Consider the following 124,090-nt stretch of genomic DNA (forward strand, 5'->3'; position numbering starts at 1 on the left):
TTGCATTAGTATTGTTTGTACAGAAACTTTTTAGTTTGATGTAATCCAAATCTTCTATTTTGTGATCAATAATGATCTCTAGTTCTCCTTTGGTCATAAATTCCTTCCTCCTCCACAGGTCTGAGAGGTAGACTATCCTCTGTTCCTCTAATCTGTTTATGATTTCATTCTTTATGTCTAAATCATGGACCCATTTTGATCTTATCTTGGTATATGGTGTTAAGTGTGGATCCATATCTAATTTCTGCCATATTAATTTCCAGTTTTCCCAACAGTTTTTTCCAAATAATGAATTTTTATCCCTAATGTTGGTATCTTTGGGTTTGTCAAAGATTAGATTGCTATAGATGTACCCTTTTTTGTCCTTTGTATCTAATCTGTTCCACTGATCTACCGGTCTATTTCTTAGCCAATACCAAATGGTTTTTTTGACTGCTGCTATATAATATAGCTTTAGATCAGGTACACTTAGACCACCTTCCTCTGAGTTTTTTTTCATTAGTTCCCTTGCAATTCTCGACCTTTTATTCTTCCATATGAATTTTGTCGTTATTTTTTCTAGGTCATTGAAATAGTTTCTTGGGAGTCTGATTGGTATAGCACTAAATAAATAGATTAGTTTGGGGAGTATTGTCATCTTTATTATATTCGCTCGGCCTATCCAAGAGCACTGAATGTCTTTCCAATTATTTAAATCTGACTTTATTTTTGTGGCAAGTGTTTTGTAATTTTTCTCATATAATTCCTGACTTTTCTTTGGTAGATGGATTCCCAAATACTTTATACTCTCAACATTTGTTTGGAATGGAATTTCTCTTTGTATCTCTTGCTGTTGCATTTTGTTAGTGATATATTAAAATGCTGAGGATTTATGTGGATTTATTTTGTATCCTGCCGCTTTGCTGAAATTTTGAATTATTTCTAGTAGCTTTTTAGCAGAGTCTTTGGGGTTCTCTAGGTATACCATCATGTCATCTGCAAAGAGTGATAGTTTGATTTCCTCATTTCCTACTCTAATTCCTTGAATCTCTTTCTCGGCTCTTATTGCTGAGGCTAGCGTTTCTAGTACTATATTGAATAGTAATGGTGATAGTGGGCAACCTTGTTTCACTCCTGATCTTACTTGGAAAGGTTGCAGTTTATTTCTATTGCATATTATGCTTACTGACGGTCTTAAATATATGCTCCTGATTATTCTAAGGAATAGTCCATTTATTCCTATACTCTCAAGAGTTTTTAGTAGGAATGGATGTTGGATTTTGTCAAATGCTTTTTCTGCATCTATTGAGATTATCATATGGTTTTTATTAATTTGATTATTAATATGGTCAATTATATTAATAGTTTTCCTAATATTAAACCAGCCCTGCATTCCTGGAATAAATCCTACTTGATCATAGTGTATTATCCTGGAGATGATTTTCTGAAGTCTTTTTGCTAATATCTTATTTAAGATTTTAGCATCAATATTCATTAAGGAAATTGGTCTATAATTTTCTTTCTCAGTTTTCGATCGACCTGGTTTAGGTATCAGTACCATGTCTGTGTCATAAAAGGAGTTTGGTAGGACTCCTTCATCCCCTATTTTTTCAAAAATTTATATAACATTGGGGCTAATTGTTCTTTAAATGTTTGGTAGAATTCACATGTGAATCCATCTGGTTCTGGGGATTTTTTCCTGGGGAGTTGATTAATAGCTTGTTCTATTTCTTTTTCTGAAATGGGACTATTTAAGCAATTTATCTCCTCCTCTGTTAATCTAGGGAGCCTATATTTTTGGAGGAAGTCATCCATTTCACTTAAGTTATCAAATTTATTGGCATAAAGTTGGGCAAAGCAACTCCTTATTATTTCTCTAATTTCCTCTTCATTGGTGGAGAGATCCCCCTTTTCATTTGTAAGACTAACAATTTGATTTTCCTCTTTCTTTTTTCTGATCAAATTTACCAAAGGTTTATCTATTTTATTGGCTTTTTCATAAAACAAACTCTTGGTTTTATTTATTAATTCAATAGTTTTTTTATAATTTGGTCTTTTTCTAGCCTTTTAAGTTGTAAGCCCAATTCGTTAATCTTCTCTTTCTCTATTTTCTTCAAATAAGCCTCTAAAGATATAAAATTTCCCCTTATTACTGCTTTAGCTGCATCCCACAGATTTTGGTATGATGTCTCATCATTGTCATTATCTTGGGTGAAATTATTAATTGTTTCTATAATTTGCTGTTTCACCCAGTCATTCTTTAAGATGAGATAGTTCATTTTCCAATTACTTTTTGGTCTATTTACCCCTAACTTTTTACTGAATGTAGCTTTTATTGCATTGTGATCTGAGAAGAAGGCATTTATTATTTCTGCCTTCCTACATTTAATTTTGAGATCTTTATGTCCTAATATATGGTCTATTTTTGTATAGGATCCATGAACTGCTGAGAAGAAAGTATATTCCTTTCTATTGCCATTCAGTTTTCTCCAAAGGTCTATCATACCTAGTTTTTCTAATGTTCTATTTACTTTTTAAATTTCTTTCTTATTTGTTTTGTGGTTTGATTTGTCTAAATCTGAGAGTGCAAGGTTGAGATCTCCCACTATTATAGTTTTACTGTCTATTTCTTCTTGCAATTCTCTTAACTTTTCCTTTAGAAAGTTAGATGCTATACCACTTGGTGCATATATGTTTAGTATTGATATGGCTTCATTATTTATGCTACCTTTCAGCAGGATATAGTTTCCTTCCTTATCTTTTTAAACTAGATCTACTTCTGCTTTTGCTTGATCTGAGATAAGGATAGCTACCCCTGCTTTTTTGGCTTTTCCTGAAGCATAATAGGCTCTGTTCCAACCTTTTACCTTTACTCTGTATGTATCTCCCTGCTTTAAGTGTGTTTCCTGCAGACAACATATTGTAGGGTTCTGATTTTTGATCCAATCTGCTATCCGTCTCCGTTTGATGGGAGAGTTCATCCCATTCACATTTACAGTTAAAATTACTAATTCTGTATTTCCTGCCATCATATTATCCCCATATTATGCTTTTTCCCTTGACCCCCCTGATCCCCCTCCCTGATATTTAATTTACAGACCCCCCTTGTGACGCGCAACCCTCCCTTTTTTTTTTTTTAGTATCCCTCCCCCCTCCCTCCAAGTCCCTTCACTTATTCTCCTTTTCCTTTTCCCTTTTCCTCTCCCCCTTTTAATGAGGTGAGAGAAAATTCTCTGAAAAACAAATATGTTAATTATTTACTCTTTGAGCCTCTCCTGATGAGAGTAAGATTCACACAATGATTCTCCCCCTCACTAAATTCCCTCAGATATGGTGTATTTTCTATGCCTCTTCCTGGGATGTAGTTTCCCTCTTTTTATCATTCCTTCCCCTTTTTCTGAAATGACCTCCTTCCCTTTACTACACCCCCCTTTTTTTCTTTTATATCAGTAAAATCAAATTATCCTTGAGTACTTTTTATATACCCACAACAGAGTTACAGTTCTCAAGGGTTTTGTGTACCTTTTTCTGTTTCTCTTCAGTCTTGTGGATGTAGATCAAATTTTTTGTTTAAGTCTGGTTTTTTTCTTAGAAACATATAGAATTCCTCTATTTCATTGAATGACCATCTTCTTCCATGGAAATAGATGCTAAACTTAGCTGGGTAGTTCATTCTTGGTTGCAGTCCTTGATATTTTGCCTTACGGAATATCAGGTTCCAGGCCCTTCTATCTTTTAATGTGGAGGCAGCCAGATCTTGAGTGACCCTTATTGTGGCACCTTGGTATTTAAATTGTTTTTTTTCTAGCTGCTTGCAGGATTTTCTCCTTTGTGTGGTAATTCTGCAGCTTAGCCACAATATTCCGTGGTGTTCTTTTTTTAGGGTCTATTTCATAGAAGGAGTTCGATGAATTCTTTCCACATCTACTTTCCCTTCTGTTTCTATTATCTCTGGACAGTTCTCTTTAATAATTTCCTGTAAAATAGAATCTAGGCTCTTTTTTTGGTCATAGTTTTCTGGAAGTCCAATGATCTACAGATTATCTCTCCTAGATCTATTTTCCAGGTCTATAGATTTTCCCAGTAAGTATTTGACGTTGTTCTCCAACTTCTCATTTTTTTTGTTTTGTTTGACTGATTCTTGGGTTCTCTGTGAATCATTCATTTCTATTTGTTCCATCCTGACTTTTAAGGAGTTATTTTCTTCTTTCACAGTTTTTAGTTCTTTTTGTAAATGCCCAATTTCGTTTTTAAATGAATTATTTTGCTCTATTGAATTTTTTTCCATTTCCCTATTTTTTTTGAGAATTATTTTCCTTTCCAATTCAGAAATTCTATTTTCTTGAGACTTTTTTATCTTTTCCAATTCAGAAATCCTACTTTCCTGTGATTTTTTAACCTTTTCTAATTCACACATTTTGTTTCCCTGCATCTCCTGTGAATTCTTTATTTTTTCCAACTCCAATTTCAGGACGTTGTTATTCTCTATCATAGCTTCCCTTTCCTTTCCCCATTTTTCTTCAAACTCTCTTAACTTTTTAATAGTCTCTTCTAGGAGAGAGTTATGTGATGGGGGGCAGGAATCGTTCCCCTTTAGGTTGTTATCTGCTGACTCTCTGCTGTTAACTTCCTCAGGGTTGGATACCCGCTCTCTCTCTGTGTAGAAGGAATCTATAGTTTTTCTGGCTTTTTTGTTCATACTTAAAAAATCTTTTGGGGTCTGTCCCTGGGGTAGGAAATTATTTATTTACTTCTTTACCAGCTTCCTCCCAGACCGGATGGATGCAGCGGCTCTTGCGCCTGAGCTAAGATAGAGCTCTGGGAGAGAGTCCCCCACCCCCTCCCTGGAAGTGCCTCAGAGGTGAGCCCCACTGCTGTGCCTTGAGGGCGTTGTGTTCTAGCTGCTTCCCTGAGGTTTGAGATTGAACAGTAAAGAAGGCACAAAGCCCAGCCTATGCTTCCCGGTGGGGCGTGGATGTCTGCAGCAGGTGACGTGAAAAGCCCCTGCGCTCAAACTGGAAGTGTCTGCCAGAAACCGCGGTCCCTAGTTCAAAGGTTCCGCTTCTCTGGGACTTCCAGAGCTGAGTTCCACACCCTCCAGCTAAGCTAGGCAGTGTGTGTTGCCTTGGGCCGTATCAGCCCACTTGTCAATCTCTTAACTAGTCTCAGGTGGGAGCTGAGGCCACACCCCTTGGTGCCGAGATCTGCTGAGTCACCCTCAGGATCTGGGAAAATCTAATCTATCTGAATTTTTAAAAGTAGTTTAGATTTCTCTTCTGAACTGCTATATTATAAACAGAGAAGAGCTAACAGCCTGTGCCAGATTCCTTTATCTCAGTGGCTTCTCTGATCCCAGAGCCCTTCCCAGCGCAATCGGCGCAGTATGCTAGCACCCAGCCGTCTGTGCTGGCCTCTCTTCTTCCTCCCCTGGGAACTGACCTTTTCTGTTGAAACTCCTGATTCTCTTCAGCTGGTAAGTTGTGCTTCCAGTCCTTGTGGTATCTATCAGTCCAGCACTATTTCTGAGGCTGATTTATCTAATTGGTTGTGAGGGAGTAAGGACGTTCACAGAGTCGTGTGTTTCTTCTCCGCCATCTTGGCTCTGCCCCCCCTTGTCTCTATTTTTTAAGGCCATGTTTTAGTAATAAAATATCTCTCTCCCAGTTTTGATGAGATGACTTCAAATTCTCCTATCTGCATTGGGGGTCATGCTGGTTATGACTTCTGAGCTCGGGAGTTTTAATTGCTGATTTCTGTCTTTTATTTCTAGATATCTTATAGCTGCTGTCTATGATAGCTGACTTGGTAGACCTACATTGTAGAGGGCCAGCATGTAAGACTCCATTGCAGGTTTTGAGTCTTACAATAACTTGGCTCATCAAAACTCCTTTATTGAAATAGCAGAGACTGCTTGTCAATATAATAAATTAATAATCTAGCAACTGAAGCAAAATGCAAACACTACTCTTTGGATTAAAAGCTAACCTTTTAATTTAAGACAGGAAAGAATGTCCACAAGAAGACTAAAGGTATTTGGGAGAAAAATACATGAGCTAATGGTATAATAAACTTTACTCTGATGTGTATCTCAACTATTCATATCTCTAAGTACCCAAGATCCGGGTTTAATCATTTACATCATAACAGAATTTTGTTAGGTTATAGGAATTTTAAAGGAGTATACTTTGTATCAAACCTATGAGCATTACAGGCATATATATTTATGTCTCTGATCCATAAACTTTGAAGTCTATAACCAGGACTTCTCCACCTGGTCCCGATATGTCACATCCTTCATCATTACAGGAGCTGGACTCCAACACTACATGGCAATTTTCTTTTATCCTCTCCCTTCTTGTTCATTCCTTGCTAAGTGTACTACATTTACATTCAGAATTCTATATTCGATCAGCGAGATCTAAATTGACAAGGAGGGGTAATAAGAAGTGAGGGAGCCTAGGGTGATAGAGGATGACTTCTGTTAATGCAGTTGTGGACTTTGAGATGCCTATGGGACAACAAACAACAGCAAGGACAAATATGGTAAACAGTAGTCATTCCAAAGCTTATAAGCCATTATGTGTGTGTGAGAGAGACAGACAGACAGAGACTGAGACAGAGACAGAAAGAGAACACACACACACACACACACACACACACACACACACACACACACTCCTAACAGAAAAATTACAAAGTGATCACTTCACTGAAGCTGGTAGAAAATAAGCCTTTAACATTTTGAAAAATTTCTGATCACTGGACTGGATTGTTATATTAAAGTGGCATTTAATTTGATATGGAATAAATTACAAAATACATGTGAGCTATAAAACAATCAGCAGCATATTAAAAGATTGTATAGACTTGAGCTTTGATCAGAGTTTCAGAGAGGACACTGGAAAAGGCTTAGATTTGGACAGACAGTGTGGTAGAGGAAAAAGAGTATTCTCCACTTTCAGAGGCTGTGATATGATCAGGAAGGGTATTTCTCTCCCTCCAAAGTGTCAAAAACCTCCCTTTACCCCCCTTGAAGGTATAATTGATAACAGTGGACCATGTGAGCTGTCCATCAGCTATCCCTTGCTTTCTTCACACAAACAACTCCCTTTCCTTTCCAACCATGCTTCTTTTGAGGGATCTTGCTGGTCTAACTGGTATGGCATTAAATCTGTGAATTAACTTTGGTAGGATTGTCCTTTTCATTACATAGGTGTGACCTGGAAACAAGAGCACAGATTATTCCTTCATATAAGTGGTTCTTTATTTCTTTAAGGAGAATTTTGTAATCAAATCAGTACAAATATTGAGTGATCAATTGCTTTGCTAAAATCTACATGAAAGAAGAAACACGTTTGTGAATTATGCTTTGGGCTCTTCCTTCTTTTCCCAGCTCAGCAACCTTGTCAGAAATGGACCCACCATGGCTGTTCTCACTGAAGCCTTATCTTCTTAATGTCCAATCCAATGCAATGTGTGGACTATACACTCTGCACTGTGCCAAGCCTGAGGGCACAATGAACAAAAAATGTCTGGAAGGACTAGACCCTCTGGGGTGGGGGATGCTGAGCCCTTTCAGGGCTGCTCACCCATCTGGGTCGAGCTTTCACCTACTGTCATCTAGGGCTCCAATCAGTGGTAATACATGGTGACCAAATCAGCCAAGTAAACCAGGGTGAGGGTAACCAATGGGCCTCAAACCCACCCATGAGTTAGGAGGATATCCACCCCAAGCATGTGAAGACTCCCCCGGTGGAATGGGCAAACAGCCATTTCAAAGACCATAAAGGCAACAGCAGTAGGAGCTCATAGAGCTTGGTCAGACTTTGAAGACCCTACATCATTCCCTGTAATCTGGACTTTTGCCCTGTCCCCAGACTTCAATGACCAGGAAGCGTGAGGCTAAGGACTCTGTGCAGCTCGGTCTCACATTCACTTCACACACAAGCACGAGGCAAGACTTCTCCATGATATGATCCTCTGGGAAAACTAAGAACAAACAACAATAAAGACCATCTGTGACCCACAAAGGAGCAGGAAGATAGGTGTTTGGAGCCAGGGGATGCTCAGCACAGGGGCATCTTGTTCTGTAGAGTTGAAACCTAGCAATGCAGAAGATAAGAGAGAAAAACAAATCCCAGAGTCCAGTCTCTACTTGTTATAAAGATTAAGAGGAGCTTGGTGGGCCATCCTCAGTCCTTCCAGTCAAAGGGAAGAGGAAGCTGAGGAAGGTGGAGTCTGTCCAGGCTTGAGTCAGCAGAACAGTGATGAGACTGGAGGTGATGAGCTTATCCTGGAGGTGAGGGGATATCTTGTACCAAGTTACTGAACCCAGACAGGGCAGTAGTTGCAGGGTGAAGTGAAGGGTTCAATAATACTTGTTCCCTTCCCATTCCCATTCCTCTTCCCACAAACCCCTCAATAATGACCATTTCCTCTTGTCATTTCTGCTCATTTGGATTTTTGACTTAGAGCATGCTTCCAAAAGACACCTTATAAGTTGCAATTACTTGAGAGAACACTTTATTTATATCATTTGTCCATTAATTATCTACTAGGAAATGATTGTTGGTTGTTATGTTTATATTATATTTGATGGAAAGTTATTTTTCCAATTGATTGCTTCTCTTTGTATTTTATTTGCATTACTTTTGTTTGTACAAAATTTTAAATTTTATACAATTAAAAACGTCTATTTTGCCTTTTTATGATGTTCTCTATGCCCTACTCCAAGGAGCTATAAAAGGAAAACTTCTCCTATTGTCATAATCTTTCAAGGTGTAACCTCCTCCCCTTAGACCCTATATGTATTTGAACTTATTATTACATATCATTATCATACATGGGGCAAGATAATGGCTTTGCAGAGGACATAGTAGTGTCCTTGGGAAAGATAAAATTAACATTAACAGCTTTGTGAAAGTGGCAGACTGCAGAGGTTTCCACAAAAGCCACAGAGATAAATTCCAATCCCTATAACTGCAAAGTGCATGCAATATCTAGGAGTTAACCTAGACTGACAAAATCACATGACAAGGGATACACGATACAAACAAATGCAGCAATAATAAAAGTCACTGGGAAGAATGAAAGGCCCAGAACCTCCAGGGAAACAATTCATTCACGTTAAATGAAGGTTGAGCTCTTGTTGAAGGCCTCTGCCTCTCTTCACAGATGAACTGAATGATGAATCCAAGAACAGGGCCCAACATTGAAAACGTTTCTTCCTTATATTTACGTGGTTTCTTTCCTTTCCAAAAATTAGATATTGCTTCCTTTAACAAGACGTGGATTCCTCTCTGAATCCCTTTCTCTCCCTTTTCTCAGAGAGGAAGGGAATAATTATTTCTGTAGCACCTACTACATGCCAGGTTCTGGGCCTTTACAAATAAGTCATTCGATCCAACCATCTCATAAGGCAGATGTTGTTGCTATTGTAGAGTTGAGGAAATGAGGCAGACAGACCTGCCCAGGGTTTTGCCATTAGTAAGAAGTCAGATCTTCCTGACTCCAAACCCAGTGCACTGTGCCACCTAGCCAGCCTTTATAAGGAACAGAGACAGATGATTTCTTTCCAATGTTAAGGGTTAGTCGTTAGCTGAAGATTACAATCATCATGCTTGTAAGACTCTCTTATGCATGATTGGGTACAAAGAATGAGTCCCCTGAAGGGTCTTCCATGGTATTTATGTTCACTTTTTTCCTAGCATAAATTGTAATTTCCAAGCTGAGGCTGAAAGCCCTCATCACCACTGGGGATTCTCTGATGTTCTGTAGTGGCCAGGCTGGGGCTAAAAGCCTTTTTACCTTCCTGATTTTTCTGTTTCTTCCCTGGAGGATGTCTTTGATGTTGAGCAAAGGTTGATTCCTAGTGAGGGATCCCATGTCCAAGGCCTCTCTCTCCAGATTCTCTGTTCCTGAAGGAGATACCAGCTCAGACTTAAGCTTTTCCCACCTTTTTTCCATTTAAAAGACTTCTCTCTATTCTAAGTTCTCTGATGTGAACATCTTCTAATGGCCCATCCATGTTCCTTGCACTGATCAAGTTTCTCCTGAATTCCCTTATTCAAAATGGGAGCTCTAACTTCACTTACAATTTCCCTCCCCCTCTGCAGGGTCACCAAGGACTGTGTGGCAACAGGAAACATCCCCACACTTGTTATAACTCCATGTCCCTTAGGTCTCCCAAAGAGAGGCATATAGGGACCCCCTTCTCAAATGAGGCTATGTTTCCAAAGAAGTCAATTTCCTGGGAAAAGGATTTCCCCAGAGTCCCTTTTCTTCCATAATCCAATCTTCTGGATGTGGGCCATTTCAGGGGACATCCCATTGGAATGACTGCTAATGTCCCTGGGGAGGCTGGATTTCGAGGGGGTTGCAGCTTTGGAAGCCCAATATCCCAGGCCAAAAGAAGCTGAGAAAGAAAATAATTTAAATCTGTTATAAAAGACCTTGGTCTAATTATCAGCAGAGTGAGGAATCCTTACCTTTGGCTGTGGGGATCAGCAACCCACCAGCACCTTCATGCTACGGGAGGTGGTGAAATGCTGGCTCGCTGATTTCTAGGGAGCCTTTCCTGGTCCTCCTCCTCCACCAGTACCTCCCCAAGACAAGACAGTTGCCTGCAGTTGTTTCTCTCCCCCAACAAATGCACTTGTGTTTGCCACTATCCCAGGACTTAGCACAGTACACTGGCACACAGGAGCAGCTTAATTAATGCTTGCTCTACCTTGCACATATGCGTGGTCTTCCCTAATAAACTGCAAACTTCTGGGGGGGTGCTGTTTTATATTTTCTTTGTGTTCCAATTTTAAGCCCAATACCCAGCACACTCAATTGGGAGCTTGTTGATGAACACTTCACAGAAGGCCCTGCCTACTTGATAGCTGCCTGCTGGAGTCCCCTCCTTCCCAGACTCCCCCTCCTTCCCAGACTCCACCTTACCAATCCCATGCTTGTGCCTCTTCCCCTTGTTCCAAATGGAAGAGCTTGGCTTCCAGGACCTTCTCACAGGCAAGGGGATTGTGTAGTTCTGTGAGTGCTGAGGCTGCAGATTGCCTTCCCAAGAGGGACGCAAGTCAGTATTCAGAAGCAGCGCACGATGGCCCAGGGTTTGATAAAGCCAAAGATCCCAGCTATGGAGATGAGAACTCACTACTTATTAATGTGTGGAGAAGACTAGGAAGCAGACTGGCAGAAACTAGATCTAGACCAGCATCTCACACCATTTACTGAGGCAAGTTCCAAATAAATAGGGATACAACTAGACATAAAGGGTGACATCACAAACAATTTAGAGGAAAATGGAAGGGATTGCCTCTCAGATCTACAGAGAGGGGAAGAGTTCATGACCAAACAAGGCACAGGAAGGTTCATAAGAGGTAAAATGGATATTTGGATTACACAAAATTAAAAGTTTTTGCACAAACAAAACTAATGCAGCTAAAACTAGAAATCAGTCAGTTAATAAGTATTTATTAAGCACCTCCTTTTTGCCAGGCACTGTGCTGAGAAATGGGGAGACAAAACTTAAAAATAACTGCCATTCCCCAATTGACAGAAAACCAAAGGACAAGAAAAGGTGGTTTTCAGAGGGAGAAATTTAAGCTATTAGTAATTCTATGGGGGAAAATGCTTTAAAATGCTAGTAAGAGGAGAACTACAAATTAAACAAATTCTGAGGTTCTTTCTACTTCATACCTGGGGCATCTAGATAGTACAGTGGATAGAGTACCAAGCCTGAAGTCAGGACGATCCGAGTTCAAATCTGGCCTCAAACGCTTCTTAGCAGTGTGACCCTAGGCAAATCACTTCACCTTGTCTGCCTCACTTTCCTCATCTATAAGAGGAACTGGAGAAGCAAATAGCAGACTCTCTAGTATCTTTACTAAGAAAACCCCAAAACCCACGAAGAGTTAGACATGATTGAAAAATGGCTAGCAACACAACTTTGTGCCCACCTGATTGGCTGGGAGGTCAAAAAAGGAAAATGACAAATGCTGAAAGGAATGTGGGAAGACAGGCTCACTCTGCCCAGCTGGTAGAGCTGTGGACTGGACCGGCCTTTTTGGAAAGCAATTCGGAAGCACGTCCCCATGACTAACAGAGGACCACTTCTTGGCGTGCAGCCTGAGACCCATATGCTTTTGTTTGGGGCTCAGGATCCCGTTTTTGTTTGTGACAGGGATTGTGTTTTTCTAACACGCTCAATGAGGCTGAGGGGAGGAGAGATGGGGGCAAGGATTCAAATCTGAAATGTAAAGAAAAAACCACCACTTAAAAAAGGCAAAAGGCAGGTAGGGTCAGCTGTCCCTCCATTCTTAGCTTTGAAGTTCCCAAAGCAGAGCTTCGAGGGCATGGGGTGATATCACTGGTCAGCAGAGCTCAGCCCTTTCCCTTTCCAAAGCTAGGGTTTGGCCCCATCCCAGAATGTGGAGGCTTTCAGCAAACAGCCGATTCCAATTGACCAAGCAGCTATCCCAAGACAGGGAAAAGAAAGGACATTTGACCCTGGGAGGACTATATATTAATTATATTATAGTATATCTTAGATACAATATATGTGTGCAGAACTGAACAGTTCTCTTGTTGCACAGGGACAATTGGATTCAGAAGGTAAAAATAACCTGGGAAGAAAAGCAAAAGTGCAAACAGTTTACACTCATTTATTTCCCAGTGCTCCTTTTCTGTGTATGGCTGATTCTATCCATCACTAATCAATTGGAACTGAATTAGATCTTCTCTTTGTCGAAGATCTTCATTTGATTTTTTTTTTTCATTAATTCCCTTGAAATTCTCAATCTTTTGTTCTTTCATATGAATTTTGTTATTTTTCCTAGGTTATTAAAATAGTTTCTTGGGAGTCTGATTGGTATGGAACTAAATAAATAGATTAGTTTAGGGAGTATTGTCATCTTTATTATATTCACTCGGCCTATCCAAGAACACTTAATATTTTTCCAATTATTTAAATCTGACTTTATAGCTCATCTTTTGAATTATATGACCAGTTCACCTGCTGAACCAGAGATCATTCCTGAGAGGTCTTAACCTTTTCATGTATGCAATTTCTGCTGAGAGGTCCTGATGTTCAGACTGATAACCCTCCCCTCCCCATTCCAGTCTGGTGCCATAATAAATTTTGTCAACATCCCAGGAAAGAGTTACAGTCCAACTCATCATGCTTTTAACTTTCCAAAATAAAATAAACCTCTTCAGCTAAAATAAATAAATAAATCTGACTTTATTTGTGTGGAAAATTTTGTAATTTTGCTCATATAATTCTTGACTTTCCTTTGGTAGATAGATTCCCAAATATTTTATGCTATTGACAGTTATTTTGAATTGAATTTCTCTTTGTATCTCTTGCTGTTGGATTTTGTTGGTGATGTATTAAAATGCTGAGGATTTATGTGGATTTATTTTGTATCCTACAACTTTGCTAAAGTTATGAATTATTTCTAATAGCTTTTTAGTAGAATCTCTGGGGTTCTCTAAGTATACCATCATATCATCTGCAAAGTGATAGTTTGGTTTCCTCATTACCTACTCTAATTCCTTTAATCTCTTCCTCCACTCTTATTGCTGAGGCTAGTGTTTCTAATACAATATTGAATAATAATGGTGATAATGGGCAACCTTGTTTCACTCCTGATCTTACTGGGAAAGGTTCCAGTTTTTCCCCATTACAAATGATGCTTACTGACGGTTTTTAATATATGCTCCTGACTATTTTAAGGAAAAGCCCATTTATTCCTATCCTTTCTAGTGTTATTAGGAATGGATGTTGGATTTTATCAAATGCTTTTTCTGTATCTATTGAGATGATCATATGGTTTTTGTTAATTTGGTTATTGATATAGCCAATTATGCTAATAGTTTTCCTAATATTGAACCAGCCCTGCATTCCTGGTATAAATCCTACTTGGTCATAGTGTACTAGCCTGGGGATGATTTTCTGTAATCTTTTTGCTAATATTTTATTTAAGATTTTAGCATCAATATTCATTAGATTAGTCTATAATTTTCTGTTTTCAATCTACCTGGGTTAGGTATCAGTATCATGTCTGTGTCATAAATGGAATTTGGTAGGACTCCTTCAATCCCTAATTTTTTTTCAAATACTTTATATAGCATTGGAGTTAATTCTTCTTTAAATGTTTGGTAGAATTCACTTGTAAATCCATCTGGTCCTGGGGATGTTTTCTTAGGGAGTTGGTTAATAGCTTGTTCTATTTCTTTTTCTAAAATGGGACTGTTTAGACTATTTCTCCCTCTGTTAATCTGGGCAAGCTATATTTTTGAAGGTATTCTTTCATTTCATTTAAGTTATTGAATTTATTGGCATAAAGTTGGGCAAAGTAACTCCTAATTATTGCTCTAATTTCCTCTTCATTAGTGGCAAGTTCACCCTTTTCATTTTCAAGACTAACAATTTGCTTTTTCTCTTTCTTTTTAATCAGATTTACTAAGGGTTTGTCTATTTTGTTGGTTTTTTCATAGAACCAATTCTTAGTTTTATTAATTCAATAATATTTTTAACTTTCAATTTTATTGATCTCTCCTTTTATTTTTAGAATTTTAAGTTTAGTGTTTGACTGGGAGTTTTTAATTTGTTCTTTTTCTAGCATTTTTAATTGCAAGCCCAATTCTTTATTTTATGCAAGTAAGTCTCTAGAGATATGAAATTTCCCCTTATTACCATTTTTGCTGCATCCCACACATTTTGGTATGATGTCTCATTATTGTCATTTTTTTGGGTGAAATTTATTATGTCTATGATTTGCTGTTTCACCTAATTTTTCTTTAGTATGAGATTATTTAGTTTCCAATTGTTTTTTAGTCTATTTTTCCCTGGCTTTTTATTGAATGTAATTTTCATTGCATCATAGTCTGAAAAGGATGCATTTACTATTTCTGCCTTATTGCATTTGAGTTTCAGGTTTCTATATCCTAATATATGGTCAATTTTGTTTAAGTTTCATGAACTACTGAGAAGTGTACTCCTTTCTGTCTCCATTTAGTTTTTTGCCAAAGATCTATCATATCTAATTTTTCTGGTATTTTATTTACCTCTTTGACTTCTTTATTTTGTGGATTGATTTATCTAATTCTGAGAGTGCAAGGTTGAGATCTCCCACTATTATAGTTTTACTGTCTATTTCTTCTTGCAGCTCTTTTAATTTCTCTTTTAAGAATTTAACTGCTACATCACTTGGTGCATATATTTAATATTGATATTGCTTCATTATCTATGCTATCCTTTAGCAAGATATAGTGCCCGTCCTTATCTCTTTTAATTAGATCAATTTTTGCTTTTGCTTGATCTGAGATCAGGATGGCTACCCCTGCTTTTTTTACTTCACCTGAAGCATAGTAGATTCTGCTCCAACCTTTTACCTTTACTCTGTAAGTATCACCCTGCTTTAGATGTGTTTCCTGTAAACAACATATTGTAGGATTCTGGCTTTTAATCCAGTCTGCTAACTGCTTCCTTTTTATAGGGGAGTTTACTCCATTCACATTTATAGTTATAATTACCAATTTTGTATTACTTGCCATCTTGTTAACCCCTGCTTAAGCTTTTCTCCTTTTCTTCCTTCTTACCCCCCTCCCCAGTATTAAACTTATGAGTATCATTTGCTTCTCACAGCCTTAACTTTTTAGTATCCCTCTCCCACCTTAGAGTTCCTCCCCCTATCTTATCCCTTTTCCTCACAATTTCTGTATTCCCTTCCATTTAGCTTAGTCCTTTCCTTTTCACTTTTCCCCACCCACTTTTCAATGAGGTGGGAGAAGTTTCACCATAAATCAAATATTTCTAATATTTTTCTCTTTAAGCCAATTCTGATGGCAGTACGATACACACTATGTTCATCCCCCTCCATTTTTTCTCTCAGATATAATAGGTTTCCATTGCCTCTTCATGAGATATAGTACCCCCACTTTACCCTTTTCTAGGTACAATTTCCTTTCCACCTCTAGTTTCTAGAACAATGTATACATGTGTTCTTTACATATCTTTATAGCAGAAATATAGTTCCCAAGATTTCTGTTTACCTTTTTAGATTTTTCTTGAGTTCTATATTTGTAGATCAAACATTGTTTAGTTCTGGTTTTTTCATCAAAAATAGATGAAATTCACTTATTTCATTGAATGTCCATCTTATTTCCTGGAAAAAGATGCTCATTTTTGCTGGGTAAGTTATTTTTGGTTGCACACCAAGTTCCTTAGCCTTTCGGAATATCATGTTCCAGGCCCTGGAAGGCCATTTTCCATCTCTCAAGTCTGCCAGCTGCTGACAATATGGGCCAGAATAAGCCTTCCCTAGAAACTAGCACTGGGTTCTGCTGAATTCAGTCAGCTTCCCCTTGCAAGATCTCCTTCATGGTTCTGAAGTCTGCATGCTCTTCCCTTTCCAGCATGCAACAAAATCCCACGAGATCCCCTATTGCTCAGCCACTCTCAGACGCTGAGCTCGCTTCAAGCTTCTTATTACCAAGAACCTTAGCAAGCATCTGTGTGCCTGTCCTGGACATGTGTAGTCTCCCACACAAATGTTTGTCACTGAATTGAAATGAAAAGTTTGCTCACTCAGATTTAACTCTTTCAGGGGTAAGGACATGAGCAATGGGCTCTGGATCAAAGGTTGGGACAACGGCTAACTTTCTCCCTCATTTCCAAACAGTATTTCCCACATTTCCTGGATCTCACCATCTCCAGAAGCTCCTCATCCCCAAAGATAAAATCAGCTCTGAAATTCTACCCCATCTGGGGAAATGCTGGCTGCCTCGGCCCCTGGGACCCCTCCCTCAGAGGACGGATCTGGGGCACTGGAGAACTCCTCCCTAATGTTCTTCCACTAAGGATGACAATCGGTGAATTCACTTCATCATTTCCCACTTGGCTACTTTCCTGGATATCATGAGCTTCCCTTCCCATATAAACTCCTATAAAGGCCATCTATAGTCAGTGCTTTCCCCACTTTCCTCTCCCTCTCTTTATCTGGTTTCTGACCTCATCTCTCTTCAATGACCCAAGATCTCTTAATTGCCAAACTGATATTTTTTTCTCAATCCTCTCTTCTTACCCCCCTTCCCTCCAGGAAGGTCTCTCCCCTGGGTCCTGGTCTGGCTGGGGGCCACACTTCTATGAGGCTCTGCCTCCTGCCCAGGACTCCGTCTGGAGGGTTTTTGCTTTCTGCACGCTCTCACCTGCTCTCAGCTACCGCCTTTGTCCAGAAGATACCAGATCCCCGAGTCCAGTTCATCTCTTTCCTGATCCAATCCCATCTTGACCTGGACATCCCTCCAGCACCTCGGTTCAGAGCAGAACTTGTTCTCCTTCCCCCAAACCCTTCCTTGTCCAAAATGTCCCTGTTACTGGTCCCCTGGGACTGCGCCATATCCACTCTTGCTCCCCACAGACCCATTCCACTGTCCAGTCTTCTTTTTACCTTCCCAGCATTTCCCGTATCTATCACCTCTCCACACACATCTCCACACCTTAATTCAGGTCTAATCACTCTCTCCCAGACTACTGTCCTTTGGATTGGTCCTCCTCTCAGGGGTCAAGGTGACTGTCTTTAAAATGTAGGTTTGACCATGTCACTCCTCTGCTCAACTCTGTGGCTCCCTATGACCTCTGGGATAAAATGCAGTCTCCTGTTAGGCATCTGAAGCTCTTTATGACCTAGTTCTTCCTTCCTATGTTCCTTACCTTACGTTCTTCTGTACTTGCTCCATTCCGGCTATGTAGACATCCTGTTCTTCCTCCTACAGGACATGTATATCCTAATTTTGCAGTACCTCCTTTTTGTGCCTTCTCAAGGCTGCCTTTTGCTATTTCTGGCTTCCTTCAAAATTCAGCTCAAACCACCCCAGACTTTTGCTGTGTCTCTGGCTGAATGCCTTCCCTTCTGAGAGAATTCCCTATTGGTCAGAATCTATTTTCTGTCATTAGCTATTTACATGTTATCTCCTTCATCAGAGACGGGGATCATTTTTTTTTTTTTTTTTTTTTACTGCTCATATTTAACTTTTTCACAAAGAACAAATGGAAGTCAAAAGTGCATTTTCTTTCATGCTCAGCTTTGTGGGATGTTACTGTTGGATATAAACAAGTTTGCTTCTCAAAATATGGAACTTTTTTCTTACCTTCTCTTCCATCTTGAGAAATCTTCAAGGAACAAGACATAGGATTTCTTGCTAAGTGAACCAACTCTTCCTGCAATGTACAAGACTCTTTCTTTTACTCTGAAGCACTAGACCTTTTGGCTATTTTCTTGATAAGATAACATGGAGGTGAGAATGGGGGTGGGGGGATGGTTCCTCTTTGACAACTTCTGTGGACTCTTAAGTCCAATATTTCCAGGAAGTTTTGTATGATCACTAGAAATATGATATTCAGGAGTCTTTGTTTCTGGGGGTAGGGACAATGGTTTTCAGACTGGCTCACCAAATTCTGTCTTGGAGCTCATTTGCCTTAGTCTATGAGTTCTCAATTGTTCTTCCAATTTTGCTGTTTTTTAACTTTGTGCAATATTTACTGCTATATCTTAGCATTTCTGTGATCACTTTCTGCTGTTCCCTTTTCATAGTATCCATCTTATTAACACTTTCCATCTTTATTCTACACAGTCAGTTGTTTATCTTGTGAAATTCAAGAGCTCCAAATTTTCTCCTCACATCTTCAATTTTAATAAGATTCTTACTCACTCTGTCCTATTCTCATTTTCAAGGCTCTGTTTTGGTAGTATCATTCCTTTCTTCTTCTGGGGATTTTTCTTTGCTTTCTTTTCTCTCATGGCAGAGGATTTGTTTTTAATGAACTTATTAGTTTGGCTTCTCTGCTGGTTTTTCTGCAAGGTTTTCTTGGTATTGATTTCTTTCCTTGCTTTTATATATTTTTTAAATGTATTGTTAAATCTCTTACTTTTTCAAGGTGACAATGTGAAGCTAGATTTAGATAAAAGTTACGTTTATTTTTTTCCACATTTTTTTACATGAGATAATTTCCTCCAGGATGACCTCATGGGTGGTAAAGTCGACTAGATCTTGGTCTGAAGGCTTTCCCAAATTTTCTGCCCTTGTAAGGTTGTGGCCCAGAATAAATTGGCTGATGTGCAATTAAACCTCATCAATTACACTGAAGGCTGTTACTTAAAGGTCTTTCAACATTCACCAAAATTCAGTTTTCCTCCAGTATGAATTCTCTGATATCAAGTAAGGTTTGAACTGTATAAGAAGGGCTTTATATACTCCTCACTTACATAGACATTTCTCCTCTAAATATTCTTTCCTGAATAAGGGATGAGTTATGACTGAAGGCTTTCATCTTTTGCTTTTTTTAAGATTTCTCTTCAGTGTTGTTCTGCTGATGTTGAATAAGTGCTGAGCTCCAATGGAAATTTGTCCCACGTTTTTTATATTCATATGGTTTCTCTCTACTATGAATCCTTTTATGCTTAATAAGGGCTGAACTTTGGCTGAAGGCCTTCCCACACTGCTTGCACACATAAGGTTTCTCACCAGTATGAATTCTATAATGCTGAATAAGGGCCGAGCTCCAACTAAAAGACGTACCACACTCCTTACACTCATAAGGCTTCTCTCCACTGTGAATTCTTTCATGTTTAATAAGGGCTGAGCTCTGACTAAAGGCCTTCCCACACTCCTTACACTCATAGGGCTTTTCTCCAGTGTGAATTCGGTGATGTTTAGTAAGTAGTGAACTAAAACTGAAAGCCTTCCCACAATCTTTACATTTATAAGGTTTTTCTCCAGTATGAATTCTCTGATGATTAGTAAGGGCCGAGCTCCAACTGAAGGCCTTCCCACAGTCTTTGCATGTGTAAGGTTTCTCCCCACTGTGAAGTCTCTGATGCTGAGTAAGGGCTGAGCTCCGACTGAAGGCCTTCCCACATTCCTTGCACTCGTAAGGTTTCTCTCCAGTGTGAATTCGCTGGTGTTGAATGAGGTGGGAGCTCCTGCTAAAGGCCTTCCCACATTCTTTACAATGATAAGGTTTCTCTCCAGTGTGAATTCTCTGATGTCTAATAAGATGGGAGTTCTGGCTAAAGGCTGTTCCACATTCATTACATTTATAAGACTTCTCTCCACTGTGAATTCTCTGATGTTGAATGAGGTGTGAACTTCGTTTAAAATTCTTCCCACATTCCTTACACTCGAAAAGTTTCTCGCCACTGTGAATCCTTGGATGCTGAGTGAGATTTGAAATCTTTTCACATTGCTCAAAATCATAAGGTTCCTTTCTACTATTTAGTCTCTGGTGTTGAATGAGGGCTGTGTGGTAATGAGAGAGATTCTCATATATGTTATAATCCCATGGTCTTGTGGGCCAGCAGATACTTTGAGTAAAGCTCTTCTCAAGATTAATACAACTTTCAACTCCTTGCTGATTACTGATTTTCCTGGGAAGAAAGGACAATGGCCCAAAGCTTCTCTCCTGTAATATGAATTTCCCTGGAGGGTCTCCTGTAAAGCTTGCCATGTGCTTCCATATACTGATCTCTTGGATAGGAACCTCCCCTAGCAGATGATTCTTTGGAACACTTCCCCTGATTCTCTTCATAAAGGTCCAAGGTGAGCCTCCTCCTTCTTGCTTTTGAGATGATTCCTCATTCTCAAGTTTAATATTCCAAGCTGAAAAAAAAATAATGAAAACAAATTGAATTCAAGTTTGGATCTGTGGTAAAAACTAGGTCAGTGGGTCAGATTGAAATAGAAACAGATCCTGTGGGTCACATATTGACTTTGAAAACCATAAATTAGTAATATCTATGTTGTACTGTATTTTCATTTCTTTTGTACAGTATTTCCCAATTTTAATCTGATTCAGTATGCATTGGGGGATTTTGTGCTGTGAATCTGACACTTTTGGACCAGACCATCCTTGACTTGGGTCATAAATATGCAGAAAATTGGCACAATGCCAGGATATATTGAGGGATATTGTTCAATTGCAGAAATTGGAGTCTCTCAGTATTCCTCCTGAGTCACTCCACATGAGAAGAAAGCACTAGGTTCCAATTCAGAAATCACATTTAAGAAAGGACATTGTCCCACCAAGAAGTAGGGCGACTAGAAAGGAGAAGCGCCTTGGGCTTCTACAAAGAGGGCCACAGATAGTGGAGAACCCTGGGTGAGGTATAAGACCCTTTAGTCCAGTTTAAAAAAAAAAAACAAAACAAACAAACAAACAAAAAAAAAACCCCAGTGTTGTAGTAGAAGTAGAATGATATCAAGTGGCAAAGAGACATCTCCACACAATAGCAAGCTGTTTATGCCTTCCGGCATGTGCAGTGTACTATAGTTATATAAAAGTATTAGGGTATTTGTATATAAAAGTATTAGGGTATTTAAGGCTGACTCCATGTTTGACCATCCCCGTGGGTCCCACCTCTTTACTGCTCTAAGACTAAGAACTTGGGCTGGTTCCGAGATCTTCTAGAGAGCTAGTCTGGACATTGCACTTATACCAGATGAGATAATTTGAATGAGTTAAAAATAGGTGATCAGCCTGAAGAAAAAGCCCAGAGGCAACTCTGGAAGCCATCTTTGAGAAACCTTCCAGGATTAGGTTTCTTCCATTTGGAACACAAGGAGCAACAGATGAATCTTTGAAGAGGCAAATATAGACTTTTCTCGCTTTCTACCAGGACTATGCAAAAGTGGAAGGAACAGGTTTTCTCTCATAGGATATCCTCCAGAAAGGGGGTGATCCATTTAGGCACTGTTGTGAAAGGGATCTTAAAACAGAGCGGGGGTCCCCAGCCATGTGGCCCTGATAGAGTCGGGTTAGGGTTAACTTTTATTTCCAAATATTGGATATAATTAACTTCCTTTCTAAGACTGTGCATTTTATTTTATGTGATTAAATCAGTGTTCTGAGAATTGGGACCCAGAGAGCCTGCTAAAGGATTCTTCCCAAAGTAATAGTCTTAAATGCATAAAATAAAACACTTACAGTTATAAAGGAAACCAGTTTTTTTGTTTTCAAAACAGCTATTTTTTAAAGTTCACAACCCCCAAATTCAGAACTCCTGCATTAAAGGTATCTGTTACAAGCTAGATGAAAAGTGCCCTCCCATGTTCCACCCTCCGCATCACCCACCTGCCCTCTCCCATCCTTCTAAGGCAGCTGGGCTGCTCCTCACACCGGCTCCTCGAGCGATGCTGGAGCACCCTCCTTCTTGTGCATGGGCTCTTCTCGGGGTCCCTTCTTCAACACCCCACGACTGTGACCCCTCTTCCTCCAACCAGGAGATCAGGTGTGGTTTGGGGCCCAGAAGTCCTGCTCCTGGGAAGCAGAAGACCAAAGGTCAGAAGGGTCCAGCAGAGGTAAGGTAAGGCAATCCTCTGATCTTCAGCTCAGAAAGGACCTTGGAGGAGGTCAGGAAACCCACTGTGCCCCTTTGCCCAGAGGTAAGGGATAGCAGGTATGGCTAGGAGGTCAGAACACTAGCGATAAGACAGAGGATGCTGGGTATGGGCTGGTGGATTATGGCCATGAAGTGGGGAACACTAGGGATGGGGCGGGGAGGGCGGTACATACATTGTCAGATATGGCCTTCTCGTTACTTAGTTTTGCCCAAACTGCTTTTTCTTTCTTTAAAAATTTCAGTTACAAAAAGGGATTTCTGGAATGTGGTACTAAGAGGGGCGGATCTGAAAATGAAGGAGCTGGAGAGGCAAGAGCTGGCAAGTTCTTTAAAAAAGAAAAGTACGAACTTGGTTTTGCTCATCTCATTGCTGCTGCCGGCGTTTCCGGAGCAATCTACTCTAGAGTGCCCACACTGAGTCCGGCTGGCTGACCCTGAGCCCGCTCAGCCACAGCCTCCTCCAGGCCCCCCCAACACCCACTAGCTCCATTACTGCCCAGGGAACACCTCCAGCGTCTTTTTGCTAATTTGGGAATCTGCATGAGGGAGAAGGGGAGCTCCCGGCCAGGGAAGGGGGCAAGAGCAGAGAACAGGAGGTGCTCCTTCAGGGCAAAGGGCACTGTCCTGGGGGAGCCTCCTTACCCAGCCCACAGTCCCAGGGGCCTCCTCACCCAGCCCGCAGTCCCAGGGCCTCCTTACCCAGACTACAGTCCCTGGGGCCTCCTCACCCAGACTACAGTCCCAGGGGCCTCCTCACCCAGACTACAGTCCCAGGGGCCTCCTCAACCAGCCCGCAATCCCAGAGGCCTCCTCACCTAGCCTGCAGTCCCAGGGGCCTCCTTACCCAGACTACAGTCCCTGGGGCCTCCTTACCCAGACTACAGTCCCTGGGGCCTCCTTACCCAGACTACAGTCCCAGGGGCCTCCTCACCCAGACTACAGTCCCAGGGGCCTCCTCACCCAGCCCGCAGTCCCAGGGGCCTCCTCACCCAACCTGCGGTCCCAGGGGCCTCCTCACCCAGACTATAGTCCCAGGGCCTCCTCACCCAGACTACGGTCCCAGGGGCCTCCTCACCCAGACTACAGTCCCAGGGGCCTCCTCACCCAGACTACAGTCCCTGGGGCCTCCTCACCCAGCCCACAGTCCCAGGGCCTCCTCACCCAGCTCAGAGCCTCCTTACCCAGAGAGAGCAGGTTCCTGTAGTTCTCCAGCATGACCTCCCGGTAGAGCTGCTTCTGAGTAGGACAGAGATAGGCCCACTCCTCCTGGTCAAAGTCCACGGCCACATCCCCGAAGGTCACTGCTTCCTAAAACACAAGCACTTTCATGCTGGCCCAGCCCCCAGCCCAGGCCTTCCCCTGGGGAGCCGGGAGCCCCGGGCATCGGGAGAGGGCCGGGAAGGTACATGGCAGCATGGCGGCACCAGCTGCCATGGGGCAATCAGGACCCCTGGGTCCCAGAGGCAGTTCTTCCCTCCCTGAGCCTCTGTTCCCAAAGTAAGGAGACCCCTGAGGACAAACTTTCCCCACCGTCTATGAGTCCCGGGGGTGGTCTGGGGGGGGGGGGCTGGCCCCTAAGAGCACAAGTGCTCCCCCCCTCACTGCCAGCCAGGAGGAGGGGCGGCCGCGGTCTGGGAGCTGGGAGCCCCCCTCACCTGCATGCCGGCCAGCGGGGCTGCGGTGGAGGCTGGGCGCTGCTTGGGGGGAGGCAGGAGGCTCCGGGGCGTCCGATCTGAGGAAGGAGAGAGGAGAAGCTGGGAGAGAAGCGGGGCGGCCGCTCCCTCACCAGGGGCGCCCCCTGTCCTAGAGGCCCGGCATGTCCTGGAGGCCGGCCGGGAAAGCGAGGGCCACACTGACGAGCAGGGGATGAGCTCCCCGTCAGGGCCGGAGCACGCCGCCTGGCCTCTGCCCGTCCTTCTCCCGGGCATTGGAGACCTGAGAGACGGAGGAGGCCCAACCCCACGGCCCCGGCTCCTGCTGCCCGCCCGTGTTTAAGCTCCGCAGGATCACTTGCCGGCCAGGGAAGGGGGAGGGGGCCGAGCACCTTGGAAGCCGGCTTTTGCAGGGGAGACCTCACAACTACTTTGTGTTATTTGTTACCCAAAAACTCTGATTGGGCCTGGCCGCAATCCGCCCGCCAGGATCTCCAGCCCCAAGTCACAGGGTGAGACCCAGACAAGCCTGAGGCGCCTGGGGGGAGGGCGGGGCCCAGGCCAGACCCCTCCCCCCAGGCTGCCTTTCCCCCAGAGCGGGCACTGAGCGAGCCCCTGCGGGCCTGGGGGCTCCGGGTACCCAGCCCCGGCCTCAGCGGGTGCTTGTGGACTCCCCGGCTTGGCGGGGCCGGGCGTCTCCTCCCCAAGAGACCCGGAGCCCTTGGAACCCAGGCCCAAGCAGAGCTGGGGGGAGGGACCCGGAGACCCTGCACTGTGGGAACGCCGCAGAGAAGGGCAGGTCCGCCCCCTGCCAGCTCCGCCCCCTGCCTCGTCACCCAATGAGGTGAAGGCCCTGCCGCTACCCCACGAGGCACCTGCAGCTCGCCTCGAAGGCCCCGGGACTCAGGCCCCCACTGGGGGTAACGGAGCCCCTGATGCCAGATCCCTCCTCCTAGGCGCCCCAGCCGGGCTCCCGCGTTCTTGCGCAGATGAGTCTGAACTTAGTAAACCCCAAACAGGATGGCGGCTTGTGCAGCGGGGCTGAAAACCCACCGACGCCGCAGCCGCCATCAAGCACCGACTAAGCAATTACTTCCCTAGTGGTCCTGAGCGCCAGGGATGCCGGCATGGAGGCCCCCGAACTCCAGGGATGCCGGCATCCCGGGGCCTCCCAGGGGCTCCCCAAACTCCAGGGATCCAGGAGCCTCCCAGGCTCCCCGAAGTCCAGGGATGCCGGCATCCCAGGGCCTCCCAGGGGCTCCCCAAACTCCAGGGATCCCAGCATCCCGGGGCCTCCCAGGGGCTCCCCAAACTCCAGGGATCCAGGAGCCTCCCAGGCTCCCCGAAGTCCAGGGATGCCGGCATCCCGGGGCCTCCCAGGGGCTCTGCGAACTCCAGGGATCCAGGGGCCTCCCGGGGGCTCCCCGAACTCCAGGGATCCAGGGGCCTCCCGGGGGCTTCCCGAACTCCAGGCATTCCGGGGCTCCTGGGGGCTCCCCGACCACTGGAGATTCTGGTCTCCGAGGGTCTCCCAGGGCCTCTGGGGGCTCCCCGAGGGCTTCCTCCCGGGGAGCTTCCTTTTAGTGGGCAGATAAATGAGGAGCTGCACTGACAGGGAATTTGGGGGCTGCTGTTTTAGGGAAAATACTTCACTCTTCTGATCTCTTCTGCTCTTCACTAGAACCTTGGGAAAGACCACCTCCACTTTACAAGAGAGAGAAACTGAGGCTGACTTGCCAGAATCCCAAGGAAGGTGGGTCTGAGCTCGGATTTGAACTCCTGCCTTTGTGACTTTCTCCACAGCCGGCACACAATGTCTGAGCAAAGTAAATGCAAAGCCATGGGGGGCGGGGGGGGGGGGGGTGGCAGGTGCCACAGGACACTGATGCATCAGGGGCTGCCTTCAGGGCACTCCAGCCAGTCCTCCACTCGGGTGACAAGGAGATTCTCTTACCATCCAGGTCCAACCTGTCACCCCCTCCTCAGGACACCCCTGGGGCTCCCTCCGTCACCCCAGGATCTGAGAAAAGGTCTGTTTGGCCTTCAAGGCCCCCCCACATCAAAGTTCAGCCTCAGCAGCCCACTTCCCGCCCAGTAGGTCCTCCTCATCACAGCCTCCTGACCTTGTCCTCCATCCCCGGCCCCTCAGCCACAAACTGCCTGTTCTTTCCTCCTCTCTGTGCCTCCATAGCTTAGCACAGTGCCTGGCACATAGTAGGTACTTAACTGGGGAGGGGCAGCTACTTTATGGACAACTGTCCAGTTTTCAAAATAAAACATCTAACAAAGGGCCGGGGGAAGCTTTGGCGAGACTCAGCCTCTCCTCTGCCGGGCCGCACATCTGGGAAATAAAGTCAAAGCCCACGAGCATCGAGTCGCATTGGGAGGTGGCCCGGCTGCCTCCCCTCAGCCCCCTCAGAGTCTTAGAGAAGACCTAGCGCCCACTGCCTGGAGGCCCGCCCTCCATTAGAGGCCAAAGGGCAGCCTCCAGACCCCCTCCCTCCTGGTTCTCCTCCTCCTCCCCCCTCTGAGACAGCTCTGCCTTCAGGCACCCCCGGCTTCGGCCTGCCAGCAGCCTCACCCTGGGCACCGATGTGATCCTCCTAAAATTGGGTCTGATCCACTCCCACCCCAAACTCAGCTGCGTGGCCTCCAGGATCAAACACAGAAGATTCTGCTTGGCATTCAAAGCTCCTCATAACCCCCCAAACCTTGCCCGATTTCTTCCCCTCCTCTTTGATCCCAGGGGTCTCCTGGCAGTCCCACAAACTCTCTATCCCATTTCTGGCCTCCTCCAGATCTGGAATGCTCTCCTCTGCTCTGCCCACCCCACCTGCCTCCAAGTCCCAAGTAAAACACCACCTCCTCCAGGAAGCCCGCCCAGCCCTCCTGGTCCGAGGACCCTCCCCATTCAGGACCCCCTATTTATTCTGCATTGAGCTCGCTGCACCCGCTGGTGGCCTAGTGGTGGCCTAATGGTGGCCCAGTGGTGGCCCCTGGACTAAGCTCCTTGAGGCAGCGCTGCTGGGGCTCTGAGGTAGCAGGCACACAGTAGGTGCTTCGGGGACACTTGTGGACTGACTGACGAAAACAGCCCTGGGCTTGTTGGGTCACGCACATCCCGCATCCCAACCCCCACCCCACGTTTTCACACACTCCCCCTCACTCCTCACCCTCCCAGAGACCAGCCTGGGGTCCCCCACTGCTTCTAATCACCCTTCTCAAGGTCCCCACCTCCCCGTGCTCCTTCCGGCTCTGCACCTGTGCTCCCCCCCCCAGCCTCCGCTCTCAGCTCCCTGGCCCTTCTGCTCCCTCCTCCTCCTCCTCACCCCCCAACCCAGATTTCCCCCAGCCGCTCTCCCGGGCATCTCCCTGCTTCTGGGGCGCCCCTCCTTGCCAATGGAGCCTCTCAGAGAGAATCCCAGCGGCCCCTTGGCCGGTTCTGCCCACCTGGGCCGGCCCCTCCCCCTTGCCAGCCGCAGGTCCTGTCTCTAACAACCCGGGAGGGGACGCTTCCCCTTGGCGACAACCTAGAGGGGCAAAAACACCTGGAAATCAGTGAAAGTGGAAAGGGGGGGGGGAGGCCCCCCCTGAGGCTTTGCGGAAGGATTTAGTGCTCTGGGAGCAGTCAGCCTCAGGCCTCAGGGAAGCGGGCAAGAAGTCCGCTGGCCAGAAGGGCTGGGGACCCCAAGGGCTGGGGACACGGAGGGGTGGGTGTAAAGAACCTCTGGGGACCCCGGGCTGGCCCGGCCAAGGGGGACACCGAAAGCTTGGAGATGGTGAAGGGCCGGGAACCCCAAGGCCTGAGGATGCCCCTGGAGACCCCAAAGGGCTGGGGCTGTTGAAGGACCAGGAACACCGAAGGGCGAGATGTAAAGAACCGCTGGGGACCCCAGATGGACGGGGCCAAAGGGGGGCGGGCGGCAATGCCCTTTAGAACCCAGAATTGGGAGGGGCTGTGCGGCCAGACAGAGGCACTCTTGTCCACCAAAGGCCCCCTCCTCCAGTCACAAAAAAAAGGCCCGGTCCAGGGCGGATGACTCCAGGCTTGCCCCGTCACACTCCCTGGCTGACAGCCGGCCACAGGCTGCTCTCAGGCTTTCGAACCCCCGACCCCCCACGAGAGAAGGCTCCACGGAACCCGAAGCCAGACCTCCCACACGCTCAGGAAGGCCGCAGAGTGCTCCCCCCCCTCCCCCGGAGCTGCACCTGAAGGCTCCGGAGGCCTCGGGCCCTGGCCCAGGGTTCTGCCCTCCCGGGGCCTCTATCAGAGAGACCTGTGCGGGCCAGCACTAACGACTGCGGAACGACCAGGCCAGTCATGCCCGCTGAGGCCGTTGGGATGCCAGAAATGAGGCCGGGGGGCCTGGCCTGCACAGCCCTTCGGGGACTCTCACTATGGACGCCTCAGCTCCAGTATCTCAGGGCATCTGGGAGCTCCTCAGAGAAGTCCAGGCCGGAAGGAGTCACTGCGCTCCCTGGCGACTCCCTGGAGTCTGGAACCTGCTCGAGAACGGGGCGCGGCTCCCTCTGCCTCAGCCAGGCACCTGAGCCTCTCCAGCTCCTGAGACTGACTGGGGACAGGTGGCCCTCGCACGTGACCACCGCCCTGGTCCTCTGGCTCCCCTGGAGGCTGGGGCCGGGAGCATCTCTCGGAAGTCCTCCCCACTGGGCTCCTCTCAGTTACCACCGCGTGAATATACATCACCCGCCTCCCTCCAGGAGAAGGCCCTCCTCCTCCCAGCGAGGCTGTGCGGGGGTTCCAAAAAGAACCCGAAAGGGGGGAGGGGAGCGAGCATTTATGGAGTACCTCCAGGGTGCCCCGTGAAGTGCATTGTGGATATCATTCCCCTGGAGAGAGAACACACCAGGGGCTGTGTCGGGAGGCCACAGGGCAGGTGTGCAGAGCTGGAGGCCAGGCTTAAAGAGGACAAGGGGGAGGCCGGGCCCCCAAGAGTACGAGAGAGGCGCCCCATGCAGACTTGGGCACGGAGGCTGGGGCCACCAGCACTCAGGCAGAAGAACGGTCCCCCGTGTGGGGCCCGGGCTGGAGGAGCCGGCTCCCTGTTCCTGGAGGTCCTTGAGCTGGAGGGCTGCCCCTGAGACACCCGGGGCTGGGCGCCCTGGATCGCGGCCTCCCTAACCCCTCAGGCACAGACTTTCCAACCCCCCAGAGCCCTGGCCTCGCCACTAAAAATTCCTGCCCCGGGACGAGTGACGATGGCGACCCCCCACCCGCCTGGGTCTCACGCCCCTTATTTAAACCTTCTTACCCATCGGACAGAGAGTGAGGTCCCCGTGGCTGGTGATGTTCAAGCCGAGATCGTGGTCCAGCTGTCCGGCTCGGGGCGCACCGGGGCGCTGCACCAGATACGTACATGCAAACCAGTGCGTGCCCCTGCACTCACACAACCGCCCACCCAGCAGCGCGCACGCGCATGAGTCCACACTCCGGGGGACTCCACCAACCCAGAGTCACCCGCCCGGGGACCACAGGCACAGGCTCAAGCAGCGCAGAAGCATCCTTGAGGCCGGCCTGCAGCCCCTCCCGCCCCGCCCCGCGTCGCCACGCCCCCTTACGGGGCCCACCCCTTCCCAGGCCTCCTACGGATCCGGCCCCGCCCAGTCTGGGACAAAGGCCGTTTCCCTCTAGCCAGGCCACGAGCACATCGCGCCTGCGCAGCGAGCCCTGAGCCCAGCCTGGCGTCGCTTCCCAGAGACCTCCACGGCTGCGCCTCTTCTTCACGTGAGCCGCGGGGGCCTATGGGAAAAGAAGTCCGCGGTCCGTGAGCGCCTGTAGGGAGTGCATAGGCGCAGTGCTGCCAGCCGGTCCCCTCACACACTATGTAGATGGGGAAAGGGGAGGGCGTTGTCTATGGTTCCATGACCTCCGTGACCTGTGAAACAAGGTGTGCGCGTGCCCTGCCACCTGCGTCCCTGTGTATGTGCACAAGCATGTCTAACTTTTGGGGCCCTGGGAATGTGCTTAAGCCCTTCGTGGAGTGGCAGCGCCCCCTGTGGCTGGGCTGTGTGTGTGACACGCGTAGGGCGGCGCAGGGCCCTTTCCCCACCCCAGGGATGACAGCAAGCGGAATGGAGACAGTTCTGTGTGCAGGGGTCAGAATAAGTCCTTAAATGCAAAGGTCTGGACTAGCTCCTCTGAAGGGCTCAGAATAAGTCATTGTCAGAATAAGCAGAAGTCCTTGCCCCACATTGTGGACGCCAATTTGTTACGTGCTGTCATCTCCAGAAACTGCCAGTCGCTCTCTGGTCTAGAGGAGAGACTTGTTCCTCCAGAGAGCAGCCTCAAGTCTGATTCAGACAAGACTATCTCTCGCGTGCCGCCCTCTTTTATCCTCGCAGAGAATGGGCATGGGATAACACAAGGGCTTCTGGGAAAAATTACTTCAACCAATGAACTTGCTCCTCCTAAGCATGCAAGCTCCTCGCCAGGAGTTCACAGAAGTAAAACTCCCAGGAAAGGCAGGAACAAGAGAATTGCTAAGTACCCACTTATCACTTAGTAAGAACTTAATATCTCATTATCTCATTATCACTTAGTAAGAATCTAACACAGACCCAAACCCAAATCAGGGACCTGCAGAGCTCACACCAAGGGGCACAAATCCAACTTTGTCCAAGATGTGATTACTAGGGGAGCACTGAAAGATCACAGGCTTGACAGCCTGGAATAGCCAGCCCATCACTCAATACCCAGTGGCAGGGAGAGCTTGGAGCTCCCCTCCAGAAATGAGCAGAGCCAGACCTAATGTAAAGCCTGAAGTTCAAAAGGAGGCCAGAAGAATAAATAAAGATTGATTCTTTTATCAAAGTCTGACACAGGCCCAAGCCATGCACTCTCTCAGTCACTCTGGGCCTGAAATTTCATTAGAGAAAAAAGTCTGCTCATTTTGTCCACGGGAGAGAAAGAAGATGAGGAACATGAAGTTCGGGGCAAAAGCTCAGATTTAGGCCAAGCCCTTGAGAATTCGAGCCTCTCAATAAGCCTTGAGGTTCACATCCCCGGCCTAATCCCCCTTTTTAAATGGTAACGCTGGAAGGGAAGTGGAAGGTTTATCCCCATTTTATAGATGAGGAGACTAATGGATAAAATTACTTCCTATTATCACTAGAACAACTGTTGGGAAGGAGGAGCAGTTGCCAGGAGGCCCCGGTTTATGAATTTTAGGAAGCATTTTGATGCAGAGAGCCATGAGGTAAAAACAGCCAGGAACAGAGAAAATATCATCTCAGCACCTTCTAGGCATTCAGGGCTCTCCCCACTTTAATTTGGTTCCTCTCAGACAAACTGCTGGGGAAATGACTCATCCTATGCAGGATAAGGAGAAAATGCCACCAAAGTAGTCTGGCTAGATAAAACCTAATTAAAGAATCTCTAGCTGTCCTGCAGGGTGGAAAACCCAGCCGCTTCCCTGGGGATCCCTAGTCATCCCACTTCTGACACCAAACTATTGGCAGATTTCTCAGCCTGGTCAACTGGAGGGTCCAGGAAGAGTCTCTCCTGCCAAGTGGGTCTGTGACCACAGCACAAAGAAACACAAAGTTGTATGGGAAGGAAAGTGCTTGCTCACAGACAGCTCTTTCAGACTTAGATTGGGCTTTTAAAGTTTTGAGTCTAATGAGGGAAAGGAAAGGGGGAACCCCATTTCTCGGTGCATAGATAATCCTATGAGGTTCAGTGTCCCCTGTAAAATGAATTTACAGGCCTGAAAACCTAGATTGATAAATAAAAGGTTTATTGTAGAAATTTGGAAGTAAAGTTCAGTTAGAAAGACTCTAGGGCCAAAGGTGGCTGTTGGCAGGCAGGGACCCTTACATGGCTGGAAGGATACCATGTGTTGGCTGGGAGGGCTCCTGCAATGAGGGTGTTCGGGCTCATTTCTTTTATACCCAAAAGATGGTGGGCGGTGCCCCTAAGTTCTCGTTGGGCTTTTCAGTTAGCTCAGATCAGGTGAGGGCTGGGAGAAGCTGAGCTGAGAGTGGGGGGGCTGGGCCCGGATATTCAAAGGGTGCCTTTGACCAAGATTTGTGAATCAAGGTCAGTCATGGGTTGGGCAATTAAGAATCTTAAAGGGATCCCAACTCTCATCAAGTCCACTTAGGAGTACACAACAACCAATAGCATTCTGAGACAATGAAGGATAGGCAAGGAAAACATCTGCAGGAGAGGTGGAGGTGGAGGAAGGGGAAATCATACAAGGGAAAAATGGTGCATATTTGAAATGCAATTGGCAGGGAGTCATATTGGGATGAGAAAGAAGAAAAGAATGCTTTTATAACTGATAGAAAAGACTGTCAGATTTAAGACAGCATGGTTGAGGTGACAATTTAAAATAAGCTACAGGGGCAGCTAGGTAGTACAGTGGATAGAGCACCAGCCTTGAAGTGAGGAGAACTGTTAGGTTCTTACTAAGTGCTAATGAGATAATGAGATATTAGGTTTTTATTAAGTGCTAAATCGGTACTTGACAATTCTCTAGTTCCGGCCTTTCCTGGGGAAGAGCTTGCATGCTTAGGAGGAACAAGCTCATTGGTTGAAGTAATTTTTCCCAGAAGCCCTTGCATTATCCCACACCCATTCTCTGGGAGGATAAAGAGGACAGCATTGCAGAGATAGGGAGTCTTGGCTTTAGACCAGGCTTGACTCAGCTCTCTGCAGGAAGGGAAGTGACTTCTCTGGACGACAGTTAACGGCAACTGTCTGGAGACAAGGGCTCTCTACAGGAAGAAGAATCTGTCTGAGAGATTTGAGTTGACACAGCAGATCTCCTCCCAGAGAGCGATTGGCAGCTTCTGGAGACAACAGCACGTTACAGAGAACCTGAGTTCTGAGTTCAAGTCTGATTTCAAGACACTTAACACTTCCTAGCTATGTGGTCCTGGGCAAATCACTTAACCACAATTGCCTTGGCAAAAATAATAATAATAATAATGAATATAAAAATTGTAGCGAGCTGTTGTCTCCAGAAGCTGCCGATCGCTCTCTGGGAAGAGATCTGCTGTGTCAACTCAAATCTCTTGGACAGATTCTTCTTCCTGTAGTGAACTGTTGTCTCCAGGCAGTTGCTGTTAACTCTTGTCCAGAGAAGTGACTTCCCTTCCTGCAGAGAGCCCCGTCAGGCCTGATGTAATGCAGAGACTTCTCTTCCTGGAGTGTTGTCGTCCAGCCCTTGACCTTCCCCAGGCAGACTGCTCTCCAGGCCCAATGTTGCCTCTTTTATCCTCCCAGAGAATGGGCGTGGGATAATGCAAGGGCTTCTGGGAAGAACCACTTCAACCAATGAGTTTGCTCCTTCTAGGATTCCTAAGGTGTAAACTCCCTTTACAGGTCTGAGCCAGAGAACTGTCAAGACAACCTGAATTCTCACCTTGTCACTGTCCAGACAACCTGAGTTCTCACCTAGTAATCCTAACAAAAAATAATAATAAAATCTTAGATTATCTAAAAAACACACTTGATTTTTACAGGAATGGGTGAAACTATAGTTATATTTTATCTTGTTGTCACTCTCAAGGAGTATACATTTTACTGGGGTTGCCTATAATGTATTACAGATAGAAAATAAATGTAAAAAAATTGGAGGAGGACCCTACAAACAGTTATAATCAAGAAAGAAGAATCTCATAGTGTCTGAGCTTGACCCCATTTAACAGAGAAGGAAATCAATCTAGCAACATTTATTAAGTGCTTCCTATGTGCCAGGCACTGTGCTAAGTATAAAAAGAGGCAAAATATAGTCCTTCTCTCAAAGAGCTTATAATCTACTAGGGGAGACAAAATGTAAAGAAATATATATGAAGCAAGTTATGAATATACAGAATAAATAGGAAATAGAGAGAAGGCACTGGAATTAAGGAGGAAGACTTAAAGATTTAAAGGAATCCAGGGAGGTCAATGGTCAGAGAGAAGAGAGCATTCCAGGCAAGAGAGATAGCCAGAGAAAATGATAAGAGCTGAGAAATAAAGATTATCTGTAGTACAGCCAAGAGACCAGAGTCACTGGGCTGGGGAGTCAAATGTAAGAAGACTAGAAGGGAGGAGAGGGCAGGTTACAAAAGGCTCTGAGACTCAGGTTAAATGGCTTGCCTGAAACCACAGGGTTTGTGGTAAATGAAATCTGAGCCTTTCTAACTCTAATCCAGTATTGTATCAATGTTCCAAACATGCGCTAAGACACAGAGATACAAAGGATGTCACCTGGGAAGAGAAGCAAAGGGACCAGCTTGGTCAGAATGTTAGATTGAATACTTAATATAAAACATTAAGTATTTACTATGTGCCAGACACTGGGCTAAGTTCTGGGGAGACAAAAAGACAGAACTTGCCCTCAAGGATCTCACAATCTAGTGAGATAGTCATTTGTAATCAGGACAAAAATCTAGATTGGAGCCAAGTAGCTCTGTTACAAGGAAATTACGAACATTGTTGGGCATTTTTTAAGCATCAAAAAGCTTCTTTAAAAATAATAAAAAGGATCTGGTAACCAAATTAAAAAAGGCTTCAAATCCTGGAAGAAGTATATTTTATCCAGAGATGTTAGGGAGTCCCTGGAACTTCTTGGGCAGGGGAATACATGGTTAGATTTGAACTTTAAAAATCTCAGTTTGGAAGCTTTGGATAAGACTGATTGGAGAGATTCTCAGGGTATAAATCATTAGATGGAGAGCTCCTTGAGAGTAAGGACTGGTTTTGCTTTTCTTCATATCCCTAGCACTTGTCAAGGGACTTGGCACACAATAGGTGCTTAATAGATGCTTGTTGACTTGCTGATATTTAGTGTCTTCCCATTCGGAACAGTGATGATATTCTGTATCCAATCCTAAAGAAATGGCACTTTATTTAGAAAGTATATATTGTTTTCTAGGTCTATTATTATTGTTTCACTGTGGTGGAGAAAGGGGGACACAACCTGCCTCTAGAAATTACTCTGCATTTAACTCTGCGCTGTTGTTTTTTGTGCTCCTACCTAACTCAAAAGTTTGCACGTTGTTCAGTCATTCTGTTGTGTCGAATTCTATGTGACTCCATGGATATCATCCATGGGATTTTCTTTGGCAAAGATTACTGGAGTGATCACCATTTCTTTCTCTAGTGCATCCCCGTTTTACAGATGAGGAACTGAGGCAAACAGGTTAAATGATTTGTCCAGGATCACATAGGCAAATGTATGTTCAATTAGTCTGCTTCACTGTTTTGTTTTCTATTTTTGATAATTTTCTATTTTGATCATTATTCCTTTCTGATACAGTTTGAGAGGCTGAGATGCTACCCCCCCTTTTTTTTTTTTACCCTTTTTTCATTCTTTTTTATTTTTTTGAGATTTGAGCGCTCTTCCAAACGCATGACTTGTTCTTGTTGAAGCTATGCTGGCTTTTGATCATGGGAATTTTGCTAGAAATCAAAATCAATAGATGCCATTCACTTCCCTTTTTTGAAAAATTGGGCACTCAGCTTTCTTCTCCCCTAGATGCCTTTCCTGTCATCCTAAAGCTGTCAGAGGTGACTGACTGGCAGTGGCTCAGTAATCACATGCAGTTCCTTTGGGCATTGGAACTTGGACACTTTAAAGCTTCCCTCTAAGGATGTCTGCCATTTTTATTCAATCTCTTTCAATGTAAAAATCCTCCTTTTTGACAGAGGAAATGGAAACAAAACCTTGTCAACTTTGTCTATTATCACTGTTTTATCCCTAACCCTTCTTTGATCATTAGAATTTTCTTTGGGCAACTTTGAAAAAGTCTTTGTTATTCTTGGTTTTCCTTTCAAGTCTTAACCTTCTACTGAGCTTTAAGACTTATACTGGGTTCCATGTTTCAGTTTTAGATCATCCCATGGACACTGCCCACTGGGCTTTTCTTGGCCAAGATACTGCAATAGTCGTCTGCCATTTCCTTCTCCTGGGATTTCTTGTCTTCTTCTCTTAGAGGTCCTATATTCACTTTCTTTCTTTTTCCTTCATTAATTGTCCTTAAGTTCATCTTCTGTACGTGTATTTTTTTTTAACATCTAAGTCGACAAACATTAAGTTCCTGCTGTGTGATAAGTGGTGGGGAACAAAGAAAGGCAAAATCTAAAAAGGCTGTTCCCCCATCCTGTTTTCCTTGCTTTGGATACCGAGTTGATTAGTGTCCTTCCTATCCTTAATTGTCCACATTGGAACCTCCTACTGCAATTGTCATTTGACCCAAAGCAGAGCCTTGCAGCAGGTCTATCACTCCCCCCAACCCTGGAGACTTTGCCTCCTGCAACAGAGCCTAAAGTTGCATTGTTGGGGGTTAGGGGGGTGCTGAGGGGACTCATAACTATGACGATTTGGATTCAAGTTTATTTCATTTCCAATTCTTTTCAGTCAGACACATGAGACATGAGAATCTGGAGCCACCCCAAATCAAGAAAGAGGAGGATCACCTGAGTAGTTAGGAGAATGACCAAGATGGCACATTCTCCATTTGAGGAGGGTCCTGTTTCAGAGATCTGGTTATGGAAACAAATGGGATTTTTTTTCCCAAGGAAAAGCTTTGGTCATAAAGCAGCTTCCAGTCCACTGAGTGTGCTCCATAAAATACTCTCCACCAAATAAGGCAGCCGTGAATGGAATAGCTTCATGAGAAGCTACATCAATAGCACCAAGAGATCATGGAATTACAATGAATGTAGGAGTCTCTCACAAACACGGTCCCCTTTATCAGAGACAACATGAGGAGAAAAAAGTCCTGTGATTGTGAAGAAGGTAGCTTCATGAGCCATCCAAACCTTCTTCTCCATCAGAGAGAAACTGTAAAAATTGTAAAAAAAAAAAAAAAAAAAAATTAACAACAACAACAACCACAAAAAAAAAACATTGGAGGGGCAACGAGGTGGTGAAGTGCTAGAGCACAGGTCCTGACTCCGGAGCACCTGAGTTCAAATTTGTGACCCTGGGCAAGTCAGTTCAAAACAAACAAAAAAAACCAGGAATGCTGAAGCTGCAACTCTTCTCTCACTCACCATCAAGAAAGTTTACAAAGGAGAAGCCTTAGCAATGAAAGCTGTAAGGGGAGAACTTCCACCGCAGCTCATCCCTAACCCAGCATTGGAGAGTATGCACGGGAGAGAAATCTTCAAACTAAAAATCTGTGTCGAAGGCATTTACAGGAGGTGCTGTTGTACCAAACATGGAAGAACTCACAGTGGAGACAAATCCTAAGAATGTGATGATTGTGAACTCCCATGTGAACCCATGAGGGAATTCGCCCCAAAGGGTATGGCTACAACGGTAAGGGCTGTGAGAAAGGACCGAAATCCATCTGCAGCCAACACCTTTAAACAGCAGGAAATTCACCAAAGTAAAGGAAAAATGCATCACCTTTGCAAAAACCAAGAGAAAGACCAAAGTAATGAATAAACAAAAAAGAATTTGAAAATATGTGGGAAAACGAGTCGAAGTAAAAGAAAGAATTCTAGTACCTTCCCACTCGCAGTTATTTCCTATTTATTCCATCTAAATTTTATTTGTAGATAGTATACTAGACTGAGAACTCGGGGGCAGGGCTGCCGTTGGCCACTTTTTGTAACCCCGCCACGTAGCACACTGCCTGGCAGAGTAGCTATCTACTGAATGAGCTTTTCTTTGTTCTCAGGGAGGATCAAAATGGCAGAAGTACATGTGGGTGTATAACGTGTCCGGCTTTGGCTCATCGGACCCATACAAGCGAGTGGGAAGCTACCAGAATTAAGAGGGGCTGGGAAAGGCTTCCGGCAGGAAGTTCAGTTGGGACTTGAAGGCACATCTCCATCTATATTGAGATGCAGCCGTACACACACCTAGGGGAACACAGACATGTCCCCAATATCGCTCTGTAGGTCTGGGAGTCATCTGCAAACGACAGTTAAATCCAGAGCAGCGGACGAGGCTCCAGAGAGAACACAGCGAGAGGAGACGGGGTCCGAGGCCAGACCCTCCAGGAACAGCCATGCGTGGGGGGCGAGAACGAACAGGACCAAGGAGCAGGCAGGCAGGTAGGAGATGAGCCAGAGGGACACTGTATGTCATAAATAAAACAATCAGGAAGTCCAGATAGTCCCCTATTCAGAAACAGTCCCCTGCCAGTCACCCATAAGCCGGGAACTTGGTGTCTGTGGGGAAACGGAGGCGCGAGCTCGGCTCAGGAGCTAGATTTGGTCTCGGATGCACGGCCCGTGGGGCTCAAATGTGGTTCTACAGGTGGGCTCTTGGTCAGAAGGAAAGCAGACCAGCTCAGGGAGAAGGGAGGCCGGGCGTTCTGAACGGGAAAGAGGAAGGAATTCGGGGAGTGAAGGGGGGAAAGACAGGGGGGGGGAAGAGAAGCGACCTCTGCTCCTCCCGCCTCATCTTCTCTAGCAAGTGCTCCCCCCTCATCCCCATTCTGGCTCTGCCTTCAGTCCCCTTCCCTGAGGCTGCAAACGTGCTCGGGAACCTGCCCCTGGAGAAACTTCAAGCAGCGCCGGGCTCCTTCCTTTCCCCTCCCCTCGCTGAGAAAGCCGGTGCCATCCTTCAGAGGGCCGGGCCATCCCGAGGCTTAGGGAACCAAAGGGGCTGGGGCGCTTCCTAATGAAACTTTTCCCAGGTCTCAGTTTGCCCGAGGCAGCGGCCAGGGGCTGGGTAGAGACTGAGACCCGGATGGAGCTAGCAAAGGAAATCAGGGAGGAGCCTCCGAGAGGCCGGAGGAGTACGGGGAGAAAGCGGGCCGCAGCTTCCTGGGGAGAGTCTCCGAGGAAAGGGGGGTTCGCTCTGACCTGGGTGCTCTCCCCGCCGGCTTCAGCCTGTTTCCCAACAGGGGGTCTCATCAGCCCTCAGATTCATCTCAGTGACCAGGCTCTGGGGACGGACCCAAGAACATCCCCCCTCTATCCGAGTCCTGTACCTACCTCAGACTCACCAAGCCCCAAACAGCCTCTCTCCTCCCCAGCCCTTCCCGAGGTCCCCTTGCATGCGGAGGACTGCCGGGGCTCCCCAAGTGGCGCCCCGCCCACGTCCAATCAGCCAAGACCCCGCGACCCTTCCTGACCTCACGCCCCCTTCCCCAACATCCTCTCCCCAGAACGACTGCAATGGCCGCCGGGGACACCTGTGGGCCTCAACAACTTCCAGGGCCCCTGGCCTCCAGGAGCAGAGCGGAAGTGCTCGGGCCTCCGAAGTCCTCCCTTCCTGGCAGGCTGGTTATTGTCCAGAACTAACGCTAAGTCGGGGAACTGATGCCTGGAGCTTAGCCGCTCTCTAGCTCTGTAGAGCGCTTAGTTCTTACTGCAGCCCCCTACCTGTAAGAGAGCCCAGAGAAGCTCGGAGCCTCGGCCAGGATTCAGGCGGGGAGGTGCAGAGGCCAGAGAAGCGGTGGCCGGCTTTCCCCCACCCCACTCTCCCCCGCTGGCGGTCTCTCCCCCTTCCCCCCCACGCCCCCCCCTTCTCCTCCCCCCCCCCACTCTCCCCCGCTGGCGGTCTCTCCCCCTTTCTCCCCCCCCCCCCCCCCCCCGCAGGCTCTTCCCCACCCCCCCACTCTCCCTCCCTGACGGGCTCTCCCCCTACGCTCCTCCGTGAAGTGAAACCAACCCAGAAGCCTCGGGAAAGATGCCCGGCCCCAAGGGAAGGCGACAATAAAGGATGTGCACTTTGACCCCTGGCTGCACTTGGATTACTGAGCTGCGCCCAGAACACACTAGAGAGAACATGACACAGGCTTACTTGGGCTCCTGGCCCAGGCCCCCCCCCCCTCCTCCCGGACCGCCCTTTCCCGCCCAGCCTAGACAGCGACCTTTCTCTGCCTCCCGCCCCCAGTCAGTGACTCTCCTGTGGTCCATGGTTTGCACTTGGCTCGCCCTCACAACAGGGCCCGGCACTGCCTCGGGGCGGCCCTGGCTCCGCCTAGTGCTCCGGGGGTCCTAGGGCTGGGGGGGCAGGGCACAGACACAGACGTAACCCACGGGTCAGAGAAAGCTCAGCCCTAGGGGGAGCTGGGGGGACAGGAGACACACCCACAGCCAAACAGCTCAGGGGGTCAGGAGGCTCAGAGCCCGAGGGGAGGGGCTGCCCAGGGAAGCGGGGCAGCCCGCTCACAGCCCGCTTCAGAGCTAAGCGGAGACGGCGAGAACCAGGGCCGGCCCCACCATGGCTTCCGGAGCAACGGGGCTTCGAGAGCCGCAAGCCCTGGATTTCTCTCGATAAACGGCCCCGGGAAGTGTCAACAACCCGGCTCCTCGGTCCCACCGCCAAGGCCCAAGGGTGGTGTGCTGGTCACAACGGGGCGGGCCCCGCACACATACTCAGGGGGTCGGAGGAGGCTCAGAGCTGAGGGGCGGGGGCTGGACTCTCGAACCGACGGGGTTGCCCTCCCCTCCCCCCTCCCCCGGCTCCAGAGGGTGTGTCTACACCGCGGCACTCCGGCAGTCAGGGCTCCAAGGGCTCGGCCTTTCCCGAACTTCCTCCCAGTGCTACCGCCCCTGCAGGGACGCCCCGCGAGCGCACTCAGTTCCCCAAACACAAACACGCACGAGTGCACCGCGTCCAGGACTGGGCAAAACAGCGCATGCGCCCCGGGCGGCTCTAGACTTCATACTGCACCTGCGCACGGGACGCCCCAGAGGAGATTCCCAGAAGCCTCTGCGCTCACTTTGCCGGGGTACACAGCTCGTAGAGCAGTTCCGGACGCGCAGGCGCAGTTCGAGGGAGGTGCTAGCTAGGAAGCGGAGCAAGTTCAGGGGGAGCGAGAGGTAAGAGGGGTATGTGTGACGTCACGGGGCTAGGAGGGGGGACTTCGACGTCACGAGACTCTACCCGGAGGAGGGAGGAGAGGGGCGGGGGGCGGGGGCGTGGTTGGGTGTCCGGAGGGTGGCGGGGATTAGGAGGCAGTGGGCTCTGTGTGTGAGGGGGGCCGCGGGCATGCTCAGAGGCGGCTCCCAGACCCCCCACTGCTGCGGGGTCACTGAGTGTGTGTCTCCTTCGGGCAGAGGCTGCCGGGACCGAGGCCTGGCCTCAAGTCCTCCCTTTGACCCGCCCGTGCTCCCCGGGAGCCCCCCCAGCCTCCCCCGTCCCCGACCATCCCCCACTCCGCCTCATGGGCGGCAGCTGGAGCTGCGGAGACCCCTCGGCTGCTAACTCTGGGGCTCCCGGCCCCCACGGGTGTCCGCCTCGGATGTCCCCCATTTCTGCCCTCGATTTCTCCGTGGAGCCCCCCCATTCCCACCTCCACCCTCTCCTCCCTCAGGCTCTTCCCTCTCCTTGATCTCCCACCCTTCCCTTCCCGGTCCCCTTCCAGATGAATCCTCGGACCCCCTGCCCCGCCCACGTCCTTGGCACTCTCAGGCCTCGCCCCGTGCCCCCTGCCCGGTGCCAGCGGCAGATCTGGGCGGGACCCCCTGGGGCCTGGGGCACCCCCAGTCCTGGTCCCTCCTGCCCTGGGAGAGGACGGGGCTGCTTCTCTGAGCCCGCCCCCGCTCTGGCTCCCCCAACCCCCTCCTCGGGCCTTCTGTCCAGGGTCGGCTCCTCTGTTGTTCCCCACGCCCCGCCCCCCCATCCTTGGCGGCTGACCCTCCCCCTGTCCCAGGCTCTCCTGGGCCAGGCTCCCCTCCCCTGCACCCTGACCTCTGACCTTGCCTCGCGTGGCTTTGCCGTGTGTGGGGCTCACCTGCCCACAGAAGCTGCCCCTGCCCAGGACCCCTCTGGCCGGCCTCTCCTCCACCAGCTTCCTCTCCCCTCAGGTCTCATGGCGCTGAATCTCCTTCCCCCTGAGGGAAGCCCAGAGGAGGACGAGGGCGTATCCCCAGGGGTCCCCTTGGCCCTAGACCAGGTGAGTCAGAGTCCTCTTGGTCTCCAGGCCCCCCTCAGCCTCCAGGCCCCCCCTGGCCTCCAGGCCCCCCTCAGCCTCCAGGCCCCCCTCAGCCTCCAGGCCCCCCTCAGCCTCCAGGCTCTCCTCAGCCTCCAGGTCCCCCCTGGCCTCCAGGCCCCCCTCAGCCTCCAGGCCCCCCTCAGCCTCCAGGCTCTCCTCAGCCTCCAGGTCCCCCCTGGCCTCCAGGCCCCCCTCAGCCTCCAGGCCCCCCCTGGCCTCCAGGCCCCCCTCAGCCTCCAGGCTCTCCTCAGCCTCCAGGCCCCCCCTGGCCTCCAGGCTCCCCCTGGCCTCCAGGTCCCCCTTGGCCTCCAGGCTCCCCCTGGCCTCCAGGCCCCCCTCAGCCTCCAGGCTCTCCTCAGCCTCCAGGTCCCCCCTGGCCTTCAGGCTCCCCTTCAGCCTCCAGGCCCCCCTCAGCCTCCAGGCTCCCCCTGGCCTTCAGGCTCCCCTTCGGCCTCCAGGCCCCCCTCAGCCTCCAGGCTCTCCTCAGCCTCCAGGTCCCCCCTGGCCTCCAGGTCCCCCTTGGCCTCCAGGCTCCCCCTGGCCTCCAGGCCCCCCTCAGCCTCCAGGCTCTCCTCAGCCTCCAGGTCCCCCCTGGCCTTCAGGCTCCCCTTCAGCCTCCAGGCTCCCCCTGGCCTCCAGGTCCCCCTTGGCCTCCAGACTCCCAGACCACTCTGGGGCTCCCTGGGGCTGGAGGCCAATGGTGGGAATCAGCCCGGACCAGGCTGGCCCGCCCCTGGGCTGCAGGCCCGGCTCAGAGGCCCCGGCCCTGTTGCCCTCTGGGCTCCTGGGGGCCAGTGGGACACCCCCTGCCTCCCCAGCTTGCTCTGGGGTGCCCCCGGATCCCCTTACTCCCCATTCAGGGCTTCCAGGGCCGGGTCTGGGCTGAGAGGAGTGCCCCTGGAGCTGGAAGGGCCTCTGAGACCCTCGGGGAGGGGACCCAGGCCCACCGCCCCCAGAGGCCGTCCAAGCAGGCCCCTCCACGGCCCCCGGGGGGCGCTGCCGGGCCAGCAGGCTGTGTTTGGTGTTGCAGGAGGCCGTGTCCTTCAGGGACGTGGCCGTGGACTTCACGGAGGAGGAATGGGGGTGCCTGAGCCCCGCTCAGTGGCAGCTCTACAAGGAGGTGATGCTGGAGAACTACAGGAACCTGGTGTCCCTGGGTAAGGCTGGGGGGGAGGGGCCCAGAACCGGGGACCGGGGCTCCTCTGAAGCTCCTCCAGACGGGCCGGCCTCTGGCCCTTTCCTGCTCATCCCTGGGGACCCCAGAAAAGAACTCTGGGTGGGGACTTCCTGAACCTCCAGGGGGTCTTCCCTGGTCTGTGGCAGGATCCCAGGTTGGGGGGGGGGGAGCTGCTGCAGACTCAGCTCTGGCTGGCTGAGCCCCGGCCCTCTATGTGGGTGGGCTGGAAGGGACCCTAGAGGCCACTGATTCCTGCCTGGGCCCAAAAGGATCCCCAGTCTGTGTCTGGCCTCCGTGCCTCGGTCCTCGCCCCCGTCCTCACCTCTGTCCTCGGTGGCCTAGATTCTGGAAGACACGGCCCCTCCTCCACGCCAAGGGCCCAGTGTGTCCAGCGGCACCGCCCGCCCCCACTCCCAGAAGCGCTGCCTCTGCCAACGTAGCCCAAGGTCCCATCAGAACCTTGGCAGCCCCTGGGCCCCAGTGACTCCCCTGGAGCTGGCGGGCCCCTCAGACCCCCAGATCTTCAGAACAGCAGCAGTCTGAGTAGCCTCCCCAGCTGGTCCTTGATGTTTTGGTCCCAAACATAAGACTTGGCGTTTTCTGAGTGAGCCGAAGCCTTTTTGTCCCTGGGACTGCCCCTCCTCGAGATAGCCAGCAGCCCCGGCTTCATGTCCTACCTCCGAGGCAGTGCCAAGGGGTGGGCTGCAGCGCACTGCCTGGGGACCTCCTGCTGGGCCCCCCAGACCCCTCCAGCCCCACGGGTCCAGTTCAGAGCCTCGTCTGCATCCCCATATCCCCACAATCCGCAGTCCAAGCCTGGTGGCTGATTAGATCTTGCCAAACCAGACACGGGGCGACCTACCCGCAGGGAGATGCTGAGCCCCTCCATTGGAGGTCTCTGCCAGGGGCTCCCCTGCTGCCTCCTCCCCCCCTCCCAGCGCCAGCCCAGTGCCATTTGCCCCATGGGCCCCCCCACAAAGGGCTCCTTCCTTTTGCTTGGTTTCCCGTTTTTCTGCCGCCCCTCGTTGTCCGTTGTCACCATGAGGCAGTGAGGGCCGGGCCGGGGCAGACCCAGCCTCAGAGTGGCCTCTGGCCTCCCGCCTCCCCCCAGGGGTTGTAGGGATCACAGATGACCTTTGTACAGTGCTTGGCCCCTTTTCTAGCCTGTCCTCTGCCGTCTTTTCTGGCCGGGCCCACTGGGAACAGGCGCTGTTTTTGTTGCCTCCCTCTGCCAGCTTCCGCCAGCCCTCCCTTCTTGGTCACCGAGCTGGCCATGTGTCCCCAGCGGCCTCTTCCTGCCCATCCCACTTCTGCCCGTAGCTTCTTGAGACCCCGGCAGTGTCTCCTCCCTCCTGGGACAACTCCTCCTGGCAGTTCTCAGCCCCTGTGGCAGCTTCCCCATCCTTCCTTCATGCCTCTGAAATCCCCTCACCAGAACCTGGGGGGCACATCTCCTCCTCTCCAGGTCTCGGAGGCCGAGGTCACTTCCCTCAGGGTCCCCTCGTTTCTCAGCAACTCTGTAATCAGACACGGGGGAGTCGAGGAGGCCCGAGTTTGAATCAGAAACCAGCTCCTGCCTTGGTTCCCCCTCAGTAAAGTGGGGACGATAATGACACCCACCTCTCAGGTTTGCTCTGAGGGACAGATGAGGTAATGTGGTGAGGAGGCTAGCCTCTTCTACTGGTGCTGTGAGGGGGAACTGTACTGGTGCGGCTCAGGTGACTCTTCCTGCCCATCACCACGACTTCTGGTGTGTTCCCTTGTTGGCTCTGAGAGCGGAGAGAAAGGCCTCCAGGAGATTGCACCCTGACAGGGAGACCCCCTGCAACAGGTAGAGGCTGAGGACGAGCGGGGAGCACCTCAGAGGGGAAGGGCCAAGGCGACTCAGGCCTGGAGGACAGCCTGGACAGAGAGGAGACACGGGCAGCTGGAGAGGGGTGCGGGGCCTCTCTGTAGGCGGTCCTCAAGATGGTAAAGAATCCATGGCTTTTGCAAAGAGGGAGATGGCCCGTCATGGCAGAAAAATCCCCTTTGGAGCCAAGGGGAAAGGAGAGCTTTGTGTCTGGGGGAGCAAAAAAGGGAACATCACAGTGGTCCAGGCCTGAGGCTCCGGAGCTGCTCTGGAGTGAGAGGACAGAGGCAGGATGGGAAGGTCAAAAACAGGGAGGCTCCTGAAGGACGACATGATGGCATGTCCAGGAGCCATCTGCAGCTCCGCTTTTGGAAGAAGCTGGAGTGAAAGGAGAAAAGGGCAAGAGAGAGGGAAGGAGGAAGAGGAAAAGTGGAGAGAGGGAGAAGGAAGAGCGAGGAGGAGGAAAAGGGAAGAGAAAGAGAGAGCACAAGCCCCAGCGGACTCCTGCAGAATCTAAGACCCCTTCACCCCTTGGTCCCCGGCCAGGTTCCAGACTCGAGCTGTTTCTCTGCATCTTCGTCTGTTTCCTTTCTGTCCCGACATTTGTGGCATATTCTCCAGGGACCACAGCTACTTCTCATTGTCCTCAGTCGGTGTGGCCCGCTCTCAGCTGTGCTTCTCTGCTCTGGGTTCCCAGTTCTGTGCGTTCCCCGGAGCGGCTAAGCCATTGTCCATAGCCAGGGGCTGAGCTGGGGTCTTCTCCCGCTGAGCCTTTCCTGGGAGATCCTCTGGCTTGTTGCCTATTGGGGGCGTTACTGGGTTGGTCTGCAGCAGTACTTGGGCTTTTTCTGCTTTGTGTCTCCGCGTTAATGAGGGCAGGTGCGAGCACTGACATCGGTGGTTCACAAAGCGCTTTCCCAGTGTGAGCTCCCTGCGTCCTCCCCAGCCCACAGTGCTCTACCAGAGTCATGGCTGCCATCATGGCCAAGAGAGATGTGCATGTAGGTGCTCCTGAGCACAGGGCTACTGTGCTCCCGGCTGGACTGACCTCCCTTCTTGGCTGCCCTTGGTTCTGCTCGGCCCCCATCCAGATTCAGGCCATCCTCCTGCCGTTCTCCCATCCTTGGAAGAATGCGTCCCAGCCAGATGCAACCAGTATCCCTTTCTTAGCAGCCCTGGGCAGGATGTTGGTCTGCCCTTGGGTTTCCTATTCATAACTCCCCAGGGTGGACGCAGCCATCTTCCCGCCTTTGGCAGTTCTGTTCTGAACAGCCTCAGGCAGGATGTTGCAGTCCTCCTATTCTTAGCGGCCCTGGGCCAGACGCTGCCATTCTCCCATCCTTGGGAGAATGCGCCCCAGCCAGTCACAGCCGTTGTCCAATTCTTAGTGCCGGGGCCAGACACAGCTATTCTCTTTCTCTGTGCTTTCCAGGGGACTCTGAGGACAGTGGGGTGACTTCCGTCTGGGGGAGGGGGGCGTTGCAGAGTCTCGGGAGGGTCCGGGGTGGGGCAGACAGAGGCTGCCTTGGGGCCCAGGGCAGGGAATCACTAACTCCTCCTCTTCTCTCCCTCCCCCGGACTGGACGGTCTCCGTCCCCCGCTGTGGATCTGGTGGGTCCCCTGTGTCATTCTTTGGAGGACCTACAGCTGCTTCCTCAGAGCATCCAGCTAGGGGGCGCAGTGGATAGAACCTTGGACCCGCATGCAGGAAGACCCGAGTTAAATCTTGCCTCGGACACTTATTGCTGCGTGACCCTGTGCAGTCATTAAACTTTGGTTTACTTCGATTTCTTCCCCTGTAAATGGGGATAACAATAGCACCTACCTCCCAGGGTTGTGAGGATTGGATGAGATTCTATTTGAAAAGCCTTTTGCAAACCTTCCTGCTCATTTTCACCATCGTCTCCTCCTGGACAGCCCAGACCCATTTTGAAGCTCTCAGTAATTGTACTGCCGTCTTTCTGATCCGGTCTGCCCTCCTGCTCTCTGGCCATTCCGTGGACTGCAGCCCAGGTCCTGCGCCCCTTCTCCACCTCAAATGCCATCCCCCACTGAAGCCGCCATTGTGTCTCCTTTCATAATTGCCCAGAATTGGGCCAGCCCTACACCCGGAAGGAGAGGTGGCCAGAGCCAGGAGCACACACGTGGGATACCCCCGTAATGCCAGAGCTTGTCCCCGGCTTGCTTAGTTCTGCTGAAACGTTTTGGGTTTTTTTTGTTTTTTGTTTTTCAAGATGAGGGAATGGGCAGATAAGGAAAGAAAAATGCAAAAGATATCTATAAAATATATTTTTAAAAGATCGACACTGATGAAGCTTGATCCCAAAGAAGAGAGATGAGATACCCTCCCTCTGCTGCTTTTTCAAAAGAAACGGGAGGGGGGGTAACTGAAAATAAATTTTTAAATCAACAAACATGTATTTGGCTGCTACTGTGTGCTAGGTAAAGAGCTGGACGCTGCCTCAGAAACCTATGCTGTTGGGTGGGGACCCCCACCACATGTATAAAGGTGTGTATAAATGACATCATTTAATCAATGACATCAAAATAAATATGTGACAGGGTGTGAGTGTGGCAGAGTGACGGGACCTGGGGAAGTTAGGGAAGTGGGGCCAAGCTTTGGAGAAAATGAGGGCTGGGCATGTGTGCCAGGCAGACGTGGCAGGTGGCCTATGTGAATCCTGGAGCCAGAGTGGGGAATGGGGCGGGGCAGCTTTGACCCGACCCTGGAAAGCAGGGAGGATTTTTATATTATGGAGTAGAGGGTTTGGCAAAGATCAATGTGGATTTCGGCAGTAATCCTGAAAAGGAAGGGGCGGCAATGAAGCACATTGCTGCAGGAATTAGCCAAGCCAAGCTGCCTGGGTGTGCTTATGGTTTTGCAATCATAATCCTTTTTTTTTTTTTTTTTTTAATGAGAGCTTTTCATTTTCCAAATATATGCAAAGATAGTTTCCAACATTTACCTTTGCAAAACTTTGTGTTCCAAAATTTTCTCTCTCTTACCCCCATTCTCCTCCCCTCCCCCCAGACAGCAAGTAATCCAATATACATTAAACAGATCATACTCTTTAAAGCTTGGAATAGAAGTTTAGAGTTTGGGGCAGCTAGGTGGCGCAGTGGATAGAGCACCAGCCTTGAATTCAGGAGGACCAGAGTTCAAATCTGGTCTCAGACACTTAACACTTCCTAGCTGTGTGACCCTGGGCAAGTCACTTAACCCCAGCCTCAAAAAAAAAAAAAAAAAAAAAAAAGTCAGAGTTTCCTGTTCTCTCTGGGATGAGATGTCCAAGTTTGTTAAATTCTCAATAGAGTAGGCATTTAGAAGAGAAAAGGTAGGTGGCGGAGGCTTTTAGACACCTGGGGGTCCTAGGAAACCATGCTTGGCAGCAGTGCCCAATCAGAAGACTCCTTGTTACACCCTCGGAGGCCAGGGCTTTGTCTTTGTCCCATCTCCTTGGGCACCAAGCTCTGAAGAGGGGGAAGACCATTCCAACCTGGTCTGCCACATCTTTGGTCCAAGTCCTTGGCCCTGGCCTGCCCTGCCCAGAGAATATTCCTCCCTGATTCCGAACCCATGTGGACCAAGAACATTTCCTTAAATTATTTTCTCAATAATCGATCCCTTTTTTACTGTGTCCTTCAGAATTGTTGCTCTGCAAGCAACAAAATTTCATCTTTTAAGTCTTTTCTGTTCACTGCATCTAATAGGGGCACTTCCCTCATGCCCCAGATCATTATTAGAGGTAGTGGGGGCAGGGAGGAGATCACTCCCCACCCCTCTATGCCACTCTCAGCTCTCCCTCAACCACTATCACTCCATTCGTTATTCTCTCTTTCAGGTCTCCCCCAACACCATAACTGATGAGTCCTAGGCCTTTTTTCTTGACCTTTTGCCCTCAATTTTCACACCACTGCTCTCTCTGGGTTCTCCTCCTCCCTCCCTGATCACTTCCCTGTCTCCTGCTGGGAGCACCCAGGTCACAGCTGCTAAAGCTAGTGCCTCACAGCGCCGCCTCCTCTTTCTTGTATGGACTCAATCATCTTGGTGATTCTCCTCCAGACCTCTCAACTGACCTTCAGACTCACATCCAATTGTACGTCCCATAGACTTCTTAAACTAGGCATGTCCAAAAAGGGATTCGTTATCTTCCTCCTAAGCCCTCACCCCGTCCAGACTTCCCTATCATTGTAGAGGACACCACCATCTTCCCCATCCTCTAAGCTCACACTTACTACTGCGCTCATCCCATGCCCTAAATGTGCCACGTTGCATAAGTTTGCTTTCCAGCCTTTCCTCGTTCTCTCCAACCCTGTGCCCAGGCTCTGATTATTCCATTTCTCAGCTCTGGACATGCTCTCCAGATGTTCCCCCCGCTTGGAGCACTCTACCTCCTCTGCCCTAACTTTATTAAAATCTTGTATTTAACAGGATGTTTCCTCCTATTTCTGGTTAAAGATTTCCTCTTGATCCTGTATGCAGCTTGTGTGATTACATTTGTTTGCCAACTGTTTCCCCTCTTAGATTGTGAGCTCTTTGAAGGCCAGGGCAATCTTTTGCCTCTTTTTGTATTCCCAGCACACAGCAGGTACTTAATAAATGCTTTCTGATTGATTGGTTATGGTTTTGGAGAGTTGCATCTATTCATGAGCATTGTGTGCCCAGGGCCACATGGCTAGTAAGCTTCAGAAGTGGGACTTGACTCCAAGACTGGCTCCATATCTTCTCTGCAGCTTCCCACCTCACACACAGAAAGCATCTAAGTGGATTCCTTGATTTTGCCATGTAGCCAGTGGCTCCCAGTAGACAGGCCCTGGCTCTCTCCCTCCAGTGGCCATGGCAGCCAAAGCTGAGCCCCTTCCCCGTCCCCCAGCACACAGGCATCTCCTTTCCTCTCCCTTGGGCAGAGCTGAGAGAAGACAGACCAGACCTGATCTTCTGGCTGGAGCCTGGTAGCCTGCAAGGGCTGCTGGCCTCTGACTTGCAGGGAAGAAGTTCCAGTAGGCCTCTAAGAGCCAGTGGATGGACCATTCTGTCAGGTATGGCCTTCTCTGAAGGGTGGGACAGTGTGGGTGGGGGTTTGGCAGGGCCCCTACAGCATGTGGGAAACCCGAGCCTGAGGCTCATGGAGAGCTCCTTTGGGTCTTTTCTTGCATGTGTGGGATAACGTGGTATTTGTCCTTGGGCAGAATGCATACCTGCTCATCCTCAGTTTTCTTACTGGTAAAATGAGGGGATTTTTTAATGCCCCAATTGCAGTTTTGCCTCTCAGAGGTGGCTCTTTCGCTGCCCAATCAGTATTTCTAAAACCCAGGTCTGATTGGGTCACACCTCTGCTCAGAAAGCTGCTGTGGCTCCTGGGGTCTTTAGGAAGCCATAACTCTTCTATGGCTTTAAAGGTCTTGCACAACCGGGTTCCAGCCTCTCCCCTGTTCCCACATGTCTGTTCTTGCTGGACTCTCTGCAGCCCAACTACACCATGCATGCCTGTTAGAAGCCCTAATTCTTTCTGAGCTCAGCTTGCTTATATGTCACCTCCTCCCCAAGGCCCATCCAGATGCCCCAGCTGCTAGTGATTGTCCTCTCTCTCTGAAATTATTTGGATTTACTTCATATATTGACATGTTATCTCTCCAATAGAATTCAGACTTTTTGAGGGAAAAAAGAAAAGAAAAATGAAAACATTCACTACTGAGCAGAGAAGTCATCAATATGCTGATTTTGAGAGCAGCTTTCATCAGAGCCTGTAAGAGCCTCCAGGATGATGGGTTTATGATAAATGTGGGAATCTTTCTCATAATTTCACACCTCTAAATCAGTATCATCAAACTGAACCATGTGATTTGAGAGGGCAACAGGATTTCCAGAACTCATTTCTTATTCAAAACCAGAGCATTCATGTTCAAGAGGAATCTTATAAATGTGGGAAAGCGTTCATGAACTATGCGGCTTTTATAAATCTCGAAAGAAACCATGATGGAGAGAAACATAAATGTAGGTAGTGTGGAAAATCCTTTAGGCGGATATCAGTTCTTACTGAGCACCTGAAAATTCACACTTGTAAGAAATCCTTTGAGTATAAGGGATTTTGGGAGGTCTTCAGCCAGAATTCATACTTTATTGAACACGAAGGGATTCATAATGGAAAGAAATAGTATGAGTGCAAGGAATGTGGGACAGCATTCAGTTGGCATTCACACCCCCTGGAACATCGTAGAATTCACACTGGAGAGAAGTCTTCTCAGTGCAAGCAGAGTGGCAAGGCCTTCCAGCAGAGCTTGAGTCTCACTAAGCATCAGAGGAGACACACTGGGGAGAAGTGTAATTGAGAAGGCCTTCAGCCAGAGCTCGTCCCTCACTCAGCACTTCAGGATCCACACCAGGGAGAAGGCGGATAAATGTCAGGGAGGTGACAACAGGCTCCATGCTAGGAATACACAGAGAACAAAAAGAAGCCAGACTAACGGGGGAGAAAAAATTAACGCAAGGAGTCTGGGCAGGCAATCAGCCAGAGCTCAGACCTTATTAACATGAAAGGTTTCATAGTGGAAAGAAGTCAGGGGTTTAAGGAATGTGGAGTGATTGGAACCCATTGTACTTCATTAAACACCAGAGAATTCTCGCTACTGAGGACTCTTATGAAAGCCAGCATTGTGGGAAGGTCTCTCTCCTTACTCATCATCATCAGGTAGTTCCTACCAGAGAAAATTCTGACAAATGTAAAGAATTAGAGAAGGCCTGCCAGAATACACCAGACAGTTCATACTGAAGAGACACCTTTTGAATGCTCTTAATCAGCATCAAAGAATTCAGTACTGTCCAGTCTAGTGCAATAAACTCTTCTATTAAGTGTCTGCTTTATGCTGCACTAGGAATACAAAAAAAAAAAAAAAAAAAAGAGGTAAAAGAATGTTCTTGCCCTTGAGGAGTTTACAATCTAATGAGGAATGAAAACAGAAAAGCAAACATATACAAAGCAGCATAATTTTAAAAGGAGGTGGGATTTTAGTTAGGAAGTCAGTAATCAAGTAGGAGGGGAGAGAGCAGTCCAGGCCTAGAGCACAGCCAGAGAACATTGTTGGGAGCTGCAATGGAGAGCTATTCAGGGAATCTAAAGAAGACCAACATCCCTCAATCAAAGTGTCATGGGAGTAAGACATAAAGCGATTGATCTAGTGGAAGATGTCTCCAGGCTATAAAGGGCTTTGGATACCAAAAAGAAATTGTACTGGACCCTGGAGACAACAGAGAACCGTTGAAATTTATTGTGTATTGAGAGCTGCACTGTAGGAAAATCCCTTTGGTGAAGGAAGGAAGATGGACTGGAGTGGGGGAGATGAGTCAGGCAGACCCTGCAGCAGCCATGGCAGCCACTCCAGGTGCAAGGTGGTGAGGGAGAAAAATGACAGGCCTTTGCACTACAGGAGAGAGGAAGGAGCCCAGGATGGTTCCTAGAGTGGAACCTGAAGGACTGGAGGGAAGGGATTTGGGGGAAAGATAAGGAGCTCTGGTTATGTTAAAAGATGTTGGATTGGAGGTCAGCCAAGAGGAAAGGGAGGCTAGATTGACTTGAAAATCATTAGCATAAAGATAATTAAATCTTTGGGAGCTGACCAAGGGGTCAAAATGGGGAGAATGAGTGCCTAGTGCAGGGAAAATAGAATGGGAGAGAGTTTAGGGATCAAGATCTTATAAATTGTATTTGGATAATGTAGGACTATATAAGGGAAGGGCAGAGAAAGAAGTGAAAAGCCAATAGATTATGATTAGAGAAGGAAATTTCAGAATTCTTGACTGTGGAGGCGATTTCTTAGTGGGGGATGCAAGATTGAGGCTGTGACCATCTTAGTATGTGGCTGAAGTGGGGTGGAGGAAAAGCTCATGCGAGTGGGAGGAAAAATTCTTATATATGTCAAAGTCTCCTGATATGAGGCCAGGAGTTGGGAGGAGAGTAAGAATTACAAGCCAGACACTGATCTCATTGATAAATGGCCTATAAACTTGGGCTAAGTCAATGAGAAGTGGTGGATATTCAATAAAGTAAGAATTCTGAGGCGTTCCTATAGTAACATTATGGCTCCGAAATTCAGCAAAACCTCCAGGTTCTTATTTTCTGTCACTGTAGTCTGATTTGTCCTCTTCTCTCAGTACCCTCATTGTTCTCCCCACCACCACCACCACCCAGTCCTCCTCAGTCTGCTTTACTGTCTTCTTATCTCCTTCACTCTTGCTCAATGAGTTTATCCTCAGGGTTTGTTTTCCTCTTTTTTTTTTTTTTTTTTTTTCCTTTTCCACTTTCTCACTGAAGAAAAACCTTGCCCATGTAAGAAATGGGAAGGCCTTGACCAGAGATCAGTCACTATGACTATCATATTAATAATGGAAAGAGACCTCATAAACAGAAGGAATGTGGAGCAGTCGGTTGGCCGTCAGCCTTTTTTAAATGAAACAATTTTCAAAGAAAATTTGAATTTAAGTAATCAGAGAAAAGAGCAGCTAAGTGGTGCAGTGGATAGAGCTTTGGGCCTAGAATCAGCAAGATGTGAATTCAAATCTGACCTCAGAAACTTATTCGCTGTGTGACATTGGCCTAGTCACTTAACCCCCTGTTTACCTCAGTTTATTCATCTGTAAAATGAGCTAGAGAAGGAAATAACAAATCACTCCTGTAAGTAAATGTCTTTCTTTTCCAGTTCTAATTGTTCTTCTTTTATTGGGCACATTTTAAAAGTTTTAAGGTGAAGGGAAGTTGATAGTAGTGGTGGGTGCTCACTCTCACTTGTGCCTTGAATTGGAACTGTGTGATAAGCATTTAGACAGTGCTGGGCTGCCTTACAGATCCCTCACTGAGCCTCACAACAGCCCTGAGACATGGGGGCCATCATTAGCCCCATGGTGGAGATGAGGAAGGCTAGGGTCTGGACTGCTGCTGTCCTGCTGCTGTCCTGCTGCCTCTGAAGGAGGGCGTTTCTAAAACCACCAAGCTTTCAGGCTAAGACTTCCCTTCACCTTAAAACTTTTAAAATGTGCCCAATAAAAGAAGAACAATTAGAACTGGAAAAGAAAGACATTTTCAAAAAGAAGACCTTGAAGAATGATCGGCAAAGATACTGACATAATGAGCAAATTCAAGAGAACTTCCATCATAATGCAAGAATATTTCTTAGAAATCCCAATTTGTCCACCCTGGGCAGCGGAAATAACCATGGGAAGCCTAGCGTCAGATTTTTGGGAAGAGATGGTCCATCATGGGAACCAAAGGGCTCTTCAGAAAATTATGGTGGCCATGCAAACCTTTGGCCTTTCCTTGGAGCATTTTGTGAAAGGTTCTGGCCAAGGCTAAGTGAGTGTGGCCCATTGATCAAAAATCTGAAGAACTCTCCAAAACACCCTCCACAAAGTAAGGGACCCACCCACATTACAAACAAGCCTAGAGAAGAAAAACACTTTGCCACATAGCCTTGCCCAAAATGTCCTAGTACAAACTCCATTTTTATTTAATCACCTACCTAGCAACAGAAAGGTGACAAGATTAGACTTTTCTGTTCTTTTGGTTTAACCTTGTTAATCCTAAACCTAAGGGTTATACAAACACTTAGCAGGGATAGGATGTCTTTGAATATCCCTTTTACCATGCCAAGAGTCATCCCTCTGATCACCATCATTGTGAGTCAAGGATTCATTTTGATTATTTACTTCTAAAGTGTAGGAGAGATGGTGACTGTATACAAGATACAGTGAATACAAGATGTTGACTGCTTTCCAGTTTTTCCAGAAGTTCTTGTCAAAACTGAGTGAATACATGACTGAAAAAGCATTCATTAAATGCTTACTAAGTAAACAATACCACACAAAGAAAGGGGAAAAATAAAATAAAAATATAATTAATGCAGATATAAATTAATAAAAACATAAACAAAAAGGAGATTATTCTTGGTGAGCTCAAATGGAAAAGCAAGTCCTTGGTGCAATGATAAGATATACGTCTTCCTTAGTGTTTCAATGAATAAAACCAGCAATTCTCCCAGGAATGTGTATGCTTGGGTACCTGAAACACTGGACAAGTGTTTTCAGCCTTGTTTTTATTCTTGCTTATCTGGTCTTTTTATTCAAATGATAAACCTAAAATGGATATGCAATCTGAATATCAAAGGTTACACCAAAAGAAAATTATAAGTAAAAAAGGATCTGGCCTCTTTTCACAATTATTGATGCTAGTTGAAGAAAATCAAAGAACAGAGAAGATCACAAAAGATAAAACAGATAATTTTTGACTATATAAAATTTTGGAGCATACTGATAGAAATGCCTAACACTCAGAGCCGTTCCCTAGTAAATGCACAGCCATCAGATAGTGATAGTTTTTGAAAGAGCTGCAAATGAGTAATGACCATACAAAAACATGAAAATTACTGTTGGCAAGAGACTTGTGGAGTCTTTGCCTTTCATCCAGCCAAGTGGCCGAGGCTGAGAGACTGGCCAATGAGCTCCTGTTAGTGGGTGACAAGTTTTGGCTAACCCTCAGTTTATAATTACAGAAGGAAAGTAACCAAGACACCTGTATCCATTTTTACTCAATCATTCCCACTCGTGGGTACTCTGCCCCTAAGGGCCAAAGACTATGCACCAGAATATTGGTAGTGACACTGACACTCCATGGTTGCAAAGAGTTGGAAACAATGGGTGCCTGTTAAAAGGGAATTGTTTAGGAAAACGGGGTGTGGGTGCCACAGAATATTAATAACATAATGGACATAGAATTAAACCATGCAACATGTAATTAAAAAATTGTTTGTCTTTCCTTCTCCAAGAGGACTGTGACATCATGGAGGTGATGTCATAACATGCAAATGAGCAGGATTTCAGGGGGGGGGCTCTGCAAAGTCACTTTTTGGTCAGATAGAGACCAGGAGGATAGAGATCAACACAGATGCAGGGAGACCTTCAGAAGCAGGAAAAGGAACCTCGTCTCACACCCTTCATCCTGTGGGAACATCAGGCAGGAGCCTGATCCCCAGCCCCGCTGGGCAGTGTGGGAGGTAAAGCACAGGAAGGCCAGAAATTCAAATCCTGTCTTGACAAATTAGCAGCTTTGTGACCTGGGCAAGCAAGTTACTTCAACCTCCTGTGGCCTTTCATGTGTGGCAAAGGCCTTCCATGAAACTGGGTGCCTCCTGCCAGATCTCCAGCTTCAGATGGTCCTGAGGAATAGGGGTGACTCCCATGCTGCAGCATTCCTGCTTCCTGCCAGATCTCAACCCTCAGATAGTCCTAGGAGCCAGGGTGCCTTCCACTTGCCTCTTGCCAGATTTCCAGCCCAGATGGAGCATTCTTTCTTCTCCTAAGGGATGGGGGTGCCTTCCATGCTGCAGCATCCCTGCCTCCTACCAGATCTTCAACTCCCTTGGGATGATGAAGCAGAAAGGCAGTCCCTTGCTGTGATTCACTTGTGACCCTCCAGAGGAGTAGCACTATCCCATCACCCCATACTGGTGCTAGAAAGTGGGAAGAGGGCCCCAGGACAGCAAGTTTCCAGCCTGGTTTCCTGTTTTAGGGTAGGGCATGGCTACCCTGCTTCAAACTCTTGCCCTCACTGGGATCTGCCTGAGGCTCTGAAAGGATTTCATCTTTAGGTCATAATTTTATTGCCTTTGAAAGTCTCTGAACTTTTCCCTTAATGATTAACAACCTTCCACCTGGGAGTCATCCTATTTATTCTGAATCCCATCATTCAAGCCCTATTCTCTGTTACCCACTCTCTAATTTCTTATTCCCTTAATCCTCCCACTTCTGTCATCCTAACTTCACTCACACCCAGTGAAAGGACTGTGCCCTCTAGAATGTCTGCTCCAAAGGCAGCCAACTTGCTCTAGCAAAAAGATATCCCCAGGATAATTCACAGTAAACAAGTAGGATTTAAATCAGGAGTATAGGGCTGGTTCAATATTAGGAAAATTATTAGCATAATTGACTATATCAATAACTAAACTAACAAAAATCATATGATTATCTCAATAGATGCAAGCATTTGACAAAATCCAACATCTATTCCTATTAAAAAACACTAGCGAATATAGGAATAAATGGAGTTTTCCTTAAAATAATCAGTAGCATCTATTTAAAACCATCAGCAAGTATCATATGTAATAGAGACAAACTAGAACCATTCCCAATAAGATTTCCAAGAAGATCAGGGATGACACAAGGTTGCCCACTATCACTATTATTATTCAATATTGTATTAGAAATGTTAACATGGGCAATAAGAGAAGAAAAAGAGATCAAAAGAATAAGAGTAGGTCATGATGAAACCAAATTTATCACTCTTTGCAGATGATATGATGGTATACTTAGAGAACCCTAGAGAATCAACTAAAAAAATGCTAGAAACAATTCATAACTTCAGCAAAGTTGCAGGATAGAAAATAAATCCAGAGAAATCATCAGCATTTTTATATATTACCTACAAAGTCCAGCAGCAAGAGTTACAAAGAGAAATTCCATTTAAAATACTGACAATAATATAAAATATTTGGGAATCTATCTGCCAAGAGAAAATCAGGAACTAATCAATCGGAAAAATATCAAGTGCTCATGGGCAGACGAAGCAAATACAATAAAAATGACAATACTACCTAAATTAATCAGTGCTATACCAATCAAGCTCCCAAAAAATTACTTCACAGAACTAGAAAAAAATAATAACAAAGCTCACCTGGAAGAACAAAAGGTCAAGAATTTCAAGGGAATTAATGAAAAAAATTCAAATGAAGGTGGCCTAGCTGTGTCAGATATAAAACTATATTATAAAGTAGCGGTCATCATAACCATTTGGTACTGGCTAAGAAACAGAGTAGTCAATCAGTGGAATAGGTTAGGTTTGCAGGACAAAATAGCCAATAATTATAATAATCTAGTGTTTGACAAACCCAAGGACCCGAACTTTTGAGATAAGAATTCACTATTTGACAAAAAATTGCTGGGGAAATTGGAAATTAATGTGGCAGAAACTAGGCATTGACCCATATCTAACACCATATAACAGGATAAGGATGAGATTATAAGCAAATTAGAAGAATATAGGATAGTTTAACTCTCAGATCTGTGGATAAGAAAGGAATTTGTGGTCAAAGAAGAACAGGAGTTCATTGTTGAACACAAAATAATTTTAACTATTTTATTAAATTAAAATAAATTAATTATATTAAATTTAAAAAGATTGTGTACAAACAGAACCAATGTAGACAGGATTAAAAGGAAAGAAATAAACTAGGAAAAAAATTTTTTCACAGTTATGAATTCTGAAAAAGACCTATTTCTACAATATATAAAGAACTCAATTTTATAAGAATTCAAGCCATTCCCCAAATGATAAATACTCAAAAAATATGAACAATTTTCAAATAAGAAATTGAAAATGTTTCTAATCATATAAAAAAGTGCTCTAAATCACTATTGGTCAGAGAAATGCAAATTAAGATAACTCTGGTACCACTACACACTTCTCAGATTGCCTAAGATGACAGGAAAAAGATAATGATGAATGTTGGAGGGAAATGTTTTTAATCATATGAAAAAGTGCTCTAAATCATTATTGATCAGAGAAATGCAAATTAAAGCAACTCTGATATACCACTACATACCTCTCAGATTGGCTAAGATAACAGGAAAAGGTAATAATGAATTTTGGAGGGGATATGGGAAAACTAGGACATTGGTGCATTGTTTATGTATTGTGAACAGATCCAGCCATTCTGGAGAGCAATTTGGAACTATGCCCAGAGTTATCAAATTGTGCATACCCTTTACGCAGCAGTGTTTCTACTGGGCTTATATCCCAAAGAGATCTTTTTTTTTTTTTTAATTTTTAAAAAAATTTTCTTTTTTTTTTATTTTAATTTTTCAGCATTGACAATTGAAAAACCTCTTGTTCCAACATTTCCCCTCCTTCCCCCCACCCCTTCCCTCAGATCCAAAGAGATCTTAAAGGAGAGAAAGGCACCCACATGTGCAAAAATATTTGTGGCAGTCTTTTTTGTAGTGACAAGAAACTAGAAACTGAGTGGATGCTTATCAGTTGGAGAATGGCTGAATAAGTGATGGTATATGAATGTTGTGGAATATTATTGTTCTGTAAGAAATGAGCAGCAGGATGATTTTAGAAAGGCCTGGGGAGACCTACATGAACTGATGCTGAGTGAAATGAGCAGAAACAGATCATTATACAAGACTATATGATGATCAACTCTGAGGGACGTGGTTCTCTTCAACAATGAGATGATTCAGGCCAGTTCTAATGATCTTGTGATGAAGAGAGCCATCTATACCCAGAGAGGTCTGCAAGAACTGAGTGTGAATCACAACATAATATCTCACTTCTTTTGTTGTTCTTTGCTTGAATTTTGTTTTCTTTCTCATTTTATTCCTTTTTGATCTGATTTTTCTAGTGCAACAAGATAAGTGTATAAATATGTATACATATATTGGATACATATATATGTATGTATATACATAGTATACATATATCATATATACAATGTATATATGTATCCATTTATATATACATGTATATATGTATCCAATATTTGCATATAGCATATATATGATACATATGTATACATGTATATATATATATATATATAAATTGTATAAATATGTATACACATACTGAATTTAACATATTTTTAACATGTTGAACATATCCAATAATCCAATGATTACTTGCCATCCAGGGGAAGGGGTGGGAGAAGGGAGGGGCGTAATTTGGAACACAAGGTTCTGCGAGGGTTTATGTTGAAAAATTATTCTTGCATATGTTTTGAAAATAAAAAAAAAAACTTTAATAACAAATTAAAAAAAAGAAAGTTGTAGAAGGCTGAAATTCTGAAAAGATGTGCTTGAATTAGACCAGGCTAATAACCTATTTGATGTGAGATAATGGCTCCATATACGTATTAGATGGGATGGTGATGTGATGGCTCTCCTCACCATTGGTGCTTGCTGAATGTTTGGTGGTGAGGTAATGTAGGCAAGGACTGCAGGGCTGAGGGAGAGAGGTCAGAGTCACTTGACTGCAGGACGAGGAGGAGAGAGACTGGAGATCCAGGATTCATCTTTGGCAAGCCATGTGGCAGCTTGCCTGGCTCCTTCACTTCTCCCCCTGAAGAGCAAGGACTTTGATTTCTCCTGACTCTGACTGATCCCCAGGCCCTCCAGGGAGCCAGGCCGCTTTTATAGAAAGTCACCCTCTTCTCTTTGATTTCTTTTCTCTCTGAGTTCTCAGAATAGGCCTTTCTTCTGGTTCTCCTCCTATTATTAAGGGATAAGCAAAGGCAAAGAGGAAACCCAACTGTTGCATTTTGCTGATAAAATCATGACTTCCTTTGAAAATTCTAAAGAGTTGATCCTAAAATTACCTGAAAAAAAATTAATACAACAAGTTTGTATCTATAAGTACCAGCTCTCAAACTACTGCTCAGCACTACTCATTAAAATAACTTGCTTCCAGTCCTTGGTTACTGAGGGGATTTTGACCTAGCTTGCCGTCAGTTTCAAATATAACTGTGCAGTGTAAACCAGGATTTTCTCACCGGTGGGAGCCACGGTCTGCTCTGCACGGGGGTCACGTGTGGGCCACAGGGTGCGTGTGTGGGCGTGGCACGTGCTTCACTTCCATGTCTCCTTCTTAGGAAGAAGCATTGGCTCCTCAGTGTCGTGGTCCCACGTGCCCTGCTCGGGCCAGGATCGCCTTTCCAGCCCGGTATCGGCAGCATCCCCACTCGGGTCAAGTTCACGTGCAGCATTTTTTCAGATAACAGAACGCACCCCCTCCCACCCCTCCTCTTTTAGCAGAGGGCACGTGCTGGGCACCGCCCGTGACCCTCCTTCTAGGCCCGGCAGAAGGGAGCCATAGAGGTCACGGTCAATCCGCCCCGGGAACCCAGGAGCTCCCTCCCCCGCCTCCACGCACAGACAGACTCGAGGGTGACCCACTCCGATCAGCTGCTTCCGCGGCCACGCCCTCCGCCCCGTCCTGACCAATGGCGTGCGTCCCAAGCCAGGCGCGCCAATGGAGCGGGGCTGGGCGGGGCCACGGCCTCGTCCCCGCGTGGCGGACTCCCGGCCTGCGGGCTCACACAGGTCCCCACAAACACACAGGTTCCGACGTAGGGGCATACGCGCCTCTTTCAGTCACACGCGTGTCCACGGACACACGCAGAGGGTAATGACACTGCAACGAAGGTGGAGGAGAAGGAGGAGGAGGAGGAGGAGGAGAAAGAGCAGGCGCATGCGCACTCTAGGCTTCACTCCGTCCGCGGCCCACTCCTCCCGGCCCGGGACCTGGAGTCGGTGGTTGCGCGTGCGCAGAGTTGCCGCCGGGGGCTCCCAGAGGCCTCTGCGGGAATCTCTGTCTTTGTACCCGGCTGCGGACCGAGCGCCAGGCGCGCAGGCGCAGACCGACCGGGGCGAGTGAGCGCGAAGCCGCTGTGGCGGGAGCTTACGGAACAGGGGGAGCGGAGGTGTGTGACGTCACGGACCCGCGGGGAGGGGGAGGGGCATGACGTCACGGGCCTCGGGGGCGGAGAGGGAGAAGAGGGGGTGTGGGGGTTTTGTCACAGAGTGTGTTTCCCTGTGTGTCTTTGTGTGTCCGCGAGGATGGATATGACTGATGCGACGCGCACGCGTGTGTGCGTGGGTGCCAGTGTCTTAGGTCACCGTCCGGCTGCCCGCGTGTCCATCCTTGGGGCTGCAGGCCGGAGGCCACCGGGAGCGCCAGGGATCTGGGTCTCAAGGCCCCTCTGACCCGTCCCCGGCACAGGGACTTTCCCCACCTGGGAGTTTCCGAGCACCCCTGGCCCTTGGGGCGTGGGTGTGGAATCTGGGCCACCAGTACCAGCTGCTGAACCCCGGGGCGGCTGCGTGTGCGCCTGCATGTGCGCCTGCGTGTGCGCCTGATGCATTGTGTGTGTGCGCCTGTGTATGCACCTGGTGCACTGTGTGTGTGTGCCTTGTGTGTGCGCCTCTGTGTGTGCGCCTGGTGCACTGTGTGTGCGCGCCTGTGTATGCACCTGGTGCATTGTGTACACACCTGTGTGTATGCCTAGTGCATTGTGTGTGTGCGCCTGGTGCATTGTGTGTGTGTGCCTTGTGTGCACGCCTCTGTGTGTGCGCCTGGTGCATTGTGTGTGCCTGGTGCATTGTGTGTGTGTGCCTTGTGTGTGCGCCTCTGTGTGTGCGCCTGGTGCACTGTGTGTGTGTGCCTTGTGTGTGCGCCTCTGTGTGTGCGCCTGGTGCACTGTGTGTGTGCGCCTGTGTATGCACCTGTTGCACTGTGTACACGCCTGTGTGTGTGCCTGGTGCATTGTGTGTGTGTGCCTTGTGTGCATGCCTGCGTGTGCCTGTGTGTGCGCCTGGTGCATTGTGTGTGTGTGCCTTGTGTGCACGCCTCTGTGTGTGCGCCTGGTGCATTGTGTGTACCTGGTGCATTGTGTGTGTGCGCCTGTGTATGCACCTGGTGCACTGTGTACATGCCTCTGTGTGTGCGCCTGGTGCACTGTGTGTGTGCGCCTGTGTATGCACTTGGTGCACTGTGTACACACCTGTGTGTGCGCCTGGTGCATTGTGTGTGTGTGCCTTGTGTGCACGCCTCTGTGTGTGCGCCTGGTGCATTGTGTGTACCTGGTGCATTGTGTGTGTGCGCCTGTGTATGCACCTGGTGCACTGTGTACATGCCTCTGTGTGTGCGCCTGGTGCACTGTGTGTGCGCGCCTGTGTATGCACCTGGTGCATTGTGTACACACCTGTGTGTGTGCCTAGTGCATTGTGTGTGTGTGCCTGGTGCATTGTGTGTGTGTGCCTTGTGTGCATGCCTCTGTGTGTGCGCCTGGTGCATTGTGTGTACCTGGTGCATTGTGTGTGTGCGCCTGTGTATGCACCTGGTGCACTGTGTACATGCCTCTGTGTGTGCGCCTGGTGCACTGTGTGTGTGTGCCTTGTGTGCACGCCTCTGTGTGTGCGCCTGGTGCATTGTGTGTGCCTGGTGCATTGTGTGTGTGCGCCTGTGTATGCACCTGGTGCACTGTGTACACGCCTGTGTGTGTGCCTGGTGCATTGTGTGTGTGTGCCTTGTGTGCATGCCTGCGTGTGCCTGTGTGTGCGCCTGGTGCATTGTGTGTGTGTGCCTTGTGTGCACGCCTCTATGTGTGCGCCTGGTGCATTCTGTGTGCCTGGTGCATTGTGTGTGTGTGCCTGGTGCATTGTGTGTGTGTGCCTTGTGTGCACGCCTCTGTGTGTGCGCCTGGTGCACTGTGTGTGCGCGCCTGTGTATGCACCTGGTGCACTGTGTACACACCTGTGTGTGTGCCTGGTGCATTGTGTGTGTGTGCCTTGTGTGCACGCCTCTGTGTGTGCGCCTGGTGCACTGTGTGTGTACGCCTGTGTATGCACCTGGTGCACTGTGTACACACCTGTGTGTGTGCCTGGTGCATTGTGTGTGTGTGCCTTGTGTGCACGCCTCTGTGTGTGCGCCTGGTGCATTGTGTGTACCTGGTGCATTGTGTGTGTGCGCCTGTGTATGCACCTGGTGCACTGTGTACATGCCTCTGTGTGTGCGCCTGGTGCACTGTGTGTGCGCGCCTGTGTATGCACCTGGTGCATTGTGTACACACCTGTGTGTGTGCCTAGTTCATTGTGTGTGTGTGCCTGGTGCATTGTGTGTGTGTGCCTTGTGTGCACGCCTCTGTGTGTGCGCCTGGTGCATTGTGTGTACCTGGTGCATTGTGTGTGTGCGCCTGTGTATGCACCTGGTGCACTGTGTACATGCCTCTGTGTGTGCGCCTGGTGCACTGTGTATGTGCGCCTGTGTATGCACCTGGTGCATTGTGTACACACCTGTGTGTGTGCCTAGTGCATTGTGTGTGTGTGCTTGGTGCATTGTGTGTGTGTGCCTTGTGTGCACGCCTCTGTGTGTGCGCCTGGTGCATTGTGTGTGCCTGGTGCATTGTGTGTGTGCGCCTGTGTATGCACCTGGTGCACTGTGTACACGCCTGTGTGTGTGCCTGGTGCATTGTGTGTGTGTGCCTGGTGCATTGTGTGTGTGTGCCTTGTGTGCACGCCTCTGTGTGTGCGCCTGGTGCACTGTGTGTGTGCGCCTGTGTATGCACTTGGTGCACTGTGTACACACCTGTGTGTGCGCCTGGTGCATTGTGTGTGTGTGCCTTGTGTGCACGCCTCTGTGTGTGCGCCTGGTGCATTGTGTGTACCTGGTGCATTGTGTGTGTGCGCCTGTGTATGCACCTGGTGCACTGTGTACATGCCTCTGTGTGTGCGCCTGGTGCACTGTGTGTGCGCGCCTGTGTATGCACCTGGTGCATTGTGTACACACCTGTGTGTGTGCCTAGTGCATTGTGTGTGTGTGCCTGGTGCATTGTGTGTGTGTGCCTTGTGTGCACGCCTCTGTGTGTGCGCCTGGTGCATTGTGTGTACCTGGTGCATTGTGTGTGTGCGCCTGTGTATGCACCTGGTGCACTGTGTACATGCCTCTGTGTGTGCGCCTGGTGCACTGTGTATGTGCGCCTGTGTATGCACCTGGTGCATTGTGTACACACCTGTGTGTGTGCCTAGTGCATTGTGTGTGTGTGCCTGGTGCATTGTGTGTGTGTGCCTTGTGTGCACGCCTCTGTGTGTGCGCCTGGTGCATTGTGTGTGCCTGGTGCATTGTGTGTGTGCGCCTGTGTATGCACCTGGTGCACTGTGTACACGCCTGTGTGTGTGCCTGGTGCATTGTGTGTGTGTGCCTGGTGCATTGTGTGTGTGTGCCTTGTGTGCACGCCTCTGTGTGTGCGCCTGGTGCACTGTGTGTGTGCGCCTGTGTATGCACTTGGTGCACTGTGTACACACCTGTGTGTGCGCCTGGTGCATTGTGTGTGTGTGCCTTGTGTGCACGCCTCTGTGTGTGCGCCTGGTGCATTGTGTGTACCTGGTGCATTGTGTGTGTGCGCCTGTGTATGCACCTGGTGCACTGTGTACATGCCTCTGTGTGTGCGCCTGGTGCACTGTGTGTGCGCGCCTGTGTATGCACCTGGTGCATTGTGTACACACCTGTGTGTGTGCCTAGTGCATTGTGTGTGTGTGCCTGGTGCATTGTGTGTGTGTGCCTTGTGTGCACGCCTCTGTGTGTGCGCCTGGTGCATTGTGTGTACCTGGTGCATTGTGTGTGTGCGCCTGTGTATGCACCTGGTGCACTGTGTACATGCCTCTGTGTGTGCGCCTGGTGCACTGTGTATGTGCGCCTGTGTATGCACCTGGTGCATTGTGTACACACCTGTGTGTGTGCCTAGTGCATTGTGTGTGTGTGCTTGGTGCATTGTGTGTGTGTGCCTTGTGTGCACGCCTCTGTGTGTGCGCCTGGTGCATTGTGTGTGCCTGGTGCATTGTGTGTGTGCGCCTGTGTATGCACCTGGTGCACTGTGTACACGCCTGTGTGTGTGCCTGGTGCATTGTGTGTGTGTGCCTGGTGCATTGTGTGTGTGTGCCTTGTGTGCACGCCTCTGTGTGTGCGCCTGGTGCACTGTGTGTGTGCGCCTGTGTATGCACTTGGTGCACTGTGTACACACCTGTGTGTGCGCCTGGTGCATTGTGTGTACCTGGTGCATTGTGTGTGTGCGCCTGTGTATGCACCTGGTGCACTGTGTACATGCCTCTGTGTGTGCGCCTGGTGCACTGTGTGTGTGCGCCTGTGTATGCACCTGGTGCATTGTGTACACGCCTGTGTGTGTGCCTGGTGCATTGTGTGTGTGTGCCTGGTGCATTGTGTGTGTGTGCCTTGTGTGCACGCCTCTGTGTGTGCGCCTGGTGCACTGTGTGTGTGCGCCTGTGTGTGCACTTGGTGCACTGTGTACACACCTGTGTGTGCGCCTGGTGCATTGTGTGTGTGTGCCTTGTGTGCACGCCTCTGTGTGTGCGCCTGGTGCATTGTGTGTACCTGGTGCATTGTGTGTGTGCGCCTGTGTATGCACCTGGTGCACTGTGTACATGCCTCTGTGTGTGCGCCTGGTGCACTGTGTGTGTGCGCCTGTGTATGCACCTGGTGCATTGTGTACACACCTGTGTGTGTGCCTAGTGCATTGTGTGTGTGTGCCTGGTGCATTGTGTGTGTGTGCCTTGTGTGCACGCCTCTGTGTGTGTGCCTGGTGCAGTGTGTGTGCCTGGTGCATTGTGTGTGTGCGCCTGTGTATGCACCTGGTGCACTGTGTACACACCTGTGTGTGTGCCTGGTGCATTGTGTGTGTGTGCCTTGTGTGCACGCCTCTGTGTGTGTGCCTGGTGCATTGTGTGTGTGTGCCTTGTGTGCATGCCTGCGTGTGCCTGTGTGTTTGCCTGGTGCATTGTGTACATGCCTGTGTGTGTGCCTGGTGCATTGTGTGTGTGTGCCTTGTGTGCATGCCTGCGTGTGCCTGTGTGTTTGCCTGGTGCATTGTGTACACTCCTGTGTGTGCGCCTGATGCACTGTGTGCACGCCTGTGTGTGCCTGTGTGTGCGCCTGTGTATGCACCTGGTGCACTGTGTGCATGCCTGCGTGTGCGCCTGGTGCATTGTGTGTGTGCGCCTTGTGTGCACGCCTCTGTGTGTGCGCCTGGTGCACTGTGTGTGTGCGCCTGTGTATGCACCTGGTGCACTGTGTACATGCCTGTGTGTGCGCCTGGTACACTGTGTGTGTGCGCCTGTGTATGCACTTGGTGCACTGTGTACACACCTGTGTGTGTGCCTGGTGCATTGTGTGTGTGTGCCTTGTGTGCACGCCTCTGTGTGTGCGCCTGGTGCATTGTGTGTACCTGGTGCATTGTGTGTGTGCGCCTGTGTATGCACCTGGTGCACTGTGTACATGCCTCTGTGTGTGCGCCTGGTGCACTGTGTGTGCGCGCCTGTGTATGCACCTGGTGCATTGTGTACACACCTGTGTGTGTGCCTAGTTCATTGTGTGTGTGTGCCTGGTGCATTGTGTGTGTGTGCCTTGTGTGCACGCCTCTGTGTGTGCGCCTGGTGCATTGTGTGTACCTGGTGCATTGTGTGTGTGCGCCTGTGTATGCACCTGGTGCACTGTGTACATGCCTCTGTGTGTGCGCCTGGTGCACTGTGTATGTGCGCCTGTGTATGCACCTGGTGCATTGTGTACACACCTGTGTGTGTGCCTAGTGCATTGTGTGTGTGTGCTTGGTGCATTGTGTGTGTGTGCCTTGTGTGCACGCCTCTGTGTGTGCGCCTGGTGCATTGTGTGTGCCTGGTGCATTGTGTGTGTGCGCCTGTGTATGCACCTGGTGCACTGTGTACACGCCTGTGTGTGTGCCTGGTGCATTGTGTGTGTGTGCCTGGTGCATTGTGTGTGTGTGCCTTGTGTGCACGCCTCTGTGTGTGCGCCTGGTGCACTGTGTGTGTGCGCCTGTGTATGCACTTGGTGCACTGTGTACACACCTGTGTGTGCGCCTGGTGCATTGTGTGTACCTGGTGCATTGTGTGTGTGCGCCTGTGTATGCACCTGGTGCACTGTGTACATGCCTCTGTGTGTGCGCCTGGTGCACTGTGTGTGTGCGCCTGTGTATGCACCTGGTGCATTGTGTACACGCCTGTGTGTGTGCCTGGTGCATTGTGTGTGTGTGCCTGGTGCATTGTGTGTGTGTGCCTTGTGTGCACGCCTCTGTGTGTGCGCCTGGTGCACTGTGTGTGTGCGCCTGTGTATGCACTTGGTGCACTGTGTACACACCTGTGTGTGCGCCTGGTGCATTGTGTGTGTGTGCCTTGTGTGCACGCCTCTGTGTGTGCGCCTGGTGCATTGTGTGTACCTGGTGCATTGTGTGTGTGCGCCTGTGTATGCACCTGGTGCACTGTGTACATGCCTCTGTGTGTGCGCCTGGTGCACTGTGTGTGTGCGCCTGTGTATGCACCTGGTGCATTGTGTACACACCTGTGTGTGTGCCTAGTGCATTGTGTGTGTGTGCCTGGTGCATTGTGTGTGTGTGCCTTGTGTGCACGCCTCTGTGTGTGTGCCTGGTGCAGTGTGTGTGCCTGGTGCATTGTGTGTGTGCGCCTGTGTATGCACCTGGTGCACTGTGTACACACCTGTGTGTGTGCCTGGTGCATTGTGTGTGTGTGCCTTGTGTGCACGCCTCTGTGTGTGTGCCTGGTGCATTGTGTGTGTGTGCCTTGTGTGCATGCCTGCGTGTGCCTGTGTGTTTGCCTGGTGCATTGTGTACATGCCTGTGTGTGTGCCTGGTGCATTGTGTGTGTGTGCCTTGTGTGCATGCCTGCGTGTGCCTGTGTGTTTGCCTGGTGCATTGTGTACACTCCTGTGTGTGCGCCTGATGCACTGTGTGCACGCCTGTGTGTGCCTGTGTGTGCGCCTGTGTATGCACCTGGTGCACTGTGTGCATGCCTGCGTGTGCGCCTGGTGCATTGTGTGTGTGCGCCTTGTGTGCACGCCTCTGTGTGTGCGCCTGGTGCACTGTGTGTGTGCGCCTGTGTATGCACCTGGTGCACTGTGTACATGCCTGTGTGTGCGCCTGGTACACTGTGTGTGTGCGCCTGTGTATGCACCTGGTGCACTGTGTGCATGCCTGCGTGTGCTCCTGGTGCATTGTGTGTGTGCGCCTTGTGTGCATGCCTGCGTGTGCGCCTGCATGTGTGCCTGTGTGTGTGCCTGGTGCATTGTGTGTGTGCGCCTGGTGCACTGTGTGTGTGCGCCTTGTGTGCATGCCTGCATGTGTGCCTGTGTGTGCGCCTGGTGCACTGTGTGTGTGCGCCTTGTGTGCATGCCTGCGTATGCGACTGCATGTGTGCCTGTGTGTGCGCCTGGTGCACTGTGTGCATGCCTGCATGTGTGCCTGGTGCATTGTGTGTGTGCGCCTTGTGTACACGCCTCTGTGTGTGCGTCTGGTGCACTGTGTGTGTGCGCCTGTGTATGCACCTGGTGCACTGTGTACATGCCTCTGTGTGTGCGCCTGGTGCACTGTGTGTGTGCGCCTGTGTATGCACCTGGTGCATTGTGTACACATCTGTGTGTGTGCCTAGTGCATTGTGTGTGTGTGCCTGGTGCATTGTGTGTGTGTGCCTTGTGTGCACGCCTCTGTGTGTGTGCCTGGTGCATTGTGTGTGTGTGCCTTGTGTGCATGCCTGCGTGTGCCTTGTGTGCATGCCTGCGTGTGCCTGTGTGTTTGCCTGGTGCATTGTGTACACGCCTGTTTGTGTGCCTGGTGCATTGTGTGTGTGTGCCTTGTGTGCATGCCTGTGTGTGCCTGTGTGTTTGCCTGGTGCACTGTGTACATGCCTCTGTGTGTGTGCCTGATGCACTGTGTGCACGCCTGTGTGTGCCTGTGTGTGTGCCTGTGTATGCACCTGGTGCACTGTGTGCATGCCTGCGTGTGCGCCTGGTGCATTGTGTGTGTGCGCCTTGTGTGCACGCCTCTGTGTGTGCGCCTGGTGCACTGTGTGTGTGCGCCTGTGTATGCACCTGGTGCACTGTGTACATGCCTGTGTGTGCGCCTGGTACACTGTGTGTGTGCTCCTGTGTATGCACCTGGTGCACTGTGTGCATGCCTGAGTGTGCTCCTGGTGCATTGTGTGTGTGCGCCTTGTGTGCATGCCTGCGTGTGCGCCTGCATGTGTGCCTGTGTGTGCGCCTGGTGCATTGTGTGTGTGCGCCTGGTGCACTGTGTGTGCGCCTTGTGTGCATGCCTGCATGTGTGCCTGGTGCATTGTGTGTGTGCGCCTTGTGTACACGCCTCTGTGTGTGCGTCTGGTGCACTGTGTGTGTGCGCCTGTGGATGCACCTGGTGCACTGTGTGCATGCCTGCGTGTGCGCCTGGTGCATTGTGTGTGTGCTCCTTGTGTGCATGCCTGCGTGTGCGCCTGCATGTGTGCCTGTGTGTGCGCCTGGTGCATTATGTGTGTGCGCCTTGTGTTCATGCCTGCATGTGCGACTGCATGTGTGCCTGTGTGTGCGCCTGGTGCATTGTGTGTGTGCGCCTGGTGCATTGTGTGTGTGCGCCTGGTGCACTGTGTGTGCGCCTTGTGTGCATGCCTGCGTGTGCGCCTGCATGTGTGCCTGTGTGTTCGCCTGGTGCATTGTGTGCACGCCTGTGTGTGCACCTAGTGTGTTGTGTGCATGCCTGTGTGTGCATCTGGTGTGTTGTGTGCAGCACAAAGTGTGTGCATGGGGAGTGTGTGCTGTGTCCAGCATGTGCATGTAGCACAGAGTGTCATGTGGGTGTGAACATGGTGCCCTTTACACATGTATTTGTGTATGTATGGTTGTACATTGTGCTTGTGGGGGGGGGGCTGTGTGCTGTGCATGGAGGGAGGTGCGTGCGTGTCGCAGACCGCCCTGGCTGCCACACTGGGGAGGCCTGGGCCCCCTTCTCAGCACCAGTGTCCACAGCAGCCCCCAGGCCTCTGGCACACAGAGCTCCAATGGGGCCCCAGCTCAGCCACCACCCCCCAGCCCTCTGGTGGGCAGCGGCAGCCTCAGCTCCATCCTCCTCCGCTGGCTGCCCGGCCTGCCAACCCTGGGGCCCACAGACCTCCCCATCTTTAGTCCTGTGCTGCCTGACCTTCCATACAGTCTGGCCCTCAGCCCCCCACTGTCCTTCGCAGCCGACCCTCCCCCCTGTTCCAGGCTCTCCTGGGTCACGGGCTCCATCTACACCAGGCCAGGCCGTGCTATGTCAGCTGTCCCTCCCATGCTCCCCTCCCCTGCACTTGTGGTGTGACCCCTGACCTCGCCTAGAGTGGCTTTGCCCATGTGTGGAGGCTCACGCCTCTCCTCCACCAGCTTCCTCTCCCCTCAGGTCTCATGGCGCTGAATCTCCTTCCCCCTGAGGGAAGCCCAGAGGAGGAGGGCAGATCCCCAGGGGTCCCCTTGGCCCTAGACCAGGTGAGTTGGGGTCCCCTTGGCCTCCAGGTCCCCCTCAGCCTCCAGGCCCCCCCTGGCCTCCAGGTCCCCCTTGGCCTCCAGACTCCCAGACCACTCTGGGGCTCCCTGGGGCTGGCGGCCAATGGTGGGAATCAGCTGGACCAGGCTGGCCCGCCCCTGGGCTGCAGGCCCGGCTCAGAGGCCCCATCCCTGTTGTCCCCGGGCTCTTGGGGGCCTCCGGGACACCCCCTGCCTCCCCAGCTTGCTCTGGGGTCCCCCCGGATCCCCTTCCTCCCCATTCAGGGCTTCCAGGGCCGGGTCTGGGCTGAGAGGAGTGCCCCTGGAGCTGGAAGGGCCTCTGAGACCCTGGGGAGGGGACCCAGGCCCACCGCCCCCAGAGGCTGTCCGAGCAGGCCCCTCCACGGCCCCCGGGGGTGCTGCCGGGCCAGCAGGCTGTGTTTGGTGTTGCAGGAGGCCGTGTCCTTCAGGGACGTGGCCGTGGACTTCACGGAGGAGGAATGGGGGTGCCTGAGTCCCGCTCAGTGGCAGCTCTACAAGGAGGTGATGCTGGAGAACTACAGGAACCTGGTGTCCCTGGGTAAGGCTGGGGGGGAGGGGCCCAGAACGGGTTGCCAGGGCTCCTCTGAAGCTCCTCCAGACGGGCCGGCCTCTGGCCCTTTCCTGCTCATCCCTGGGGACCTCAGAAAAGAACTCTGGGTTGGGGACTTCCTGAACCTCCAGGGGGTCTTCCCTGGTCTGTGGAAGGATCCCAGGTTGGGGGGGGGGAGCTGCTGCAGACTCAGCTCTGGCTGGCTGAGCCCCGGCCCTCTATGTGGGTGGGCTGGAAGGGACCCTAGAGGCCACTAATTCCTGCCTGGGCCCAAAAGGATCCCCAGTCTGTGTCTGGCCTCCGTGCCTCGGTCCTCACCTCTATCTTTTTTTTTTTTTTTTTTTTTTCCTGAGGCTGGGGTTAAGTGACTTGCCCAGGGTCACACAGCTGGAAGTGTTGTGTCTGAGACCAGATTTGAACTCGGGTCCTCCTGAATTCAAGGCTGGTGCTCCATCCACTGTGCCACCTAGCTGCCCCCTCTCACCTCTATCCTTGCCCCCATCCTCAGTGGCCTGGATTCTGGCGGGCACGGCCCACCCCAGCACCCAAGAGAGACCCAGTTATCAGGCGACCTCTGAAGGTCGAGTGTGTCCAGCAGCACCACCTACCCCCACTCCCAGAAGCGCTGCCTCTGCCAACGTAGCCCAAGGTCCCATTAGAACCTTTGGCAGCCCCTGGAGCTGGCGGACCCCTCAGACCCTCAGATCTTCAGAACAGCTGGGAAGCACTTCCTGAAAGTGGCCTGTGAGATTCAGAGAAATTCAGACTCAGGGGTAGAGGGGAGAGCGTTCCAGGAAAGGAGGGAGAGAGGGAGGGAGGGAAGGAGAGAGAGGGAGGGAAGAGGGAGAGAGAGGGAGTAAGAAAAAAGGAAGGGGAGAGAGGAAAGGGAGGGAGGAGAGAGACAGAGGCAGAGGGAGCTGCAGCCTGCAGTGCCGGTGTCCCAGATTCTTCATCCACGTCTGCCTTCCGTCTGGGCCCTCGGGGGCCTGTTCTGTAGTGACAGACTCTAGTTTCTCCATCCACTGAGCTTCGCCCACTTCCTGTGTCCGTTCTCCCTCATCTGCTCCTTGGATTTGTGACCCTTTCTCCCTCTCTCTAGAGCCGTGGTCCAGACCGGGGTCTCCCCCCAGCTGGAGGGCCACTTTGCCTCTTTCCGTTAGAAGTAGTCCTTCTGGGGCTCCAGTCTGGGGGGGGAAGGGACAAGTGCCTTTTATTCTTTCACTGTTCCTGGGTCTTTGTAGAAGTGGATCACCTCTCTCTCTCCTTCCTTGTCTTTATGCTTCAAACCTCTTTGGTTGGGTCTGCAGACCCGGGCTGTACGGGGCCACTCCCCATGGGCCCCTTCTTGGCCAGCTAGGGACTTCCCAAAGGAGCTGTCCTCCCTTGTTTTCAGGGGGGGCGCAGAGGAAAATACAGTGTGTGTGTCTGTGTCTTCAGTCTTTGGGGTGCTCTAGGGCGTCTCCAGAAAGGGGCACAGCAGTTGCCCCTTTGTGGTCTTGAGATGGCCTCTGATCTCATGGAGGCCGCCATCCAAGGATAGAAAGAGGCTGCCTTGGTGCCCAGAACAGGGCATCACTAACCCCTCCTCTCTCCCTCTGTCTCATGTCTCTGTTTATCTCTTTCTCCCTCTCCCTCTCATTTCTCTTTGTATCTGTCTCCGTCTCTCTCCCTCTCCCTTCTTTCTCTATCCCCCTCATTTCTCTGTGTCTCTCTCTGCCTCCCTCCCCCTTCTTTCTTTGTCCCTCCCACTTCTCTTTGTATGTCTTTCGCTCCTCTCATTTCTTTTTGTGTCTCTGTCTCTATTTTTCTCTTTCTCCCTCCCCTTGTCTCTCTGTGTCTGTCTCTGTCTCTTCTCTCATTTCTCCTTGTTTCTCTCTCTGTCTCTGTTTCTCTTCTCATTTCTTTTTGTGTCTCTTTATTTCTTTTTTCCTCCCTCTCCTTGTCTCTCTGTCTCTCTGTGTGTCTGTCTCTGTCTCTCCTCTCATTTCTCTTTGTCTCTGTTTTTCTCTATTTCTCTCTCTTTCTCCCCTCCCCCTTCCTCTCTCCCTCCCCCCATTTCTCTTGGTACCTCTATCTCTCCTGGTTCTCCTGCTCCCTGTCCCCACCTCCCTTGTTTTCTCTTGAGCTGAATCTTGCCGGGTCACCATAACTGTCCCGCAGGCTCGGTCCTCGACCCTGTAGCCCTTTTCTGTGGGCGATCTCCCAGGCTCCCTGTGCGGACCACGGTCCTGCCTTCGTTTCCCTCCTCAGCCCCAGGCGCTCATTGCTGCAGCCCGGCAGACATCTCCACCTGGAAGTTTCATAGGCACAAAGTGCACCCGGCTGACCCTGAGCTCCTTGCCTGCCCCCCAGTCCAGCCCTCTTTCTTCGCCCCCTCCCCAGCATCTCTGGCGCCGGGGCCACCCCCTCTCGCTCTCCTGGCCCCATTCCCTCCTCTGCTGAGCTGTTCGGGATGCGGGGCTGGAGGGTCGATGGGAGCTCGGGCGCCCCAGGCATCCCCAAGGCAGGCTTCGGGAGCCGCCCCCTGCTCTCTTTCCAAGTCCTCGTGCCCATCCACGTTCTCGGGATCCAGCGTGGGGGCCTCTCCCTCAGTCTCCGTCCCGGACTCCTCAGCCTCAGCCCAAAGTGATGACAACGGGCTCCTCCGGACCGCCCGCGTTTTACATGTTTGGACTGAGCTGCGTGGTGGGTGCGCCGTGCTTCCCCGTTAGCCCGGGGTGCCTGGCACACAGGAAGCCCATAGTAAGCGCCCGTTGGATTGCAGACTGCACCAGGACCCTGAAAAAGGAGGGTTTCCGGGTGGAAGGGGGCTGGCAGACATGGCAGGTGAGGCCGTGGACCTGGGCAGGGGTAGCTCCAGCCTGGCTAAAGCTGCTCCGGGACAGGCCTTCTGGCGGCTGGTGGGGAGTGGTGGTCTGGGAGAGGCCGAGAGAAGGAGGAGGAGGAGGCGCTGGGTCAGGAAAGTTAGGCACTTAGGAAAGAAGGGTTTCCATTGGACCCTGAGTTTGGAAGCCTGCCTGGGGAGGGGCAGTGAGCAGCCTTCTCTCCTGCCCCCAGATCAGCAGGAAAGGGGGAGGTTGGGAGCACGAGGACCCACAGTCTTTAGCAGCAGCATTTCACACCCTGTAGGATACCGAACTCTTTATCCGATAAATTCTTGGCAGATTTGTGCTTTGGGGCAAGGTGCAGCCAAAAAGGCAAAGAGAAATCCGCTTAAGGCCCAAAATAGACCCGCATCGGCCTGACCCTTAGCCGCTGGCCGCCTTAGCTTCCTGGTCCTCACTATGGGCCCACCAGCGTTGGCTTTGAGACTAAAATGAGTTAGTTTTACTAAGCGCCCTGTGCAACTTGAAGAATAATGTAAACGGTTGCTATTATTAGGCCGTTGGGAGTCTATACTAAGCTTTTGTGTGGACATCCGGGGAACTGGAAGGGAAATGTTGACTGGGGACATCCCGTTCTTGTCAGATCTCCCACAAGTGTCTGCTTGGTCTCTAAATGCTGCTCCCTGGCCCCCACCCTGCCTTTTAGAAGCCCTCCTGACCTGAAGGCTGCAGCTTCAGCTGGGTGTGCACAGCCACTCACACCCGGCAGCTCAGTGACTGGCCCGGCCTTCCCCTTGGCTGGAGGTTCCAGAAGGAGCTCTGTCTTCAGCACTGGGGAGGGGGCCCCAGGGCAGGTGTGAGGAGGGAGATGGGGTGGGGCTACTTAATAAAGGCAAGTTGCTACAAATAAATAAAAGAGGAGAGACAGGATGCTGGGTCCAGTCAGCAGGACCCAATCCTGCTGAGTTCAAATCCCACCTCAAGAGCACATTGGCTGTGTGGGCCCTGGGCAGGTCCCTCAACCCAGCTTGCCCGTTTCCTCATCTGTCAAATGAGCAGGAGAATGAAATGGCCAGCCCTTCCAGTGCCTCTGCCAAGGAAACCCCATATTGGGTCATGGAGAGGCCGACATGACTGACCAACAAATAGGCAGGACCTGGCTCTTACCCTCCAGTGGCCATGGCAGCCAAAGCTGAGTCCCTTGCTCGTCCCCCAGCACACAGCCATCTCCTTTCCTCTCCTGTGGGCAGGGCTGAGAGAGGACAAACCAGACCTGATCTCCTGGCTGGAACAAGGGGAAGAGGTCCCTAGCAGCCCCTGTCCCCGGGAAGGACACCCTGTGGCTGCTGGATGCTGCAGCCCGCCTGGGCCCTCAGGTATGGCAAGATCCCTTCTCGGTCTCATTTCCCATTCCTCCGTGCTCATCACAGATGAAGGAAGAAAAAGCATTCATATCATGCTTACCACGTGCCCTCTATTGCGCCAAGTCCTGGGGGTACTTACTGAAGTAAGACAATCTGCCCTCCTTCAGTGTGAACACGTGGCCATCACCACCCTCAGGACCCATGCCCTTCCTGAAGTCCTCCCTCTGTGTGTCCTGTGCTTGCATTACCTTTCTAGACTGCTGGTTTTCTTTGGGCTACTAAGAGTCATGATGCTAATAAGGGTTGAAACTAGCATTCTGAGGTCATTGCATTTAAATGCAAATTTTTTTTTTTTCAATATCTTTCAGCCTGGGATATTACAATTGAGAATCAGGAGGAGTCTCTTCTTAAACAAGAAAAAGGAGCATCAGAAACATTAATGGGAAGTCCCACAAGGGATGTTGTTCCCCAGGTTTCCGAATTTGGGGAAGGTCCTATCCAGGAGATCACATCCTGGAATCAAATAGGAAACCTTTCAGGGGAGGCTACAAGGAAAGAATTTTGGGAGTGGCCTTTCCAGGACATCTCATTATGGAAACAAAGGGGGAACCCTACAGAGGAGAGTCCAAGGAAAATATTTTGGGATAATCCTGTACAAGACATCACATTATGGAAAGAAATGGGAAATGCTGTAGGGGAGACTCCAAGGAAAGAATTTTGGGAATGTCCTGTTCAGGATATCATGTTATGGAAACAGATAGGAAACCTTGCACAGGAGAGTCCCAGGAAAGAATTTTGGGAGGATCCTGCCCAAGATATCACATTATGGAAGCAAATGAGAAACCTTGCAGGAGAGATTCCAAGGAAAGTCCTTTCTCAGGAAAGGGGTTTCAGTGAGTCGGCTGTGTTCCATAAGAAAAATCCCATTCAACAAGGAAGTCTTGAATATACTGGTTTTGGTAAAAGTTTTAATCAGAGTATTCCAAAGCACAAAGGATCATGGGATCATAATGAATCTGGGAATCTCTCCCATTACTATACACTCTTTAATCAATATCAGAGAAATGAACCCTGTGATTTGGAAGGTGGACAAGATTTCAGCAAGAACTCATTTCTTAGTCAAAATCAAAGAATTTATTTGGAAGAGAAGCCTTATAAATGTGAAGGATGTGGGAAGGCTTTTACCAACTATTCAGATGTTATTAATCATGAAAGAACTCATGGTGGAGAGAAACATTTTAAGTATAGGCAATGTGAAGCAGCTTTTATGTGGAGCTCAGTTCTTACTGAACACCAGAAAATTAAAATCTGTGATAAACCCTGTGAATATAAGGAGTTTAAGGTCTTCAACCAGAATTCAGACATCACTAAATATGAAGGTATTCATAGTAGAAAGAAACCATCTGACTATAGTGACTGTGGGACAGCTTTTATGTGGAGCTCGGTTCTTACTGAACACCAGAAAATTAAAATTTGTGATAAACCCTGTGAATATAAAGAAGTCTTCAGCCAGAATTCAGACATTACTAAATATGGTATTCATAATAGAAAGAAACCATCTGACTATAGTGACTGTGGGACAGCCTTTATTTGGCGTTCAGATTTCATGGAACATCAGAGAATTCTCACTAGTGAGAAACCTTATGAATGTAAGGTGTGTGGCAAAGCCTTCAGCCAGAACTCGTCCCTCACTCAGCACTTCAGGATCCACACCGGAGAGAAGCCTTATAAATGTAAGGAGTGTGGCAAGGCCTTCCGGCAGAACTCGCACCTGATTCGCCACCAGCTAATTCACACCAGAGAGAAGCCCTACAAATGCCAGGAGTGTGGAAAGGCCTTCAGCCAGAGCTCAGACATCATATATCATGGAAGAAATCATGATGGAGGAATTTATTATAAGTGCAGGCAGTGTGGAAAGGCCTTTACATGGAGTGCCATTCTTACTGAACAACAGAAAACTCACACTTTTCAAAAACCCTATAAGTATAAGGAGTTTGGAGTGGCCTTCAGCCAGACCGTGGACATTTTTAAATATGAAGGACTTCATAGTGGGAAGAAACCATTTGAGTGTAAAGACTGTGGGGCAGCTTTCAGTTGGCACTCGAACCTCCTAGAACACCAGCGAACTCACACAGGCGAGAAACCTTATGAATGCAAGGTGTGTGGGAAGGCCTTCAGCCAGAGCTCGTCCCTCACTCAGCACTTCAGGATCCACACTGGAGAGAAGCCTTATAAATGTAAGGAGTGTGGCAAGGCCTTCCGGCAGAACTCACACCTGATTCGCCACCAGCTAATTCACACCAGAGAGAAGCCCTATGAATGCAAGGAGTGCGGTAAGGCCTTCAGCCAGAGCTCGGACATCATGAAACATGAAAGGATCCACAGTGGGAAGAAGCCCTATGAGTGCAAGGAGTGCGGGGCTGCCTTCAGTTGGCGCTCTTACCTCATTCAGCACCAGAGAACGCATACCGTGGAGAAGCCCTACGAGTGCAAGGAGTGTGGCAAAGCCTTCAGCCAGAGCTCGTCCCTGATCCAGCATCACCGGATCCACACAGGCGAGAAGCCTTACGAGTGCAAGGAGTGTGGCAAAGCCTTCAGTCAGAGATCGTCCCTGATCCAGCATCACAGGATCCACACTGGTGAGAAGCCCTACAAGTGCAAGGACTGCGGGGCGGTCTTCAGCGGGCACTCCGGCCTCATCCAGCACGAGCGGATCCACACTGGGGAGAAGCCCTACCAGTGTAAGGAGTGCGGCAAGGCCTTCAGGCAGAGCTCGGCCCTCATCCACCACCAGATCATCCACACCGGAGAGAAGCCCTTCAAGTGTAAAGACTGCGGGAAGGCCTTCCGCTGGAACGCGGTCTTCATGGAGCACCAGAAAATCCACACAGGAGAGATCCCCTACGAGTGCAAGGAGTGCGGCAAGGCCTTCATCCAGAGAGCAGCACTCACCCACCACCAGCGGATCCACACTGGAGAGAAGCCCTACAGGTGCAAGCAATGTGGCAAGGCCTTCATCCAGCGGTCGTCCCTCACCCACCACCAGCGGACCCACACCGGGGAGAAGCCCTACAAGTGCAAGCAGTGCGGCAAGGCCTTCATCCAGAGGTCGGACCTCACTCGGCACCACGTGATCCACACAGGAGAGACCCCCTACGAATGAGCGCACACTTAGCCCTCCGGAGGAAAAACTGCAGCAGCGGAGTGAAGGACTTCAGCTTGGCTGTGGATTAGCTTCTGTGCACTCAGTGTCTGGGGTGCAGCCGGACCTTACAAGTCCCCTTTTTAGCGAAGCTGAAAATATTAAGAAACGGTATTTCCTTTGGCCCAAAACCCCTTAGAAAAGTGGCTGATGTCTTAGGAAGGGGGAGTAAGGAGAGTAACCCCACTTAAAAATGGTACATCTCTGTTGTCTACTTGTGACCCTTGCCTTCCCCGACCTCCAGTGACTGGTGCTATGAAGGGAGGTGACTTCTTTTCTATTTGGGGATTGAGATATGGTACATAAGCAGAGCCCCCTTCGGTTCTTTAGAGGAGTGGTCAAAGAAGAACGCTAGTAGTTTAGTTGAAGAGTAAGTGACTGTTTTAGATTTAAAGCCTACCCACCCCCCTTTCAGGAAACTTGCTTTATGATTGTGATCTCTTCCTTGTTCAAGATTCCTCTAAAAGATACTGTCTTGGGGTAGAGACATGTCCTAGGGGCTATACCAGTTTGAACATTTTTTCTCTCTAGGATAGAATCCTTGGATTTAGAATACTGGCTAATAAAATTGGCTCTGGCAGACTTATCTAACACACAAAGTATAGTGTTGGTAAATTTGTTTCTGTTTACACCAGCAACATCCAATTCAAATTGAAACAGATCCTCAAAGGCCTCTTAGTGACTTAGAAAGCAACAAATGAACATTTATACATGTATGATATTTTTACTTATTAAAAAAAAAAACACTTCCCAATTGCATTTTGATCTAATTCAAGCAGTTTTGTGGGTCCCATAGTGCCTGAGGATCTCAGGCCAAAACTTATACTGTTCTACAACATGAATATGAAGATTGTAGAAAGTCCTTTAGTCAGCTCACACCTTATCAACATCAAAGAATTTACGTTGGAGAGAAATTTTGTGAATTCTATGGGGGTGAGAAAGCCATCAGTCTGCATCAGAGAATTCCTTCTGATGGGTACAATATACCCTATAAATTTGTTGAATATTGGAAAACCTTCATCATTGAAGGAAAGGTCTCAGTTGACATCAAGTTTCTCCTAAACAAATCCTAAGAAAGCACTGAATGTGGAACTTCAGAGATCAAGCATTAGTAAATGCATGTAAGAGGGCATTTCTTCAGGTAAGGAGTGAGTGGTTATGTCTAAGCCAAGTTTCCTTTCACCTCAAAATTTCAAGAAATGTGCAGAGCAAAGTTAAAAAAAAGAAAAAACATTCTCGCAAAGAAAACCTTGCATACTCCATCATAATGAGTAAATTTTAAAGGTCTCCAAGGATAATAATGCAAGAAGGTTGTTTCATAGAAATCTCACTTTATCTCACTGTAGTGACAGCAAAAAGGGATTCTCTTCGAGGAAGGAGAGATGAGGGAGAATGTGGCAAATATTTCTTGAAATCAGAGTGCCACTGGTGAAAGACCATCAAGGTGCATGGGGAGAGGGAGTGTGAGGAAGGGAATACGGTTAATGAACCACCCATTATTATCCGAGCTATGATAGGAGAGGGTGATAGCATGATTTCCGTAAACCTGTTCTGGTTTGGATAGGCAAGCTGAAGGGAGGAGGGGCAGTGTACATTTAAAGGTAAAGGAGTGGCTTCAGTACAGGGAAAACCTGCAGATACCTAGGCAGAATGGATGGAGCACTTATGGATGCAAGATGTGTGGAGTCTGGAGCCAGGAAGATTCACTTTTCTGAGTTTAAATCTGGCCTGAGGAAAAAAAAACAGGGGAAAACAGGAAAGGGGAATGTTCATCCTAAACAAACACCTGCAGCTTTTTAGCTATAGCTCAACTTGCTATTGCACAGTCTCAAGTCATGATTAGGGCATAATTCAAAGCCACATTCTATGAGAGGTCTTCATTCAGTTTATCCCATAAAACAGGAAAAAAATAAAATTTTAAAAATCTGGTTTTTGTTTGTTTGTTTGTTGTTTTGTTTTGTTTTTTTGCTGAGGCAATAGGAATCAAATGATTTGTCCAGGGTCACACAGCTAGGAAGTATTAAGTATCTGAGGTCAGATTTGAACTCGGGTCCTTCTGACTTCAGGCCAATGTCATCTAGCTGCCGCAATCTATATTCATTTCAACAAGATTCCATCTCAGAGAAACATTCATCATAGCATTGTTGGTAGTAAAACTTTGGTTCAAGTATGTGGCTATATAAGGTGGTATACAAACATTTGAGAATATTATTGTACAATGAGGAAGTCAAAGCAACATGAGAAGCCAGCTAGAAAATGCTATAATGCCCAGAACACTGGGGAATCAGGAAGACCCGAGTTTAAATCTGGTCTCATACATTTCCTAGCTGTATGACCCTGAACACTTAATAAATGCTTATTCCCTTCTCTCTGCTCTTTATATTAGAAATGTCCATTCACAAGATAGTTAATCTCTAACCTAAACTCAGAAAGCAGAAAAAAAAAGGCAAGCCAGAACCCTCTTCTTTGTTTACAAATATAAACTCCTAATAATGTATTAAAATCTATATAACTTTTTCCAATAACAAAAAATTGGAAATGTAGGGGATGTCAACTGGGAAATGGCTAACATATAAATGTGATGGAATACAATCATGCTAGAAGTGATGAAAGGAATGGTTTCAGAAAAGCCTGGGAAGACTATAAATAAATATAATGCAGAGTGAAGTGAACAGAAGCACAATAGTTTATATGACAATATTTTAGAGATAAACAACTTTAAAGAATTACGAATGCCTGCTCATTATAATGACCTAGGATGATCCTAGAGGCTTCAGAACACCTGTTCCTACATACTGATGGAGAAGTGATGGGCTTATAATGCAGAATGAGACTCTTTGGAGGGACACAGCTAATCCAGGAATTTTTTCTGTTTAACTCTATCTGTAATTTGAATTTTGTTTTCTTCTCTTTCTTATTGGCAATAGAGGTGGAGCTGGGAGAGTAAGTGGATTTTTGCTGATTGGAAATAATTCCATTTTAGGCTTTCAAATCTAACTTCTCCAATAGCCTATTCAGTTCTACATATTTTTTCTCTTCATCTTTCTGTGATATTGATGCAGCTTTGGGAAAGAAATGTTAAGTCTCCTACAATTAGTGCATTATTTGTGGTTCAGACAACTTTTCCTTTATGATTTAGATGTTATGAGATTTGGTGCATATATGTTTACTAATGATAACTTCATTGCCTGTGATGCCTTAAGCATAAAATAATTTTCCTGTTTATCTCCATTACATTGTGATTTTTTTCTTACTTTGATAACATGATTACAACTTCTAATTTTTTAAATAATCAAAAGTTTAAAGTGCAATTAACAATTGTGCCACATTAATTATCCTAAATATTGAGGGGGAAAACATTTTTCCAAACTCCTTACTATGAAGTGAATGTTGTCGTAACACCCAAACAAAGATGCAGCAGAAGACTAGATAGAAACTTGTTATTAGTGACTACTGATGTAAAACTTTTAAACAAAACCAAGCAAACAGATGATGATACTAGGTCCAAAAAAATTTTCACTATAATAAATTTGGATTTATAATGAAATGCAAAGAAGGTTCAATATTAAGAAAACAATTACAGAACAATTAAGAAACCAATCAAAACCACAGAATTAAATCATATACTGCAGAAGTCAACATACTATAGCTGTCATTTGTGTAAAACTCTCAAAATCATAAGCATAAATAGGCCATTTCTTTTTTTTTTATTTATTTATTTTAGATTACACATGTACTTTCATTTTTTACACATTTTCACACGATCATGTTGGGAGAAAAAAAAACAGAATGAAAAGGAAAAACTACAAGGGGAAAAAAAATAATAGGTCTCAATCTACATAATTCTCTCTGGATTTTCCATCTAAAGTTTATTGGGATTTCCTTGGATCGTTGAATCACTAAGAACCAAGTCTATCATTGCACAATCTTGCTGTTACTGTGTACGATGTTCTCTTGGTTCTGCTCGCCTCTCTCATCATCAGTTCATGTAAATCTTTCTAAAAATCAGCCTACTCATTTCTTATTCTAATACTTTCATATGCCTTAACTTATTCAGCCATTCCCCAAGGGATGTAGCCCATTTTTTAAAATGACGAGTAGAAAAATCTAAAACTCAAAGCTATTGACTGCAAAGGTGAAATACTGAAAACTAGATGGCACAGCATACAGAATCCTGGCCCTAATCTGGCCTCAGGAGTTTACTGGCTGCATAACCCTGAATCAGTTGCCTAACCCCCATTTGCTTCAGTTACCTCATCTGTAAAATGAGGATCACAATATCACCTGATATCATCTATCTCCCTAAATTATTGTCAGGATCAAATGACATAAAAATTGTAAAGCACTTAGTACAGTGATTGGCACGTTAGGTTAGCTATTGTTCCCCTTGTCCCACTATTTGATACAATCTTGAAAATACTAATTATCCCTTCCACATTGTGACTTTCCCTATCACAGTTTTGATATATCACAGGTTGGCATAAGAAATTAAGTGGGAATTTTGGGGGAAAGCTTCACATGATGCACAAAAGCCAGCAGATGACACAGCAAACATTTTGAAACTCAGAAATGCATAAAATATATGTACAGTATTACATAATGTCAATGTATTTCAACTTTTAATCACAAAATAATTCAGACTTCTCTGGTCCAAAGGGAGGGCCAAAAAATGTTGTACAGACTTTCCCAATCCATGTCCCCAGCCCCATCAGCAATATGGAAGGAATAAATTATAGATATAACAATTAGGCCAGAGAAATAAATTGAGGACACAAATGGCAGGGGGGATGGGGAGATCGAGAAAAGCTTCATAAAATAGAAATATGCAAAAATCTACAAAAATGGTCAACTTTTTCTATATAGAAAAAAAAAAAAACAAGAAATGATAGTATTATCTACAACAACAAAACATCTGGGACTCTACCTAAGACAACCCATGATACATAAATACAAAAACAAGACACTTTACAGAAAAAGGAAGACAAACAATTGGAAATTGCTCCTAATTAAATTCCTATAAAATAATACAATTAATGATGCCACCTATTGTAGATTTATTTACAGATTTACTGTAATACCAATTAAACTATCCATGAATTATTTTATTTGTTGTTACTATTCAGTGGTTTCAATCATGTCTAATTCTTCACAACCCCTTTTGGGGTTTTCTACATATCTTAGATTTTGGTCCTTTATCAGAGATGACTGCTATACAAAATGTTTTCAAATCACTCTCATTTATTTTTTTAAAGTGAAATTTCATTTATGTCTTTTTCTTTTTATAATGCAGCTGTTTCCAGCGGTACTTTCTCCATAGTGCCCTAAATAGAACCTTCCCTTGTATCAAAGAACAGTTGAGGAAACTCAGTTTTTGTCAAATAATGATTTTTGTTTCAAAATCTTGGATCTTTGGGTTTATACTGGATTACTATGCTCACTTACTAGAATGCAATTTTTACCTAATCTGTTCCACTGATCCATCACTCTATTTCTCATCTAGTACCAGACTCTTTTTTGATAATTACTGTTTTATAATATAGCTTGAGATCTGGTATGAGCTAGACCACTTTTCACATTTAAAAAAATTTATTCCCTTGATATCCTTGACCTTTTACTCTTCCAGATAAATTCTTATTTTTTCTAGCTCTACAAATAATTTTTGATAGTTTGATAGGTATGGCATTGAATAGATAGATTAATTTAAGTAGAAATGTCTTTTTATCACATTGGCTCAGCCTGTCTATGAGCAATTAATATTTTTCCAATTGTTTTGGATCTTATTTTATTTGTGTGAAAACTGTTTTATAGTTGTGTTCATATAGTTCCTTGGTTTGTCTTTTTCAGCTAGACTCCTAAGTATTTAGGATACTTATACTTAGGAGTATATACTTAGGAATACTTAGGAGTATTTTATATTGCCTACAGTTATTTTAAATAGAAATCCTCTTTCTCTTGTTGTGGGATTTTGTTTCTAATATATAGAAATGCTAATTTGTGTGGATTCATTTTGTATCCTGCAACTTTGCTAAAGTTATTCATTATTTCAAGTAATTTTTTGGTTGATTCTCTGTGATTTTCAAAGTATACCATTATATCATATGCATAGAGTGATAACTTTGTTTCCTTATTGCCCACTCTAATTCCTTTAACTTCTTTTTCTTTTCTTATTGCTATCGCTAACATTTCTAGTACAATATTAAATAATAGAGGTGACAACACCTTTGCTTCACTGCTAAGTTTATTGGGAAGGCTTCTAGCTTATCCCCATTACAGATAATGCTTGCTGGTAGATAAATATTACTTATCATTTTAAAATAAACCCCATTTATTTCTATGATGCCTAGTGTTTTTAGTAGGAATTGGTGCTGTATTTTATCAAAGATTTTTTCTGCATCTATTGTCGGGTTTGTTATTGATATGGTCAGTTATGCTAATAGTTTTCTCAATATTGAACTAGCTGAATGTAATTTTTATTGCATTATTATCTGAAAAGGATGGGTTTACTATTTCTGCTTTTCTGCATTTGGCTATGAAGTTATGTCCTAATGCAACATCAGTTTTTGGGTAGGCACTATGTACTGCTGAGTAAAAAATATATTTCTTTCTATTCCCATTTGCTTTTCTTCAGAGATCTGTCATGGATAAATTTCCCAGAATTTTATTCACTTCCTTGACTTTTTTCTTGTTTATTTTTTGGTTAGATCTATCTAGTTCTGAGAGGGAAAAGTTGAGGTCTCCCACTAGTAGAGTTTTATCACCTATTTTCTCCTGTAACTCATTCAACTTTTCCTCCAAATTAAAAATTTAAGTAAATATATGCATTTGGTGCATATACATTTACTGTTGGTATGACTTCATTGTCTATGGTACCTTTCAGCAAATTTCCTTCTTTATCTCTTTTATTTAGATTCATTTTTGCTTTGTCTGAGATCACGATTGCTATCCCTGCTTTCTTTGATTCAACAATCTATTCAGGAGCTTTTACCCTGTGTGATTCTCTTTTTCACATATGTTTCTTGGGAATAGTATATTAGAAGATTCTGATTTTTAATCTATTTTGTTATCTACTCCTGTTTTATGAGTGAGTTCATCCCATTCATATTTATGGTTATAAAAACTAACTCCATGCTATTTTTTACTTGTTTATCCCTTTCTTTTACTCCTCATTCTTTCCCTCCTCACAAATATTTTACTTCTGATCATCACTTTCCCCAATATACCTTCCCATTTATCAGTTCTCCCTCCCTTCTATTATCCCCATCTCTTTTTGTTTCCTTATAGGGTAAGATAGATTTCTATATCCAACAGACTGTATAGATTATACTCTCTGAGTCTATTTTGGTAAGAGTACAGTTTAATATACACTTTAACATATTTAACATATATTGGACTTCTGTGCCAGCTAGGGGAGGGGTGGGGGAAGGAAGTGAAAAGTTGGAACAGAAGGTTTTGCAAGAGTCAGTGTTGAAAAATTACTCACGCATATGTTTTGTCAATAAAAAGCTATAAAAATAAATTTTAAAAGAACATATCTAATATCTTTCCATATGAAAAATATAAAGTTTAACCTTATTGAATTTCTTATGTTTTTTTCTTTTTTGTTTTTTTTTTATCTTTTGTATGTCTCCCTTGAGTCTCGTATTTGCATATCAAATCTTTTATTCAGCTCTAGCCTTTTAATTAAAAATGCTTGAAAATCCTCTATCTCATTAAGTGTTAATTCCCTCCTCCCCCCAAAATATTCAATTTTTGCTGGGTAGGTGACTTTTGGTTGTAATCTTAATTTCTTTGCTTTCTGGTATATCATACTATATAAGTCCTCTAGTTCTTTAATGTGGAAGCTATCAAATTCTTTGATAGCTGACTGTAGCTTCACAATATTTCAATTGTTTCTTTTTGGCCGCTTGCAATACTTCCTTATTTTTCCAATTTTCCTATTTCTCTAATTTGCTTTTTGAAATCTTTTTTTTATTATTATTATTTTATTTTCCTGAGGTTGGGGTTAAGTGACTTGCTCAGAGTCACACAGCTAAGAAGTGTTAAATGTCTGAGATCAGATTTGAACTCAGGTCCACTTAGGGGCTGGTTCTCTATCTACTGTGCCACCTAGCTGCCCTTTCTTGAAATATTTCTAAAGCTTTTCTAGGAATTGTTCTTGGACCTGAGGCCAAATTACATTTTTCTTTGAGGCTTCACACGTAGTCAATTCTGACACTAGTGTCCTCTTCTAAGTTTATGCTTTGATCCTCCTTATTACTTTAGAAACTTTCTAGAGTCAAGTTCTTTTTTTGCTCATTTTTTTCTGCTGTATGTGTCAGGAAGGGAGAATAAGAAAGGAAGGGAGGGAAAAAGGGAGAGAGACAGAGATCTGGCATTTTTATGTGAGAGCTGGGTTCCGATCCTACACTGTCCTGAGCTTTTTATGGCCGGGCTGTGGACCTAACTACATGCTTTCACTGGGCTTAGGAGCTTTGGCTTCTTGCTCAGCTGCCCTTTTGGCTTGTACTGGGGCAGGTTTGGGGTTTGGTTGCTGGCCTGCTTTAGGGGTGGGACATTGCTGCTTGGTTGTTATAATGACAGAGCCTTTCTGATGGCTAATGCTGGGGAAGGGATCTTGTGGCTTGAAGGTCCCAGCGGGCAGGGTATTACTGTAAGGTAGCCCCAGGAAGGGGCTTCCCTATGGTTATCAGTTGGATCAAGGTGGCTTGTAAGGGCGTGGGGGGGGGGAATTGCTGGGCTGGGGCTTTGCTAGGCTGCTCAGATGGCTGCTTGCCTAGTGGGCTGCTGGTTTGCAGGAGTGTCTGCAAGGTGGGTTGCCCTGGGCTCAGAACTTGCTGTGGGCCTCCTATTGGCAAGCTGGTTGCTGGACCACTGCTCCTGGACTGTACCCTCCTTTCACCCTGGGGACAGACCTTTCCTTCTGTGATACTTTTCTGCTCCAGCAAAGGTGTATTCCAAGTGTTAGGAGTGAGTTGGGAGAGCTTTGGAGGTTTCCTCCTCCCTCCACCATCCTGGCATTGAAAGAGCCATATTCACACTTCTTGCAGCAGAATGATATTCTTTCCATTTGTGTCCCTATTGCCTAGTCTTTCTTCAACTTGTAGGTACCAGCACACGCACACACACAAACACACACACACACACCTGCCAGGAATATTCTGGCACACGATGAACTCATTTCTGACAAACAATTTAGTCATATTTTGGGCATACTTCTACATTGTTATCCAAAATACTCTGGGCAATCCACATCTCTACCAAAAGCGCTTTCACGTGCCCATGACCCCTCAGCTCCACCAGCAGTGACTGCCGCCATTTTTCAGCTATCACTTTTACACTGTACACTTTTACTTGCAGGATTTGAGATAAAACTTAAAAAAAAATTTTTTTGAATTTGTATTTCTCTTATGATAAGAAAATCAGGAATATGATTCCATGTGCCCATTTCAACTTTTTTGAAAAGTGTATCTATCCTCTGACCACTTAGGCTTTGAGTTCTATAACTCAGCTAATTCCCTTGACATCATGGATTTTCAGGATTTTACACTGCTGAGGCAGATCCCCTCTCCCCCCAGTGTAGAGTTTCTCTCTTATTCTTGTGGCATCACTTCTATTTGTTCAAAACCTTTTTAATTTTATGTAACTTAATTGTCTCTTTTGTCTTAAGTGGGCACTTCAATCTAAGATTTGGTCAATATTTCTTTACTGCACTATTGTTGTCCAAAAAAAAAAAAAAAAAAGGATAATTCCTTCATTTCCCCTTTATTTTTAATGGTATGATCACTTATATTAAGGGTATATATCCATTGGTAGTTTATTTTGGCATGGGTTGCAGATGTAAGGCCCATTCCTGGCAAATATTTCCAATTTTCCCAAAGCGGGAGTCCTTCTTTTAGAAGTCATTGTTCTTAGATTTAATAACTTTTAGGTTACTCATTCAAATACTTCTGGACTTTTTTTGTTCAGGATTTATCAAAATATGGAATCTGGCTTCTTTATTTTTTTTTTTCTGGGATTCCAGCACCACAATGGGTTGTCTTGTTTTTTGTCTATGCAGACTTCGGTTGTCCAATTTGCCAATTTTTAAACTTTTCTACTATTCCTTTTTGCATAGTAGAATGTTTGGATTTGTGTCCACTGAAATTAGGAATTTTAACTTTCTGTTCTGAACTACTAATTTTCCTGTTTATCTTTTCTAATTCTATTTGAAGAGCTGCAATGTTCCTTCTAAAGTTTTCAATTCTTTTAAAAAACCTTTTCAATCACTTTGAGGGTCTTTGTACTAGTTTCATTTTTATGGTTAGAGGTCCAGTACTCTTCTTTTACCTGATATTATTCTTCATTATATTTAGAGCTCTGTTTTGTATACTCAGTACTACATTCTGACTAATTTTTCCGCTAAGATTTTCTTTGTAAGGATTTCTTTGCCCTCTGTGTTTGGGGATTTTCTTTACTTTTGGCAAACATATTACTCTTTTGCAAAGACGAAAGGTAACAATTCTGACTTTAACCCCCTCATTTCTTTCCCACCCTCCATACTGGTAAACGTTCCCTACAGAATGACTTCAGTCATGGTAAAGCCTGACAGGTTTTCCCTGTCCATTCTTCGGGTTTCCAGCCAGGATGGATTTACGGACTCCCCTTTCGCATATTCACTGCATCGGTGAATGCTCCTCCGGCTATGGCGGTGGGGCTCAGCCACAGCTGAAGGCTGGCTCGCAGCCCTTAAGCTCGCAGGTTCTTTGGGCACCATGTGTTCCTGCATGACTGTCGAGGGAGGAGCCGCTGGGGAAGGCCTTGCCGCACTCTGCACCCCGATAAGGCTTCTCCCCGGTGTGCGTCCTCCGATGCTTGGAGAGGTTGGAGCTGTTGCTGAAAGCCTTGCCACACTCCGCGCACTCATAGGGCTTCTCCTCCGAGTGGACTCTCTGGTGGCGCGTCAGGGAGGACATCTGGCGGAAGGCCTTGCCGCACTCCCCGCAGGTGTAGGGCTTCTCCCCGGTGTGGATCCGGTGGTGCTGGGTGAACAAGGAGCTCTTCCTGAAGGCCTTGCCGCACTCGTGGCACTTGTAGGGCTCCTCGCCGGTGTGAACGCGCAGGTGCTCGGTCAGGGAGGAGCTCCAGTTGAAGGCTTTGCCGCACTCCCGGCAGCGGTAGGGCTTGTCCCCACTGTGAATCCGCTCGTGCTTCAGCAGGGAGGACTGGTTGGCGAAGGCCTTGCCACACTCCCGGCAGCCGTGGGGCTTATCCCCGCTGTGGATCCTCCGGTGCTTGGTGAGGTTGGACCTCTGGATGAAGGCTGTCCCGCACTGCTCGCACTCGTAGGGCTTCTCCCCACTGTGCGTCCTCTCGTGCTTGATCAGGGAGGCCCGGTTAGTGAAGGCCCTGCCACAGTCCCGGCAGCCGTAGGGCTTCTCCCCGGTGTGGATGCGCCGGTGCTGGGTCAGGGAGGAGCTCCAGTTGAAGGCCTTGCCACAGTCGAGGCAGTGGAAGGGCTTCTCCTTGGTGTGCACCCTCCGGTGCTGGCTCAGGGACGAGTTGCAGCTGAAGGCCTTGCCACACTCGCTGCACTTGTAGAGCTTCTCCCCGGTGTGGAGCCTCTGGTGGAGGAGCAGGTTTGTGCGCCGAGTGAAGACCTTGCCACATTCGGCGCAGGCGTAGAGCTGCCCTTGGGGGGGCGGCCTCTTCTGGGGACTGAGTGGCGGAGGCTGGGGCGGGAGCTTCTCCCACAGCCCCATCCCTCCAAGGGGTCCGTCCCCAAACGTGCAGCTCGGGGGGAAGTCCCCTAACCTCCCGGGGAGTTCCCTTCCTTCTGTTCCCTGCTTCTCACATCTAGCATCCCAAGCTGAAAGAAATTAAGAAGGAAAATAGTTTAAAGTTCAGTTGTTCCGGACCTCGGGGAGTTGATTGGACCTGAACCCGTAAGTCCGCTAGAAGAGACCTGGGACACTCATCCGCTAGACTATGCTGTGCCCCGCTCAGATGTCGGTAAGTCAGCCAGTTGACAAAGCCGGGCCAGGAGCATAGATGAGGACCAAGGACGGACCTGAAGGTCCCAGCCTGGAGAAGGAAAGGCTGAGGAAGGGGACAGCTGTCCTCCTGTATTTGAGGGCTGAGGGAGAAGGAGACAGCTGTTCTCCGCAGCCGTGTGCAAGGACCACCACAGAATCAGACTTGGAGCTGGAAGGGCCCAAACCAGAAAAGAACCAGAACGTGGGGGACATAGCAGGGTGGCCCCCTCCAGGTCTTCCAGCTCATTTCTTTACAGCCAGAAGAGCCTCTCGTTATTAATCGGCTGATGGCTCCCTCAGCTGACCCTGACTGGCTCCTCCACCACCTCGGGCGCTCTTCCCTGCACGGTCTTGAGCTTGTCCATACCCCTTCCTAAAAGTGGCAGCTCCTGACCCCCACGTGGGGACTAAGGAACAAAGTTCCATCTTGCCCTTCTTGCCTCCACTCCCAGCCCTTCCCAGATGACTCCTCTTTCAGGATCTTCTGGTCTGGAGGTGCTTGGAAGAAGCTGCTGCCTGACGGGCTCCTGGGCACTGGGACCTTCACCAAAATGCCCCTGACCTGCTGAGCTCAGCTGAAGGGCCGGGAAGGGGAGTGGGCAGGGAGAACCAAAGGAAGCCGGTGGAAGAGAAGGCCCTCTTGGGAAGTGGAGTGGGGCATTCCCAGAGAGCATCCTTCACAGAGGCAGCCATAGGATCTCAGAAATGGGGTAGCCCCTTGGAGGGGCAAGGTCTTTCACATCAGAGCTGGGAGGACTCTCTCCAAGTGCTCCAAGGGAGCAGTTCAGGTCGTTACTGCTCTAGAGTCTCTGCCACAGCTAAGACCACTTAGACTGGCACTACCCCAAGGGATCGCCCATCTTACCCTGCTGTACCATCCCTGGCTGACCAGCCGGGCTGCTCCACACATGGATTCCTTCGGGGGGACAAGCAGGTCTGGGGGTTCTTCCCCGCCAATCCCAGGCCAAGGGCTCTTCCCCTAGTTCCAGCCAGGGGATCACATCAGACCGGGGATCCAGAAGGCCTGAATATGGGGGAGAACAAGGCACCTGGTCCCCCAGCTTCCCACTGTAGACTCATCCTCGACTCCCCCTCAGCCGCCAAGGTCCCCGATGCTAGCTCTGAGGTGTCTCCCCCCAGCCCCTCAGCCCTGCTTCCTGCTGCCTCAGTGACTGCAAGAGCCCAAGAACCAGTCTTTAGCACATGGTCGCTAGGACCCACCCCATGACCCAACTGCACTCCAGTGCTGGAATTATCCCAAGGGGCCTCCCTTCCCCACCCTCTGGCCCATCCAAACTGGCCTCCTCTCACTGCCTGCACCCCATCCCCGCTGTCTGCTGCCCTCCTTTCTCACACCCAGCCAGCCCAGCTCCGCTGTAGCCTCCCTGGCCCATTGCCTGCTGCTAATATTGGGGCACTAGTTGCGACCTCCAGGAGACTCCAGCATCCTTGAGGCCAGGGACCGCTTTGAATGCCTAGTACACAGCAGGTGCTCAATAAATGCTTACAGAGTCACTGAAGGCAGCTTGGGCTCAAGGTTTCCTTTAAAGGAAGAATGAAAAGAGGCAGCAGGAGGGTGACGGGACATGCTGGGCCCCCAAGACCCCCCATCGGGCTTGATCTCCCCGTCCAAGCATGCAACTCTGGGGCCGCCTCAGAGCCAGACCTCCGCTTCTGCTGGAGGCCGCCCCTCTTGCGGGGGGCGCTTTGGAGGACCACAACAAGGGGGCAGCATCAGGGGCAGGTGTCCAGCCAGCCCCCGGAATAAGCAAGCCTGCCACTGTGGGTGGGCCAGGCCTGTGGAAGTGCCCCCTGAGGGCCCAGGCCTGGGAAGGAGGGTCCAGGAGAGAAGTGGTCTGTGAGTCTCTGTGTGTGTCTGTGTGTGTCCCTTTCTGTCTCTGTCTCTCTCTGCTTCTGTCTCTGTCTTTCTGTCTCTCACTCTCTCTGACTCTGTCTCTGTCTGTCTCTCTCCTCTCTGAACCATGCAAACTGAGCGCCCCAAGATTCTGCGCGCCTCCTTTTCCAGCCTTACCCAGGGACACCAGGTTCCTGTAGTTGTCCAGCATCACCTCCCTGTAGAGCTCCCTCTGCACAGGGCTCAAGAGCCCCCACTCCTCCCGGGTCAAGTCCACAGCCACATCCTTGAAGGTCACTGCCTCCTGAAACCCCAAACATATGCACGCTGGCCGGCTGGCCACCCTGCCAGAGCCCCACGATGGACAGAGGTAGCTCTGAAGAGGTTCTGGCCCCCGCTGGGCCAATGTCCCGGTCATCTGCACTCTGACCTCGGCTCTGTTCCTAACTTGGGAAAGGCTGATAGTTTCCACAGTCAAGTTAGGGAAATGGACCAGGTCCATCTCCAATGGGCCTTTCTTCACCATTAGTGACAAGGAGGGCAGCCTCAGACTCGAGTCAGGTCATCCCAGCTCTTGGCAGTAATCAGGAAGGCTGCCCGTCTGGGCTCTGGAACCTGGGAAAGCAATCCCGCAGAGAAAAGGGACCCCCGACTCACCTGGATTCTGGCCAGCAGAACCCCAGAAGCCATTCTCTCCTCGTGGGGACCGTCGGCTTGTGAAAGGGCAAGACTGAGACCCAGCAAATCTGTGGGGAAAGAGGGAACCCAGGCTGGCTGGTCAGGCCTTGGATCCCTGTAATTAGAAGCCTCTTGATTGCAAGTAGGACACACACACACACACACACACACACACACACACACACACGACAGGTTAAGAACCTTAGTCTAGAATCTCAGGGGAAGCAACAGAAAGAGGAAGGAAGGAAGGGTTTGGGACAAAAAAGACCTACCCAAATTGACTACTACAGAGATCACTCATAGAAAAGCAGAATTATTTATTAGAATCTCGAGAAGCGGAACCCATCCTGGTCTGTGAGCCAGATTCACAGCAGGAGAGAGCCACTCCTTTGAAAATGTTCGCTGCTTTTATACATTTCAGACAAAGAACCCCCCAATCCCACCCTCTATATGTTGTCATTGGTCACATAAGTCTACTGTTCCCCTAGTTGGTCAGTGGAATGTAGTAGATGTATAGCTCTCTCACCAGTGCCCTTCTTTGAACAATAGAATATAGTCCAGACCTTATCTAAAACCACAGCTTCCTAAACTGAGGCCTTTAAGGCTTTAGATAACAATCCTTAATCAATATGTTCTTAATCTGTAAGTTCTTCACCTTTTTACCACAAGGAAGGAAGGAAGGAAGGAAGGAAGGAAGGAAGGAAGGAAGGAAGGAAGGAAGGAAGGAAGGAAGGAAGGAAGGAAGGAAGGAAGGAAGGAAGGAAGGAAGGAAGGAAGGAAAGAAGGAAAGGAGGGAAAGAAGGGAGGGAGGGAAGGAGGGAGGGAGGGAGGGAGGGAGGGAGGGAGGGAGGGAGGGAGGAAGGAAGGAAGGAAGGAAGGAAGGAAGGAAGGAAGGAAGGAAGGAAGGAAGGAAGGAAGGAAGGAAGGAAGGGAGGGAGGGAGGGAGGGAGGAAGGAAAGAAAGGAGGGAAAGAAGGAAGGGAGAAATAAAGGAGGGAAAGAAGGAAGGGAGAAATAAAGGAGTGGAGGGAGGGAAGGAAGGAAAGATGGAAGGAAGGAAGGAAGGAAGAAAGAGAGAGAAAGGAAGGAAGGAAGGAAGGAAGGAAGGAAGGAAGGAAGGAAGGAAGGAAGGAAGGAAGGAAGGAAGGAAGGAAGGAAGGAAGGAAGGAAGGAAGGAAGGAAGGAAGGAAGGAAGGAAGGAAGGGAGAAAAAAAAAAGAAAGAACGGAGGGAGAGAGGGGAAAAAATGGAGGGAGAGAAGGAAAGAAGGAATAGGGAGGGGAAAAAGGAGGGAGAAAGGGAGGGAGGGACACCAGACCTTCAAGTGTATACTAAAGCAGCTCCCTTTAACAACCTTGAGGGGCATTATAACTCAAAGACCCTGAAACAGCAGTTTGGGTGGGTCTTTGAGGGAGGGAGCTCAGAGCCAAGGGTCCTTGTCCAGAGGTGTCCTGCCCTATGTAAGCAAAAGCGAGGAGGTCAGACCACATCATTCTCAGAGGGAGGGAGATAGCACCGGCTGAGTAACCCTGTCCAGCTGTGCTGGGCACTGGACCCGAGGCAATGCCCTGGAGAAGAGGCCCTTTCACGTGCAGACTGGAAGCCCCAAATACAGGGCACAGTTCTGAGGTGCCTCCCACCACCCGCTCTCTGCCTTCCCAGCCACGTTTCCCTCCATCTTTTCCTCTCCCTCTGTCCCACTCCAGAATCTTCCCATCTATTCGGAGATTATCCCTGGAAAGCTGGGGGGGGGGGGGGGGGGGAGGGAGGCACCTTCTTCCAAGCACTCCTCTGCAGGTAGGGCGGCCTGAAGCACAAGGACAGCTGTGTACCCTTGTGCTACCGGGCATGTGCTAGAATCACATCAGAACAAGGACACCCACCCTTGGCCTTGTTTGGGTTTGTGCACTCACACTGTGGGGAGGTGCCTGGGTCAGATCAGCCCTGTGCCTCAGATTTTTTCCTGGGCAATGGGCAGGGCTCTCCATGGAGGACCTTGGGATCTTCACAGCCTCCTTTGGCCTCTCTGCCTCCAGGCTCGCCCCAGGTGACATCCCACAATCCCCTTGTCACTCAGCCCTTAATGCCAGGACAAGTGTAAGCCCTGGAGCCTCAAGCTCTCCCAAATTTTGTTCCAGCCTCTCCACAGGTGCCTCCCAGGGCACACACTGCCTTTGGAGCACCCAAGATGATCTCGGTCCCTGAGGTCCCTGAGGGGCTCCCATGTACTTATGGGGGAAGGTAGCCCCAAAGGGGAGAGTGCTTCTTGGGGAGAGGCTCAAGTCTGGTCTCAGAGCTCAGCACCGACCCTACCCGTGAGGACCTTCACCCACCAGACCCAAAGGGAAGCTGGCAGCCGGCTCTAGCTCAGAGACCTCTAGGGAGTGCCAGCCTGGCCCAGGACGCTCAGGGCAGTGATCAATCAATGCCTGCAAATCCCGCTTCTCACACTATTGCTCTGGTTTTGTCCACAGGGCAGTTCAAAAACCCTCGGAGGCTGTCCCCTACAGCCAGCTCTCCTCCAAGAAAAGCCCCACCTGCTCCAGCCTCAAGGCCCTTCCTGCTGGCCACTGGCTATGTAGTGCAGGCCAGGACAAAGAAAGGGAACCCCTTGTCACAAAGTCAAATCTCTGGTCCCTCTCTGTAAGGAAGGGGCAGCCCATCTGGGACAGCCCATCTCATGAGTGCAGAGCTGGGTTCTTTCCCCAAAATTACTCATCTGTGCAACCTGCGGTCCTTGTTCTGACTGCACTGGTTCCACCCTGCGCCAGTCCACACTTCCCCAAATTCCTCTGGCTCTCCAGAGCACAATCACATCTACGATGGTCTGAGGCACCACAGCCGCTCTCGGCTCTCTGCCCCTCATTTTCCAGTTAACTCTTCCCCTTCAGGATGGGGACCATGGCTCTGCTGGCAGCCATGACCTCAGTGTGATTATTTTCCATTTAGGATTCCTCGAAATAGTGGCCAGGGTTTTTTTGTTTGTTTGTTTTGTTTTGTTTTGTTTATTAAACAGCATGATTTCCAGGGAGTCTGATATCTATTTAAATTCTCTGTCCTCAGCCTGCCTTCGAGGCCAGTGGTTTCTGATATCTTATGTCTTACAGTTTATCTTCCTCAATCTTTTGGTTTTGTTCTAACATTTCTTGTGGTCTCAGTCACCAATTTGTGGGGGCTATTCCCAGTTTTAAGGGAATGTACTCCGGGTCAGGTTTACCATATTCTCTTTGAAGCTCTTGATTCTCCTGCCAATGCATTCTTCCAGAGATTTTTCTTTCATCTGTTTTTATCTCTTGTTTCTTTTCTTCTGAGTATTCATATAGGTCTTGTGGGAAATAATTTTTTTTTCCTTTTCTCTAGCTGTCCATGAGTTATTGTCTCCTTCAAGGGCATTTTTAGATTGGCCATTTAAAAAAAAATTTTTTTTTTATTCATTTTTCCAAATTATCCCCTCCCTCCCTCCACTCCCTCCCCCCGATGGCAGGTAATCCCATACATTTTACATGTGTTACAATATAACCTAGATACAATATATGTGTGTAAATACCATTTTCTTGTTGCACATTAATTATTAGCTTCCGAAGGTATAAGTAACCTGGGTAGATAGACAGTAGTGCTAACAATTTACATTCACTTCCCACTGTTCCTTCTCTGGGTGTCGTTATTTCTGTCCATCATTGATCAACTGGAAGTGAGTTGGATCTTCTTTATGTTGAAGATTTCCACTTCCATCAGAATACATCCTCATACAGTATTGTTGTTGAAGTGTATAGTGATCTTCTGGTTCTGCTCATTTCACTCAGCAACAGTTGATTTAAGTCTCTCCAAGCCTCTCTGTATTCCTCCTGCTGGTCATTTCTTACAGAGCAATAATATTCCATAACCTTCATATACCACAATTTACCCAACCATTCTCCAATTGATGGACATCCATTCAACTTCCAGTTTCTAAGTATAACAAAAATAGCTGCCACAAACATTTTGGCACATACAGGTCCCTTTCCACTCTTTAGTATTTCTTTGGGATATAATCCCAATCACAGCAATGCTGGGTCAAAGGGTATGCACATTTTGATAACTTTTTGGGCATAGTTCCAAATTGCTCTCCAGAATGGCTAGATTCTTTCACAACTCCACCAACAATGTATCAGTGTCCCAGTTTTCCCACATCCCCTCCAACATTCATCATTATTTGATCCTGTCATCTTAGCCAGATTGGCCATTTTTAATACAGGTCAGTGTTTTCCTTTCCTCTGGCTTTGTTCTTCAGTTGTACAGAACCATATAGTACTCTACAGTACCATGCAGTACCTTACTGTATTATACAGAACCACATAGTACACAAACCATATAATACTTTACAGAACCATATATACTCTACGCACCTTGCAGTACTATGCAGTCCCATGGAAGCCTGCTGCTCCTGCTGCCTCCAGAGTGAGCCATGTCTCTGGCCATCCCACTGGGACATGTCCTCCTCTTTGCACTGACTTTGCCAGAGATCCACTCTCCTGAGGACCCTGTGCAGGTTGGGTTGAAAGAAGTCACTTCTGGAGTTTTCAATGGATGTCTTCTGGATAAGTAAGTAGATGCTCTGTGGTCCACTTCAGGAGCCATCTTGATTGAAAGTGGAGTTGCATTTTCTCCCTTCTCTGGAGACAAGCTTCTGGGTCATATTAATGATGGTTACTTTCCAATTTGTTTTTTTTTTCCTCTTTCCGTTTATATCATTATTGTCATTGTACATATTGTCCCTAGGTCTCCTTGTCTCACTCTGCATCAGTTCATATAAATCTTTCCATGATTCTCTGATTTTTCACATTTCTCATTTCTTACGGCACTGTAATCTCCCACTAAATTCACAGGATTTTTGGCCATTCTCAACCAGATGAACATTTTGTTGTAGTTTCAGGTTCTTTGCTACCCCACTGAAATGCTGCTGGAAATGTTGGTGCTGATGGGACCCTCCTGTCCCGGACCTCCCTGGGGCACGAGACAAGCCCTGAGAGCTCTGGACCTTAGGGGACAAACATTCAGTCACTTTGGACATTAATTGCAAAGTACTTCCCAGAATGGATGGACCAGCTCTCAGCTGCATCAACCACATGTTCATTGAGCAGGACACCTAACTTATGTAGTGCTAACTTTGCCAGACATTGTGGTCTCACTTGGTCCATAGAGCGACTCTGGGAGGTGGGGTTATCAGAGAGTTTGAGGCTCCCCCAGGGTCACTGACTTCGGCCCTCCCTAACCCCCTCCCATTAGTTATTCCTTTCTTTGATGATTTGCTGAGCAGCCATGAATCCTCAGACTTGTCTAGATCGGCATTTTGCAGTTCTTAACTGGCGCATCTTCTGAAACCGGCTTCTGAATTGGCAGGTCTGGGCCCCTGCTCGGTCCTCCAACCTCTCTCACCCCTCACAGTGTCACATGTCCCCCCAACACCACCTTCTCCACTGAGCCCCTCCACAGCCCCCCCTCCTCTTCCATGCCCCCTCAGTGCTGAAGCATCCTGGCTCTCCCTAGAGGCCCACAGGAGCCAAAGCTTTCCTCCTGCAACCCACTGCCAGACTGAGTCCTGTGGTTCACATGGCCGAGCTGGAGATGCCCTCCATCCCTCTTTGCAGAGTTTGGGGAGTGTCTGGGAGAGTGGGCCACCCTTGCACATGCTGCTGATGTTTGGGCTGCTTTTGCTGAAGGGATTTTTACCTTTCATCCTGTGTCACAAGCAATAGCCTGGGGGGTGGGGTAAAGAAGGAGGGTGCAACCCATATACCAAGATAAGATCAAAATGGGTCCATGATTTAGGCATAAAGAGGGAGATAATAAATAGATTAGAGGAACAGAGGATAATCTACCTCTCAGACTTGTGGAGGAGGAAGGAATTTATGACCAGAGGAGAACTAGAGATCATTATTGATCACAAAATAGAAGATTTTGATTACATCAAACTAAAAAGTTTCTGTACAAATAATACTAATGCAAACAAGATTAGAAGGGAAGTAACAAATTGGGAAAATATTTTTAAAAACAAAGGTTCTGACAAAGGTCTCATTTCCAAAATATATAGAGAACTGACCATAATTTATAAGAAACCGAACCATTCTCCAATTGATAAATGGTCAAAGGATATGAACAGACAATTCTCAGAGGAAGAAATTGAAACTATATCCACTCACATGAAAGAGTGTTCCAAATCACTACTGATCAGAGAAATGCAAATTAAGACCACTCTGAGATACCACTACACACCTGTCAGATTGGCTAAGATGACAGGAACAAATAATGACAAATGTTGGAGGGGATGTGGGGAAATTGGGACACTGATACATTGCTGGTGGAGTTGTGAAAGAATCCAGCCATTCTGGAGAGCAATCTGGAATTATGCCCAAAAAGTTATCAAACTGTGCATACCCTTTGACCCAGCAGCGCTACTACTGGGATTATATCCCAAAGAAATACTAAAGAGTGGAAAGAGACATATATGTGCCAAAATGTTTGTGGCAGCTCTTTTTGTTGTAGCTAGAAACTGGAAGATGAATGGATGTCCATCAGTTGGAGAATGGTTGGGTAAATTGTGGTATATGAAGGTTATGGAATATTATTGCTCGGTAAGAAATGACCAGCAGGAGGAATACAGAGAGGCCTGGAGAGACTTAGGTCAACTGATGCTGAGTGAAATGAGCAGAACCAGAAGATCACTGTATACTTCAACAACAATACTGTATGAGGATGTATTCTGATGGAAGTGGAAATCTTCAACATAAAGAAGATCCAACTCACTTCCAGTTGATCAATGATGGACAGAAATAACTATACCCAGAGAAGGAACACTGGGAAGTGAATGTAAATTGTTAGCACTAATATCTGTCTGCCCAGGTTGCATGTACCTTCGGAATCTAATGTTTATTGTGCAACAAGAAAATGATATTCACACAAAAAAAAAAAAAAAAAAAAAAAAAAAAAAAAAGAAGGAGGGTGCATCCAGAAACATGGTATCAGAAAAGCAAAGACTAAAAAGAAAGGTTTAGCAATGAAGGTCCTCAAAAGCTCCTTCGAGCCCTTTCTGTGGAGGGGAGGAGCTGGAACCCGAGGGGCTGCCCACCTGGGGAATGGCTGACTAAAGTATGCATGAAAGTTAGGGAATAGTGTTCTGTAAGAAACAGCCAGCAGGATGAGTTCAGGGAGGCTGGAGAGATTCACAGGAACTGGTGCTGAGAGAAATAAGCAGGACCAGAGGACATTGTACACGGCAACAACAAGACCATCCGATGATCAGTTCTGACTCTTCTCAACAGCGAGGTGATTCAGACCAGTTCCAATGGTCTTGTGCTGAAGGAGAGCCATCTGCACTCAGGGAGAGGACGGTGGGAACTGGCTGTGGACTACAACATAGCATCTTCACTCTTTTTGTTGCACTTTGCTGGCTTTTTGTTTTCTTTCTCATTTTTTTTTCCTTTTTGATCTGATTTTTCTCATGCAACATTATAATTGTGAAAATACTTGTAGAAGAAATGCACATGTTTAACATATATTGGATTACTTGCCACCTGGGGAGGGGGCAGGGGCAAGGAGGACAAAATTTGCAACACAAGATTTTGCAAGAGTGAATGTTGAAAATTATCTATGCATATATTTTGAAAATAAAAAGCTTAAAACAAAAAGGTCCTTTAAAAAAGGGGCAGAGCAAAATGTTTGTGGCAGCTCTTTTTGTTGTGGCTAGAAACTGGAAGTTGAATGGATGTCCATCAGTTGGAGAATGGTTGGGTAAATTATGGTATATGAAGGTTATGGAATATTATTGCTCTGTAAGAAATGACCAACAGGAGAAATAGAGAGAGGCTTGGAGAGACTTACATCAACTGATGCTGAGTGAAATGAGCAGAACCAGGAGATCACTGTACACTTCAACAACAATACTGTATGAGGATGTATTCTGATGGAAGTGGAAATCTTCAATATAGAGAAGAGCCAACTCACTTCCAGTTGATCAATGATGGACAGAGGTAGCTACACCCAGAGAAGAAACACTGGGAAGTGAATGTAAATTGTTAGCACTAATATCTGTCTGCCCAGGTTGCATGTACCTTCGGAATCTAATGTTTATTGTGCAACAAGAAAATGGTATTCACACACATGTATTGTATCTAGACTATATTGTAACACATGTAAAATGTATGGGATTGCCTGTCATGGGGGGAGGGAATAGAGGGAGGGAGGGATAATTTGGAAAAATGAATACAAGGGATAATATTATAAAAAATATATATATAATAAAAAATTATTAATTAAAAAAAAAATAAAGACAAGCAGATAGGATGGGAAAAAAAAAAAAAAGGGGGGGGCAGAGCTCCCTGGCCCTGGAATCAGAGGGCCTGCCTTCAGGTCCTGGCAGCTTTTTCTCAGCCTCAGATTCTCAGAGTTAAATGCAGCCTCGGGGCTGTCCTCCACTCCAGAGCCCTGAGAAGCTGTGATTGCCCAGAGCCAAGTCTGAGCTCAGAAGCCCCAATAGAGGCCCAAGTGGTGGGCCTTATAGACAGCCAGCCAGCCCCTCTTCACCTCCATCTCCTCAAAGGGCGAACTCCCTCCCTGCAGAGTTCTGCTCCTCAAGCATCAAAGTCTCTCCTAAACCTAAAGTTATCTTAGATTTACTTGTCTACACCTTACATTTAGTCCTGTGTGTGCTTACACCAGACAGAATGTAACGTCCCAGAGAACCTTTCTTTTTGTCCTCCCGTCCAGGGCTTAGCTCCCAGTAGGTGTTTTTAAAATGCTGCCAGAAAGATCTAGGAAGACTTGAATGACTTGATGCAAAGTGAAGGGCCCCGGAGCATGTTGTACAGAAACAGCCGAATTATTCCTGAAGGACATGAAGGACTTAGCTCTTCTCAACAATACAAGGTCCAAGATAACCCAAAGGCCCGAAGCCCACCATCTGCCCCCAGAGAAAGAATCGAAAGTAACTGAAGGCGGACTGAAGCAAGCTACCTTTTAATTTCTTTCTTTCATATTTTCTCTTTTGTTCAAGTCTTTTTGTAACAAATGACTGATATGGAAATGTTTGCCATAACTGCACGTTTATAAGTTCTATCGTATTGCTTACTGTCTCAGGGAAGTAAGGGATACAACTTGGAACTCAAAACTTTAAATTTTTTGTTTGTTTGTTTTTAAATGTTAAACACTTGCTACTCAACAACTCAAAGGGTAACAGCATGGATAAGAAAACTAAAGTGGAAATTTTGTTGCACTTAAGAAACAATTTTTCCAAAAAATAAAGATCCATAATACAGAACGAAAAGAAGCGAAATCAACTATGCATCAAGAAATTCCCCAAAGCAGGAATTGCCATCCTAACATCAGAAGGGGCAAAAATAAGAGTCACAAAATCATGAGAGAAAAACAGGAAAGCTAGAAGACATCAGTGAACACCCTTGTTATTGAAGATGTAGGCACTCAGTGGAATAGGAGCTAAAATCACTTTGCGAGTGGCCAAAAGACATTATTGACACAACTGGGCATGTTCTTTTTCTTTCTTTCTTTTTTTTGAGACTACATCCATCCACCAATCAATCAACAAAATATCTATAAAACCGGACAGGCTGTAGAAGTTAGGTTGGAAAAAACTCCCTGTCTCTGAAGGGAAAGGTGAGGTACCAATTTCCCAATCTCATGAAGAGTGGTCAGTGCCAGGGACACCAGAAGTAACTGTAGAAAACTGGAAATGTTTAAACGCATCCTTTATGGATCAAGCTGAAATTTAAATAAGAGGCAGCGCGATACATGGAGTGCATAATGCCACGGCAAAAACAAGCTCCCCAACGAGAAACAGCAACAACAAATTACGGGAAAAGGAGCATGACAAGGAGACATACCAAGTTTGGGAGGATGCATCGAAAACCGTCCTTAGAAGGAAAATTGCTCTGAAAACAAGAACAGAATTAGGAAAAGGGTCAATAAACTGAGCGGGATTTTCTTAAAAACCACAATTTATGAAGTCTGCCAGTCAGTACACCCACAGGAAGTCCCAAAGCAAGCAAAAAAGGCAACCAGGCTGAGTCCCAGCGTGAGGCTCTAAGTGGGCACGCCATGCCCCGCACAGTGTCTCCCGGGGGCAGCCAGGAAGAGGAAAGGAGGGGGAGGGGAATGAGGAGAAGGGGAAGGGGGGAAGGAAGGGAGAGGAAAGAGAGGAGGGAGGGGGAGGAGGGGAGGGGGGAGGGGGGGAGGAAGGGAGAGGAAAGAAAGGGGGGGAGGAGGGGAAGGGGGGAGGAGGGGAGGGAAGGGGGGAAGGGAAGAGGGAGGAGGGGGAAAGGGAAAAGGGGAGGAGGGGAGGGAGAGAGAGGAAGAGGAGGAGGGAAAGGGGGAAAGGAAGAGAGAGGAGGGGGAAAGGGAAAAGGGGAGGAGGGGAGGGAGAGAGAGGAAGAGGAGGAGGGAAAGGGGGAAGGGAAGAGGGAGGAGAGGAGGAACTCAGGGAGAAGAGGAGAGGAGAAGAGAGGGAGGAGGAAGAGCCTGGCCAGAGGAGACCAGAGCGAGCCGCACTGAGGGCCCAGTGGAGGCAGGACCCCAAGATCGTCTTCTTCCCCCTCCAAGTCTTCAGGTGCCTCCAGAGCAGGGCAGGACAGCCTCAGGCCTCCTTTTTGTATCCTAGCACACAGTAGGTGTTTCATAAATGCTTATTGTACTTTAAATCTCAGGCAGCCCGCACCCGGGGGCGTGAAAGAACAACTAAGGAGGGCCTGGAAACCGCTGCCGATTGGAGCCGGAATCCCGTTATCCTCTCCAGCGCGCACTCGGGGTCCACCCCACGACACACACGGTGCACACCCAGTAAGCACTACCACCATCACTCACAAGAACACACCCGGAGGCGCAGGCGCACAAGCCTAAAGGCGCCTCCCTCACCCACCCCCAGCAGTCCCACGCGAACACCCGCAGAGCCCCCTTCAGACCCTCCCCGCCCCTCCCGGTGACGTCACTCAGGAGGGGGCTCACCTCAGCGTGCCTCTCCCCCTCCGCTCCCCTGGCAGCCCGCAGCTTGCTTCTGGCGCCAGCTGTACATTGCGCCTGCGCAGACGGTCATCCTTACTCCGCCCAGCCATGGAGACGCCGCGTGAAGACTTCTGGGAAACGGAGTCCCGAACCTCCCCAGGTGCGCAGGTGCAGCTGGAGGAACTGGCGAGGGGCGGGGCCTGTTGGGGGCGGGGCCTCGGCTCTCGTGCTTGGGGGAGCCGTGCATTTGCGCCGGTGCAGACCCTCCCCTCCACCACACTGGGCCTCAGTAGTTCCTCCACAGGTTAGAAAGATCTGGGTCCCTCTTACTGGCCCACCCAGTTGGCTCTTGTGTGCCTCAGTTTCTTCATCTGTCACATGGGAATAGTGATAGCTATTTCTCGCAGCTGTATGGGGCAGCGGGTAGCTCAGTGAATAGGACCCTGGCCTGGAGGCAGGAAGATCTGAGTTCTAACATTCACAGGCTGTGTGACCCCAGGCAAGTCACGTGCCCCTGGGTGCCTCGTGCCTGCAGTCCTGGGATGGGAGTGTCTGTGTTGCGATGTAATTGGGTGCGTATGTAAGTGCATCTGCCCTCAGATGGGGATATGTGTGTGACGTGCGAGCGTGGGGGGGGGCGGACCCCATGCGCGCACCCGGACCCCAGACACGGACTCTCGGGGCCCTAGAACCTCAGGCTGGCCCAAGAACGCTTCCCACCTCCGGGAGCCGCCGCCCCCACCAGGACCAAGCTTCTTCCTGCAGCTCTCCACCCCCTCTGGGGCTCGCGAACGTGGGGGTCACAAACCTTGGGCACACAGCCAACCCCACCGAGGCACTTCTGCCCCTATTGCCGGCACTCCGAGAGACTTAGATGGCCCACGGGAGCGCGTGTGGGAACACTACCAGAACCCCTCGCTCTGCCCCGCTTGTCTGGGTGCCCAGAGTGACTTCCGTGTCCGGGTTCTGTGCACAAGCACAGGGGTTCGCTGCCCAAACCTTCCGCTCAGAGTCCACACTGAGTGAGGTTGCAGCGACCTGCACCAATAGACAGACCCCCAGGAATGGGAAGGCCTCTTCAGAGGTAGAGGTAGCCACGCTGGATACCCAGCGCTCCCCCCAGGTCTTTAGTTCTCTGGCCTCAACTTTACTTCACCCACATACACACTCTTCTTGATCTCAGGCTAGTCAATATGAAGCCCTGGGGTGCAGTCCGAGGGGGTGGGGCAGGAAACCCTGGCCCAGATCCCTGGATGGGTCCTTGGAGGGTTAGCCTGGCAGCCTGGCTCCCCATCTCCCAGTACCTCTTCCCTTCAGGCACATTCGCCAGGCTAGACGGCAGGGGCAGGGACACCCAGCACAACTGCCCCCTCCAAGGAGATGAACCACCTTAAGCAGGTAAGTAACCCCCACCACCACCCTGCATGGGATGAGGAAGGGAATCCTGGGTAAGCCAAAGCTCCATTAAAGTCAAGGTGAGGAGGGAGGCACTGGTAGGGAAGACTGGTCAGCTGGGCAAAGGCCCATAGGCGGGAGATGGCAGGCTGATGCTAGAGAGCAGGAGGTGGGCTAGCTTTGCTGACATGTGGAGCCTAAGAAGGGGAATTGTATGAAAGTCCAGCTATACTGGGACGGTCTCTAAAATACCAGAGCCCAAATTGTGTGTTTGATCCTAGAGAAGGTTCAAAGACAGTGGGGGGGAAAGAGATGCACCATCAGACCAGTACTAAGGAAGATAGTTGTGGGTTCTAGTTAGAAGATGTTCTAGAAGGGAAGGTGACTAGAATCAGGGTATTTAGGGTCTTCAGGAGATGGGTAATGAAGGCCTAACTTAGGTTGGCAGCCAAGTGCACAGAAGAATTACACCTTTATCCACCTTGTCCCCAAATATATCATGACTTGGTCCAGTGGCTTGGTGAAATCCAGGTATACTTTATCTAGGGCACAGCTTCTCAAGCTCCTTTGTGTCATGAAACATTTCAGAAGTCCAATATGACTTATGGATTCCTCAGCATAAGGTTTAAAAATAGCTGCATTGATTTTGTTTATCCAAGAACACCTCATTGTGTAACCCAGATCATCAAATAGAAAAAAAAAAATTCTCTTCCTAAGAATGACAAAACAATATAAAACTTCTCAGAGTTAAACCATCAGGACCCAGCAAGGACCCTCATGAATATAAATGCAAACCCCGCCACCACCACCATCCCCACATCACACACACACACACACAGAGAAATAAAAGGAGACAAATCGTTGGAGAGCTTGTTCATAGTTGGGCCACGCCATGTCCAAATCAAATTTACAGATTTCTTTCTATGTAGATCAATTTGTCAAATTCACTTTATGGTGCCATGAAAAGAACAATATTTGGGTAAATAATGGAATCTGGAGGAATGAAGGGGTTAGCAGTATTATCAGATCTCATTCTGTCCTACAGCAGTAACCGCAAAGCTGCCTGGTGCTACTTATCCAACAACAGAAAGAGCAGCCTAACCCTGCCCGGCAGTGGCAGTTCGGCCACAGAACGGTTGGCTCAGTTTGGTCGGTCGGTTTCAGAGTCTGGCTGAGGGACCTCCTTGGTCTGGCCAGGCCAACAGCAGACTGACCCTTCCAGGCTAGACATTAAATCCCAGGAGGAGCAAGCTGGCTGGACCATTAGTCCCAGTGCCACCACATATCCTGTGAAGATCCAGTAAGAAAATCCGGAAAGAACTTGAGAAACTGGAAACTGATTGGACACCCATCATTTGGAGAATAGCTGAATAAGTTATGGAATATGAATGTTATGGAATATTATTGTTCTGTAAGAAACGACCAGCAGAGAGACCTGGAGGGAATTACAAGAACTTAAGCTGACTGAAATGAGCAGGACCAGGAGATCATTATATACTTCAACAACAATTCTGATGGACGTGGCTCTCTTCAACAGTGAGGTGATTCAGACCCGTTCCAATTATTCAGTGGTGGAGAGCCATCTGCACCCAGAAAGAGGACTATGGGAACTGAGGGTGGACCACCACATAGCATTTCCACTCTTTTATGTTGATGTTTGCTTGCATTTTGTTTTCTTTTTCAGGTTGTTTTTTTTTTCCTTGCTCGATTTTTCTTGTGCAGCAAAATAACTGTATAAATATGTATACATATATTGGATTTAACCTGTATTTTAATATATTTAACATGTATGGGACTACCTGCCATCTAGGGGAGGAGGTGGGGAGAAGGAGGGGATAATTTGGAACAGAAAGCTTTGCAAGGATCAATGTTGAAAAATTACCCAGGTATATGTTTTGTAAATAAAAAGCTTTAATAAAAGAAAAGAACATCTTGAGGAAGTTTGGGAAAGACAAAGACCATTAAGGCCCTACACTTTGGAAGGTATAAGTTGCCATGGCCAAGTGTGTCTCCAAACGTGTGTCTTACTACCATTGTACTTCGGGTTCCTCTTGGACTTGGGACCTATTTGAGGGAAAGCATTCTTAGTGCCGGGGAAGTGTGAGAAAGGATATGGGAGGATGATGACCTCCAGATCTACCCAGAGAACCTCTGGGGATCCCATAGGCCAGTGGTTGTGAGAAGGGCAAGTGAGCCCTAAGAAGATGTTAAAGAGGTTTCTCTGAATTTTTGCCTCTTATCATTTCTTCAGGTGTTAGAGTATTCTAAGTCAGATATGTATATGTGGTTCCCCTTCTAATTGTAACTGCTTTGTACAGATTTTCCCCCATTGAGGCAAGTGGGCTTAAATGACTTGCCCAAGGTCACACAATTAGGAAGTGTCTGAGATCAGATTTGAACTCAGGTCCTCCTAACTTCAGGGCTGGTGCTCTAACCACTGTGCCATCCAGCTGCCCCTATGTGTAGCTATTTTTGATGTTATGTAATCCAAACTGTCCATTTTATTTCATATGATCTTTTCTATCTTTTGTTTGGTCAAGAACTCTGCCCTCCTCCAAAATTACAAAAGCTTCCTTCTCCGGCTCCTCAAATTGGATTATGAGATTGCCTTTTGCATCTAGGCCATGTACCATTTAGAAGTTATTATGGAATATGGAATAGGTTTCAGCCTAACTTCTTCCAGACAGCTGTCCAGTTTCCCCAGCGGTGGTAGGGGTCTCTGGGCTTTCCCAACACTAAGTTTTCATGTTTATTCTGGATCTTGAGTACCTCATCTGTTCTATACTTGTCAACTTTGTAGATTTTTAACTACCAAACAGTATAGGTGACTACTGCTTTGCAGAATATCTGAGATCTGAACCTGTGAGGTTCCTTCCTTCCCATTTCTTTTCATTATTTCACTTGAGATCCTTGACCTTTTATTCTTCCAGATAAAATTTGGTATCTTTCCCACTTCTATAAAGTATTATTTTGGTAATTTGACGGTATGGCTCCAAACAAGTGAAATAATTCCATTTGTGTTATATTAGCATAAATCAACCATGGGCAAGTAATAGCATTCTATTTAAATTAGTATTTACATGGTTCCTTGGTAAGAGCCCCCAAATATTTTTTACGTTTTGTAGTTTTTAAAATGGAATTTCTCTCTCTCTCTGCCTTCTGGATTTTGTGGGCGCTATCCCAAAAGCCAGTGATTGAATGAGGGTCAACTTTGTCCGTGAAACTTGGTTAAGGACATCAAACATCAGATCTGGTGATTTATGGGTATATTTTATATTCTGTTATTTCAATGGTAGCTGGCAACAAAAATGTTAAGATTACGACAGGAAGCAGGAGAAACACAGATTCCATTAAGCCCAAAGGTTCTCTGGGTGGATGTCTCAGGCACATCTCATGCCACAGGTTCCTGAGTTTCAAGGACAAAGCTGGATAGAAGGTCTGATAATTTCCAGTGAAAGTCGGTGCTCACCCAGATATGGAAGAAGGGTTTTAAAACCCAGGGCAGAAATCCTCCTGTTCAAAGCCTCCTTGGTTAATCTAATTGGTTCTTCTTCTTCTTTCCTAGGATATGTGCCTCAAACATCCCAGTCTCGGGTCACCTTTATAGGATTCCTCATTCCATATCATGACTTACAATTAATTCTTCTTTCCACAGCATCCTTCCTCATGGAACAATTACACATGTGAAGGCGAGCATCTAAAAAGGGTTTGGAGGTTTATAAAATGCCTTACAAACTACCGCTTGAATATCTCCTTTGATATTCACAGCCCTGGAAGGAGGTGCAATTATGCCCATTTTACAGATGAAAAAATTAAGGCAGGCAGAGGTAAAGTGACTTGCTCAGTGTCACACAGCTAGAAAGTGTGGGACTGGATTTGAACTCGTGCTACATTAGCTGCTGCACATACACATATACCCAAATACACACATATGCAGAATAGTGCTTTAAATTTCACAAAGCCCCCTCTCTGCATCTGGCTTCTTTTGCTCCTCACAACTGCCCTGGGATTCAGATATATTCTGATCTTCACATTCACATGCTGATTCAGTGTCAAATAGGACACACATTGGCATTTATTTTGCTCCCACTTTGTTACCCATAATGCTGTGATGAATGTGTCTGTATACAGATATTTTCTCTGTGCATGTCTGCTGCTCAGTATTTTGGGGGAGTGAGACAGTTGGGGATGACTTGCCCAGGGTCAAGATAAGTGTCAAGTGCTTGGAGACAGATTCGAATTCAGTTCCTGTTGACTCCAGGGGCCTTGCGCTCTCCCCAGTCCTTGTTGTTGAGTTAAATCTGGATCCTTTCTTTCTATTATTGCCCTCCTAAGGTTATAGATCGAATAATAAGATCCCTGGATCAAAGGTATGAACAATTTTAGAATTGTTCTCACATAATTCCCCATGCTTTTCTGGCAGCTGGATCAATGGGCTCTACCACCTGTGATTTTCCTTCATCTTCTACTCTCCAGGCTAACAGGAGGGATAGGAGATAATACCTTTGGAGTTCTGTAATTTACATTTCTCTAACTATTAAGATTTTCCCAATCTTCTTCTCTCCAGGCTAACAAAGGAGAGATAAGAGATAATACCTTGGGAGTTCCGTAATTTAGATTTCTCTAGCTATTAAGGAGTTGGTTTTTCCCCTCTTCTACTCTCCAGGCTAAGAGGGATGGAAGGTAATACCCTGGAAGTTCTGTAATTTGCATTTCTCTATTAAGGAGCTGATTTTCCCATCTTCTACCCTTCTGGAGGGATGGATAGTAATATTTTGGGAGTTCTGTAATTTGTGTTTCTTTGACTGTTAGGGAGTTGATTTTCCCCATCTTCTACTCTCCATGCTAACAGAGGGATAGGTGGTAATATTCTGGGAGATTTGTAATTTGCATTTCTCTGACTATTAAGGTGTTGATTTTCTTCATCTTCTACCCTCCTGGAGGGATGGGAGGTGATATCCCGGGAGTTCCATAATTCACATTTCTGTATTAAGGAGTTTGGATTTTTCTACATCAGGTGATAGTATATGCACTCTCTATCTAACCTTTGATCACTAGCTTGTAGAGGAGCCTACAAAACCCCTCTTAGAGATTGCTGTCCATTCCTTAGAGATTTTTGTTTCAGAATCCATTAACCTTCAAGGTTGTTACTAGTCAACTTATTTTCCCCTCCACTAAATCCTGATAGATAGATATCTCCTTGGGAATTGGTAGGAGGGACCAAAGCTCCTGCTGGAACAACCCAACCCCAGCATCCTCCAAAACCACTGGACCTCGCCCACATCCAGAACTCTGGCCTCTTGAAGTGCAGTTTCCTTCCTTTGAAACCACCCACTCATGCTAACCTTTGGATATACCCTTCTCCCCCACGGACTTAGCCAGCCAAGTCTCTTTTACTGGGATCATAATGTTTTATGTTTTCTTGGCCCAGATTAGGTCACAGTGAGTCCGGGATGTCCCACTCCCTCAATTCAGACTCTCTGAATGTCCTTCATCTGTATTATCCTGATTTCAATAAAGAATAGTTACTTCCTTTCTTGAAGATTCTGTCCCCTCAAAACTCAGAGGAGTAGCCACTAATTGTACAATATGCTCCTTCAGGGACCTTAAGGCAAAGTGGGATTTCTGAGAGACAATAATCACCTTGCTTTATCCTAAGCCTCTGATTCACTCATTACCAATAACTAGTCCTTATGCTCAATTTTTTTTTTTTTGCAAAGTTTTCTTTGTGAGAATTTCTTTCTTTTTTCTCTTTTGTTATTCTTTTACTTTATTGGGCAGATTTCTTGAAGTTCTGAGGTGAAGAAAAGTTGGGTTTTGGTGGAACCTTTTACTTCTGTCCTGGATCACCTCTATTTCAAGGGAATTCCCTCTATAAGAGTTCACTGATGGTGAAGCAGGCTAGACCTCTGAGTATGAGGTTTTCCACATTCACCCCCCCCTCACCAGGATTTTATCTAGAGGTTTTCTACCAGGCAGAATTCTCTGATACAGAGTGAGGGTCTTCTTAAGACTGAATGGTTTGCCACATCCATGACAGTCAGTTTGTGTCCAAGGTCAATTCTCTGATTAAATAAGATTTGATCTCCAAATGAAGGATTTCTTATAGTTTTCACATTCATGGGGCTCTATGCACATTCATTAATTTGTGTTCAGTGCCAGCTCAGCTCTAACTGAATCAGGCATTCTCTGATTATTAAACATTCATTCTCTCTCTGTCTCCATCTCTTTTTCTCTGTGTGTGTGTGGCGCTCTCTCTCTCTCTCTCTCTCTCTCTCTCTCTCTCTCTCTCTCTCTCTCTCTCTCTCTCATTTTCTCTTTTGTCTATCTCCTTTCTGTCACTTTGGTCATGTTAATGAGAGCTGATGTCTGACAGAATGCTTCCCCACCTTTCTTCCACTCATAAAGTTTCTCCAGTGTGAATTATCTGGTGTTTCCTAAAGACTGCTCTCTGGACAAAGGCCTTCCTGTTGCTTACACGGGTAAAAGCTTGTTTCCAGTAATGAATTCTCTGATGCTGATGAAGAGCCGCTTTCTGCACGAAGACCTTGCTGCATTCCTTACACTTGTAGGGGATCTCTCTGGTGTGAATTCTCTGGTGTTCGGTGAGAACTGTGTTCCTTCGGAAGGCCTTCCCACAGTCTTTACACTGGTAAGGCTTCTCTCTCCGGTGTGAGTTATCTGATGGTGGATGAGGGCAGAGCTCTGCCTGAAGGCCTTGCCACACTCCTTACACTGGTAGGGCTTCTCCCCAGTGTGAATTCTCTGGTGGTGGAGGAGGCCGGAGTGCCCGCTGAAGACGGCCCCACAATCTTTGCATTCAAAGGGCTTTTCGCCGGTGTGGATCCGGTAATGCTGGGATCAGGGACGATCTCTGTTTGAAGGCCTTGCCACACTCGTTACACTCGTAGGGCTTCTCGCCTGTGTGGATCCGGTGGTGTTGGATCAGGGATGAGCTCTGGCTGAAGGCCTTGCCACACTCCTTGCACTCGTAGGGCTTCTCCAAGGCATGCGTTCTCTGGGTGCTCAATGAGGTAGGAGCGCCAACTGAAGGCAGCCCCCGCACTCCTTGCACTCGTAGGGCTTCTTCCCACTGTGGATCCTTTCATGTTTAATGATGTCCGATCTCTGGCTGAAGGCCTTGCCGCACTCCTTGCATTCATAGGGCTTCTCTCCAGTGTGAATCCTCTGGTGGCGAATCAGGTGCGAGTTCTGCCGGAAGGCGTTCCCACACTCCAGGCATTTGTATGGCTTCTCTCCAGTGTGGATCCTCTGGTGTTTGGTGAGGCTGGAGCTCTGGCTGAAGGCCTTGCCACATTCCTTACATTTGTACGGTTTCTCCCCCGGTGTGAGTTCGCTGGTGTTCCATAAGGTAGGAGCGCCAAGTGAAGGCCGTCCCGCATTCATCGCACTTGTACGGCTTCTTGCCGCTCTGAAGCGGCGAGTTTCTAGGAACAGCTGAGTTCTGGGGGTGGGGCTCCCCAAACTCAGTGCAGTCACAGCCTTGGTGTTCAGTGAACCCCGAGCTCCGCCTGAAGGCCCCTCCACAATGACTACACTGAGAATGGTTTCCGCCCTCTTGAATTCGCTCCTGATTTCCACATTTATGAGGTTTCTCTTCACCGGGAGACCTCACATTTGGAACAAGAGGGGAGCTCCTGCCAGAATTCTGTCTGACTTCTTCCAAATGGCAGGGTTCATTTCTGTCATGTTGAGTATAGGGGGAAATTTCCCTGTTCATTATGACCCCCTCACCGACGGCCACTGGGGCTCGCTCTGACTAAAGCTTCCCCCCGAGTCAGTATGTTTCTGGCTTCCCCGCTCCTTGGGCGTGAGGAGGGTTGGTGGGTTGAAGTTGTTTTCCTGAGAAAAGCCCGATCCTTGGAGTGTCTCCAGGAAGGATTCCCATTGCTCTCTGCGACATGACCTCCTGCTTAGGACTTTCCCCAAATGGGGGGGACCCGGGAACAACATGGCTTCTGAGGCTTCCCACAAATGTTACTGTTAACCCTCCTCCTTCCTGGCTTCCAGGCGGCTCCTCCTGCTTCTCAAGCCTAGAACCCCAGGCTGGAAGAAATTCAGAAGAGAAATAATTTGAATCTAAGCTTTTCATGACCTCAGAGAACGAGTCCAAGCCCTCCCGGGCCAAAAAATTGCAAAAAATTATTCTCCCCAAACTTAATGGATACAATGCACATATTAACAGAGAAAACAGTATCTAAGGAGCGGATAATAATATTATTGTTAACAATAACAATAACAATTGTAACAATAATGGGGGGGAACTGCTATCAAATGAGGTCATTGTAAAAATGTTCAGCGTGGTGCTTCACAAAGTATTAACGGCATGGTTAGTTATTATTAATAATAATAATAATAGCTACAGTTACTATTTATGAAGCTCTATATTTATATATAAATATTTACATAGTTCTATAAGATTTATAGAATTATTTATATATGTATATGAAGTATATACACATATGTATATATATCCACATGTATGTGTGCAATCTGGATTTATTCTCAAACTCCCCCCCCCCAATTAGGTGCTAATATCTGTGGGTCGGTTATCTGACCATTGTCTGACTTCCGTGACCCCATTTGGGGTTTTTCTTGGGCAAGCTACTGAAGTGTTTGCCATTCCCTTCTCCAGCTCATTTTACAGATGGGGAAACTGAGGCAAGTAGCGTTAAGTGACTTGTCCAGGATCATCCTGAGACCAGATCTATATTCAGGCTTCCTGCCTCTAAGCCCAGGGCCCTGTGCCATCTAGCTGCCTGGAATCCCACCGCATTTGGTTGTGGTCAACTACATTGGAATTTTCGGGGTGCAGTTGAAGGAACCCCCATTTCAGGAAGGGCACGGGTGACCAGCAGTGGGTCCTGAGGACCATGTGTTCATACCGAAGGAGGGCAGACTGTCTTACTTCAGTAAGTACCCCCCGGACTTGGAGCAATAGCGGGCACGTGGTAAGCATGAAATGCATGCTTTTGTTGCTTCCTTCCTAGCTTCAAAGGCCTGGGGATGCTGAGCCTGAGGACTAGAAGACATGGCTGCTGTCTCTGAGAAGGGGAGGTGCAACTGTGGGGGTGACAGACTAGACTTTTGTCTTTTGGCTACCAAAGACAGAAAGGATGATGGGAGGATGTTCCAAAAGGGTGAATTCTGCCTCCATGCAGAGGAGGAGGGAGGGCATCTCAGGTGGAGGGGCAGCCTGAGCAAAGGTTGGGGAGGGGACCCTGGAGGGGCGCAGCAGGACTGCGGGAGGGACATGTAAGAACTGGGGAAAGGCTGGAGCCAGGCTGTGGATAGTTTTGAATGTCACCTGAGGCATTCTGGCACCCAGGGAGCCGCAGCAGCAGTTAGAGAGCATTAAGAAGTCCTCTCACTTTACCAGTAAGGACTGAGCACCGCAGGTCCATGCTCGGTGTGAGAGAGGAGCTGCAGTGAGCTCCCCAGGAGCCTCAGCTTTGGGGTCTCCGTCCTTCAGAGAAAGCCATACCTGAGGGCCCAGGCGGGCTGCAGCATCCAGAGGGTGCGGGGTCTCCTTTCCCAGAATGGGAGCTGCTAGGGACCTCTTCCCCTTGTTCCAGCCAGGAGATCAGGTCTGGTCTGTCCTCTCTCAGCCCTGCCCACGGGAGAGGAAAGGAGCCGGCTGTGTACTGGGAATGGGGAAGGCGCTCGACTTTAGCTGCCATGGCCGCTGGAGGGAGAGCCAGGTCCTGCCTGCTGGGAGCTCCAAGCGTCCCATAAGCACCGCCTGCATTTCAGGATGTGCCCGTAGAGGATAGGGGTGCAGCCTTGGACTGAGGTCCCCCCTTACTAGGTGTGTGAGCCAGGAGACTTCCCAAGATTCTAAGTGAAGGAGCATTAGCTGCCAGAGAGTTCCCCCCCCCCCCAGGTTCCCTAGAGCTGTTCAATCACAGGACACCCGGGGTCCAAGCCACAAGACTGGCCCCAGGGCCTGGGCACAGACATCGAGCCACAGAGAACAGTTCCTGCCTCCAAAAGCTTCCATTGGGTCAGAGACTCTGCAGCTATGTTCACACACACACACACACACACACACACAACCACATACCCTCACACACACAACCACACACACTCACACGCACACACACAGTAACTGGGGGAGGGCAGGCTCTGGCAGGGAAAGAGACCAAGATGGGAGACAGATGAGAGCTGAGCTTGGAAGGAGAGCACAGCTTCTCAGCAGCAGCAACATGGGGGGGGGGGTCCCCCAGGAGCAGGAACAGCCTTTACAGTTGAAGAAGAGCCCATTATCGGGTACTGATAGGAGATGATCTTCCCCACTGGATTCTTTTCCGGGCTTCATTACAAACGGTTTAATTTTACCAGAGGACACGTGTCCATTGTGTCTTATGATTCCCCCTCCCCTTCCTCTTCTTTCCTAATCTGTCTTTTCTTTAAAAAATTCTTTCCTCTGAGTCACTGAGAAAGGAAGGTCTCCTTTAAGATCATTTAGAAAGCACCATGCCCTCCGGTCTTTCACCCATCAGGTGCTCCAGGGTGTGTAAGCTGTGGGTGCAGGCCTGGTTTCAGCCCAGAGGCCCCCTGGCCTGGTCCAAGCCCTCCTCTGGACAGGGCCCCGAGGGGCTCCCCGCAGGTCAGCTAGCCTCTCCCTACTCTGCAAGCTCCAGCTCCCTCCTGGACACCCCCAAGGAGAATCCCCGGCCTGGAGCTGAAGGCCAAGACCTTCCCACCGCCTTTCTTTTTCTCTACCCAATGTAAATTCGTGCTTCTGGGAGTGGGGGCGGGCGGTGCCGCTGGACACACTCACCTTTGGCATGGAGGAGGGGCCATGTCTTCCAGAATCTAGGCCACCGAGGACAGAGGTGAGGACGGGGGGCGAGGACGGAGGCATGGAGGCCAGACAGACTGGGGATCCTTTCGGGCCCAGGCAGGAATCAGTGGCCTCCAGGGTCCCTTCCAGCCCTCCCACACAGGGGGCCTGGGGCTCAGCCAGCCAGAGCATAGCCTGCAGGAACCCCCCCCCCCAACCTGGGGTCCTGCCACAGACCAGGGAAGACCCCCCCGGAGGTTCAGGAAGCCCCAACCCAGGGGTCTTTCCTGGGGTCCTCAGGGTGGAGGAGCTTCAGAGGAGTCCCGGCCCCCGGTTCTGGGCCCCTCCCCCCCAGCCTTACCCAGGGACACCAGGTTCCTGTAGTTCTCCAGCATCACCTCCTTGTAGAGCTGCCACTGAGCGGGGCTCAGGCACCCCCATTCCTCCTCCGTGAAGTCTACAACCACGTCCCTGAAGGACAAGGCCTCCTGCAACACCAAACACAGCCTGCTGGCCCGGCAGCGCCCCCCGGGGGCCGTGGAGGGGCCTGCTTGAACGGCCTCTGGGGGCCTTGGGTCCCTCAGGGATGGGGCCTGCAGCCCAAGAGGGGGCCAGCCTTGTCCAGGCTGATTCCCACCAATGACTGACAGCCCCAGGGACCCCGGGAGTGGTCTGGGAGCCTGGAGGCCAGGAGAGCCTGGAGGTCAGGGGAGCCTGGAGGCCAAGGGGGGCCTGGAGGCTGAGGGGGGCCTGGAGGCTGAGGGGGGCCTGGAGGCCAAGGGGGCCTGAGGGCCAGGGGGGGCCTGAAGACCAGGGGAGCCTGGAGGCTGAGGGGGGCCTGGAGGCCAAGGGGGGCCTGGAGGTCAGGGGAGCCTGGAGGTCAGGGGAGCCTGGAGGCCAAGGGGAGCCTGTACACCAGGGGGGCCTGAGGGCCAGGGGGGGCCTGGAGACCAGGGGAGCCTGGAGGCTGAGGGGGGCCTGGAGGCCAGGAGGGGCCTGGAGGCTGAGGGGACCATGACTCACCTGGTCTAGGGCCAAGGAGACCCCTGGGGATCCGCCCTCCTCCTCCTCTGAGCTTCCCTCAGGGGGAAGGAGATTCTGCGCCATGAGACCTGAGGGGAGAGGAAGCTGGTGGAGGAGAGGCCGGCCCGAGGGGTCCTGGGCAGGGGCAGCTTCTGTGGGCAGGTGAGCCCCACACACGGGCAAAGCCACTCGTAATGCACGGGGCAAACACTGGATCATGCACCCGGACATGTGACAGCCGCCCTGGGACCCGGCAGCAATGATGGAGGGCAGCGGAAGGGGCCCGTCCAGCCACCAGCCGGGGGCGGGGCACTGGGAGCGGCCACAGTACTCCGGACCTGCTGTTTCCGTGGGGTTTGAGGACCGTCCTCAGGGAGGGCGCAGGCCCCAGAAGCCCCTGGGGCCCCGGGAGGAGGGCGCATCGTGGGGGAGGAGGACGCTGGCCGTCAGCACTCCCAGCAGCGGACAGCCGGGCTGGACCCGGGAAGGGACTGGTCAGAAGCTGAACCGAGGAAAGGGCGCTGTCCTTGGTGGGAGGTGGAGCCTGAGGGAGGGGGCCGCTGGTCTCCCACCGGGCTCTCAGGATGCCTTGGCCAGTGACCAGCTGAGTGGGACGGGAGGGGGCGGGGCACACAGACCTCCCTAGCCGGGGCAGCGGGTGGTGCTCCCGCTAGAGGGCGCCCGTCCTTGCCCCTAAGAAGCTGGTGCAGAGACCCCCCTGGGAGAAGGCCCGAGGCTCCTGCCGAGGGGGGAGGGGCCGGGACGAGGAGGAGGGATCCGAGGCATGGAGGTGACTGGGGCTTGAGTGTGAGGGCTCTTTGGCATCCGAGCCGATGACTAAGCCCAGCGCCCAGGGTCACGGCCCCCCCTCACCCACAGGGGTGCTCAGCCAAGAGGAAAAGGGGGGCGGGGGGTGCCGGAGGACCTCGGGCGGCCTGGCACCTTTAAAGCCTCAGAATCAGGAGACGGAGCCCGGGGCGGGAAGCGGCTGGGCCGGCACCCCACGGACACGTGGGACCCACGGGCTACTCCACCTCGGGACACACGTGACAGCCACAAGTGCAGACCCAGTCACACCCACGGACACGCAAGCACAACAATCAGATGTCACCCACAATCGCACCCACGGACACAAGCACAGGAGGACACACAAACAAGAGCAGGCCCACAACCACACACATGGACACACAACCCCACCCTCCGATCGTGACGTCACAAGACTCACCTCCCAGCTTCCCCTGTCTACTCTCTACTTCAGTCTGGAGCACCCAGCAGAGAACTGCTCGGAGTCCTGCGCATGCGTAGCTCGAGTACCTTCCCCCCCCCCCCCCCCCCCGCAGCCCCGCTTCTGGAAGAGCGCCTTTGGGAATTGTAGTCCAGAAGCTTCCCGCGCACGCGCATGGTGGGGAGGTCTGAGAGGCTTGGGGCCCGGTTCCTCCCCCTCCCTGGGCCTTCCGGACGCGGTGTGAAGAAGGGGGAGGAACTAGAGGATCGGGGAGGGACGAGGCGCTCCCACAGCCCTGCGGAACACGTGATCCCAGCGCGTTCTCCCTTCCCGAGGCGGAGGGCACTCGGGCCAGTTGTGCCGCAAGCCGCCAGAGGGCGCCATGGGACACAAAGCGTGAGGCCTGGGAGCAGGAGGACCTGAGTTCAAATTCAGAATTCACAGGCGTCTGCCTCCGGCGAGATTTGTAAAGTGCTTTCCTAACACAGAGCTCGGTGTACGCAGCCCTAGATAAACGCTCATCCTTCATTAAATCTTTTTTATTGCACACCAGGAGCCTGTCCGGGGGGAAATACCCCGGCCGACAAGCATGGAACCCGCGGGGGGAGGGGTGACTCCCACAGTCAGGGGACCCCGACCCACATTGTACAGAAAAAGCCTCCCGGCTCTCACTCGGCCCCTGGTGGTCCCGGGACCGCCCCTTCCTCCAGGAGTTCTGCAGCCAGATCCGTCGCCTCTGTCCCAGGGCTGCCGTCCCCGGCCTCCGGGTCCCTCGTGCCGCTCCTGGGCCCCCCGCAGATGGCGGCACCCACACAGGTTCCCCTGAAAGGCGCGAACCCTGCTCTAACCCTCCCGAGAGCTCAGCTCCAATTTCCCAGCACTTCCCTCCGAGACCGCCTGGCTCTCCACCAGTCCTTCCATCATGACAAACTCTTGGCAAAGACTATGGGGGTTTTCCCATTTCCCTGGGGCTCGGGGCCACACTGAGGACAAACAGCCTTGAGCGACGTGCCCGGAACCCCGCCCTTCTCTCCCCCTTCCCCTCCCCCTCCAGCACAAGCCGGGTCTGAGGCCAGATTCACAAAGGTGAGTAGTTAGTCCTCCGGGCCTGCGCAGCTTTCCCGGCCAAAGTCTGGGATGTTTGTGGGGCCCCGCGGATAACTCAGTGGGAAATGGACTGCCGATGGGGGTGCAGTAAATGCACCGGTCTGCACGGTACTCCCGGGTTTTATCATTTATCGCCGTGAACACGAACACACTTATTATAAACAGCTAAATTCCGTGAAAAGCGTCAGTGCGTGAGCTTTGGACAGCGCCCTGTCCTCGTCCTCCTCCTGGCAGAACGGGCCCCTGCCCCTGCCCGGGCTGCATATCCCTGGGTCTGCGCCTCCCTGGGACTGCGCTTTCCTTCTACTTGGGGCTTGTGCCAAATAAATATTATCAGAATTACTAAAAGCCAGGCTTTGGGGCGGGCCCGAGAGCCATCGGAGGCTATTCCGGTGGCGGGTTCCAGCTCTCTCCACCGCATCAGAAGGGAACAGCCCAGCAGAACCCGCCCAGGGTTGCATGCATTTATCCTGGATGCAAAACGAAAGCAGGCTCTACGCCCAGAGCTGTGCGGTTCCCACAGACGGTTCCCACAGACGCCCTTCGCCCTTCCACCTGGCTTATGAAATGCCAGTTTATTTAAAATTCAGAATTTTCAAAGGCTAGAGTTGCCAACAGAAGCAAGTTTGCTCCCTGCGCTTTGGGGACAGCTCATCCTGCACCCCTTGCTTGGCAGAGTGCGGGGAGGCAATGCCCAGCCTGCTTTCTTCAGGAATAACCAGGGGTCACATTTTTGTCTGGGCAGAGAGGCTTGGGGGGGGGACCTCGTCTTCCCCCAGCTTCCAGCTGCCACGAGCTCTCAAATCAACTCTACCTCCCCAACAGGTCTCTTCAAAGATTGTGTCAACTGGACCGCCATATTGTCCACTGCCATCCCCATCCTGGCCACCCCTCTTCTATGTTTTTTGTTTGTTTGTTTGTTTGTTTGTTTGTTTGTTTGTTTTTGGTAAGCTCTCTGAGGGCAGGAGCTATTTCACTTTTGTATTTATAGCACCAGTTTGGGACAGTAAGTGCAGAATAAATGCTATGCATTCATTCACTCCTTCACTCACTCTTGGTCATCCAGGGAAGGTAATGAAATGAGCCCAAAAGAACATAAATCTAGCACAATCAGGGTGAGGAGTCCATTGGGGGATGGGGAGAATTGGGGAAGAGGGGGTCTCACAGTCTGGTGCTCCAGTCTCAGGGCCAGGCTTACTCCCTTCCCTAATGCTACTGAGTGAATTCTTGGGCAAATTCTTAAAAGCAACTATTAGGGCAACCTTGTCTTTGCCTCCTCCCCCCATCTCTCCTTCCCCATTCCCCTTCTTCCTCTTACTGTGTGATCTATAATAAAATCAATACTGATGTTATCTCTGGAAAGCATTTTATATGTTCCATCCATCATCCTAGTCCCAATATAGCCTTCCCCATGAGACCCCATCAGCTCCTCAAATTTCTCTCAGTAGAGAAATCCCACTTTTATAAGTGGTATCTGGTTGTCTGTTTTTGGGAGGTGGGGGTGTCTGGCCTCTCCATGGACAATGACTGGAAGGGCTGGACTGGTGGTCTAGGGGAGTGGGCTCACTCCCAGGGCTCCTAGGCACATCTGCCTGTTACTGGCAATGGGTCAGCAGTTCTTTCTGGTGGTGATGAGGAAGGTGAGCCCTTTTCTACAATGATTTCTTCCCCCCAGGGCTGGCTGTAGGAGTGGGCTGAAAACAGTTCTAGTGCTCATCACTCAATGCTCAGTTTCCTGGGCTATCTCTTTGAGGGTCTGAGATCAGAGAGTGGCCAACGTGGTGATGGCTTGATGTAAAAACAGCCAAATGAATTGCAAAATAGAATACAAGATATTGTTTAAAAGAAACATCATCGAAACATAACAATTCACCCAGAGTTAAAATAAAGCACAGAAGCAAAATCCATTACATTTCAACTGAAATACAGACTGAATTCTGATCGATCCAGTGATCTCCGCACTTCCTCACAGATGATGGATTTGGGGTGCAGCATGAGATAAATAGGTGACCCAAGAAGTCTGAGAAAAGGAGGGACTCACCTGAACTCTCCCAAATTCTCCTCCAAACAACCTTCAACTAATTCTGGAGCAACAGAACCACAAACAATGTTCCAGCCCCAGACAACCTAGAAAGTTGGCAACAAAAGTCTATAGCACTAGGGTGAGAGTGGATGCAGTCCAGCAATGCCCCAGCAAACCAGCAGCAGCCTTGAGGAGACTGAGTCAGGAGCAGCCTGACTTCCAAAGTTCTCAGCCCACAGACACTAATGGGGTGGGACAATTGGTCAGAAGGAGAATACAAGGGTCCCTGTGCTGGCATTGAGGGCAGGACTCTGCTGCATGGTCCATCTGTGGTTTGGGTTGCAAAGTGAGTAAGAACACTAGCATATATATTATATAGCAGCAGTCACCAAAACCATTTGGTATTGGTTAAGAAATAGACCGGTAGATCAGTGGAACAGATTAGATACAAAGGACAAAAAAGGGTACATCTATAGCAATCTAATCTTTGACAAACCCAAAGATACCAACATTAGGGATAAAAATTCATTATTTGGAAAAAAATTGTTGGGAAAACTGGAATTTAGTATGGCAGAAATTAGATATGGATCCACACTTAACACCATATACCAAGATAAGATCAAAATGGGTCCATGATTTAGGCATAAAGAATGAGATCATAAATAGATTAGAGGAACAGAGAATAGTCTACCTCTCAGACCTGTGGAGGAGGAAGGAATTTATGACCAGAGGAGAACTAGAGATCATTATTGATCACAAAATAGAGGATTTTGATTACATCAAACTAAAAAGTTTATGTACAAACAATACTAATGCAAACAAGATTAGAAGGGAAGTAACAAATTGGGAAAATATTTTTATAATTAAAGGTTCTGATAAAGGTCTCATTTCCAAAATATATAGAGAACTGACCCTAATTTATAAGAAATCAAACCATTCTCCAGTTGATAAATGGTCAAAGGATATGAGCAGATAATTCTCAGATGATGAAATTGAAATTATATCCACTCATATGAAAAAGTGTTCCAAATCACTATTGATCAAAGAAATGCAAATTAAGACAACTCTGAGATACCACTACACACCTGTCAGATTGGCTAAGATGATAGGAACAAATAATGATGAATGTTGGAGGGGATGTGGGAAAACTGGGACACTGATACATTGTTGGTGGAGTTGTGAAAGAATCCAGCCATTCTGGAGAGCAATTTGGAATTATGCCCCAAAAGTTATCAAACGGTGCATATCCTTTGATCCAGCATTGCTGCTATTGGGCTTATATCCCAAAGAAATACTAAAGAGCGGAAAGGGACCTGTATGTGCCAAAATGTTTGTGGCAGCTCTTTTTGTAGTAGCTAGAAACTGGAAGGTGAATGGATGTCCATCAATTGGAGAATGGTTGGGTAAATTATGGTATATGAAGATTATGGAATATTATTGCTCTGTAAGAAATGACCAGCAGGAGGAATACAGAGAGGCTTGGAGAGACTTACATCAACTGATACTAAGTGAAATGAATAGAACCAGAAGACAGCTGTACACTTCAATGTTGTATGAAGATGTATTCTGATCGATATCTTCAACATAAAGAAGATCCAACTCACTTCCAGCTGATCAATGATGGACAGAAATAACGACACCCAGAGAAGGAACACTGGGAAGTGAATGTAAACTGTTAGCACTACTGTCTATCTACCCAGGTTACTTATACCTTCGGAATCTAATACTTAATGTGCAACAAGAAAATGGTATTTACACATATATATTGTATCTAGGTTATATTGTAACATATGTAAAATGTATGGGATTGCCTGTCATCAAGGGGAGGGAGTAGAGGGAGGGAGGGGATAATTTGGAAAAATGAATACAAGGGATAATATTATTTTAAAAAATTACTCATGCATATATACTGTGAAAAAAAATTATAAATTAAAAAAAAAAAGAACACCAGCATACCAGAGCTTGTCACCTAAGATGAATGGGTTCCCTGGGCATGGCTCCACAGTGGGAAAGAACACATGGTCACTCAGAGACCAAAGCACAGGCTAAGAGTGGAGGAAACACATCTCTCCTTAGATTATACCATCTTGGAAGACTGAAAGCATTCAGAATTAGCTCTAAAGGCAGCTTCATAAAAAACCTGAAGTTTGTGATA

General features: G+C 48.4%; 4 protein-coding genes and 1 pseudogene across 9 annotated transcripts; 2 read left to right on the plus strand and 3 right to left on the minus strand.

Annotated features, from left to right (window-relative positions):
• Positions 1 to 5,579: 5,579 nt before the first annotated feature.
• LOC141564971 (uncharacterized) lies at positions 5,580 to 29,711 on the minus strand. 3 transcript variants are annotated; one of them, XM_074307882.1, is made up of 6 exons: positions 29,308 to 29,711; positions 24,038 to 24,114; positions 23,564 to 23,690; positions 22,115 to 22,300; positions 18,136 to 20,643; positions 5,580 to 7,199 (listed from the first exon to the last, which is right to left on the minus strand). In XM_074307882.1, the coding sequence occupies exons 1-5, from the start codon at positions 29,309 to 29,311 to the stop codon at positions 19,328 to 19,330; spliced, it is 1,710 nt and encodes a 569-aa protein (XP_074163983.1). In that variant the 5' UTR covers positions 29,312 to 29,711; the 3' UTR covers positions 5,580 to 7,199; positions 18,136 to 19,327. The 3 variants fall into 3 exon arrangements, with proteins under 3 accessions (XP_074163983.1, XP_074163981.1, XP_074163982.1); XM_074307880.1 differs by lacking the exon at positions 5,580 to 7,199 and adding an exon at positions 7,226 to 10,393; XM_074307881.1 differs by lacking the exon at positions 5,580 to 7,199 and adding an exon at positions 7,226 to 10,393 and having other exon boundaries at positions 17,699 to 20,643.
• Positions 29,712 to 40,624: 10,913 nt separating this feature from the next.
• LOC141564983 (zinc finger protein 69 homolog) lies at positions 40,625 to 52,979 on the plus strand. Of its 2 annotated transcripts, XM_074307901.1 has the most exons (5): positions 40,625 to 40,778; positions 41,766 to 41,854; positions 42,924 to 43,050; positions 49,831 to 49,962; positions 50,564 to 52,979. In XM_074307901.1, the coding sequence occupies exons 2-5, from the start codon at positions 41,771 to 41,773 to the stop codon at positions 50,671 to 50,673; spliced, it is 453 nt and encodes a 150-aa protein (XP_074164002.1). In that variant the 5' UTR covers positions 40,625 to 40,778; positions 41,766 to 41,770; the 3' UTR covers positions 50,674 to 52,979. The 2 variants fall into 2 exon arrangements, with proteins under 2 accessions (XP_074164002.1, XP_074164003.1); XM_074307902.1 differs by lacking the exons at positions 49,831 to 49,962; positions 50,564 to 52,979 and adding an exon at positions 46,570 to 47,336 and having other exon boundaries at positions 40,626 to 40,778.
• An 8,375-nt stretch (positions 52,980 to 61,354) lies between these two features.
• On the plus strand, positions 61,355 to 83,710 carry LOC141564963 (uncharacterized). Of its 2 annotated transcripts, XM_074307854.1 has the most exons (5): positions 61,355 to 61,443; positions 70,762 to 70,847; positions 71,298 to 71,424; positions 75,512 to 75,637; positions 75,994 to 83,710. In XM_074307854.1, exons 2-5 carry the CDS (start codon positions 70,767 to 70,769, stop codon positions 78,786 to 78,788), a joined length of 3,129 nt encoding a protein of 1,042 aa, XP_074163955.1. In that variant the 5' UTR covers positions 61,355 to 61,443; positions 70,762 to 70,766; the 3' UTR covers positions 78,789 to 83,710. The 2 variants fall into 2 exon arrangements, with proteins under 2 accessions (XP_074163955.1, XP_074163956.1); XM_074307855.1 differs by lacking the exon at positions 75,512 to 75,637.
• A 4,863-nt stretch (positions 83,711 to 88,573) lies between these two features.
• Positions 88,574 to 104,452, minus strand: LOC141564972 (uncharacterized). 2 transcript variants are annotated; one of them, XM_074307883.1, is made up of 6 exons: positions 104,359 to 104,452; positions 103,242 to 103,289; positions 93,351 to 93,439; positions 92,871 to 92,997; positions 91,704 to 91,862; positions 88,574 to 90,672 (listed from the first exon to the last, which is right to left on the minus strand). In XM_074307883.1, the coding sequence occupies exons 2-6, from the start codon at positions 103,258 to 103,260 to the stop codon at positions 89,522 to 89,524; spliced, it is 1,545 nt and encodes a 514-aa protein (XP_074163984.1). In that variant the 5' UTR covers positions 103,261 to 103,289; positions 104,359 to 104,452; the 3' UTR covers positions 88,574 to 89,521. The 2 variants fall into 2 exon arrangements, with proteins under 2 accessions (XP_074163984.1, XP_074163985.1); XM_074307884.1 differs by lacking the exon at positions 104,359 to 104,452 and adding an exon at positions 104,049 to 104,157.
• A 2,164-nt stretch (positions 104,453 to 106,616) lies between these two features.
• On the minus strand, positions 106,617 to 118,766 carry LOC141564975 (uncharacterized; annotated as a pseudogene).
• Between the last annotated feature and the right edge of the window lie 5,324 nt (positions 118,767 to 124,090).

The sequence above is a fragment of the Sminthopsis crassicaudata genome, chromosome 3 (assembly GCF_048593235.1).
Source record: "Sminthopsis crassicaudata isolate SCR6 chromosome 3, ASM4859323v1, whole genome shotgun sequence".
NCBI lineage: Eukaryota > Metazoa > Chordata > Mammalia > Dasyuromorphia > Dasyuridae > Sminthopsis > Sminthopsis crassicaudata.

Excerpts from the sequence above, each read along its gene's own strand:
- LOC141564971 (XM_074307882.1), bottom strand. Across the intron at positions 23,691-24,037 it reads CCCCGCTGGCCGGCATGCAG|GAAGCAGTGACCTTCGGGGA; the intron begins GTGAGGGGGGCT and ends CTTGTGTTTTAG. Across the intron at positions 20,644-22,114 it reads AGAAGGATGGGAGAGGGCAG|CTTGGAATATTAAACTTGAG; the intron begins GTGGGTGATGCG and ends TTTTTTTTTCAG.
- LOC141564963 (XM_074307854.1), top strand. The coding sequence starts at position 70,767 with ATGGCGCTGAATCTCCTTCCCCCTGAGGGAAGCCCAGAGGAGGAGGGC. Across the intron at positions 71,425-75,511 it reads CAGGAACCTGGTGTCCCTGG|GGCTGAGAGAGGACAAACCA; the intron begins GTAAGGCTGGGG and ends TCCTGTGGGCAG. Across the intron at positions 75,638-75,993 it reads CAGCCCGCCTGGGCCCTCAG|CCTGGGATATTACAATTGAG; the intron begins GTATGGCAAGAT and ends AATATCTTTCAG.
- LOC141564972 (XM_074307883.1), bottom strand. Across the intron at positions 92,998-93,350 it reads TTCTGCTGGCCAGAATCCAG|GAGGCAGTGACCTTCAAGGA; the intron begins GTGAGTCGGGGG and ends TTGGGGTTTCAG. Across the intron at positions 91,863-92,870 it reads CAGGAACCTGGTGTCCCTGG|GCCTTCTGGATCCCCGGTCT; the intron begins GTAAGGCTGGAA and ends CCCCATATTCAG.
- LOC141564983 (XM_074307901.1), top strand. The coding sequence starts at position 41,771 with ATGGCGCTGAATCTCCTTCCCCCTGAGGGAAGCCCAGAGGAGGACGAG. Across the intron at positions 41,855-42,923 it reads TCCCCTTGGCCCTAGACCAG|GAGGCCGTGTCCTTCAGGGA; the intron begins GTGAGTCAGAGT and ends TTGGTGTTGCAG. Across the intron at positions 49,963-50,563 it reads TGGATGGACCATTCTGTCAG|AATTCAGACTTTTTGAGGGA; the intron begins GTATGGCCTTCT and ends TCTCTCCAATAG.